The 126,805-nt window shown below is 42.3% G+C and overlaps 1 protein-coding gene across 1 annotated transcript; it reads right to left on the bottom strand.

The window, feature by feature from the left end:
- Window positions 1–6,900: 6,900 nt before the first annotated feature.
- Window positions 6,901–67,391, bottom strand: SNRK (SNF related kinase; the record flags this gene model as incomplete). Its single annotated transcript, XM_079713994.1, has 9 exons — window positions 6,901–8,167; window positions 12,645–12,779; window positions 15,176–15,388; window positions 19,044–19,185; window positions 48,104–48,577; window positions 48,673–48,792; window positions 52,246–52,307; window positions 63,504–63,553; window positions 67,302–67,391. The coding sequence occupies 9 exons, from the start codon at window positions 67,389–67,391 to the stop codon at window positions 6,937–6,939; spliced, it is 2,517 nt and encodes an 838-aa protein (XP_079570120.1). The 3' UTR covers window positions 6,901–6,936.
- Window positions 67,392–126,805: the final 59,414 nt, after the last annotated feature.

The raw sequence follows: 126,805 nt of genomic DNA, 5'->3' as shown, positions 1-126,805 counted from the left end.
CGGCCCAGTGCATAACCTGCAGAGCCCAGTGCAAGATGAAAATGCAGTCCCCCTTTTCAAAAGTTTCAAGAATTTCAAGACAACAAACTAAGAGCAGAGTGTTAAACCAAGAGAGGGCCCTTCTAAGCAGGATCCCTGAGTGACAGTGGGATGTTGAATCTGTCTCCTTTCCACCCTAACACTGATGTTCCACCTGGCAACACTCTTTCTAGCCATGCCCTGCAGTACTCCAGTTCTTCCAGTCTTCCAGTCCAGAAACCCTGGAGTCCCTGTGAAGGGATAAAGCAGTCAAGAAGAAGAACGGACCCTTCTCTCCCAGCAAAGTCCACGCCTGTCTCCTGTGGCTCACAGGGACCGATGACCCGGATCCTACCCAGCTCAATCCTCTGCCTCCTGCACTCTCCCTCCCTCCCCTGGCTCACCTGTCTTGGAACTCTCCTGGCCCTCACAGCAGTGCCCTGTGACCCGTCACCACCTCTGATGGTCATCTGGTGCTAATTTAAATCCCTGTTTCCTCCCCCAAGGACATTATGAACTCACAAGGACCAAGGTTCTGTGTTTTCCCTCTTCTTGACTTTCCAACACGTAACGCTTTGCTGGGAGAGAGGTGTTCGGGAGTCGGGGATCCTCAAAAATACAAATGACTCTCCAGCAGTCACAATGTGCTTGGCTTCCATCAGCTCAAGAAAGGCTAGATCCCATTTCCCCTTCTCAACTATCCCTCGCCAGATCCAGAAGCCCGAGGAACCCAATCCTTGCTGGACTTCGGGGCAAAGGGGTAGCCTGAAGTCTGGCATATCCTGCTGCACAAGGAGTGAGCAAGAACTGGAATTTGCCATCTTTGACTGAGAGCTGATCAGTACATGTGCGTGAGAAAACTACCTGGAGCGGGAGAAAGAAGCCCCCAGGAAAGCAGTAGACTGACCAACGCTTAGAACTTACACAAAGCTGAGAACAGTTCATGCTCCCACCAGCCAGAGTGGAAAGAGTTCGGTAGCGTGCTTAGAAGGGTACTGCTTCAGTGGTGGGCCAAATTAGCCCCGAAGTCTGCTCTGGATCTGTCCTAACACACTTTAAAAGCAAGACCCAAAAGGATCCAACTGATTCCAAGTAACCCTATGCCAAAACGAAACCCAGCACTTTTTACATGAATACAAAATCCAGCACTCAACAATGTGAAATTCACAGTGTCCGGCATTGCAATAAGAAAACTGTCAAGCTAGAATTCTATACCCAATGAAAACAGCCTTCACAAATGAAGTAAAAATACCTTTTCAGACAAGCAAAAGCTGTCAGAATATAGTCAGCAGACCTGCACTATAAAAAATTTTAAGTTCTATAGGCAGAAGGAAAATACCAAAATGTGGATCTATACGAGGAAATGAAGAGTGATGGAAATGATAAAGATGCTGGTAATATAAGACTTTTTCCATGTTTCCTCTCTTAAAAAGAAAACTACCTAAAACAAAACTGTGTATGCACATGTAAAAATAAAATGATTGACAGCAGTACAAAGAAGAGAAGGTAGAAAACGGAAGTATATAGTTGGAAGGTTACGTTCTATAAAAAAATGAGAGGCACACAGCCAATAAAAAGTGCTTAGTTAAACCAAAAGAAGGTAGTAAAAGAGGAGAAAAGAAAGAACAGATCAAACAAGTAGAAACAATTAGAAAGAAGGTAGATTTAAACTCAACCATGTTGATAATTACACTAAATGTAATTGGTCTAAGTACTCCAAATAAAAGGTAAAGATTTGCAGACTGGACAAAAAAGCAAGACCCAACTACATGCTGCCTACAAAAAAACAAAAAAAAACCCCAAAACTCCTATTTTAAATATAAAGATACAGATAGGTTAGAAGTAAAATACACTCCCACAAGTCAAAAAGAGTTAGAATGCTATATCAGTATCACACAAAGTAGACTTCAGGACAAAGAATAATTTACTAGGGATAAAGAGCAACATTTCATAATGATGAAAGGGATCAACTCATCACAAAGACTTAACAATCTTAAATCTAACAACAGAACTTCAAATTTCATAAAGTGAAACTGACAGAACTAAAAGGAGAAATAGGCAAATCCATAACTACAGCAGGATTTCAACACTTCTCTCTCAGTATTTATATAATGAGACAGAAAATCAGTAAGGATACAGAAGATTTGAATACCATTATCAATCAACTTGAGTTAATTATTGACATGTATAAAACATACAGAACACTTTACCAGCAAGAGCACTTCTCAAGCACTCACATAAACATTCACCAAGATAGGCCATTAGCTGGGCCATAAAACAAATTTCAGTAAGCTTAAAAAGATTTAAATTACACAAAGCAGGGGCTTCCCGGGTGGCGCAGTGGTTAAGAATCCGCCTGCCAATGCAGGAGACACGGGTTTGAGCCCTGGCCCGGGAAGATCCCACCTGCCGTGGAGCAACTAAGCCTGGGCGCCACAACTACTGAGCCTGCACTCTAGAACCCATGTGCCACAACTGCTGAGCTCACGTGCCACAACTACGGAAGCCTGCGCGCCTAGAGCCTGTGCTCCACAATGAGAAGCCACTGCAATGAGAAGCCCATGCACCGCAACAAAGAGTAGACCCCCCTCGCCGCAACCAGAGAAAGCCTGTGCACAGCAATGAAGACCCAACACAGCCAAAAATAAAAATAAATGTACTAAAAAAAATAAAAGTTACACAAAGCATGATTTCTGAACAAAACAGAATTAAACTAGAAATTAGTAACAGAAACTTATGTGGAAAATCCTCAAATGTTTGGAAATTAATCACCTTTCAAAACATAGCATGATTTAGCTTTTAGAAGGATCACTCACAATGCTGAATGGCAAACAGATGAGAGAGACAAGAGGCAAAAGTGATGAAACCCTTTAAGAGGCATTTTATAGTTGACCAGATAAGTGATGATGGTGTCATGGACCAGAATGTCAGGAGTGGAGGCAATGAGGTGTCAATATTTGAATGGTGAGTAAGATGTGCTCATGGATTGGATGCTGGGATCAAAGAGGGTTGACACCAAGATTTTTGACTTGTGCAAAACAAATGAAGGCTTAGAGTTGTCACTTATGAGATGGGGAACATTAGTAGGGTAAGGATTTGAGGGGGATTGTGAGTTTGGGACTTGTACAAATTGAGGTGCTTATCAGACACATGCAAGTAGAGAAATCAAATAGGTAGTTGGAATCTGGTGTTCCTGGGAGAGACGTGGGCTAAATATATTTCGGGCTTCTATCAGCACATGGATGTTAAGGATCAAAAGACTGTGTAGATACAGAAAGGATCTAGAATAGAACCCTGCGGTATTCCAAGTTTAGTGGTTGGGAGAACGTGGAGCTAGTGGACTGAAGAGCAGCAAGGTAGAAGGAGGGTCCTGAACAACGTGAAGTTTGCAAGGAAGAGTGATCAACTCAACAAATGCTAATGTGGGACTGGAAGTGACCACTGGATTAGTGTTTGTCTGGCTTAGGCTGGGCTGGGAGTTGAGGGGAAAGGGAGAATGTGCTAATGGGTACAAGGTTTCTTTTGGGGTTTATGGTAATGGTTGCACAACTCTGTCAATATACTAAAACCCATTGAATTGTACGATATAAATCAGTGAATTATGCGGTATGTGGATTATACCTGAAAGCTGTTTCTAAAAATTGACCACTGGATTTAGCACATGGAGATCACTGCTGACCTTGAGCAAAGCAGTTTTGGTGGGGTGACAGCAGCAGTGCCTGATTGGAAGAGTTCAGAGAGAGGTGAGGAGAGGAATAGAAAAATGTGGCAACAGCTAGAGAGAAAAGAAAATATTTAAGGGAATAAAATGATGTTTGTTTTGTTTGCTGTTAGGAATAGTCTAGTAGAGAGGCAAAGATTGATGGTGCAAAGGGAAGAAGAGAATGACAAAGTCCTCAGGTCTGTCTCACTTAACACCTATAAAGTCTTCAGGGGCAAGTGAAGGGACTTACCTGGAGTCACACTACCGGGAGGAAGAGCAGGGCATGTGGATACATATGAAGGTAGGAAAGAAGAAGTGGGAGCTTGGGGGCAGTTCTAACTGCTTTGGTTTATTTACTGAGAGCATGGTGACTGGCTGAGTGAGGAAAGCAGATAATTGGGGAAATAAAGTTTAATTAATGGGCAGTCCTGGGACCCACCTGAGACTTATGGTCACGAGTTTAAAGTGAGAACAGTCACGATTGCATTTTTTCAGTCACATCTGGTGGTGCAGGTGCGCACACAGCACGTAGAACTTCGGTCTAACCCAGGCCGGGACTATACAGAGCTGCGTTCATAAGAAGAAACAAAAATATGCGACACAGTTTATATTGCTGAACACCGATATGCCACTTTATTATTTGGACTTTTTTTTCCCATTTGTCACATACCTGTCAATGTTTACACAATGAGGAATATCAACCAGCAGTGGAAGCAACCGACCAAATCAGCTGATAATTCTGTACCCTCTTAACACACATCAATTCTTACTTGGAAGGGACATCTTTGAGTCAGTCTCACGGCTATTCTTAAAATCAGTGTCAAGATTGTCACAACTTTAAATACAGATAGAACTGCCAGAAGTACATCATTTTATATATATATATATATGTATATATATGTATATATATATACACACATACAGAAAAATACAAGACTAATTGTTTTTCCACAATATTTAATTTACACACTACTGTAACTCTATGCAACTTCTGAAGACAGGTTAAGGGGTACAAGAAACTGTTTAGAGCAAGTAAGTCATTTGGTCCAATATTATCTTAATGTAATGGTTATTTGCTCCCTCCCTTTTATGTGATGACATACTATGACATACAACACATGCACAATCATTCACTTATGAACAAATGAGTAAGACGCCACTCAGACTAACGTTTGTATACCCAGAGGGTCAACCAACCACACACAACTAGTAAGGCTATGATACAGCTATGCAGCATAAATGGTCAACACTGCTGATCCTAAAAGTGAGCACCATATATACATTTGAATATAAAAAACCATTGAAAACCAAACACATACGGGTTAGTTAAAAGGTGCCATTCCAAGGCTATACATAATCACAGGAAAAAGTATTTACATTACTTGGAAAACAGCTGCAACAAAGAGTTTATTGCCAATGCCCTTTATAAACTTCTCTCCTACGTTTAATACCGATGTTATGCTCACTATCTATGTGAACCACACATCTTATTTCTGGCCCTTTATAAGATCCCTGCTCAAGAATTTCAAGCAAATATGTTCTATGGCTTCACCCACACACCTATTCTCATAGCTCTCAATTATAAATATCACAATGAACTCGAGCTGTAGCTTAAAACGTATCTAGCCTAGGTCTAGAAAGTAAAATAAGCATTTTGACTATCATCTTTACTTAGTTTAGTAAGTATACTGTGAAATTCAGAGTTCTGAGTAAAACATGTGAATCCTAAAGCAGCAGAGCCAGTGTGCACTTGGAGAAACCGTGACCAACGGAATGCCGTCCTTTGGTGCTCAGCCCACTCTGTGGACCAGGCGACTGTCACTGCAGAGACACGACAGGAGGCTGATGAGTGTGGGAAGGCCCTGGGGCCCAGCCACATCCTATCACCAATGTCCCTAAGTGTTGCTTTTAAGACCCCCTGGGCACAGCATGAAAAAGTAGCATCTGGTCCCTTCCAAAATGATACTGTGTCCTACAACACAAAAGCCACGAAAGATGATTATCTGGTCAAAAGTAGTCTTTGTACAGGAATAGTTTAAAGCAAAAGTTCTTTAATTATTGTTTTTGCAGGAAGGCAAAGTGAAAAACACTTCCAGCAGGGAAAAAAAAAACAACAAAAAACAAAGCAGGCTTTGTGCATTTTTGCTTGCTTTATGTGTGAATTCTTACCCTTTTATGTATATTTTTTAATCAGCCAATTTTCATAGGTAGCTGAGCTAAAAGACGTAAAAGAATGGAAGTTAACAAAAGAGACAACCTAATTATCAAACTCCTAAAAATCAAATGCCAATAATCTTTCTTTTTTTTAAATTTATGGGGTTTTGACTTTGCCAACATCTGGGTACACCTTTGCTTCTATATTAGGCCCTATAGTTTCTTCTACCTATGTGGTTGTAAAGGAACCCTGGGGTGTGCCCTCCAGGAAGGAATTAATACCAAGCATTGTTTTGTTCTGTTAGACAGACACACACTCTGTAAGTAGAGTTAAGACATCATCAGTTCACTTTATCACATTACAAAATGAGATTGTCTGCTTGTGATTTACCTCTACGGGGAAGCTGCCTTATAAATCTAAGTAATTTATCTCACCTATAACAAAACAAGAAAATCTTTTTCAGTTAAATTTTAAGAGCCCAAACTGTTTTCACACTATAGCTTAAGACAAACAGGTGTGGGTATGTTGAAATCGTGGTTTTAAGGTTGTCAGTGCAGACGCTCACTGTACTCGGCACAGGCCCTGGCGTCTGGGGGCACGCGGCACGCTCGCGGGCTCTAGGCCTGATGGCATCACAACTTTATTGCTTTGGTTCTGCCTCAGACACCAGAGTGTGCCTCAGATCACGGAGGTTCCATGTCACAGAATGTCGGAGCAGGAATTTAGGTTTTTCACAAGGAAAAGCATTTTTTCTCTCTCTAGGTTAAGTGCAGAACATCAGATTTCTAAGTGCTCCATTTATATTAGGTTCCAAATATACATTTTAATTTAATCCTGATCATCCACATTAAAATTATAAATGTAAAAATTACACAAGACTTTTCGGCTGGGAAAAAAAAAGGAGTGTCTAGCAGCATGCACAAAGACCATGCATTTGTCAAGTCGTCAGGCGAACAAATGAAAAAGTAATAAATAATTGCCCGCTTTAAAAGAGGAAAACCGAAAAGGGACCAGTGAAGTGAGCCGGTCTTCGCCGCTCTGAGCAGGAAGCACCCCGAGGTCAGATGACGTGGCAGCAGCTGGCCTGGCTGGAGGCACACAGCAGCCCCTCCTTGGGGTTCCGCTGGATGTTCACAGAGATGGTCTTTTCGCACAGAGGTAGCTGGAGCACGTTGTTTTTCAGATTCTTGCTCTTTATCCGGTCCAACTCCACGGTGGTGTTCGCCACGTGGTCGGAGAAGAACTTCATGCCGCCCACGGCTGGGGCGGGCGCTGCACCGCCTGCAGAGCCGATGCACATCTTCCAGGCGGACTTCTCCTGGACCTTCACGCTGGAGAACGACAGGCTGCCCTGCGGGTCGATAATGTACTTGGCGCTCCCGTGCAGCTGGGAGCCGAGGCAGAGGCCCATGAGTTTGAGGCTCTCCACCAGCTCCCCGGCGCCGCGCGCCGCCAGCTGCGTGGACGTGGAGGAGCCGGGGCCGGCACAGCGGCGGGCGCTGCCCGACGTGCCGCCCGGGGCGCTGCCCGAGCCCCCCGCGGGGCCGCCCCCGCCGGCGCTGTGCTCGCTGGGGCTGGCCTTGTCCGCGCCCCCGCCGCCGCGGCTCGGCTTGCTCTGGCCGCCGCCACCGCCGTCGCCCTCGCTGCCTGGGGGCCCCTCGCTGCTGTCCCGGCGGTGCCAGGAGTAGGTGAAGCCGCTGTCTTTATCCAGCCGCCGGCGGCTCTCCGAGTCGTCGTCGCTGGTCTCTGAGCTGCTGCAGCTGGAGCCACGGCCCTGACTTTTCCTGCGGTGGTAGCGTTTGTGGACCGTCCCCGGGGAAGCAATGTTCATCTTCAAACGGCTCAGCTTGGGAGGCAGGTTCTCATCCATGTCGAACTCGTCGTCCGACTCCCCCTCCTCGAATATCTGGTTGAGGACCGGGGCACTCTTCCTGGACGTCAGGCGGTTGGTCACGGACGGCTTGCGGCGCAGAACCACCTGTGTTGAGAGGGACATGGGCTTCTTGTCCTCCTCGTCTTCCTCCTCGTCTTCCTCCACCCGAAACAGACACTTCCGCCCACTGGCCGCGGGTTTCAGGCTGGCGGGCGGCCCCGTGGACAGCGCGGGCCCGGCCAACTCGGGGAGGTCGTCTTTCTTAGCCGAGTCACACAGGCCTTTGCTCCTGTGGCCGTTGAGGACACTGTCGGCAGCCCGAGCAGGAGACTGAGGGACAGTCGCGTGGGACAAAGGAGTGGCCGTGAGGTCATCCTCAAGGTCCTGGGGCACGTCAATTTTGGTTGGCCATGACTGCCTATGTAAGAGGTTGAAAAAAAAAAAGAAAAGCTATGTAATGGTACACAGACTTTACCCAAGTACCTTAAATAAAACTTACTGGGACAAAGTACATAGACTTTACAAAAAAAAAAAAAAAAAGAGAGACAAAAAGAAACAGCAGCCTTGCAAACCCATTCAACATCCTGTAAACATCACAAGGACACTAGAAGGGCAAATGTTACTTTGAAATGTGGTTCAGTTTATGGCTTATTGGCCAAATGAAAACTTCATCACGGTTGTCAGAAAAGGGGGCAAACATCTTTTCTATAGAAACGTTTTATACCACAAGAAAAACCTTTTTAGAAAGTACAAGAGAGTTGTCACCAAAGCAAAACCTGAACACAGGTTTTGCTCCTTTCGGTCTTAAGATCACAACCTTTGAAGGTATATTACTGCTAATAAATTCACCTGAAATTTCCAGTCCTCCAGATTTTACTGGATGGTGTTAATAGTTGGTGTTTACAAAAACAAATGGAAATAGTTTACTGCATTTAAATATGATACTGGAGAGGAAAGTCAGTGTATACTGGCATACATAAATCTCTTCTTCACCAATTAAAATATGCACCCTCTAAACTAAATACATACTTTTTTTTTTTTTTTTGCGGTACGCGGGCCTCTCACTGTTGTGGCCTCTCCCGTTGCGGAGCACAGGCTCTGGACGCGCAGGCTCAGCGGCCATGGCTCACGGGCCCAGCCGCTCCGCGGCATGTAGGATCTTCCCGGACCGGGGCACGAACCCGTGTCCCCTCCATCGGCAGGTGGACTCTCAACCACTGCGCCACCAGGGAAGCCCAATACATACATTTTTAAATGACCACACAGGAGTCCGGCATAGCAAAATCCACTGTTATTTAAACTTTGATTTTATCCCCTAATCCAGAGTCACCCAAGTAGTAAAAACACTGCTTGGTAGCCCAAGGAAGACTTTTGAAAGTGAGGTCTCCAGCCTGTTTTGAATAAACATCTTGAATTCTCAACTGCCCTCTCTGCCCAGGGGAACAGTAGACACCAGTGACACTGAAACAGCCACTGGTACGCTGACACTTCCACTTCACACCACTTACGTTATCCTAGACATAAAACCCAATTTAAATCTATAGCCTTAAAAAACCCATAGGCATTTACAGCAGACCTCTTTCCCCCAACTCGGAGCCGCCTCCTCTCTCTCAAGGATGGAGTGGGTCCGTTTGCTGGTCACTGCTTGGTACTTTATAGAAGCTGGGTGTTCAATGATTCTGAGGTCAAGCAGCGTCTCTGGACAACTCCTCTGTCCTCACAACACAACCAACTCCAAATGAGCCTCGGGGCCCTAGGAAACGGCACATAACATTCCTTTCAGGCTGCTCCTCAAAGAGCAGCCACCCAAAAGGTCACCCTGGCAAACGCTGGGGTCCCTGTAGTGGGAGGCAGGTGCGGACAGTGCGTCTAACCCACCAGAGCGGCAGCCAGTCCACTCGAGGAGGGCAGGACACAGATGTGCCGGAGGCGCTTCTCTCCCCACCAACCCCAAGAGAAAGCCAAAACCACCCTCAGAACCCACCCCCAGAAACCAGATGGGTAAGCGCTGCAGCTGTACCAGACACGCTATCTCCACTTCTGAACCAATGGCTCTTATTTATATGAGTAAATCAGATTGTTAAATAGCTCACATTTATTAAGAACATATCTGGCCCCAACGCTGTGCTAGACTTAATGAGCACAACACTGTAAGAAGATCACGGCTTATCTTAACGAAAGATAAGAAAGACTGCCAACAAGAATTATAAATGAGTCACACTGACAGCACAGTTCACACTGAGAACTTACTAGAGCCAGCACTGTGGAGAGAGCCTGACAGCAATTCATTCATTTAATCCCACCACAATCCCATCCTCCCTTGACAGTGAAGAAATCAAAACACAGAGAGTATAAGCAACCTGCCCGAGGCCACACGGGCTTGAAGACAGTGACAGCTAGGCTGAGTTCAGTGGTTACTAAACCCCCAGAGCAGTGGCTTCACTCTGCAACCCAGGAAGCCCTCTGAATGACTGCCTATCGAATGGATGGCGCCTTTGCAGTCAGGCCTCTGTGGTTTTCCTTACTTCCTAGTTTCTCTCTGGAAGGATGCGGGCACTGGTCCCACCCGTGTGGAGTTCAGCTCCCAGAGGACTTCACAAAGCTCTTCTAACAGAATACACGTGTTTCCATCCCATGCTGGCAGGACCCAAAGAGCGTATCCGCTCTCTGGGGCTCGCTCTCCCTGACTTGACCTACCCACGCCCCACAAATAACTCCGCTGGTTAAGACGCCAATCTCCTAACTCAGTCCACGTTTCTGCACCCTAAGTCACTCTGACCCCAAGGCACACCTAGCAATGGAACCAAGTTAGGGTGCAGGGTTTTGACAACAAAGAAAAGGCAAGTAAGCAGACATCCACCACCTGCCAGTGGGCCCTGGGCCCCAGGAGGAGGACAGGCCCCAACAGCATCTCCGCTCTGTAATCCCAGGTGGGTAAAAGGAAACTGCATGGAAGGCTCTGATATTTCTTTATAGCTACTGTTGGCTTTGTAATTTCTATGATACAGTAAAACCAATTTAATTCATTTACATATCTGCTCAACTTCAGATTGAGTTCCGATCTGTTCCCCTAAAAATAAAACAGTTCAATTCCAAATATTCCCTTCTCCAAAACACTGGGGTGGCTCCAGGCCTGGTGGCGCAGCATGTGGTGACGGCTCTGGAGCCACTCTTTCACAATAGAGGGCTCGAGTCACGACTAGGTTGACCCTAACCACTCACTGTCACTCTCCTGGTTTGTCCCATGTGCAAGGGTGCCCATGCTCCCTGGGGCCCAGTCTTCTTCCAAGCTGACACCAGACAGAGTGCCTAGTTTTCATTATGCAAGAATATGTCCACGATATAGGTGCAGTTACCAAATTCATCTTCCCATTAAACTAGACTTCTAAATATTTAGTCTTTGGTCACCCGGGAATCTTTTCTTGTCTCTTCTCTGTTGCTCCATCCCAAGCAACAACCTACACATGGCAAGGTGACTGCAAGTAATTTAAAATCCAATGGTATTCTTCCTCTTTTAAGTAGTAATCACTGTTACGTATTCACACATATATGTTTACATAGCTATGCACAAGCAGAGAATTATTTAGAACCAAGAGCATCCTTCTAGTTTAAAAAAATTTTTTTAACTACTTATATTTATTTAGTTAGTTAGTTATTTATGTTGCATCGGGACTTAGTTGCAGCACACGGGATCTTCGTTGCAGCATGTGGGATCTTTCGTTGCGGCGCGCAGGCTTCTCTCTAGTTGCAGCACACAGGCTCTGTAGTTATGGCATGCAGGTTCCAGAGCGTGTGGGCTCTGTAGTGTGCAGCACGCAGGCTCTCTAGTTGAGGAACGCGAGCTTAGTAGTTGTGGCGCACAGGTTTAGCTGCCCCACGGCATGTGGGACCTTAGATCCCCGACCAGGGATTGACCCTCATCCCCTGCATTGGAAGGCGGATTCTTTACCACTGGACCACCAGGGAAGTCCCTCCTTCTGTTTTTGAATCACTATAATTCCATGGATTACTTCATCTGAATAAAGATAAAGTCTAAATAAATTTTCATAATGGTGACAAAAAAAAGTAACCCTTCCCAAGCTTTGATATTAAACGCAAAGCTAATATGGCAGAAGAAAAAGAGGAGTAGGAAGGTAGGGGGAGAAGAGGAGGGGGGCGGGGGGGAAGGGGGAGAGTTGGGAAAGGAAGGGAAGGGGAAAGCAAACACAGGGGAGACGAGCGCACAGTCACTGCTTTACCAAAGACGATGTGGTGGGGAAACGTTCACAACAATGGCGGCAAACACGTGAAGCCCAGTTCAAAGCACTTCACATATGTTAATTCGTTTATCCGTCACCACAACCCCAAGAGGTAAACAGGATTACTACTCCCACTTCACAGGAAGCTGAGTCAGAGAGAGGTTAAGTGACCTCCCAAGATCAAGCAGCTGACAAATCAACTAGCTGATGTGACTGCCAAATTCCTGAAATCCTAAGACAGCATCATGCCACCGACATGCTCTGTATGTTTTTTAAAATTATGTCAAATACTGAGGGAAAACCTGGCCTTGTTCCTAGAATGAAAAATTAAAGAAAATAACACATTTACACATGTCCGATCTGGAAGAGCTTAGTGAAAACAGCTGGCACTCTAGCCTGAGGCTGCTGCTTCTCCGCAGGTGTCTTTGTGGCCAAGCAAGCAACTGCAGCCCCTCTCTCCACTAAGCCCGAGAGAGGAAGGCATCCCTGGGGACCAAGGAACCAGGACCCCCACTCACGTGGAGAGCCCACAGGTGGCCCCTCCAGCAAGGCTGTCACCACTCTTTATACTCCCACCCCACAGACTTAAGAAACATCAAAAAAGTTCACTATTTCAAAACGTTAACTTACTAAAATCAGTGAAGATTTTTTTCTCACCTAAACTGGGCCTTGATATTGCTAGGGCTTGCAGACCTGGTCTGTATTTCTTTCTCTTGCTTTTCCCTCAGGATCCTTTCAGCAAGCAAGAAGTAAGTGGCTGTGATGTGGTTATACCTGTTGGTTTCCAGGGCTCTGAGGAAATAAGAATGAATATAAGCCACATTTGCAGATTTGTTTTTTCACAAGCAGAACTGGATTTTTTTTTTTTTAAGTACAAGCAAATAAATTCCAATGACCTGGAATCTTTAAAATTATAGGGAAAAAAAAACCCAACACACACACACAAATAAGAAAAAAACCTAGTAGATCATTCTTAAAATTCTAAGACACAACTGCATAAAAATGTTCAATTAGTAAGAAAAATCCAAAATGCTGATGGCAGCTGAGCTGGATGTTGGTTTTAGATGCATAAAATAATGAAGTTTCCAAGAATGTACACATTATCCAAAAATTTAATGTGTCAGTGTTTATTTCCATTACACTGGTTTACTTGCTTCCAGCAGAACTATGAAATGAGTTATATGAATGTACACTGAAACACTAGTATCAATCAGAAAAATTAGAAAAAGCTTTTATTTTTATACTCTTTGTATTTATTGGCATTTTCCGACATGAATGAATTATTAATATATTGAAAGCATGTCATTAGCCTCTTCTTTGAATAAAATCTACGCGTTCGTTCATCCACCTCAAAAGTAATGCTCTCTGAGTCCGCAGTCTGGCCGGCGCTGTGCTGGGGCACACAGCCTGCCTGCCCTCCTGCAGCTGGCCGGTAGTGGGACACAGGAGGAATGCCACAGAGGATCCACAAGGCCCAGAAATATGTAATTATGCTTTTCAGGACCTTTCTGTAGTTAGCGAACATACGCAATGAACACTTCGGGAGGAAACAATACAGGAGTCTCTCCTCACAAAACGGACGGTGGGGCCTCAGCTAATGGGGGCAAGTGGGGCTGAGGTGAGAGGTCCTAAAGGAAGAGCCCGAGGTGAAATTCGGGGCCATAATGACTTCTCAGAGTGGTTTCCTCAGCTGAGCACTGGGTAGAGCTGTGGGCTTGTGTTAAGGGGACCAACAAATGTGTCTATGAACTCAGGAATCACCCTGCAGTGAGGAGCTGCTCGTACTGTGGGCAGCAAGAAAGACCTGCCTGAGACCAGCCGGGAGGGCTCGGGCTCAGGGCATCACCTGAGGCATCACCTCTCCTTCTGGATTGATAATTGAATTCACATGAATTAAACAGTTCTATACTACACCACTGCATGTATTTATTCATTTAAAAATATTAAGCCAATTCAGGGAGAAGCAAATAGCCTTTTTTATTCACTCAAAAGTGAAAAATCATTTTCCACACATTCCTAAAGTGAGTGTCGTCCTTGGCAGAAAGAGCAAGTGTCCTGCACTTCTGTTTCTTTAGGTCAATCTGTGGAAACTGAGAATGCACTCAGAAACCTGAAGAAATCTGTACTGAAACCAAAATGATGATTCGTTTTGTAAACCCTTCTTTCCAGTGTACCCTAAAGATACATGTCCTTTACACAGACACCACCCTTCTCAGGGACCAGACCCCCAGGTGCCATGTGGGACAGTCTGCCACGCTGCAGAGGTAAGTCCAGCCTGCAGCCTCCTCTCCCCCGAGGACAGGTACCTGGGTCAGATCACTCAGCCAGGCCAGAGTGGCCCTCCCGATGGGAACCTCTTTTTTGCCCCCCAGAGTATATCCTCTTTCCATCATAGCCAACTATTTCATTCAATGGGGTTAAATAACTTTTGACTTTTCATTCGTGGAAACGCTTCATATTTTTACAGACAGGACCTCTTACAGAAATGAATCATATCATTGTTAAAGCAACTGCATCTTTATATTATCCTTGATTCCAAACTTCTTAGGTTATAAAACACTGTCTTTGGTTTTAAAAAAATGTAACTAACAACCTGGGCATCTCGTGGGTTCCAGGTTACTGCAGCAAGGGCTCTAAAGAGCCAGACAGTAAATATTTTGTGTTTTGTAGGTAACATGGCCCATCTCTCAATGACGCTGATACTGCAGCACAATGCTGCCATGGACAACATGTAAACAAATGGGCTCAGCTGTGGGCCACTGCAACTCTATTTACAAAAATGTGTGACTGGACGCATATAGTAACCCCTGATTTTGAGGAATTGTGGTGTCGCCCCCTTGAGTGTCCCTGCTTCCTTATGGGGACCAGAGGGAGACCCAAGAATTAAGAGGATACAGCAATGGACAAGGCATGTACTGGGATATAAAACAGTCTATTCCAATCCACTTCTGTAAGAAGGGAGAAAGGCCACAGGACTCACTGTTCACTAGTACAAAAATAAAAACAAAAGACCAACAAAACCTATGAACCAGGCACTGGGCCAGAAACTCTAGGGATAAATGACATAACCCCTGCCAACTGGCAACCCTATCCATGACACAGTGTCCACAAGCCCCGACACGTTAAGAAAAGAGCCCATCCCAAGAACCCTAAGCCCACGGCCCCTGTACTGATAAGCGCCGACATACTCAACAATGGCATCCCGATCCGCTATGTCCCCGAGCACCATGCGCTGAATGATGCTGTTGTGCTCCTCTTCCGAGAGGTTTTTATATGACACGAGGGGGATGTTATACTTCGTGGCTGGGGAAGGGTCCACTCCCTGAAGCCAAGGATGGTTTTCAATCTCTCCTAAAGAGGCCCTTCTCTTGGGATCTCTCTGTAGCATCCTTGTGATCAGGCTGGAAAGGAAGGAAGGTCCATTGTTAAAGCAAACTGCTGTCAGGGATTAGTAATGGTGGGTTACTGTATTTATCAGAATTGTTTCCTAAACTTATACCATCAATTTCATTACGTCCACTAGAGGTGATAGTGGGGCAGATGGGAATAAAGAAAGTACCATCAGATTCATAAAATAAAAAATCACAACCACCAGATATACTGACAAGCCAAACACACATATGCAGTTTCCTATCATCTAGAATTAACTCTAGGTAACAACATCTGTCCTTGAATTAACTGTGGCATAGTGGCATACCAGAATCAGATACAATGATCAGCAACAACATACAGAATAGGGTGCATGAGCCAACTTCTGTTTCCAGAAGAATGAATGACCATCCTGATGAAAGCAACCAAAATGACATATATTTTTAGACATATATTTTGTTTAAAGGCATTGTGTTGGCAGGAAGGAAGGGAGGGAGGGCAGACAGAAACATGGACGGACGAACTACTCAGCAGGTAAAAACAGAGTAAAAGCAAGACTCTTAGGAGCAAATGACAAAGCTGGCCTTGGCCTGATTGTTTCTGCTTTTTTCTGTTTCCACACTGAGTACACGAAACAGAATATCACCAGAATATAACATGTACAGCCTACTGAAAGTGGGGGATGCAACTAGAACCCTTGCAAAGAACTGGGACCCCAGCTTCAGTGTGAAGATGAACGAGAAGAAACAAACCTACCACTAAGATGTCAAGAGGGAAACCTGCCTGCCTCAACAGTACCGTGGAGGTGAGATGGGGGAATTTCTTCTAAGAAATTCTAACTACAAGCTGGTCCTCTCACAAGTTTGGGGTCCAAATTAATGATAGTATATCTATATGGTACACATAGTGAAAAAGTTAATTTTAAGAGGTTTCAGGCTGGACGTGCCCATGGGCAACTAGTAGAAAAGCAAATGCAAACTGTTTCTCTAGGGAATGTAACTTAAAAGAACTGCCACATAATTTTATAAGAAATCTGACCTCGCAGTCAAAAAATACAAAGGAAACAAGGTACCACTGCAAGAACTAAAAGACACGATGGCAAAATCAGAATGCAAAGACGTCAAATACATCTACTTCTACCAGTGAACACAATAAAAATAAATGGAATAAACTCTCCAATTAAAAGACAATGCTCAGATGGGAGCATTGGTCAGATGGGATTAATCAAAAATCCAGCTCCCAACTGTTAAAAAAAGATGTACCTAAAAACAAGACAATAAAAGATTTAAAGTAAAAGAATGGAAACCTATATAGCACATAAATGCTAACCAAAAGACAACTGGAGTGGTTAGCTAAAACTAGACAACATAGACTGACTTTAAAGCCCAAAGCATTATTAGAGATAAATAGTGATACAAAGATTCAATTCACCAGCAAGACACAACAGTTTTCAACTTGTTTGGACCTAATAACATTCCCCCAAAACACCCAAAGCAAACACTGAGGGACTTTCAAGAATAAGAAAAATACATTTACAATGTTGTATTAATGGGGGTAATCACTATTTTTTTTTGCCTATAATATACTTCCATGTAGTGGAAGAATATCTCAGTAGGTGATAGATCAAGCAGTCAAAAGACTCAGAAGTAATTTTAAACATCATAATAAACAAGCTTAGTCTTAAGGATTTACACAGAACTATAACCCCAACAATTAGAAAACATACATTCTTTTCCAGAACAAAAGGATTATTTACAAAAATTGACTCCATGCTAAGCCATAGGAAGCCTTACCAATTTTAAAAAAACTAGTAACATATAGACTATATCCTTGGATCACAATGCAATTAAGTTAGAAATGAATAACAAAAAGTTAATTAGTAAAGCTACACATTTGGAAATTTAAAATATCCCTCTGAAAGTAATAGGTTAAATAAACCCATGGAACCTATAAAATAATCAGAGCTGAATAACAAGACTATTAATCAAAACTAATGGGAGGCAGATGAAATGGTACTAAGAGGCAATTTATAGCCTTAACTACTGCCTTAGAAAAGGAAAATTTGTTATCTGAAACCCTGCATAAGAAAAAGAACTAAAGAATTAGCCCATTAAGTAGGCAGAAGGAAATAATACAAACAAAAGAATATCAATAGCATAAAACAAAATATATAATAGTAAATTAATAAAGACAAAAGATAGTTCTTTGAAAAAGATTAAAATGAACAAACCTCGTGTAAGACTGATCAAGACAAAAATAGAGAATGCAAAAAGAGAGAAGGCAAAAAAATCAGTGTGAGAATGAAAAAGGGTAACAACTCCACTAATTCATAGGCTTTAAAAATATAATTAGAGAATATTATAAATACTTGAGGCCAATAAATTTGAAAATTTAGATAAAATGGACAAGTTCCTTAAGAAACAAAACTTAGCAAAACTGACAGGAAAAAGGAAAAAGTAGGAAAAAGTAGAAACTGAATGGTCCTATGATTATCAAAGATAATCCCTCTAGGAGGGAGACACCAAGAAGAGGCTTCTAAAATATTAGAACCGTTCTTTATTGTAAGCTGGATAATGGGTTCATTTTATTACATACACATTTTATCCATTCTTTTGAATGATAAATGTCAATATAAAAATAAGTTACTCTGTTTTAGTTTTTTCAGAAGGGCCTATGGAGATACTCCTTGAATTACAAACATCTAACATGCACACAACATATACCCACAGAGAGCAGCCTGCCTCCTGGGGTAGAGAATAATAATAGCAAGGGTACAAGGAGGAGGAGGAGGAGGAGGATAATCATCAATATTCATTTTGAGTGCTACTTATGTGCTAAAGACTGAGCTACAAGCTTTATATACACTAATTCATTTAATTTTCACAATAACCCTGTAAGGTAGGTTCCACCATTCTCACATCATTAGTAAACTGAGAAACCAGTAGCTGAATCCAGAGAGTTGGAATTCCTAAATTCTTAACTATGGCCTAAGATGGGGATCCACTCAGAGAAAAGGTCCCTCAAGCTCAGATTTCCTTCTTATCAGCTGATGGGAGAAACTAAAAACTTTATTACTCTAACAAAATCCTTTAAGTAGCTATCATCTCAGGTGACCTTATTTTAAAATATCACCACAATATCAAAGAAATACTGAACTTCCAATGGTTCTTTTATTCCATTATGAATTTATCACTACACATATCACAGTACTATATATATAATACTTCAAATTCCAAGTAATCAGCTTGCATAAATTTCTTCCCATAGTCACATGAACCAAAACAGAGCTCTTCAGTCAACTGGGGAGAGAAGTACATGAATAAATTATGAGGCATGCTATGTAAATCCTAAAATGGTGTGTTGATGGTCTATTTCAGGAAAGAAAATTCCCTAACTCTTCTCTGGAATGTCAAATAATTCCAGGTGCAAAAAGAGAAAGTAGTTCTTATGGTAATTCTTCAAGTGAAAGTAACCCACTTCTCCTGGAGGCTGAAGAGGCATATAATGGGTTTCTTAAAAACTGGCGTATTTGAAAAATAGACTAATACATTTTGTACTCCAATATTAAATTTCAATCATATTCTATGGTTAACTCCCCAAAACATACTTAACAAGAGTAGAAATATTGGGTTCAAAAATTAAAATGAACAAAGATACCCACATACTTTTTTTTTTTCTTTTACTTACTCTTTACACCCTTTAGATACGTGGGATGGTACTGTATATTTGCAATCCATGATCATTGTCAATGTTTCACTGTCATTGGCCTCTTGAAATGGCGGCTGCCCACACACCAACATGAAAAGGATCACTCCCAGACTCCATATATCTACAAATCAAAGACATACTGTTAAATAGTGAATTAGTTAGAAAACAAAAAAAACACTCAGAGGAGTAAAAGTAGACTAACAAGATTATTTTATTTTGAAGAGTCAAAAAACCTTTTGACTTGAAGCTTTTCACAAAATTCAACACCCATTTATCATAAAAACTCTCCAGAAAGTGGGCATAGAGGGAACCTACCTCAACATAATAGAGGCTATATATGACAAACCCACAGCAAACATCATCCTCAACAGTGAAAGGCTGAAAGCATTTCCTCTAAGATCAGGAACAAGACAAGGATGTCCACTCTCATCACTTTTATTCAACATAGTTTTGGAAGTCCTAGCCACGGCAATCAGAGAAGAAAAAGAAATAAAGGGAATACAATTTGGAAAAGAAGAAGTAAAACTGTCACTGTTTGCAGATGACATGATACTATACATAGAAAATCCTAAAGATGCTACCAGAAAACTACTAGAGCTAATCAATGAATCTGGTAAAGTTGCAAGATACTAAATTAACACAGAAATCTGCTGCATTTCTATACACTAACAACAAAAGAGCAGAAAGAGAAATTAAGGAAACAATCCCATTTACCATCACATCAAAAAGAACACCTAGGAATAAACCTACCTAAGGAGGCAAAAGACCTATACTCCAAAAACTGTAAGACACTGATGAAAGAGATCAAAGGTGACACAAACAGATGGAAAAATACACCATGTTCTTGGACTGCAAGAACAATACTGTCAGAATGACTATACAGGGCTTCCCTAGTGGCGCAGTCGTTGAGAGTCCACCTGCCGATGCAGGGGACACAGGTTCGTGCCCCGGTCCGGGAAGATCCCACATGCCACGGAGCGGCCAGGCCCGTGAGCCATGGCCACTGAGCCTGTGCGTCCAAAGCCTGTGCTCCGCAACGGGAGAGGTCACAATAGTGAGAGGCCCACGTACCGAAAAAAAAAAAAAAAAGGCTATACGATCCAAGGTAATCTACAGATTCAAGGCAACCCCTATGAAATAAATCACCAGTGGCATTTTTTCAGACCTAGAACAAAAAATCTTAAAATTTATATGGAAACACAAAAGATCCTGAATAGCCAAAGCAATCTTGAGAAAGAAAAACAGAGCTGGAGGAATCAGGCTCCCTGGCTTCAGACTATACTATAAAGTTACAATAATCAAGACAGTATGGCACTGGCACAGAGACAGACTTACAGATCAGTGGAACAGGATATAGAAAGCCCAGAAATAAACTCTATGATGAAGGAGGCAAGAATATACAATGGGGAAAAGACAGCCTCTTCAATAAGTGGTGCTGGGAAAACTGGACAGCTACATGTAAAAGATCGAAATTAGAAGACTCTCTAACACGATACACAAAAATAAACTCAAAATGGATTAAAGACCCAAATGTAAGGCCAGATACTATCCAACTCTTAGAAGAAAACATAGGCAGAACACTCTCTGACATAAATTTCAGGAATATCTTTTTGGATCAACTTCCTAGAGTAATGAAAATAAAAATAAACAAATGGGACCTAACTGAACTCAAAAGTTTTTGCACAGCAAAGGAAACCATAAACAAAATACAACGCAACCCACAGAATGGGAGAAAATATTTGCAAACGATGTGACCAACAAGGGATTAATCTCCAAAATATACAATCAGCTCATGCAGCTCAGTATCAAAAAAAACAAACAACCCAATCAAAATATGCACAGAGGGCTTCCCTGGTGGCACAGCGGTTGAGAGTCTGCCTGCCGATGCAGGGGACACGGGTTCGTGCCCCGGTCCGGGAAGATCCCACATGCCGCGGAGCGGCTGGGCGGAGCAGCTGGGCCCGTGAGCCATGGCCGTTGAGCCTGTGCGTACAGAGCCTGTCTCCACAACGGGAGAGGCCACAACAGTGAGAGGCCCACATACCGCAAAAAAAAAAAAAAAAAAAAAAAAATGCACAGAAGATCTAAATAGACATTTCTCCAAAGAAGACATACAGATGGCCAAGAGACACATGAAAAGATGCTCAACATCACTAATTATTAGAGAAATGCAAATCAAAACTACAGTGAGGTATCACCTCACACGGGTCAGAATGGCCATCATCAAAAAGTCTACAAACGATACGGGACTTCCCTGGTGGTCCAGTGGCTGAGACTTTGTTCTCCCAACATAGGGAGCCTGGGTTCAATCCCTGGTCAGGGAACTAGATCCCACATGCCACAACTAAAGATCCCGCATGCCACAATTAAAGATCCCACGTGGCACAACTAAAAGATCCCTCATGCCGAAACAAAGATCCTGCGTGTGGCAATGAAGATGAAGATCTTGCGTGCCACAACTAACACCTGGTGCAGCCAAATAAATAAATAAATAAATAATTTTAAAGTCTACAAACAATAAATGCTGGAGAGGGTGTGGAAAAAGGGGAACCCTCCTAGAACCCTCCTACACTGCTGGTGGGAATGTAAATTGGTACAGCCACTATGGAGAATAGTATGGAGGTTCTTTAAAAAACTAAAAATAGAGATACCATATGATCCAGCAACCCCGCTCCTGGGCATATATCTGAAGAAAACCATACTTCGAAAAGATACATGCAACCCCATGTTCTTTGCGGCACTATATACAATAGCCAAGACATGGAAGCAGCCTAAATGGCCATCAACAGATGAAAGAAGAAGATGTGGTACATATATACAATGGAATATTACTCAGCCATAAAAAAAGAATGAAATAATGCCATTTGCAGCAACACAGATGGACCTAGAGATGATCACACTAAGTGAAGTCAGACAAAGACAAATATCATATGATATCACTTTTATGTGGAATCTAAAAAATGATACAAATGAACTTATTTACAAAACAGAAACAGACTCACAGACTTAGAAAACAAACCTATGGTTACCAAAGGAGAAAGGTCGGGGAAGGGATAAATTAGGAGGTTAGGATTAACATATACATACTACTATATATAAAAGAGATAATCAAAAAGACCTACTGTATAGCACAGGGAACTCTACTCAATACTCTGTAATAACCTATGTGGGAAAAGAATCTGAAAAAAGAACTGATATAGGTATATGTATAACTAAATCACTTTGCTGCATACCTCAAACTAACACATTGTAAATCAACTTTACTCCAACATAAAATAAAATTTTTTTTAAAACATAAAACAAAATTTTAGAAAAGCTTTATACCTCAAAGTAAAAAGATCTAGGGGAGAGAACTTAAGCCTCAGTCAGGTAGGGAAGGTATCTGTCGTATTCCCTGTTTTTATATTCACTTAAGACCCAAGCAAGTGCCAGGCACATAGGGAATGGTCAATAAATGTTCAATGAAAAAATGAATTAATTCATTTATTAATGGCAAGAACATCAACTGGAAAGTACCTATCAAGGTTCTCAAACCAATGGACACACACTGCCATTTTTCCCATTATATTATACACCAGAGATAAAACTAAGATACTAATACTGAGACATGAAAAAGGTTTTGCCTAAGGTCACGATTGTCCAGGTTGTTCTTAAACCTCAATCCTTGTCAGGTAACCAAATCATGTTACAGACAAGAAAATTAAAGCTCAGAGAGGAGAAAAATATTCCTGGGCTGGGATGTCAATGAGGAAGAAGACTGATTATGTATTACTTCAGAGGAAATAACTAGGACTGAAGGTATAGTAACCTGAAGGCACACTTTGACTTAAACAGCAGATGCTACTTAATAAAACCATGATAACACTGGAAAAGGTAGTAAGTTTCCCATCACTATAAGTATTCCAGCAAAGGCTGGGTAACCATCAGTCTAATCTCCTGCATAAGGCACTCCTGTACTGGTTGGAAAGCTGGACTAGATGACATCTGAAGACCCTCTCAACACTAACCCCTATAATAACACATAACCCCCTACTTCTTGCCACTAAATAAAAAACAAAGCCATCACTCAGATGGAAAAATAATGACTCAATTTAGGAAGGCCATCACAAGTCATTCATTCATTCATTCCAGAAACTAAAGTATAGACATGATTATATGAACATGCATGTAACACGACATCAATTCAAGAAGTTTTCTAGACCATGAAAGGCTTAGAAGAGACTAAAGGGCAGGCCACAAGGCCTTTGTCACCACATCTGTTAACACTCAACCTCTCTTTTCATTTAAGCTTAAACACCCAAAATTCTGTAGGTTCCATGAGAATTAAAACTTGTTAATAAAATATCTTTTCCTTGGTCCAGATTAAACAGAGGGCAATAAAGGCAGAAACCCAAAAGTTACACACACTGTGATTTTTTTTATATATACAATAAATTTTACTAAGGATGCTCCAATAGAAATTAGTGAAGGAGATGGGGAAATCCACTAAAATTAAAACATTTATATAAATGAGAACAAAAGGGACCTGAGGATCACTCAGTTCAAACTCTTGGCTCTGCAGTGTCCCCAAGAGGCTGCCTGGCATTACTTGTTGGATGCATGAATTATCTTACTGCCCCAGGACAGCAAGGTGTCTCAGGGCTCCACTCCATTCATTGACCCACATTTCTTCATCTTCATTTTGGAATCCAGAGGGCCATCCCCATTCCAAGTCAAACAATCTCAGTAATGGTGGTTAGTTGCACCTGTTTTTTTAAATATTCAGTGAGAAGAATTTATAACCCCAATTCTAGGAATACCTTATTAAGATTTTTAAAAGGAAACTTATAGAGTTGATGTTTAACTTAAACTCTCTTTGTACAACGTGAACCTGCTATTTCTGGTCACCTGCTCCAACTCCCAAGCCACCACTGTGAACAACTGGCAATTACAATTATTCTCCCTTTAATGCATGTGTCCTTCATTTTACAAAACAGTCATAATCTAGAAATTAACTGTAAAGTAAACCCACCTTTTCACTTATGTTCATTACACAAGGAGGGACGTTTCTGTTTATAATATAAACATTAATATATATATGTATATAACATATAATTATATATATATAATAATCCCAAAGAAAGAGGGGATTTTAAATGGCTTACAATAAAAATGCATAATCATAAAAATCGGGATAGTTAAAATAAAAACTTTCTTCTATTGTTACAATATTGACAATGCCTAATGCTACTACTGTAACCAAACCTAACCATTAATACATATACATTTGAGATATAATAAATTCATACCTTTCCATATAAATCCTAAAAACACAATAATTTTTATGAGTTTGGCTAACATTATTTCTTCTACCATCTCATACTCTGCGGATAAACTAGTTTGGTTTTTTACTTTTTCTCTATGCTAAACTGGAGATGATACCTGACAGTACAATTATACAAAACCGATGATTTAAAAATACAACAAATAAAATAAATATCAACTAATAATTACCCCAAATTCTAATTTGGTTTAAGAAACTTTCTTTTCCTGTTAAATATTAACCTCAACAGCAACAAGGAAGTCCAATTATTTGGAAATGTTCTCTTCCAGATCATTTGCCCCAGCAAACTAACACACTCTGTTAGGAACTGATGCATGGTTAGAAGAGCAGAAAAGAAAAACAACATAAATATATACAGTTTCCACTGTTTTCAGTTAGGGCTCAAATAATTTCTGAACATGGAAATGTTTACAATTTGAGAAACTCAGAAATACAATTCTATGGCAAGTAGTTTCCAAAGCTAAACGACATGATTTGAAGCATGTAAACTGGAGAAGAACGGCAGTGTAACTGAGGGGGTAAAGTTTTGGAAAGGGCAAATAACCCTCTCACGGACACGACATTATTCAAGGGACCATTTATTCCATTTACTTATTTTCCAGACTTTTTATTTCTCTTCTTGCTCTACTTTTTGTCTTTGAATCATTAACTTTTCCATCCTAGGGGCCAAAGGAAAGAGATAAAAACAGTCACTAAACAAACACAAAGTATGACTTTAACCAAGTTATTGAAAATATGTTTCCCATCTTGAAAATGAGAATAGTTACTTCCTCTTAAAGTTGCTGTAGGCATTAAACGGATAAGAATCGAATCCATGGTTAAGTATTCAGGACAGAGACCTGCACACAGAAAGCATTCCCAAGGAAGCTGCTGCCGCCCCACTCTTGTTCACCTGTGCCAGGCTCTGTCTAGGCACAGTGAACACAAATAAATGAGACACCCTTGCCCTTTTGGGGCTCCTAATTCACTGTGGGAAACAGACAGCAGGTAACAAACAGAAAGCAGGTAAGCTCAAGAAGGCACAAAGCCAACACAGCAAAGAAAAACTAAGAGACTGGGGGGAGGCAGGAAGAACAAGGAAGGCCTTTTAGTAATTCAGGTTAAAAATAAAAAAAATTAAAAAAAGGTGATAACTCAGGAGTTTGGTCCCCAGGACTACACATCTGGTGTTACAGGACTAAGAATGGACTCAAGAAAGATTATCTATGATATTTCACCCAAAATAGGGGAGGGAGGGGGTACTTAATAAAAATTCATTTTAGTGGATATTTTAAATTACCTTTTCCATAAAAAAAAATAACTTGCTAATAAAACTACAGACTCCCAAGGCGTAGATCATAGCCTAAGCTTGAGATCCTAGGACCACAAGGGATCCACCAAGTCTGTAATTGGTGGGGGGTGACGGCGGGGGGATGAGTAGGGAAAGTTAGAGAAAGAGCATGCAACGGGGACTTTACATTATTTTCATTAAAAAAAATGTCAGTGGGGGCTTCCCTGGTGGCGCAGTGGTTGAGAGTCCGCCTGCTGATGCAGGGGACACGGGTTCGTGCCCCGGTCCGGGAAGATCCCACATGCCGCGGAGCAGCTGGGCCCGTGAGCCATGGCCGCTGAGCCTGTGCGTCCGGAGCCTGTGCTCCGCAACGGGAGAGACCACAACAGTGAGAGGCCCACGTACCATTAAAAAAAAAAAAAAAAAAAAGTCAGTGGAATTGTCTATTCATACTAAAGGTCCATCAACCATCTAAAAAACCAAACTTAATGCTGATACTACCTGAAGCATATGTTTTTATTTCAGACCCAGCTACAAACCCTTGGTTAATAATAGAAAAAGAAAATATCACTTCATAAATACAGTTCCTTTGGTTAAAAAAAAAAATCTTCCAACTCATGGAAGGGGAAGGAGTGGAAAGATAATGAAGTCTTCGTTAGTATAAAGGGTGGGAATTACCGGTCCCCTTACTGGCTCTCAAGGTAGCCAGAAATAAGATCACAAGAATGAGCACTGAAGTCTCATCTGCTAAGATTCAGTAGGTCAATTCATCATAATACAATTGAATTATGCTATCTCTAGGGTTGGAGGTGGAGTTTATATTACTAAGTTCATTTAGGCAGGCTAACAAAAGATCAAAATGAAAACAAAACAGAATAAAAGAGTGATTACTTTGAGGAAAAGTAATTGCCAAAGGGTGTGGCACGAAAATGTCACAACTACTGAAAGGTTTTCTGAAAAATAATTTCTGAAGTGAATTATCTAGACAGCAAAAGAACAAACAGGGTTTAGAAAGTAATAAAAATGGGAAGACCAGGAGAAAGATTTTAAGTAGAACCCTCTATTTTTTTTCCCTCCGGTCTTCTTTTATCAGTGTAGCCATGAGTCATGAAACAAGCAACAGGGATAGAATGTTCTAAAACCACTACAGATGAGCTAGGGACCAGCACCTTTTATAACACCACTCACAAACTGGCAGGATTTATGCAATCACTTTGCAGTTCCAACTACGGTCACTAGCAACTGACATATGACCCAATACTAATGTTAAAGGGAATGTTTTCTTAGAATAGCAAGTACTGTTGCAGAAGTGTGTAGGTCCCAGGAGTTCTATAACAAAACCTCGAGCCTCTGTTTCTTGTATGATATTCAGAAACCTAATCTCTATGGTCCACTGATGTGAATTCCTATCTACATAGTAAGAACTACTCATCTGCATTCAAAATCACCTAGAGCTCTGGTTTTCAAGGATTCTTTCTTGTTCTGAACAAGATCAGTGGCTGCTTCTACGGGACGTAACTAGAGACCATTCTGAAAGTAGAAAACTGTCAGGTCACTTGAACTAACAGTGTAAGACTGAGGCAGAAAAGGAATGAAGAATGTGGACATGTCTTAGGATAGCTCTATTATTTCTGGTTTTATCAACACTCCAGTTGGAAGCAAAGTTGTATTATTTAACAAGGAATCACTTCTTCTCTTTAAAGAAAAGAGTGAGAATGAATGTCGACATCTCATACCTACTTGACAAAACTTCTTTCCCAGACCTGAATCCACCTAAATGTGCCTTGGGGACTTCAAAAATCAGTGCTGCCCAAACAAAGCTTATCATCTTTTACCCAAACCTATTTGTCCTCATTTGTATTCTAACTTGGTCAATGACACCTTCACCCACCCAATCAAAACCAGGGAGACCTCCCAGACTCTACACTCTGTGGGTCCTCTGACTTCCACGTCAGGGAGATCGTGCCAACTCCAGTATGTGCTTAGACACAGCAGTTTCCACCACTGACCCTCACGTTGCCTGAGGTCTCCCCACACTGCCCTCCAACCTGGGGAGCTGGGCGAGCTGGTGATTTCAGCATCACCACAGCAAGCTGTAACTACAGATGTTCTCCTGTCCTCCTCCACTGCTCAGAGCTCCTTGAGTGCAGAGTGTGTCTCCTGCACCCAGGCAGTCCTGCTCGACAGAGGTCTGCTGAATGGAGTGAGCCTGAAACTAAAAACAAAGTAGTACTTCCACAAATGCCGTTTAGGTAGAGCCCCCAGGAGGCAGATGAAGCGGAGGTTTGAGGTACAGAGGCAGTGAGCAGTTGGTGAGAGGGAAAGGAGACTAAGAAGGGCTCGGGGTACAGTGGCGGGGTGTGGAGGTCAATGAGGACAAGCTGCAGTGTCAGCTGTTTAAGGCCTTATGCAAACTTGTTTTCTTAAGTCACACAAAAACAGGGAAAAGTTCAAGAAGTCAAAGGTTATCAGTCACACACTGTGGGACTATACACGTTCACACAAATCCAAACCAGACAAGCAGCAGACACTCTTCCAACTCGGCATTCTTTCATAAGTCACTCTACGAGTCTGATTTTGATACCAGTTAGGAAGTGAACTTCACAGATGAAGAAGGAAAGATAAGACAAGCTAAAACATAATAGTTGTGTGATTTCTTTCAGTATAGCCTAAGGAAAACAGCATGCCTGGGCTAAAGCGTCAGAGACCTAGGTTCAAACCCTACCTTGGGCATTTAATTAGCTATGTATTCTTGGCCAAGTCACCCAACTTCTTCACATCTTAGTTTTCTCTTCTTTAAAATGTGGACACCACTACCTATCTGGTACTTTCTGAGAGGCTGACAGGGTGTCTGGGCAAACAGTGCTACATGTATCACTGCAGAGTCTGCAAGGATCATAAATGGCCACACCTCTAGCTATAGGAGTGGGACTGGCGAGAGAAAGCAAAAGGGATTTTATACTTTTTATTAAATATATTTCTGTATTATTTGAATTATCTTACAAGAATATTCATTTATTACTTGTAAAAAAGTAATTAGAAATTAGCTGTGCTTAATATTCTGATGTGTACATACTTTAATTGAATAAGCAGAAACCTCTTTATAGGAATGTAAAAGATATTAAAAAAAAAAAAAGTCTAGACACATTCTCTAGTCACTGAGCCTGTGACTCTTAGCCTGTGCTCTGGGGGCATTCGGTTCCGCAGGGTTCCCTTAATGGCTTCACAGACCAATCTGCCCATAGCATGAATACCTACAGTAAGGAAATAAATTACTTTTCATTTTTAGCACAAATAATTTCCATCAAGGATTAAGAAAACTCAAATACGAACTCACTGATGTTTCATAAGTACCCCTGAGAGTCTTACAGAATGTGATGAAAGAAAAAAGGGCTGAGTTATATGGGTCCAGACTCTCTGGATAACCTGTTTTCCTGGTGGTATCTCGGTACCACAGTGTCTAGGGAGAGGATTTGGGTCTCATGAAGCCTGGGAAGGGGTCAGGGTAGTGCTGCTGACTGGGTCACCCTCTAGTTCTACTTCCCTGCTTCAGGACAAACCTGAGGGTTCTCAAGGGGAAGGTGACCCTGAAGCCAGAGTCACCACAGTCATCCACCTTGGGTATATTCCCAAAGTCAGTCTGGATGCTCTGGCTTCCTAGAAATTTCCACCCTCAGAACAATCCTTCAAAGTACTGATTTCTACATACCCTGGTGAAGCAAGAATCAGTTACAAATTCACACCTTTCCAAAATTAGATCTTTTATTAAAAAAAAAACCCTTATGAAACCTAAATACTTCCTTTTATAAGCTTATGAGAAAAGTCTCTAACTTTTGTCCAATTTTATTATACTAGTCACAAAGCCTAAAATGTTCATATATGAGAAATATTTTTTTAAATGTGGAAACAAGCGCCATCAGGATGGCAACATGCATGAGTACATTCTTCGACTACAAATTTCAACGTGGACACTTTTCAAAGAGGGGGTGTATGGGAGCACTGCCTCATCGTGGACACTCAGGGACTTGGATTTCGTTTTAAGAAGTGATTTTACATGATTATGACACAAATATGACAAATGCAAAGTGATTTCACAATTTGGCTCGGATCTAGAAAGTAAAAATGTTCAGGTTCAGTACCAAACCTAAAAATGTCCAAGTCAATTGTCTAATCAAACAATACCAACTCTGCAGACTAAAGAATAAATCTGAAGCCTGCACTAACTTGATGCTTCAGTTTAATAGCTAGTGGAGTATTCTGATGTTCTCTTATATTGATTTTAAAAACACTGAGCCTTTTGCATAAGATTGAGGTGTGCTAACATAAGACAAATATACAAGCCATTACAATATCAGTTAATAAAAATCACCTGCATATGCTGACTCTTGAGGGTTCTCTTTCAAAATGCAACAAACACAGCTTTCTGGGCACAGAGATACAAAGTCAAATGATCCTTTAACGGATCACAGCATTACCCTAGACTCCCTAAAATGTTAAACTTGTCGAGAGACTTTAACGTTATCATTTGAGGATAAAAAGAAATAAACTTTAAAATAGTGTATTTTCTATAAAAAGATTCAAAATTCAAAATATTAGTTCTTGAAATGTTTGTTTTGGTTAGTTCTCCCTGCACAATGCCTAAACCAGTCATGTGGTTTAAAAATGTATACAAGCTATCTTCCTACATTAAAGAAATCAACACATCTTTCTAGGGATTACAATAAACACAACCTGGTTGGTTCTACATAGGATAACAACTTTTAGATTCCTTCATATTAAAACTTTAGCTAGAGAGTTCTCTCAAATATAACCACACATTTCCTGTATTTAAAAGGTAATGCTCACTTTCTTCAGATTATGAAATACATGTTTAATGACAGTAGGTTTCTATTAGCAGCCTGGGGGAAGCGCCCCCTTTCCCAGCACCACAATCTTTCATATTAGCCTATTAGATAGGTAAAGACGTTAACAGATTTGTTTTAATTTGCACCGTCCTGATTATTTTCTCCCAATTTCTCCAAGGTATAATTTACATACACTAGAATTCACCATTGTCAGTGCACATCTCTGCAAATTCTAATAAATGCAGTCACGGAACTACTATCACAACCAAGACACAGAGATACAGAGCATCACTCCAGAAAGTTCCCTGTGCCTCTTTGCAGTCAACAACTCCTCCTCCCAGCCCAGCCCCTGGCAACCACGGGTCTGTTTTATGTCCCGAAAGTCTTGCCTGTAAATGGACTCATACAGTGTGTAGTCTCTGAAGTCTGGCGTTCTTCACTGATGCATCTGAGATCTGTCCATGTTGCTGCACGTGCCAATAATTCATCATTTTTTATTGCTGAGTGGTGTCCCTTTACACAGGTGTTCCACAGTTTATTTAAGATTGAGACCATCATGAATAAAGTCACTAAAAACATCTGTGTACAGGTGCTCATGCAAATTTAAATTTTCATTAACCTTGGGTAAATACCTAGGAGTGGGTTTGCCAGGTCATATGTTAGCTTTATTAGAAACTACCCAATAATATGCGTGGGTTTATTTATGGATTCTTTATTCTATTCCACTGATCATACCCTTTTGCTAATACCACACAGTCTTGATTACTGTAGCTTTATACTAAGTCCCAAATATTCTAATTACTCTTTAAGGTTAACCTGTTCCTTCTTTATCGGCTATTTATATGACTTGTAAATCGACTCCTCACTTGTCTTTAGGAGAGTTTTCTCATTGATTTGTAAGAGCTCTTTCTACAGTAAGAATAGTTATCAACTATATTACAAATTATTTCCCCAGTTTGTTTCCATCATAATTTTGTTTTAAACATATGTGCACCATACCCATAAACTGTAATCAAATTGATCACCATTTCTTTATAATTCCTGTTTAGAAAGGCCAAGATCTTATGAATATTCAACTTTTTTTGCGGGGGGGGGAGGCTTAATTCTTCATATACAAATCCTGAATTCACCTGGAATTTATTGTGACATATGACATAGGTAGGGGTCTATCATCCCTTCTTCTTGAAATATTTAATTATTCCAGTATAACTTATTAAATAATTCTTCCCCTGATGCCTTCTGATAATGGAGGAATTTAAAATTATTAGGGCCTCTTCCTTTTTCTACCTCACTTGAAATCACCAGCTGAAGAATCATGGTAAGATACAGAGGTGCCCTTGGGCATCAGTCCTTACACTAAAGGGCCACAAAGAGAAACTGATGTGTCTGTTCAGCAAGTATATGGCACCACTATTTGCCAGGCACTGTGCTAGGTGCTGAAATGTAATCCTCATAAGACCTTAGAGGTTGGCAATGAAGGGAGAATTTCCAGGAGAGCGGGCACTGCTGCCCTTGGTGTCCTGGGCCCTGCCACAGTTCATTTCTGTTCATTCATTTACAGAGATGAATGAATGTTACAACCACCTGGCTTATAAAAGATAGCTCCACCTTATCTTCCATCTAAGATTCCCCTTTTAGAGCTGCTTCCATGGCAAGCACGTATCTTGTTCTACCTCCAAAAGTACCCATAAGCCCGGATAAAAGCCTGGACTCCAGGTAACAAAGGGGCAGGTCATGTTTTTAAGAGTTTTCAACTACGATAACTTGATTCTTCTTCATCTCTTGTTGCTATCAGTGAGCCAGCCTCTAGGAGGTCCCTTTGCTACCTATCAGCTGAAAGCTACAAAAATAAACTTATTCAACTTGCTAGAATTTTATGTAAAATTAACTAATAAATAAGGATATGAGTGAGACCCTGAATGACAACTGTAAACAAAATACATGAGCTTTGTACATGGGCTGAGGGCAGTCCATTTCAGCACCCCAGCAGCCTTTATTTGCTGGCTTTCTGGTGTTCTACTGTGTTCGGGACAACTCAAGAACTAATCTAAAGAAAGGGCTCAATAAGTACTTTCCCTAATTGGTAGGAGACACTGATAGCTAAGGATTCTGAAGCTCATTTCTCCTACATAAAGTAACACAAGAACAATTTCAGAAAGCTTCCTTACCATATGAAAAGCTACTTACTCCCTTCACTCCCTTGATAGCAGCCAGAAGAGTCAAAGGTTAGAAAGTCAGGGAACACAAATTCTCTACCTATTCTTGCCTCTGCTGATTGATGAGTTCATTTTAATACTGAAGCTAGATGGTTAAGTCCAAGAAATTTTTATCAAACTGTTTACTGACAACTTGATCATACAACTATCCTTGAGACAGACGGCACTGTACACCACCCGTAAACTGATGACTGAGAGAAAGAACTAGGACTAATCTAAAACCACTAAGAATCTTCTGCTTCCAGGTAGAATATAATGGGTTGTAGCAGACTGAAGGTCCTGCTCTAACAACTAGAAACAAAAGGATAACTTGCAGAAATCATGATTTTAAAGTCTTGGGAGCAACAGGAAGAGATGAACTAAAATTCCAGATTGGAAAGAGCCCTTTCTAGAGCTAAGGCAGAAATTCAAACAAGAATCATGTGACCTCCAGAGTTTCAATGGATCACAAATGTTCCTGAAAAAGGTTAAGCCCAATCAACTTATATTACACTATAAATAAAAGAGTATCTTAGGTATAACACCATTTTTAAAACCCTGAAAACCAGGTAAGGTTAGGAAAATATAGCTACTCTGATGCAAGAATATAAGCTTACAGTGAACTGATATTTAATGTCTCATATATCAATCAACTGCTATCTGTATATATTAGTCTCTTAAGAATTTGTTAAACCAGTTTCAGCCCTCTAGAAACAAATTACCACTGCATACAAAACTGGGAATCACACTCTGGAACATGGGGGTCACACCATCTGAGGGGCTTCCCTGCATCTACTGGAGCTCCCAATCCATGTTAAGTCTCTTTTAAACTGTAACAAGAACCTCCAAAGGTCAGTGAAGAGTTAATACATACAAACTCTGTTAACACAAAATGGGTTAAAAAAAAAAAAAAAAAAAAAAACTTACCTAACACACCAAATACCTACAGATTAAGTCTATTTTGGTTTTAAAAAATAAAAAGAACACTGTACCCGCAATGACTTGATGTTCCTTTTGGAAGTAGCCCTATCTAAAACCTTACCTCCAATTATCTATTACAATCTTCCCAAGTCATAGCTAGGAAACTAAAAACACAACAAGGAAAATGAGAGCTCTAATATATAAAATGAATTAGATACACACAAAAAACAAGGCCACTCACTATTCCACACCTATATTTTATGCCCCAAAGCTTATTTTGAAAGTGCTTGAGCTTATTGCTTCTATCAGAAAGTTGTGGGCCCACTTTTTACTCAGCCCCAAGGTCAAATCTAAAAAGGGGCTTCACAGTGGTCCATAAAAGACCTCAGAAACTGCACCTCTGCATCTCTCCGAACAGAGGAACCACAGCTTTCATCAGACTCATGGTGAGTCTAGGACTCATTAAATACACATATAGAAGGGCAAGAAAGGGGGCTTCCCTGGTGGCGCAGTGGTTGAGAGTCCGCCTGCCGATGCAGGGGACACGGGTTCGTGCCCCGGTCCAGGAGGATCCCACATGCCGCGGAGCGGCTGGGTCCGTGAGCCATGGCCGCTGAGCCTGTGCGTCCGGAGCCTATGCTCCGCAACGGGAGAGGCCGCAACAGTGAGATGCCCCAACAGTGAGATGCCCGCGTGCCGCAAAAAAAAAAAAAAAAAGAAGGGCAAGAAAAAGGAGCACTGAAGTGACCAAAGTCATCAGGAGGAGCCATGGAGGGCCCACGATTAACCTTTGCAAGGAAGTTCAGAAGAACGTACATTTTCATTTCTTACTCTCTGTAATGTTTATTCATTTGAACAAACATTAAGAGCTTGCTGTGTTTACCAGGAGATGAGGATGGGACACAGATACAAACACAGTTCCCTCTCTCCAGGATCTTACTGCTGAGCAGGGGGGACAAGTGAGTGAGCCATCTGGAGTAACTAGGCTTGGCATCACCCCATCCAATTCCAAAGGGAAAAGGCACTCAGGGCATTTGTCCTCTGCAACTCATCACCCTCTTTTTTTAGCCATTCACAAGCCTTCTATTATTTTTTGTCCAACAAACTGGAGTGCCTACTCTGTGCCTGGCTGCATCCCAGGCACCAGAATTTAGGTGTATCCATGAAGAGGGTCTCACTTCACAGTCTTATTTTCCTACTCACCAGACATGGCCACAAATGCTGAGGGCCCACAATTTTTTCCTTAGGTTCCAAGGTTTAAAATAATTCTGAATTAAAGTTTTAAAATATTAAATTAGTCTTATACTATACTGGATGTAATTTTAAACACATCACCATCGGGCTAATAAATCAATAAAAATTAGCCAAGATACACCAATGTTTTCCAAAGACAGTGTAGATTATACAGAAAATATGCTATACAGAATGATGGGACTAAGACATGAAAAAGGGTGAAGGGCACGAATTGGCATCATAGCTGTAAGGAAGCATCAGCTCCACACAGGAGTCTCCGCTGGTGAACTTGGCCTAGCTCTGGGTGTCCTGTGCCATGTCTGCTCTCCACCTTCGTCTACCAAAGTCCACATTAACATGTGAGGATCTGACTGCTGTACAGAAGCCATAGTCCTTGAAAGAAGTAAACCACACTCTCTGTGTTAAGGTGATTGTGAAAGCGTTGCCCAAGCAGCCACCCTGGGAGTCATGACAGGACCTGCTGGGCAGGGTTTCCCCAGAAAGCGGGACCTGTGGTTGACTAGCCCCACCAGGCCCACCTCAGGGAGCGCAAGGGAGAGAGGTGAAGCCAATGAAGCCAGCACCCTGACGTAAGCAGACACACATCCTTCAGCAGTTGTTAAACACACAACATCAGGACTTTCATTTGTTTTTTTTAAATCTAACATGAAACACACACACACACACACACACACACACATACATACACACACACACACACACACACACCCCTTTAGAAGTCAGCCTACTCCCTGAACACAAAAAAACCTAACATTCTGAAAGTTAAACACAACTAAAGACACGAGCGGGAAAGCACACGTGCACAGGCTTGCCCTTCCCCCAGTTTTCCCATGCATCCAGCATTTCACAAGTTCCCCCAGGACAAATTTCCAGAGGAGCGAGCACCTCAGGAAGGAAAATGAGGCCAATGCAGCCCCACAGAAACATGAAGGCGTCGTGTTTCTCCTCCAAAGGAGGACATGCTGAGACAGTTCGAGCTGCTGGCTGAAGGGGGTCTTCATTCACCTAACCCTACAACAGTCCTAAGGCGGGAACCGTTCCTACCCCCACTGCAGAGAGAGATGAGTCAAGTGGGGAAGGAGATCGGCTGGGTGGGGAGAAGGTGAGGCCTGAAGGCAGGGGGCTGGGAGACAGGAGGACCCTGAGGCTGGGCTGGGGCGGGCGGAAGGTGACTGACGGGCCATGTGGCTGGAGCTGAGCAGCGGCAGGGAAAAGTGGAAGGGAAAGTCAGGGAAGAAACGGGGGGAGCCGACCTTGAGGGTCACGCGGCCACAGTGAGGACTCCACTTTTGACTCTGGGTGAAATGGGAAGTCTTTAAGGTGTTCTGAGCAGAGGAGTGACATAACAGACTCCAGTTTTCAAAGGAACTGAGAAGCACTGTTTTCCTCCTCGGCGGGGGTTACTTGAGACTGCCGCCTTGGGCTGCAGACCCGAGAAAGCCCCTCCTTACAGCTCTCCTTAAAGCTGCTCCCCAGGGCAACTCCGACTCGCCCTCGGCCCAAGCCCCAGAAGCCACCTCTCCCCGGAACGGTCAGTATCTGAGAAGGGCAGCAGCACGGAACAGAGGAAAGGAAAGCTGCTTCCAAAATCCCTTCTCTTACCTGCTTCCTAAGATACACGCAATCGTGCGTATCAGCCCAACTCTTACCTCCTCAGACACAATACCCAAAGACTCAGATCAGAGCTGGGCTCTAATTTGAAAAGCAGGTGAATAGTAACTTCCGGTTTTTATTCTAATAGGACCTGCAGTTACCAGCCCTGCACACGTTTGTCTTTCCACAGGATTTTAGGGGGAGTAAGTGGTGCACTAAGGTCCGCCTAAAACAAAACAAAAGCCCTGTCTAGTTAATAGTAGTCAGGGCCCTTAGAAAACTGCAAAGGTGCTATAAATCTTCTGGATGAAGAAAACGATTTTAAATGAGGCAATGAGGCAACCTTCTGACCACAGTGGAAAAGAAGCAGGCAGGACAGTCTCTGGGCCCCTCAGGACAAGGGACCCTGACGGCTGTTTAGCTTCAAGTTCCAGGCACTGGAGAGGCATCAGAAAACATTTCCAAGGGACCTGAAATGTGGTTTTCACTTACTTAGCCCTAAATGAACACAGAATGTGACTAAAAATGGGGGGGCGGGAGGTGGAGAGACGTGGAGGGGAGAAATTCAAACTCAATTCTCAACATCAAAAAGAATATACATTCTCGCTCACTCTTTTGAACCTGAAGGTTAAAAAAATTTTTTTCCCTAACGCTTATGATCTAAAGAACATTAGAATTAAAATACTGGGAATCTTTTTTCCACTAATGGCTATAAACATTTGATTCTATGGGTCTGAATCAGCGGTACGGAAGGCTAGATGCATATCAGAATCTCATGAAAGCTTCTGGTTGTGGGCCTCACCCAAGGCTATCAGAATCATCTCTAGCAGGGTTGCCCAGGCAAGGTTTTTTTTCTTTTTAAATCTCCCCCAGGTGAAACTGATGGGCGATCAATTGAGAGCCACCAATTTAAATCTTACCATACCACTAGTACAGTAAGTTATACTTTTCAAAATACAGTCACCACATATTTCATTTGATCTCAGCCTTATCACACAGTGAGAACAGTAAGTACCGTGGCTAAAAATGCAACAGGGAAAACATCAAAAACACGCATATCATTTCTATCATATTTTTCAGATGTCTCACTGAGAAATCAGTGGTTGAGCCAGCCTGAAAAATCCATCTATAGGGTACCTATAGATTATACTACCTCTAACACTTCATGCTCAAATATTAAATTCAATAACAGCTTATTGATAAAACCCAAAAGATTTTACTCAAGGCACTGCTAGCTGCTTCTCAAATACTTGATTATACAACATTCACATTTTAAAGGCAGTACATTGTGAAGACAGAATTAATACCAAATCAAGTGCTTTTATTTAGTGTTCATGCCAGATCAATTTTTAATTGTGATTTCTGAAATAATTTTCATTTCTCATAGGCATGTGAAACTTCAGGAAGTTTAAGGAAGGATTTTCATTTTTTCTTTTGGTTTTATGACAAGTGATGGCACCATACTTTGTAAAAGGTACCTGTCAGAGCATACGACCCTGCATTTGGCAGCTGGGTTGTGGAAGGTGTGTGCCACACTTCTACGGATATGTTTTTCAGTTCTCAGCAACCAAATGCTATCCGTGTGACTAGGCCTAAGCCCCAGGCTTAGGGGCTTATGCAGCTCATACTGGGCACACTTACACAAGCAGGTTCTGTGTTTCCTATTTTAGTTTTCCAAGGTTTCTGCCCTGGGCCTGGGTATGGGCCTGGTTTAACAAGCATGAGTGTATAAAGCCTGAAGTTCCTCTTTAGCCCTTGGCACGATAGTGATCAATTAATTAGGAGATAACAGGTAACATCATCCCTCCGCTGAACTGTAGAGACCAGATCCGCCTTGTTCAGTTCTGTATCCTGGGCCCCTGGCATGGACTAAGCATGCCATAAACACGTGCTCAGGAGAGGGAGGGAAGGCAGGGGAGGGACTGGATGGAAGCAAGCCTGGTTTTCACCTTGGTCAGTAGAACAGCAAACAGTTGATGACTGCAAAGCTGAGAAGGACAGAGAAAACCTCAATGAACAGCACTTGGTCTGTTACTCACATGGCAGCGTCACCTACAGCAGGATGTGCTCAGGCCAGAGAAGTGTTCCAAGGCCATGCCCACTCCCAGATGCAAATAAAACAAACAAGGTGCTACTTTAAAGAAGACCAAACTTCCTTACCTACGCATAGAAGAGGCTCAGATCATCCCTTAAAAATATATAAAGACACAGACCTACTTGAGAATGGACTTGAGGATATGGGGAGGGGGAAGGGTAAGCTGTGACAAAGCGAGAGAGAGGCATGGACATATATACAGTACCAAACATAAGGTAGATAGCTAGTGGGAAGCAGAGGCATAGCACAGGGAGATCAGCTCAGTGCTTTGTGACCAACTGGAGGGGTGTGATAGGGAGGGTGGGAGGGAGGGAGACGCAAGAGGGAGGAGATATGGGAACAGATGTATATGTATAACTGATTCACTTTGTTATAAAGCAGAAACTAATACACCATTGTGAAGCAATTATACTCCAGTAAAGTTGTAAAAAAAAAAGTCACACAGAAAAAAATAAAAATAAAAGCCATCTGAATCCTCAAAAAAAAAAAAAAAAAAAAAAAATATATATATATATATATATATATATATATATATATATAAAATCCCAAACTCCACACTTGGGCCTAATACTCTGACACAAGCCTAAGGTCTTCTAATCTAGGACTCACCAGGACCATATGTCCAAATGACAAATAGTATAAGAATAAGTAATATAAAATTTAGCTAGATTCTGACTCTGGGAAGAAAAGGTCCAAGTCGGAAAATACTGAAACATTACAAAGACATCTGGCTCTAATAAACAACTGAGAAAAATGAAACTGTACACACTGAGAGTTGGTGCAGCTTGGGAAGGACTGTAAAAGTACACAAGCAGCTTATCTGAAATAAAAGCAAGGAATTATCAATTCATAGTCTGAGCTATAATGGCAGATCTATGTTAATCAAAGAGAAAATTTCCGATTTGCTTACATCTTTTTGGATTTCAAAGTTCTATCACAAAGTTTAGGTTAGGCTGCACTATCTGTATAGGAAGGAGGAATCCTTTTAAATCACAGGACTAGAGCAGAGGGACGAATGTCTGCCATAAGCGCATTAAACGTGGCCTCCAGTTTAACTTCAGCTCTTGGCTTAAATACACCAAGATTTCCCAAATATTATACAAAATATAATTAGCATATAAATTTTTTTAACATCTTTACTGGAGTATAACTGCTTTACAATGGTGTGTTAGTTTCTGCTGTATAACAAAGTGAATCAGCTATACATATACATATATCCCCATATCTCCTCCCTCTTGCATCTCCCTCCCATCCTCCCTATCTCACCCCTCTAGGTGGTCACAAAACACTGAGCTGATTTCCCTGTGCTATGCAGCTGTTTCCCACTAGCTATCTACTTTACATTTGGTAGTGTATATATGTCCATGCCACTCTCTCACTTCATCCCAGCTTCCCCTTCCCCCGGCCCGTGTCAAGTCCATTCTCTACATCTGTGTCTTTATTCCTGTCCTGCCCCTAGGTTCATCAGAACCATTTTTTTTTTAAGATTCCACATATATGTGTTAGCATAAGGTATTTGTTTTTTTCTCCTTCTGACTTACTTCACTCTGTATGACAGACTCTAGGTCCATCCACCTCACTACAAATAACTCAATTTCGTTTCTTTTTATGGCTGAGTAATATTCCATTGTATATATGTGCCACATCTTCTTTATCAGTGGTTAGGAATCTGCCTGCCAATGCAGGGACACGGGTTCAAGCCCGGGTCTGGGGAGATCCCACATGCCATGGAGCAACTAAGCCCGTGCGCCACAACTACTGAGCCTGTGCTCTAGAGCCCGCAAGCCACACTACTGAGCCCACATGCCACAACTACTGAAGCCCACGCGCCTAGAGCCTGTGCTCCACAAGAAAAGCCACCGCAATGAGAAGCCCACGCACCACAATGAAGAGCAGCCCCCGCTCACCGCAACTAGAGAGAGCCCATGGGCAGCAACAAAGACCCAACGCAGCCAAAAATAAATAAATAAATTTTTTTTTTTAAATGAAAACAATTCTAAGATGTGTCTATAGACTTCATCAGATCTTAAGGCATTACTGAACCAGAAAAAGCTAAGAATCACTGTTCTAAAATAAATGCAAGTACATATTTTTAAGATGGTGAAGGTTAAATGCTCTCACCTCAGTGGACACAGGATAATTTTTGGCTGATTATCTAGTTTTACAATTGTTTTTATTTTAAAAATACAATATAAAAATACATTTGTTAGCATGCATCTGAACACTGAAAAAATGCAGTGTGTTTCTATCATGGCGACCTTCATTCCCAGACCATCATCAGGCATTACTGTTAAAATAAAAACAACCCCTACACAACATCTCAGAAACATGTACATTGGAATACTTTTTTGTTTTTTTAATTTATTTTATTTTTGGCTGTGTTGGGTCATCATTGCTGCCCACGGGCTTTCTCTAGTTGCGGCAAGCGGGGGCTACTCTTCGTTGCAGTGCACAGGCTTCTCATTGCGGTGGCTTCTCTTGTTGTGGAGCACAGGCTCTAGGAGCACAGGCTTCAGTAGTTGTGGCATGCGGGCTCAGGAGCTGTGGCTCACAGGTTCTAGAGCGCAGGTTCAGTAGTTGTGGTGCACGGGCTTAGCTGCTCCATGGCATGCGAGATCTTCCCAGACCAGGGATCAAACCTGTGTTCCCTGCATTGGCAGGCGGATTCTTAACCACTGTGCCACCAGGGAAGCCCTACATTGGAATACTTGTCTTCTAGGCAATGAATAATATGTATTTTTAAACTTTTTATCTTGATATAATTATAGATTCACAAGAGTCGCCAAAAAAAAAAAAAAAAAAGTACAGGGAAGTCCCATGTACTCTTCACACAGTTTCCCCGGCGGCAACACCTTACTTAACTATAGCACAATATCAATATAGGAAACTGACATTGGTTCAGTCCACAGAGCTTATTCAGATTTCATTGTTTTACATGCACTCATTTGTATGTAGCTTCCATGCAATTTTATTACATGTGTAGATTCATGTAACGACAACAGATACAGAAGTGCTCCATCACAACAAGGTTCCTTCATGCTATCCCTTTATAACTACACCACTCACTACCATCTCTAGCCCGTGGCAACCACCAATCTGTTCTCCATCTTTACAAGTGTGCTATTTCGAGAGAGTTATAAATGGAATTATGCAGTATATAAGCTTTTGAGATTGGCTTTTTTCACTCAGCATAATTCTCTTAAGATCCACCCAAGTTGTTGTATCAATAGTTTGTTCCTTTTTATTGCTGCATAGCTGCATAGTATTCCAGGGCAAGGATGCACCAGTTTAACCATTCACTCACTGAGGGACATCTGGCTTGTTTCCAGTTTGGGGCTATTACAAATAAAGCTGCTATGAACATCCACATACAGGTTTTCATGTGAAAATAAACACCCAGGAGTGCAACTGCAGGGTTGTATGGGAAGTACATATTTAGTTTTGTAAGAAACTGCCAAACTATTTTCCAGAGTGGTAGTGATTCCTCTCTTGTTATTCTTTTTTGTAATTGTTTTAGCTCTTCTAGGTCCTTGGCCTTTCCATACAAATTTTAAAATAATGTTGTCTATGTCTTCAAAAACTTTGCAGGGCTTTTGACAGGAACTGCATTAAATCTATGGATCAACTTGAGGAGAAGTGACATCTGTACTATGTTCCAATTCATGAATATGATTTGTCTCTCCATTCATTTACGTCTCCTCTGATTTCCTTCATTAGCATTTTGCATTTTTCAGCATAAATTATTTTGTTATGTTTTGTTAGATGTATACATTTTCTTTCGCATGATTGTAAATATTACTGTGTTTTTAATTTCAGTCTCCAGATGTTTGTTAATATATACAGATGCAACTGATTTTTATGTGTTGATCTTATATCCTGTGATCCTGCTGAATTCACTTACTGTTTCTAGGAATTTTTCTGTAGATACATACCTTGAGATTTTCAACGTAGGCAATCATGTCATCTGCAGATTGAGATATAGTGTTATTTCCTCCTTTCCAATCTGTATGCCTTTCAGTACTATGCCAAATAAGAGTGGTGAGCGTACATCCTTGCCTTGTTTCCAAACTTAGGATGAAAGCATTCAGTCTTTCACCATTAAGTATGATGTTAGCCATAGGTTTTTGTAGATGCTCTTTATGAAGTTGAGAATGTTCCCCTCTATTCCTAGTTTACTGAGAGCCAGCAAAGAGTAATATCTTAATGTAGGAAAAATAACAGATTTATAAAAAGAACTCTAGCTTGCTGCATACTCATATGCATGAGGACACTTCTCATAACTCCATAAATGAATAATATCCATTAAATGCTGAACTGCAAATTGTAGAGAGTGTATACAGATTTTCTGTTTACATCCCAAAAAGCTTATACACACTGAGTCTAAATCCAGATCTTTGCACTGTATTAATATAGAGCCATGTTTTATATAATTTAGCTTTCAATGATATCTCCTGAATATTAATTTAGCAAATAATAAACTAATGAAGAGACTGAATATTTCATCTTTGAAACAGTTTGTCTATAAACTAGGAAGCATCTAATACAGGGGTTTTCAGTTCCAGAGCTGTAACATCCCAGGAAGCCTCTGAATCTCAAGTGATATGACAAAGTTTTCAATACCAAATCTAGTTCATTTTAACTTGAAAATAAACTTTAAAAATTTAGTGAAGTAGAAAGACATAAACAATTGCAGGGCTTTACAACAACTGAAAAGTTCTGTCCACGATCTAAGAAACAGTTTTCCCGTTTTAGAGTTTCTATAATGAAGAAAGCTTTAAAGCATACTTTAGTTTTGTTTTTTAAAGCAGAGTAAGGTCTTTTCCAATACTGCTTTGAAAAAAAGAAACCCTCACCTGCCCAGAAATTCACCTGGAGGCTTACTACAAGGGCCCCCTACAGGGCCAGCAGCAAGGTCCCCAACAGTTTCAGCAGAGCCTGAGCTCTCCAGAGCAACATCATGACGTGTGCATGACTCCAGCAGGGACAGGTCCATCCCCTGCCTGACCTTCCATCATCTAAACTGATGTAATTAGCAGTGATAATGAGTTTTCCACCCTGTACACTGCTGCACTGCAATCTCTACCACAGGAATTCCAAAGACTGTGATGAGAGATTCCAGGACTTTTCACAGAGATCATTTTTTATCTTTCCTTTCTAACTCGGTGAAGTCAACTTAATATACATTCTTGAAAGCCAACAGAGGCAAATGGAATCAACAGCTCACTGAGGAAGATGTAGCTCTCCTTCTCCCCCCAAATCCCTAGATCTGATCGCAAAGGTATATGGCACATGGGATCAGACTGAAAGAGGAAACCAGCTGGTAGGAGCATCTGTGGTGCTCCTTTGTAGAAGACACAGTCTGGAAACAGGAAGAAATTGCACCAAGACAACCATTAGAAAGATGAATCAATTTCTCTCACCCCATAACTCACCAAGCATGAACAAGCAGGTATTTGTTCTAGGTGGGAGGAGTGACTGTGGGCACCAGGGGCAGAGGTGTACTGACAGTCTGTCAAATGATAAGACCAGACACCAGGCCACACTCTGCTCCTCTCCCACATCCACTGGAGGCTACTCAGACGTTATATTCACAGACAGACTATTAGGGAATCTCAAAAAAGAGATAAACACACAACTAACATTCCCCAAGCACCTAGGAAACATGGGCAGCATGAGAGAGGAACCAAGTGCATCAAACAGAAGAATTAATACCCAAGAAAAATCATTTAATGGAGCATTTCCAGAAGTGTGAAGCTATGCTTCACAGGATAAATGAAATGTATAGCCCAACAAAGAAAACAAGTTAAATTCACATCAGACTTCACCCTGGCAACTTTAGAAGCAAAAGGTGACAGGAAAATATCTTCAAAGTTGGGAAGAAAATGATTCTCAATATGTATTTCTATACCCAGCCAAAGTACCATTCAAATGTGATGACATTTTTAGACAAAGACTTGGCAAACTTCTCACAAATCATCTCTAAAGAATTACAAACAAAACAAAAATAATCTAAGTGAAAGATAGAAAGGTGAAGACTCAGTGGTAAACCAAGAAATTAGTAAAATTAAGTCCAAAATTAAATATTTTTTATAAATAAATAAAAGCAAATAAAAAATCTTTCACTCAAAGGAAAGTGAAAGCAAACTATAGTTGTTTGTATGGTAGAGGGAATGATACAAATATCAGTTAACTCCAGACATTAAGAGTAGACACTAATACAAAGAAACGGATTGCACATCTTGCAAACCACTGAAGGAGGAGCAAAGAAAACTTGAATAACCCAACAAAATATGGAAAAAAGGTAATAATGAAATAAGGCAAATGAAAAACACAAAATAAGACAGCACAAATAAGTCCAAACATTCCAGTCAAAACAAATATGAATGGATTAAATTCATCTATTAAAAGTCTGACTCACAGATTATAGACACAAAATCCAGCTACATATTATTTAAGAAAGATAAATCTAAAACAAAATGATGAATAGGATCTAAGGCAAATAAGTGCAGCTTCACATTGCTAAAAGCTATAGCCCACCATGTAAAATAAATTATATAAACTTTTATATACCTAACACAGCTTGAAGATAACATGTACTAAGCAAAAACTGATTAAAATACAAAATTCACAGACTAAAGTAGGAGACTAGCATAATTCTCTCAGAAAATAACAGATTAGAATAAAAACATAATGACACAAAGAAACAAATCACATAATTAACAATCTTAATTGTGTATAAAAACTCTGTACGTACCAAAAATTTTAATCATACAGGGAATAATAACCAAAATTACTATGTATTAAACCACACAGAAAATCTAAAAATATTCCCAAAGCAGAAACCAATCAGGCATATCTATTGACTGTAATGTACTAAAATTAGAAGTTAAAACCAAATGGTTAAAAGGAAAAATAAATGTATCCACTCTGAATTTTTAAAAAACAAAAAAACTAAACAAGAAACAAAGCAGAGAAGATAAAGTTCAGCAATGAACAACAATGACTGCAGAGTGAAACCCCTGGGATGTTACCAGAGATGGAGGGAGAAGGCAACATACAGTCTTAGATGTAAATATTTTGTTAGAAATCAGGACAATAAGGGAAAAAAGCTTTTAATTCAAGACACTAAAAAAGAAAAAACAAAACAAAAAGAAAACTCAAAGGTCCTACAAAGAATTAATAAAAATGAAAGAAAAAGTAATGATATAGAAACCAAACAGTATAGTTAAATAAAATCAAAATCTGATTCTTTGAAAATAATAAAATACACAATTTCTGAACTAAGTTTCAATGTTGAGGACCAGTGTACTCAAAAAAAAAACTTACCTATAAAATTGAACCGAAGTTGTTTTATTTAGTAACATCTGATAATTTAATTAATTGACAGATTCTAATATTTATTCCCAACTAACTTTGCTAAATATCTGTGAAAAATCACTGATTTTGGCATAATAAACTAATACTACATTAACAGAGAGATAACTTTCCATTTGTTTTTTAAAGCAATTCTGTAGTAAATTCAATCACACAATTACACAAAATGTATGGAAATAAATACAAATAAAGAAAATGAACTCCACCCAATTCTACTGTACCAACATAAGTTAACCATTTATCAGACTGGTGATTATCCTTCTAAACGATTTTCTTTTCCTTTTTAAAAACTTGTTTAAAGTCCTATTATGCAATATTTATGATATAAGGGGAGAAAAAAGAATATTACAATGAACACCTGCATATTCACTACTCAACTTAGGAAATAAACATCGCCAATACATTTGAAACCCTCTAGATATGCCTGCCCCTTAGAAATAACTATTTTGATCTCATTGTGTTCTTCATACTTTACTGCATGTGCATGCACCCTTAAACAATATATCATACTGCTCTGTATGTTTTAAACTTTCATATAAATGTTATAATACTGTATGTATTCTGCACTCATTTTTTCACTTAAACAAGTTTATGAACTCCAGCCATGCTGACATAGTTTATTAATTTTCACCAAGCTATAGTTTCACCACATGAATAATGAACAATTTATTCTCCTGCTGATGAATAGTCAATGCTGCTAAAAACATTCTTTGAAAATCTCTTGTGTACACAGGAAGCAGAACTGCTGGGTCTCAGGATGTGTACATCTTTAACTTTAACTTTCACAAAGTACAAGAGGTCCTGATGTCCTATAGTCTTATCTACACTTGGTTTTGTCGGACTTTAGTTTTTCTCAATGTGAAAAGTAAGAAAATATCTTATTGTGGTTTTAATTTGCCTTTCCCCGATTATTAGTGAGGTTGAACATCCTTTTCATGTTGAGACATTTATGTTTCCTCTTCTGCATATTCTGGGCCTCATTTTCAGATTAGAGCCTCTCCACTAATCAAAAATCTCTGCCTCAAATATTCTGATGAAAGACTTTAGTGAAGCCTGGCTATCTGTAGTGTGCAGAAACCATTTTTAACCCTTTCTTTTCCAGAACACATAGTCTAACATGAAAAACAATGTCTTGGTGTACAGAGTATTCAGTGTAAGATCAGCACTCTTCAATGTGTGTCTTTAATCGTCTATAACCTGCATTTTAAATGATCAGAATGCAAATGGAAGGCTCATATCTATGAAGTCTGATATCGTGTGCATGTAATATTAGGGCATATTTTTCCAAGACTAAACCTAAATTTTTAAAAGCTGACTACACCTTCAGATTAACAAATCCTTAAAAATTGAAAGTAAATTCCTAAATGACCTTCAAAACAGATATGAACCCAAGGGGACAAAGTTGACACAAACTGAAAAACAAAGTTGACACAAACTGAAAAGCAATAAACCCTTCTACCACAACTAAATAACTCATGACAAGTGAGTGAGAGCGCGAAAATGTGTTGGAGTGAAGGGAGAGGGTCAGTGGGAATGCCAAATGCTACCACTATTCTGGAATCCACCACACAGCAGGCACTCTGTATATCAATTTCCTATTCTGTACAATGAGATGGACAATAACCACCACACAGGTCACTGTGAAAAGTAAACAAGATAACATATGATACCTGTATCTGATCTAATTCTATTTTATGGATGAGGAAATGAAGCAGAGAGAGGTCAAGTACACTGTTCAAGGTCACAATAAATGATTCCAATGCCCCAGGTCTTCACACTGCACTGTCATATTCACAGTATCTGTCTAATATGGGTCTCATGACTGTTAAAAAGTGTTCACAGGAAGGAGATGACTAGAAGTATCTCACAAGATAGGAAAAGTACTCAGACCTTAAAAAAAATTAAAACGGGCAGATGAGAGGTTACCTTAGCAACTTACTCATTTTCCTTTGTGCTGACAAATATACTTTAGACATTAGCCATCTAAAAGGTAAAATAAACTCATTGCCAGCTTTAGAGAAACATGGCATTCGTGAAACCCAATCTGTTAACTACGACCCATTTAACAGAAATTCTCTTAGAAATTATTTTGATACCAACAACAACAGATTTGACCAACTACGCTCTAGCCAGGAGAATTCAAGAGGGCAAATACTGGAAGGTTACCCACCTACTGCAGGTGCATCATACTCATCACCAAGCAGAATTTCTGGTGCAGAATATGCAAGAGATCCACAGCTTGTAGTGAGCTTCTTCCCTGGTTGAAACTTGTTGCTGAAACCAAAGTCTGTCAACTTTACAAGACCCTGTTTTTCAAAGAAGACCACGTTCTCGGGTTTTAAGTCTCTGTGAACCACATGGAGTTTATGGCAATAAGATATGGCATGAACTATCTGAGCAAAGTACTTCTTGGCCAAGTCTTCATTAAGTCCCTCCTCGTGCTTCATTATGTAATCGAACATGTCTCCTCCATCCCCAAGTTCTAGAATAAGATATAGTTTGGTCTGGGTGTCAATAACTTCGTAAAGGCGTACAATGTTGGGATGCTGCACTAGTTTCATGCATCTCACTTCTTGGAAAAGATGACCAGTGGCTAGAGTGTCCAGCTTTGTCTTGTCAATAACTTTTACTGCCACTTTTTCACCTGTAAAGACATGCCTGGCAAGTTTAACCACTGCAAAATGACCTCGACCCAAGGTTTTATCCAGATCATACAATCCAGCAATCTTCCCATCATACCCTCGCTTGAATCCTGCCATGCTGGTCCAACAGAAGAAAAAATATTTCGACTGTTTAAAATGGATCTTCTCATATATCTGGTGAAAATAAGGAATTCATTTTCAATGTCGCCATGGACATCTACAAAAATAAGAGAAATAAAATTAAGTTTTCTGTGACTTTTCCTTTTATAGCTTCATTTTTCTTTAAATTTTAAGAGAAGCTTGAAATAAATATACTGAGACATAAAATGAGTCAGGGGCATTTATAACAACCTGTTTACATATTTAGGGTTTACTTTATAAAGGTTGATAATTTAAATACCATTTTATTTTGCAAACTGATAAAAAGTTAGTTTGTTGAAACAATTTTTGGATGATGTCAGAAATAAGAAAACTGGCAAGTTTGGTAAGCTATGTTTTAAAAGAATATTTTCCACAAGTAATTTCTATTAGTGTCTTAAAAAAGAAGTCAAGGATTGACAAGAAAGGGAAAACACAAAGAATATACACTTGGACAGAAACCAACAACTTTATCCTATTATTCCAAAATTAGCACTACTTCCTTTAAAATCTCTTCAATAAAGCCTTCTCTAACTCTCCCAGGTGGTATTACCTTCCCTTCTCTTCTCTGCATCTCCAAAGCACCATGGGACACCTCCATCCCAGGCGGTCTTATTCTATAGGTTTTTGTATACACCACCTTTATCCTGAGACTGCAAGGTTCCTGAGGGGTCTATGGTTCTATCAATATTTTTTACTTCTACCCTCCCCTAATGCCTAGAACAGTGTTTTACATATAGCAGGTAATTAAAATTTTGTTAAATTTTGAAATGCAACTTTTTTTCTAAATGTTTACAAGGCAATGGTTTGCTCTTGCATCACTAGTGCCTAGAACAGTAAGTGGCACACAGTAGGTGCTTATTATTTGCTGACTGACTGGTACTCACTCTTCGTGCTTATCAGTTATGCTTATCTTTATTACGGTTTTCCAACTCTCAAACAAAACCTACTATGATCTGCTTATATTTCAAGAACAGACAAGCATGCATTTAAACCATTTAACTGTTAAAGACCATTTGGCTTTAAAGACCTCATTTCATATGACATTTATAATTCTCATCCTTTATAGTGTAAACCTTAAAATATAGAAATAGGTTCTTATAAATGACCCTGACTCAGAAAAAAATTTTAATGTATATAATTATACAAATTAAGACATCACTTTAAATCTCACAGACTGAACTCCCACTATTATTTTTTTGACCAAAACTTAATAGAATTAAATAACAAAATCCAAAGGAAAATACAGCCATCTCCCAAGCCTAGATCTTTCCTATTAGTGCACATTCATCCCTTCAGTGAAGCCTTTTCTAATGCTCCTGGTATACATTTTCACATTTTCAGTTACTTTTTGTTAAGAACAGTACTTACAGCATTTACTCCACTTTGGTGAAAATATCCCAAAAAACTAAATTGTACATAAAATAAGGTAGTGTTTCTTTTTAAGCACTAGCATTAAATACCTTTAAATCTCATTCTCGCTTAAAAGAACAGAAGAAAAGCTAATATTTACTGAAGACGTACTATATGTATTTGTACAAAATGAATCAAATTGGATTGTGTCATTGGATCTTAACAATCCTAAGAGGTCAGTATTATTTCCATTTTATAGCCAAAAAACACTGTGTTCCAGGTACGTGCTAAAAGCTAAGGTTCAAACTGAATTCTTATTTCAAAGCATACACCTCTTATAAACATTTGGCCACTCTTAACAATATTATATTTAGGATAATAATATCTTAAGAGTTAAAATACTATAAAAGAGGCATAGTCATTCTCCCATGCAAACTGAAATGATCTGAATCACATATCTGGGGCCCCCTCAAGCTTTTCTGTAATTGTAAATTACCCTCAGAGTAATTTTGAGTGATTTGTTTTTTTAATTGTAAATTGCCCTCAGAGATAGGATTATTAGTCTTATTTTGAGGCACAAAAATAATGAGTAACTTGGCGTAGGCTATAGGGCCAGTGTGTAAAAGAGCTGGGATTTGAACCCAAGGCTATCTTGACACCAAAATCTGTGCTTTTAACCACTATGCTACACTGTTTCTGCATTAATTTCAGAAACAAAATCCTATTTCTATTAAGATTTTTAAAAATAAGAAACCCATACTATCTATGCACAGGGGCTGGAGAGAAAGCAAATTTCTTCTATACTATGTATTATCCTTGTCATCTGAGCTAATAATTTTAATAAGATTAACAGGAAAATCCAAGTGGAAAAGTCTTGCTTTATTTGGACAGTAGTTCCCCAAAAGAAAGTTTAATTCAGGCATGTCTAATTTTCAAATATATCTAATTTTCAAATATAGAAACTCTAAGCTAACTCCAGGGGGCAGAAAACTAAATCTTTAACTTCAATTAATTATAATGGCAGTAATTACTTTTAAAATTCTACCCAAGTCTATGTTTCTATTGTATGAGTTTGCAAATGCAACTTTCGCTTTCAAAACAAACTTCTTCAGGCTGCCCCCAAGCTACCTAATTTTTTTTTTCATCTATCACTTTAGTTTAAATGTATTCTACAGTGGCATATAAATCAGACTTTACAAGTAAATCTGAGTTTGTCTGAATTTTAACTTAATTCATTTTTTTTAATTCAAAGATTTTATTATGAAAGTAATAAATGAATATACAGATGAGGGAAAAAGTCTTTTTTCAGGGTCTTAACCACCCAGAGATAATCACTATTCACACACTGTCATTTCTCCTCCCAGTACTGTGTTAGCAAAAGGGCACAACAAAATAATTTTTAATCTACCAGCAAGTTCATAGGGAAGCATCTTATAGGGTCCTTTTTTTAAAATTTATTAATTTATTTATTTATCTTTGGCTGAGTTGGGTCTTTGTTGCTGAGCACAGGCTTTCTCTAGTTGTGGCGAGCGGGGCTACTCTTCATTGTGGCGCGCGGGTTTCTCATTGCAGTGGCTTCCCTTGTTGCAAAGCACGGGCTCTAGGCGTGCGGGCTTCAGTAGTTGCGGCACGTGGGCTCAGTAGTTGTGGCTCACGGGCTCTAGAGCACAGGCTCAGTAGTTGTGGCGCACAGGCTTAGCTGCTCCACGGCATGTGGGATCTTCCCAGACCAGGGCTCGAACCCGTGTCCCGTGCATTGGCAGGCGGATTCTTAACCACTGCACCACCAGGGAAGCCCTAGGGTCTCTTCTTAATGACAGACTACCCTGTAATGAAATGATACTCTCACTATCAAAGAATTTACTTTTTTGGGTACTTTTGTGGGTACACATACCCCTTGCTCATTGCCTGTGAAATTACAATTGTGTACCTAAAAACAGGAAGTTATGTATAACTGAAAGTTGGGAGGAAAAATATCCTTGTTATTGAACATCTTTTTGAATACACTGTTTAACCCTCCTATCGAGTATATTTTGAGTTAGCATAGGAAATAATTAAATCATTTTTTTGATCTTGGAGGATCTTGCAGTGCCTGAAAATCATTCCGAACACCAATGGAAAATGTTAAGATGTGCCTTATATAAAGTAAAGGTGACTCTGCACCAGCTCCAAGACATACCCTGCCAACTGCATACTGAATAATCCTTGTTATTACTGTGTTTCGTTAGGTGCTTCTTTCTCCTAAAAGAAAACACAAAAAAGATTTTAGTTTAGTTCTACTTAACTTTGCTTAAAGTTAAAATATAAACCCTCAGGCTGGATCCAGACGAACATATAAAAATGGTAAATTTGTCTTCCGTGACCCAGTCTCCCATTTTCTTTCTCTCCTCTATGAATTGCAACCCATTCAAGGAATCTTTAATCAACAGGAATGTCACAGTGAACAGATACATGGAGACTGGTCCAGGTAGACAGGTCAGAAGGATTACTGCACTGGAAGGAGGAGGAGATTATAATAACGAACAACAGTAAAGTCACCATTTTTAAATGCCTCTTGGGTAACGAGCAAGAATCCGCATTGCACTGAATCCTCACTAGGAGCCTGCAAGGTAGGCACACAGAGGCTCAACCTGCGCCGTAAGCAGCAGCTCCAAGCCTGCTCAGCCTGGCTTGGGAGCCCAACCTGCCTGCAGGATGCCCTCTGGGCTCATGAAACACCCACTCCAAGAGCCAAGGAGGGCAACCTTCCCAACACACCATCCTCTAGCAGGGCAGCAGAAATCAACACCAGCACCAGAGAACACACAACACAAAACACCTCTGCACAGAGGCTTTCCATCTGATAGTAAAAAAGAAACTTTATGAACAAAGAGAACGTGAGAGCATCACTGCTATCTAAGCTCACGGCACAGTGAGGGAATACTGACTGACTGAGGCAGCCTTGCAGGCCTTTCCTCAACACTGAAATATCACACAAGTAAAGTTCCAAACATTCATACTACGCCAAGGCACTTTACACAATACACTACACAGGTGAGTTCATCCAGGTAAGCATTAAACTCAAGCTCACAGGAGCTTGGGGGAAAGGGAGTACAAAGAGGTGGGGGAAAGCAGGAAAGGTAAAAGAAAGAAGGAAAGGTGGATGTGAAACCAAGTTTATTGCTGGGAATGAGGGGATGAAAAGAGATGGAGACTGCTACCACACAGACGAGGCCAGCAAAGCCATAGGCACAGGCCCACTTCTAGTGAGAAGTGAACCCTGGGATGCCTACCTGGTCCTTCAGCTCCAAGTGGGATACAGTAGCTCCTCCCATTACCCATGCCTGCTTCTCTCTTTCCAACAGCCAGTTTCACCCACAGTCTCTCTGGCCAAGCAGTGCGATGGTCCCGCATGGCTGAGGACTGGTTCTGAAGGCCAATGACTGGATCTGAATCCCAGCTCACCAGCCACAAGTCACTGGACCTGAGCAAAACCTGATCTCTCTGTACTATCAGTTTCCTCATTAGAAGATGTCAGTAGCAAGAGCACCTCATAGATTGTGGTGAGGATTAAATGAATTAATAAAGGTAGTGATTAAAAAAAAGCCTGGCACAGAGTAAGCATTCAGTAAGTACTAGCTACCACCGCCACTATCATTGTTATACTGATGGTAATCTCCCCTACCCAAGCAGAAATACTTTCAGTCTTCCACTCTACTTCAAGAGACTGCATTTACTGAGCTATCATCTCTCTTCCATTTTCAGAAATCTTCTACTGCTTAGTTTCCTAAAATGTATTAACTTGGAAATGGGTGCTGATAAAGAAACTAATATCTAGTTGGGTATCAAAGTCTGATGATTTTTCAATAAAGCATCCCACAAAAATCTAAGTGTTTGCTTTTCAAATGATACTAAGATGACATTCTATCAAGTCTATCCTTTTAAAAAGAACTAAATATTCCTTTATATTTTTCCTATCAAAGTAACATATTCTAATAGAAAATATGGAAAATACAGAATAGGAAGTAGAAAGAATAAAGAGGCATCCACAGCCCTACCACAAAAGATCAGCACTATTAATATTCTGGTGGTTTTTCTGCAAATGTTTATATACAGCTTCTTTATTTTGTTTTATAAAGGTGTGATCATTCTATATATAACTTTATATCTTGTATTCTGCTTTTTCCACTCGACCTATTATTTTCCTTTTAGTATTTTTGCTTCAATCATGAAAGAAACATCTATGCAGTGTAAGAAAAAAATACAATCAGAACATATATATTGGCAAAAAGAGAGGGAAGTTTTTTTAAATTATCCATCAGTCTATCCTCTGATTATCTCTGTTAACATTTCGGACACAGCCTTCCAAATTATTTTCTATGTATAATACATGCCAGACACAAAGGTTTTAATAAGATGGGATCACACACACATAAACTGGAGAGGTGGGGAACAGCATAACCGTTTTCTAAGGACTTCTCTCCACAAAACAAGTTCACTTTAGAAAGTTTGGAAAATGAAGAAAAGCACCACAGATTAAAAACAGACAAACAAATAACACCTATAATTTCATCTAGGATGACCTCTCTTCAGGTTTGAGTATATATTCTTTACACCTATGCTTCTTTACAAAGCTAAGATGTTGTATATGAAGTCTTAATGACTACTTTTTCCTCTACTATAGGAGGAACATTTTTGCATGCACTAAGTTCTTCTAAATCACTATTTTTAATGACTACATAGCTAAGATGACATCTTTTAAACCAGCAAAAGCACTAAATTAGGCCATTCTAAAGCAGTCTTCTTATTCAGCATGTGCTCACACATGCATATAGCTAGGCAGGACCTAAATGAAACAGGCCATCCAGGAGAGGGTGTTTATAATATGGAAATCCATGTTTGAGAAACAAGTACTAGTATGTGTTGCAAGAACACACCGATGTTCTCCCAGTTTACTAAAGAGAGCAGAAGCAACTGAGGCGTTCGGGTGTGGCTGGAGAAGAGGAAGGAAGTGTGGGAGGCCCTACACACATTTTGCAAGCTGCTGAAAACAGTTGTAAAACCAGCCTCTGTTAAACCTACTGTCAAGTCGGAATTCACCCTGTTACTCTTGTCAAAATTCACTTCTGGCTTTTCACTGACATCTTCACCACTGTAGTGTGGTCTGTATATCAAACAAAGGTCTCCAACTCACACCTCTCCCTAGGAGAGGTGAGGAAGAGCACACTGAGCGAAGGTGGCTCCGCGTGGATACTCATTATCAACCAATCCATGGCATGAGAAAGCCGATCACACAAAAAGGACCATGTGCAAAAATGAGGCTACTTCTATAGCCTCTCTACACTTCGGGATATTACAAATTCCCCCCCAAACCAGACCACGAATATGCAAATACACAAAAACCTCCCAAACAAATTACATGCTTGAAAAAGAGTATCTGTGCCAGTACTCTCCCTGCAATACATACAGCTAAAAGATGAGTTTTTATAAAGCCATGCTAAAACTGTATTTAAGCTTCTTACACATGGAAATTATCTGGTATATTCTACAAACACCAAAAAAATGAACACTGTTACTCTTACTTAGGGGAAATATCAGACTAAACGTATGTTTAGAGAAAAGCCAACTTAAGTGAAGGAACTAACACACTCTCCATGAAAATTACTGCCCTGATCTAACTGCTAAAATTTCAAAGATACCTATAACAAAAATGGTATAGGCTGGAAAGAAGACAGTAGACTCATCCTCCAGGAATATCAGCAACCTCTAGATCAAGCCAAATAAACACAACCGCAGTGGCAGTCACCACTGCTGTTCCTTTCATCCAAAGTAAACAACATTCCACATTTCTAGAACAGCACTCCTCCTCCTGGGTGTTATCAATATAAGCTATAAATCAAAGATGAAGAAACCAGGGAATTCCCTGGCGGTCCATTGGTTAGACTCTGCGCTTCCACTGCAGGGGGCGTGGGTTCGATCCCTGGTCAGGGAACTGAGAACCCACATGCTGCGGGGCGCGGCCAAAAAAGAAAAAAAAAAAAAAAAAGAAGAAACCACAAACAGGTCAACACATCCCAAGTTACGGAAGAATCCAGAGTTCTTCACTGGATTGGTTGAATATTACTATGTGGGTATCAGGTAGTATCAGTCCGTAGCCAATGAATGGAATCAAGATGGAAACTACAAATTAGAAGATTTCAGTCAACCATTTATTATGAGAAATGTCCCAATAGACAAAAGTGTACCTCCAAATGTCTAATAAAGTATTTTTCAAGGGAAGGTAACTGCCTACTGAAGTATGTTCTGCAAGTTTTCTTCGAGGTAGTCAATTTTAATGGACTCAGGGCCACTGAGGTAACCAGGAATGCCAGGCTGAAAAGCCTGCTCCAGTCTCTCCAGGCAGTGACTGGGTTGCCAACACAGATCTATCCCTTAAAGTGCTGGTTTAAGTAATCTTTATTTCCTCTAAGTAAACAAGCTATATTCCAGGACACATCAAGAAATTTTTGAATGAATTCAGGAGTCAGGCAATCCATTAACTGATGGAAAGCAGTAGTTAGTATTTGTAGAAAGGGGTTAACATCCAAGCCACAAAACCTGGAGCAGCAGCACAGATAATAAGTTCAAATTCCTAAACAGAATCGCCTCTCATTAAAGTGATGAAAAATGTTAATAAGCATGCCACCATTTCTACCTGATGGTAAAGTGAGATTTAAAAAATTAGTATGGTGACAGCTCTGGTATAAAGTGCCCACATAATAAATAATGACTTAAGCACAAGTTGGTGTGTAGAAATTACTCCAAAATAAATAAAGCCAACCCACAATTACTCCTTTGCCAGGAAAACAGAATATAAGTTGGGAGTTATGGAGAATTTAAAAACTTAATAATCTAAATCTCTCTTCCAAAGCTTTTATTAATACTGTCAAAACTCATTTTAACTCCCTATCGTCTTTTCATCCCCCCCACTGATATTGTGACAAAGATAGTCATGAAAAAGTGGTCAAAAAAGAATGCTGGAAAAGAAAAAAAATAAGTTGATCCATTAACAAAAATACTGGCACCTAACATTTCATTCACTTTGACTTAAAAGGCAGAATCATTTGGGGATTCTCTCACACTACTGGGACTGCAAATTACCTTTCTGGAAAGTAATTTGGCAATACCTGTATCAAGAGCCTTAAAATAATTAATATCCTCGATTTAATAATCTTACTACTAGATTTATGTCTTAAAGAAATAAAGACATGAACAAATATTTATATTCAACAATGTTCAGTGATATTCATATACGAGAAAAAAAAATCAGGGACTTTCCTGGCTGTCTAGTGGTTAAGACTCCGCGCCCCTAATGCAGGGCGTATGGGTTCGAATCCTGGTCAGGGAACTAACCCCACATGCCGCACGGTGTGGCCAAAAAAAAAAAAAAAAAAAAAGTATATCTATCTACCTATCTCAGAAATAACCGAAAGGTCTACAATAAGGAAATGGTATACCTAACGTTAACACTATGCTGCTATATTTTTAAGCTATTTAATCTCATGGGAAATTGTCACAATAAAATATTAAGTAAAGAAATTCACATACCAAATTTCATGGCATAGGATCCCAATTTCTTTAAAAGCATATAATTTGTCTGCATATATACTAAAAATACGAAAATGTTAATTGGTAAAATTGTAGTTTTCTTTCTCTTTATGCTTTTCTGTTCTTTTCAAATTTTTCACAGCAGATGTGTGCTACCTTTTAATCTAGGAAAGGCAGACGTTATTAAAATTTTGAATTTCTGTACATAATTATTCATTCAATTCACTTTTCCATTGAGATCTATAAAGTAAACCAATTTCCCTGAAAATATACATACATATTTATGTAATCTTAACAAACAAAACATATTCAATGAAATATTCTACCTCCCTTGAGGGACGAAGTATGCAATTTCTTCAGGCTGAGGAAGGAACAGGAACACTGAGTCTGTTTTTATTAGCAAACATTTGAGCCCTAATTGTGTAGAACACAACACAGTCCCTGTCCTTTAGAATCTTGCAAATAAGTTATCTACATATAAAAAGACAATCAATTATACAAGTTAACCTCAGTGAGTTCCGTCAAAGGAAGAACAGAGGATACCAAAGGCAGGATCCCCAAGGACGGGGCAACACACAGATCAGGCCTTACCCTTCACCGGGAGCAGTGGGACACCACTCCTGACAGTAGGGGAAACAGGTAGCAGAGTGCCTATGGCTTCCGAAAGGAGAATGCCAATGTGCGTGAAGTTAGGCCGTGGGGTAGAAGTGAGATAAGTTTAATAGGGTTAGGAAGGCTGATCTTGAAAACTACCTAGTGGCTCACCATTTAGGGAACTGTGATGAACTCTTAGCTTCTCAAAATCAATGGAAAACTTGCTAGACTAAATAATTCACGACATATCTATCTTTGAATTATACTTAAGGTTAATTAAAGTGCCATTAAAGAGTTAAAAATGCACAGAAGCAGCTACACATCACAGAGCTGATATGAGGCCTCAAAAGAAGAGAAAAACTCTAGGTTTTAACATGCGAGCAACATAAGAATAAGGTCATTAGAAAATTTAAACCAATTTAAAAACACTGTTCACTTTAAAGTTCCATAAACACCAATTTTTGTCTTGACTTATTAGATCTCTCTCATTATTACCCATACTACTTTCCTAAAAATCTATTACTAACCTAAATAGGTTTATATAGAAATGAGTTCTTATAGCAAAACTACAGTTGACCTTTCTTTTCATTGTCTCTTTTCAAGTTTTTTTTTTTTTTTTTTTTTTTTTTTTTTTTGCGGTAGGCGGGCCTCTCACTGTTGTGGCCTCTCCCCTTGCGGAGCACAGGCTCCGGAGCACAGGCTCAGTGGCCATGGCTCACGGGCCCAGCCGCTCCACGGCATGTGGGATCTTCCCAGACCGGGGCACGAACCCGTGTCCCCTGCATCGGCAGGCGGACTCTCAACCACTGCGCCACCAGGGAAGCCCTCTTTTCAAGTTTTAAAAATGTCTTCTACTGCCACAACTGCCCACTGTTTTCTTTTAATGCAGGTTTCAAAAAGAGTAAACAATTCAACTACTGGGAATCTATGTATGCACTGGATTCTTTTTTTTTTTTTTTGCTTGCGGTATGCGGGCCTCTCACTGCTGTGGCCTCTCCCGTCACGGAGCACAGGCTCCGGACGTGCAGGCCCAGCGGCCATGGCTCACGGGCCCAGCCACTCCGCGGCATGTGGGATCCTCCCGGAACGGGGCACGAACCCATGTCCCCTGCATCAGCAGGTGGACTCTCAACCACTGCGCCACCAGGGAAGCCCGTGCACTGGATTCTTTACATATGTTATATAATTTATTCCTCACAACCAAGAATACAATGGAAGTATCATACCCATTTAACAGATGAGAAAGCAGGGTCAAATAGGATAAGGACTTCCTATGCCCCAGTCCTATGCCCAAGTAAGAGCTGCCTAAATTGACTCCTGGGCCCTGCATTTTTTCCTGAAATAATACAATGCCTCCCCCTTTGACATAGGCCTTTCTAATTCCCAGGGAAACAACAGCACTAAAATAAATCTATTTTGACATTTCTGTTTTTCCTCCAATTCTGACATGCCATGTGAGTTACCTGACCCAGCAATCAACTAAAAAGAGGAAATTCCCTAATGCCACCAAAGTGCCAAAGACTCACCTAATAAACATTATTAATTAATAATTCCAGGGACTTCCCTGGTGGTCCAGTGGCAAAGACTCCACACTCCCAATGCAGGGGGCCCAGGTTCAATCCCTGGTCAGGGAACTAGATCCCACATGCTGCAACTAAAGATCCCGCATGCCGCAACTGAGACCCGGTGCGGCCAAATAAATAAATAAATATTAAAAAAAGATTCACATGACTTGTAACAGAAAGTTTTGCAAAATAAAACTTTTTTTAAAAAGTTAAATAAATAAATAAATAAATCCATTAAAACCTTTTTGAAATGTTTGGAAACTGCTCTTTGAGAAAGGAAATTGCAGGCAAATAGCCGTTCAAAAGACAGACAGGTAATTATTGGTCATCTAAAAACTGAATGGCACCTTGAAAATAACTTCACCTTTAGAGTTTGCATACAATTTTGTTATGGCAAGAGTCCTCCCCAGTGGCACAGAACAGCCAACACCAAGCAAGTAATTTAAGTACAATTTAGGAAGATTATATTTTCTGCTTTAAAAAACTTGGGACTTCCCTGGTGGCGCGGTGGTTAAGAATCCACCTGCCAATGCAGGGGACAGGGGTTTGAGCCCTGGTCCGGGAAGATCCCACATGCCGCGGAGCAACTAAGCCCATGCACCACAACTACTGAGCCTGTGCTCTAGAGCCCGCGAGCCACAACTACTGAGCCCACGTGCCACAACTACTGAAGCCTACGTACCTAGAGCCCGTGCTCCGCAACAAGAGAAGCCACTGCAATGAGCAGCCCGCGCACTGCAACGAAGAGTAGACCCTGCTCGCCGCAACTAGAGAAAGCCCGCGCACAGCAACGAAGACCCAAAGCAGCCAAAATTAAATAAATTTATTTTTTAAAAAAAGATTTATCCTTACCAAAGCTGCAATTTTAATGTACTTTTGCATATTACATTCTCTCCATTTGTTTCAGAAAGGATAAAATCAAGCCTTGAAACTGTAGAATGAATATTCTCATTCTAAATGTCTTCTGTAGTACTCGTAATGCTTTATACCAATAAAGAGAGAACTGCTTAACCTGTAGAATATGAGGTAAAACACAAAGCTAAACTCTAAAATTCAACTGCTCTACTTCTATCCACTGCTAAAAAAAAGTCTGTACGATATTTGGACTGTTTTAAAGAGATCCATAAATATGGCACACTATAGCTTCATAATTTGTCTAACGAATATTTGTTAGTATAATGTCCTAAATCTAAAATGAACTTTACCTACATAAGTCACACTGTAAGGGTGAAACCTACATTACCTAAAATATAATCTCTTTAATATAAAAGAAGCAACGTGGCTAAATATTAAACCCAGTTAGATACATTATTCAAACATTTTCCCCTAGCTATGCAATATGAAGACAATATAATGACCTAAGAGGTGTGTCTGCACATAGAAGGGGAGGGAACATCAGAGAAAAGCTGGGACAGCAACCTAAGAGTCACATTTCAAAGTACCACAGAGTCAACTTTTATTATCTTCACCACAGAGGCACACTTAAAAAATGATCAAAATTCATTTATTCAGCAAATATGAGGAGCAGCACCTTAGCACAAAAGAGTACCACACAGGGCTTCCCTGGTGGCGCAGTGGTTGACAGTCCACCTGCCAATGCAGGGGACACGGGTTAGTGCCCCGGTCCGGGAAGATCCCACATGCTGCGGAGCGGCTGGGCCTGTGAGCCGTGGCCGCTGAGCCTGCGCGTCCGGAGCCTGTGCTCTGCAACGGGAGAGGCCACAACAGTGAGAGGCCCGCGTACCGCAAAAAAAAAAAAAAAAAAAAAAAAAAAAAGAGTACCACAGGACATGAAGACCAACAAATGACTCAACTTCTGCCAACAGGCATGTCTTTTTCTACAAAACAAAGATAATCACCACCTTGGACAGTTATTATGAAATCAAAAGGCAATAATACATATTACCAAGTTGTGAGTGGGATCAAAATCACCCCAGGATTTTTTTCCCCAACTTTTCACAAATGGCTTCCCTCTCAGGAGAGTCTGATATTTTAGAGGGGTTGTATACTTACTTCCTCATCTTAGTTTGACATCGTCGGTACCCTCACCCCTTATTGGCCCAAGAAACTGCCCCTAAATGCCTGTACTGGATATAATAGGAAGGCCGCTGCCCCACATTATTTACACCTCTCAAAGGGACAAGGAGGCTGGAAGAGGTGTTCTTTCCCCTAAATCTGCCTTCAGGAGTTCACAGGAGGCATCTCAGAGAAATTAATTTTTTTGTTTGAGCTAAGAGCTGAAATTGGCCATGGTGGGAAAGAGGCCTTAGTGTGACTGGGACAGCGATAGATGCAGAGCAGAGTGTAAGAGACAAGGTTAGACAGGTAGGTAAGGGCCAGATACCCAAAGGTCCTTGTATCCTATGCACATCAGTTGACATTCCTCACATCTGGCTAGCCCTCAACCATGCTTCAGGGCCCAGCGTAAAGGTCACCTTCCTGACCGTAGCCTCTCCCTCCCCTCCCACACTCCTGCACACCAGCTCCCCACGCCCTCTCACAGCACCAGGCCCTTTTCCATTATGGCCCTTATCACAATTGTGGTTATATAATTATTTGTGTGATTATGTGATTAATAATCTGTGTCCCCCACTAGACTACATGATAAATTCAGCCCGCGTTAAGACGCACGTCTATTTTATTCAGCTCTCCATCCCAGGGCCCGCCAAGTATAGCATCTGCCCAAAATATCCAGGTATACTTTATTAAATGGACAACTGAAAGCTGGCCCTAAGAAGCCAAGGAAGAATCCTGAGCAGGGGAACGGCAATCAGAGATGACAGTTAAACAAACCACTCTGGCAGCAAAGTGAAGATCAGATTGGAAGGGCAAGACTAGAGCTTGGACACAGGTAAGGAGACTAGTGAAAATGTCTCCAGATAAATGATTAAAGACTTAAAAATGAGGGCAGCCTGTACCTGGGCGGTGATGGCGAGGATGTAATGGAGGAGACACGTTTAGCAAGTAGAATCCAGGAACTCAATGCACAGGGGGCAAAGCAAAGAGGGCAATCTAGAATGACTAGTGGAGAGTGGTAGCAGGTGGGGTCATTTACTCAAGGAATTCAGGACAGGAACAAACATTTCTTGAGCATCTACTGCATGGCAGTGTAGAGTGGAAGATTTGCTTCTAGCTCTGGAATTCTATGAATGAAGAGCAATTTCAATCCAACTCATCTGGATAAAATGGGTATGGTTTCCACTAATGGGCAACAAACTAAAGTTCAGATTTTTGAAGTTTCTTCGCCAGGACACTTCTTGGGTACACTGACTATGTGTGAAGCATTACACTGGTCTTGGGATATAGAAATCAAAGAAGGGGTCTCTGGCTCCAAGGAGCTGACAGTCTTCTGGATTTGAGAGAGGTAACTGCACGTCAACAACTGAGAAACTGAGGCCCACTGAGGCTACGATTTGACCAGTTACATGTCCTGTAACCTACATCTCTGGAGCCCTGATTTCATAATCAACATCACATTTCAGGCCAACATGTAGCTGAGGGGTTATGTGTTTAGATAGTCAGACAGACACCCCTCCCCCCAATCTTGCTGTGAGCCTGGAGACGTCTACTCCAGAACTTAAACCATCATGGTGCATGGGCAGCCAATGCCCTCCAGCTCTGAAGTAACTGCTGTAGTCACATGGCAGCAGTCTGGGGAATAGGACACAACAAGGAAGGAGAGAAAGGCCTTCTTTGTCAGGAAAGAGCCTACCTGAGCAGAGGCCAAACGCTGGAGGTGCCAAAGCAGAATCTCAGGAGGCTCTGGAAGTAACAGCAGAGAAATAAATGTTCAGGAAAGATAGAGCAGGAATCCTCTTTAGTCAGGTTCCTCCCCTACCACCAGCAAGAAATGGTTTCCCACGGGATCTAAGGCCTCAACCCAAAGCAGATACACGGAAAAACAAGATAAGGAAATAATCCGCAGTGTGAATAATGCAACTCCAGATCATCCAGAACAGACAACACATTTCCAGTGCTCACTTGTGAGGCCATTAAATCCGAGCGATTGTACACCAGCTCTTCCCAAACTAAAACAAAATAAAACATGTCCCCCTCCATCCCCAAAGGTACTGCCCCACTCCTCCCCCTTCCTTTCCATAGTCTTAAAAAAATCAAAAACAGCTGCACCCTGTCTCTACTTCCTCAACTCCCTTTCACCCACTTGGATCTAAGTTCTTCCTCCACCACCTGACCTTGTCTTCTCCCCCTCCCTGAACCCCTGGAGCCCTTTCCCCTTTTCTCTGCCTGGGAACTCTACCCATCCTTCAAGACTGGTTCAACCATCACCTTCTCTGTGAAGCATTCCCAAGTCAGACTGTTCCTTGCCCAGGGGTCTTGCCTATGTCTCACCACAGCATTTGATCCTACTGTTATTGTTTACCTTGGTGTAAATATAATTTATAATAGCTTGGGACTTCCCTGGTGGCGCGGTGGTTAAGATTCCACCTGCCAATGCAGGGGACACGGGTTCGAGCCCTGATCCGGGAAGATCCTACATGCCGCGGAGCAACTAAGCCCGTGCACCACAACTCCTGAGTCTGCACTCTAGAGCCCGCGAGCCACAACTACTGAGCCCGCGTGCCACAACTACTGAAGCCTGCACACCTAGAGCCTGTGCTCCGCAACAAGAGAAGCCACTGCAGTGAGAAGCCCGTGCACCACAACAAAGAGTCTCCAATCACTGCAACGAAGACCCAACGCAGCCTTTTATTTATTTTTATAAATAAATAAGTAAATAAATAAAACAAAAAAATACAATAGCCTGTAAAGGCAGGAACTAATTTTTATTCACTTTTCTACTGCTATCCTCTAACCCAGGGCCCCAAAAGTAGACAAAGGCTCCATGAATAAATGATCATAGGCTAGTTTACCTTCAAAACTGCTACAAACCACTCAACTTTTCCACCTAACTTGCTCTAAGAGCTGACCAGCACATACATGCACACTGGGAAGTATCCATATTCTAAATAATTAGTTTTCTTATAAAAGCATCTTAGCTAAAAATTCTACCTCTTGGTTGTTAGGCAAATAGCTGGCATGCAGTAAAATCAAGTCTTCAGAGTTCCTCACATCTATGTTTTTAATTCCTAAAATTCTGACCATGTGGAAAGTGTACTTGTACCCTTTTCTTCCTGGGCTGTGTAATGAGTTCTTAGGCTCAGACAAGCTGCTACAGGGGAGAAATCAAGCCTTATTTATACCAGTGCTTAGAACCGGGGCTGCTCAATATCTCCAAAATAAAGTTTTTTTCTATTTGGTTTCACTTTCTATATGAAACATCCATAGCAAAGTTTAGACCAATAGTATTTCCTGCGCCCAGTAAAAATATCTGAAAGCCCTTCACTTTTTTTTTTTTTAGATGTTGAGGGTAGGAGTTTATTAATTAATTTATTTATTTTTGCTGTGTTGGGTCTTCGTTTCTGTGCGAGCGCTTTCTCTAGTTGTGGCAAGCGGGGGCCACTCTTCATCGCGGTGCGCGGGCCTCTCACTATCGCGGCCTCTCTTTTTGCGGAGCACAGGCTCCAGACGCGCAGGCTCAGTAGTTGTGGTTCACGGGCCTAGTTGCTCCGCGGCATGTGGGATCCTCCCAGACCACGGCTCGAACCCGTGTCCCCTGCATTAGCAGGCAGATTCTCAACCACTGCGCCACAAGGGAAGCCCAAGCCCTTCACTTTTAATAAGGACATTTGAAAGCCTTCATTTTAGGATTATGGGATTACATTTGACCCATAAAGTCTCAATCTATACTTCTGTTCTAGAATAATAAAAATTACATAACTTCTGAGTCCTTGTATGTTTTATACAAATGGATCTTACTGCAATAATACAGAAAAACTTACTAAAAATAGTAAAAAAAAAAAAAAAAAAAATTAATACGGTGAGAGTAACTTTTCTGCACCGAAGAAAATAAAAACTGTGCAAATTTAAAAAACAGAAAGGTGTCAAAATTCCCTACATGGAAAGCCTTAAAGCTGGAGTATTAAGAAAAGTTAACACAGTGCACCTGATTTTCAATTACTATACTGCTTCAATAAGTGACCTTGGGAATGTCATTTCTCTCATTTCTAGTTCTGTAAAATGGGAATGTCATGTTTTCCTAATAGAGACAATTAGATAGTCAAAAGAATCAACATGATTTTTTTTTAAACTTGTCTAATTAGTATGCGTTAATCACCACTAGTACAGAACATTTCTCTCCAGGAATCCAATTCCAAGAGAAATATTTAAGCAGACGGTGAAGACAGATTTCCTTCAGGGAATGATTTTATAAATCTGGAGAGCCATATAACAAGATTATAAATTAACAAATTGATTACATAAGCCTTGACAACCCCAGACGTTAAAGTACACAGATATACATTCTGATAAATTAGACTGATTTGGGACTAGCACCCCAACCCCATACAAGGAACCCAAACTGAGGCAACTGATGCTTGATAGGAATCAGGTGGAATCTGATCAGTATGCAGACATTTGCAGTTCCATCACCTGCTAGCCATGCTTCACCTTTCACCATAAAACGTCAAACGCATTAAGTCAGCTTTACCACCTGCTCCTAAAACTGTGGAAATGTACTCAATTAAATGGAAGGGGAAAAAAGTAACTTGACAGTGTGAAAAATCCGATATCCTCAGACGTCTATAGGTTGAAGAACCCTACTGCTAAATCCCTCCTCTCCCCTCCAAATACTGGACTTGAACCGAATTCCCTATGAAGCTATTGAATTTTATCTGATGCAACTGTTGGAACAGCACAGCTCCAGGAACCCCCCCCCCCCGCCCGCCCTCCAGGATAAAAGGCTGTCACTTTCCTGGATCCCAAGTCCAAGTAAAAGGCAGGAAGGTTTCTGTAAAACGGTCCAGAAAGATATCAACAGGCGATGACTATGGAAAAGAACGGAGGTTTTCCAATCTGAAAAATTCTAGCTGTCCCTCGGGAACGGCACTGCTCCTCCTTCCTTACCCCGATGCCCTTTCTCTACAGACAACAATATCCCCATTCTATTTTACGGCTGCAGTTTTAGCAAGGAACCCCCCTGCTACGGCAGATTTCCAGATTCTTTTGAAAAAGGAAAACACCTTTGGTGAAGAATACACACCGCACAAGAAAACCTGGGAGCGGAGCCCCGCGGGCGCCGCACTCGGCCCGCTCCGGGGCGGGGCGCGGGGATGCGGGCGCCTCCCGAGGTGCCGCAATCCCGCCGCGGCCGCAAGGGCAGGGCCTCCGGGCGCCCGCGGCCAGCCGCCGCAGTGCCGGCTCCCATCCGGGCCCCGCCGCCGCCCGCCGCCAGGCCGCGCCGCCGCCGCGCGGGGTCGGGGCCGCAGCAGCCAGGTCCCCGCGTCCTCCCGGGCGCGCGGCGCGGGCAGCGCGGAGCGCGCAACTTACTTTCCGCCTGCGGCGGGAGCCCGGCTCCGGCGCCCGGCAACGGCGGAGGCGACTAGGCGGCGGAGGCCGGCCCCACCCCCGCCCACGGCCGCCGCGCCCGGCCGCGCTCCACGCTCGCCCCTACCTCAGCCAGCAGGCGGGCGTCTGTCCGCAGCGGCCGCGGCGCCGACAACTCCCTCCCGGCCGCCGAATCCCCGCACCCAGCGCTAATCATAATACCGAACAGGCGGCCGTCCACGGGGAGGGGGTGGGGACCAACTTGCGCCTGCGCGGGGCGCGCGTCACTGTGATGTAAGCGCCGGGGCGGGGCCGCGGGGAAGGAGGGACGGGGCGGGGCCGCGGGGAGGGAGGGAGGGAGGGACGGGACGGGGCGGGGCCGCGGGGAGGGAGGGAGGGACGGGGCGCACCTGCGGGCTCCGGCGCGCGGGCTACTGGAGGGCATCCTGGCATCATCCCGACCCCAGCGAGTCTGGGCTGCGGCTGGCGGTAGGAAGCGGGCGAGGTGCCCGAACAGAAGGGATGATGAAGGAGGAAGCACTAGGGACATGGGACAATGGCCCAGAAAAGTAGCGCGAGCCGTCGGGGGAAATCGGAGGGAAGGGATCGCGTCCTCACCAGACTCTGGGTCCTGGGACGCGAGGCCGAGGGCGCCAGGCGCTTTACCCTTTTAAAGTTTCCCCCCATCTCCCGCCCAGGTTTAAGCAAGGAAAGGGAAAAAATTCAATATACATTCACGTATACACATACATATTCTTTACAGTTTCTTCTCTTTGGGAACCCAATTTGAAGGAATTTTGTTGATTTTGTTGCCATTTTTAAAAAAGAGAAAAAGCCCAGCATCCGAATGCAGCGCTGGCTTTAAAGGTCAGCGGGAGACCCTTGCTTGGCCAGGCTGCCTCCTCTGGAAAAGCGTGGAAAGGCGAAAGGTCGTGGGAAGTATTAAAGCATGTGAAGTCAGGGATTCAGAACACTCCAGGCATTAACTGTGCACTGGATGGTTCAGCGGCATGGTCACCAGGTCGGTGGCTCCCGAAGGGAACTTAGCTCTCGCCGGAGAGGAGGGTTTGGGAGGGTGGGAGACAGGGGCAGGGGCTCACGTCTCCCACCCTTGGAAGCTTGGCGCGCAATGGAGATCAGCTCTCCGGGTTTTCTGGAAGGGAGTGACAAGCCAGATGCCAGATTTCTCCAACCTGCTTTTTCCCTTAATGATTCTCCCTGCTCTCCACCCCTCCCCCAAGGAAGGACCCCTAGCAAAGAAGGACACAATGTGGGGGGAGGCGGGAGCTGCTTAGATGCTCCAAGTTTGATTAAATTGACTGGACGGAGAAGAAAAATCTAGATGGCTTTAGCAAATGTCTCTGCTGACCTGCAAATGTCAGAAACCTTTTCTTTTCAGACTGCCTCCTTGGCATCTACTTTGCCTGTCTGAAGATGACTTGGAAGCAAGAGTGGATTGTTGGGAGGTACAAACTCTCAGGGTAATAACAGAAGGTTAAAGGGGGACTCCCAGTTACCCTAAGGCTCTGGCATGGGGTGATGGATCATTGGCTGGGGAAAGCCTGGGGCTTTAGGCCTCAGGTGGGCCTCTGTCCCTCAGGGCTGAGTCAAGGCCCCAACTCTGAGATAACACTGGCTTAGAAAGATCATAAAAGAATAATCTCACTTTGACACTGACATTCTAACTCTAGCAGTATGTTAAGCAAGAGCTTCTAACTTGGTTTGTGGAATTCATTCCTTTGTTACTGGCAAACGGGAAGGCCTTGCACTTTTCTCCTTAGGGAGATATCACTATTCAGGGAACCCTGTAACCAAGTAAAGGGAAAAAAATACCATGCTAATGGTCTCCCAAGGGAATTCCAGTGGTTGAGGACCTCCACGCCAGGTCTGTAGCCCCTGAGATAGAACAGTAATCACAAAACAATGGCCTTAGTAGATAAGCCCTTGGAAAATAGAGTACTTATATTGCTGCTGTGTAACTCAGGTTTTGAATAAATTCTATAAGGGCAACAGGGCATAAGAATAGCAAAACAATAAATGAAAAGGAATAGAATAATACCTTGGTTTAAATCAAGTTGGCTCAAATTCTCTTCCAGAGAGAGGGCTGCAGTCCTGGCCACGTGGTAAATCATTTATTCATCCCCAGTGTTTCCTGGGAAGCTGGAGTGTTGCTGGCAAGAACGTGACCCGTTTTCAGTCCCGCACCATCAATGTGGTAACATGATCTGATCATGCTTAGGCAACATTTAAAAATATTCAAGTACAAATTAATATATGATTGCTTAACTTGGAATTCAAGAAAATGTGTTTATTGTTAATGAAGAACCCCCTCCTTCATTCTGCCCTGGGGCTTTCTCCAAACCAGACTGCTTTTTTAATGTTAGGTCTTTTTATGGACCTGTAAGAAGCTTTAATTAGATATACAGCACTCTACACAAACGACAAGATGGAGCATGCAGGCTTGGACTACAGTCTCTGTGATTCAGATCTCAGAAATAACATAATGCCACCAATTTAGGGAAGAAGTTGTTTATTGGAAGGCAACCAGGGAGATGCTACAAATTAGATCAAGATGTGAAAAGCAAGCCGATTCATGAAAGAATTGCCATTTTCTTCTTGGGACTACCCCCCCCCAAAGCAGCACGTATAACAAGGTTATCTTCTCTAGATATTGTTAATTTTCATAATTTATAAAACATTTAAAATAAATATATTGAAAACAACAGAGATTGAGGACTTGTACGTTTCAGTTTTGAGTAGTGACATTTAATGATTTCCTTTTACGTATTTAATTAGTCATTTTGTACATCGATCCTTGAGCATATCTGAATCCTGGCTTCATCCAGTAGGACCAAAATAATACTTCATTGGAATGGACTCAAGTGTCTCTCAAAGACTTTCCCTCACTACCCCCTTGGCATCAGTTAGCATCCCTAGTTCTTTTATCTCAGATGTCAGTTAAGGCCTGTGCGTGAGTGTGTGTGTGTATGTGTGTAATATATTTTTGACAGTTGCAATGAAGGATTGAAAATGCCAGCCCTTAACTCTGTTTGTTTGCAACCTGTGAACTGGGAAGCATGGCAGACATTGCCTAGCATTGACTGCCAGCCCCACCACCAAGAGTTATATGGCCTTGGGGGCAGATTGCTTAACCTTCCATCTGTTTCCTCCTCTGTAAAATGGGAATGATGGTGATGATAATGATATCATTCTTATAAGATGGGTGTAAGGCCGTTGTTCTCCCAGTGTGCTCCCTGGAAACTAGCAGCAGCAGCTGGGAACTGGACTGAAATGCAAATTCTCGGGCTCCACTCCAGACCTACTAAATTAGAAACTCTCTGTTTTAAGAAGACTTCCAGGTGAATCTGATGCAGGTTAGAATTTGAGAATCACTGTTGATAGGATTAAGGTGGTTTATATAAAGTATTAAAACAGTGCCTGGCACATGATAAGCAGTATATTAATGGATATTTTTTCAATTAGTGCAATATGATGCTTCCAAGATATACAAAGTTTAATTCAGGCCACAAGAAGGATGCCCATATTCCTCCAACAAATAAATTCTGCTTAATCTTTTGTCCAAAGACTTTAACACTGCCTGCCAAGCCCTTCACAATCTGGCCCCTGCTTTCCTTTCCTGTTCTTTATCTCCAGGTGAACCACATCTCCAACCTTCTCAGTTCTCAGAAAGGGAATTGCTTTTTCATACCTCCGAGCCTTTGCCCATTCTGTTCCCTCTGCCTGGAAATGTCACCCACCCCTTTTCTCCACTTTCTACACTTGCAACCTCCTGAACCCTTCAAAACCTCACTTGAGTGTCCAGCCTCATCTGTGGCACCCCCAGCCCTGCTCAGTCAGAGCCAGGCATTCTCTGGACCCAAACCTCCCTGCACATCCTGCTTGTAATATTTATCATAGGGCTTTGTAACTGTTTAGTGTTCCATTTTCTCCCTTTGGATCTTAAACTCCCAGAGGACAAAGATTTTATTTTATTCAAATTTCTATTCATGCAGCTTAGCACTGGGGGTGCAAGTAGGCAACCCAAGGGCTTGCACCATAAACTTGGGGTCTTTCTTTTTCCACAAAGGTCCTTTAAGAATTTGAATTAGTTGAGAACGTTTTTTCGGGGGGTTGGGGAGCATGCCCTGCGGCTTGTAGGCTCTTAGTTCCCCAAACAGGGATTGAACTCAGGCCCTCAGCAGTGAAAGCGCAGAGTCCTAAACCACTGGACGGCCAGGGAATTCCCAAGAACATTTTAAAATTGGAAGAGTCAATGGTTTTGTTTAATAGTTTTATTGAGGTATGATCTGCATACCATAAAGTTCACCGTTAATACGTGGTAATTCAATGACTTCTAGTAAATTTATAAAGTTATGCAACCATCACCCCGATCCACCCCAATATTTCCATCACTCCCCAAAAGTTTTCTCCTGTGCATTTGCAGTCAATCACACTCCAATTTCCATCTCTTGGCAACCAATGATTTGTTTTCCATCTCTACAGATTTGCCTTTTCTAGAAAGTCACTTAAATGGAATCATACAATGTGTGGTCTTCTGTGTCTGGCATCTTTCACTTAGCATAATGTTTATCCATGTTGTAGCATGTATAAGTAGTTCATCCCTTTTTACTGCTGAATAGTATTCATCAGATAGATACACTAGATTTTCTTTATCCATTTACCAGGTAATGAACATTTCATTTATTTTTTTGCTATTATGGATAATGTTGCTGTGAATATTTACATAAACTCTTAATGGGGACATGCCATCAGTTTTCTAGGGTATTGCAGGATGGGATTGTTGGGTCATGTTGTAACTCTATGTTTAACATTATAAGGAACTGACAAATTGTTTTCTGAAGTGACTGTACCACATTTTACGTTCCCACCAGCAATGTATGAGGGTTTTGTTTTTTTGGTTTTTTGTGGGGTTTTTTGCAGTATGAGGGCCTCTCACTGCTGTGGCCTCTCCCGTTGAGGAGCACAGGCTCCGGACGCGCAGGCCCAGCGGCCATGGCTCACGGGCCTAGCCGCTCCACGGCACATGGGATTCTCCCGGACCGGGGCACGAACCCACGTCCCCTGCATTGGCAAGGGCGGACTCTCAACCACTGCGCCACCAGGGAAGCCCTGTATGAGGGTTCTTATTTCTCCTCATCCTTGCCAACACTTGGTATTATTAAACTTTAAATTGTCTCTCTTCTAATAAACGTATGGTGGTATTTCACATTTCCCTAACGACTAGGGATGTTGATCATCTTTTAATGTTATTTTTAGCCACACAAATATCTTCTTTGGTGAAAGGTCTATTCAAATCTTTTGCCCTTTTTTTTTTTTTTTTTTTGCGGTAGGCGGGCCTCTCACTGTTGCGGCCTCTCCCATTGCGGAGCACAGGCTCCGGACGCACAGGCTCAGCGGCCATGGCTCACGGGCCCAGCCGCTCCGCGGCATGTGGGATCCTCCCAGACCAGGGCACAAACCCGCGTCCCCTGCATCGGCAAGGGCGGACTCTCAACCACTGCGCCACCAGGGAAGCCCAATTTTTTGCCCATTTTTAACTGGGTTGTTTGTCTTATTGAGTTATAAGAATTTTTGATATATTTCAGATACACGTCCTTAATAAGATACATAATTTGCAAATATTTTCTCCCAGGCTGTGGCTTGTCTTTTCATACTTTAAATGATATCTTTGGAAGTGCCAAAGTTTTGAGTTTCAATGAATTAAAACTTAGCAAATTTTTCTTTTATGAATTGCGTTTTTGGTATCATATCTAAGAAACTTTTGCCTAAGCCAAAGTTACAAAGATTTTTTTCCTGTGGTTTGTTTTTTCAGGTTTTATAGTTTTCAATTTAACATTTAAGTCTGTAATTGATTTTGAGTTAATTCTTATACATGATGTAAATTTTTTAATTTATCTTTTGTGTATGGATAACCAATTGTCACAGAACCATTTGTTAAAAAGAATATCTTTTCACGATTCCCTTGGCACCTTTGTTGAAAATCAATTTACCAAAAACATAAGGATTTTCTGGACTTTCTATTCATCTCCATTGATATATGTGTCTATCATTCACCATTGTGACACAGTCTCAACAACTATTATTTTATAATAAGTTTTGAAAATGAGTAAAATATTCCTCCAACTATGTTGTTGGTTTCCAAAATTGTTTTGCTATTCTAGGTAATTTGCATTTCCATGTAAACCTTAGGATCGGCGTGTCAATTTCTACCCCCAAAAAATTGATTTTGATTGGAATTGTATATATAAATCAGTTTGGGCAGAATTGCCATCTTAACAGTAGTGAGTCTTTCAATTCATGAAAATGGTATATATCCCCATTTATTTAGATCTTTTAAATTTTAGTGAGAAGTGTTTCATAATTTTTACCTCTTACACATCTTTTGTTACATTTATTTCTAAGTATTTTATTTTTAGTGCTATTGCAAATTACATTGTTTTCATTTCATTCTTAGGGTATTCATTATCAGTAGAAATATTATTGGTTTTTGTATCCTCTGACATTCTCATTTATTAGTTCTAGTTGGTTTTTTAAGATTCACTAGTAGTTTGCAGATACAGGATCAAATAATTTGCAAATAAAGACAGTTTTATTTCTTCATTTCCAAACTGGATACCTTTAATTTCTTTTTCTTGTCTTCTTGACTGGCTAGAACTTCCAGTGTGATATTAAATAGAAGTGTTGAGAGTGGACATCCTTGCTTTGTTCTCAAACTTATGGAAAACACCTTTAGTCTTATTGCTAGTAAGTACGATGTTTGCTGTAGGTTTTTTCTTAGATTCTTTTTTATCTGTCTGAAGAAATTCCCTTTTATTTGGAGTTTGTTGAGAGTTTTATCATGAATGAGTGTTGAATTTTGACAAATGCTTTTTCTGTATATATTAACATGACCAAGTATATTTTGGCCTTTATTATATTAATATGATATATTGCATTAACTTTGAGATGCTAAATCAACGTGGCATTCCCAAGATAAATCCCACTGGGTCATTTTTATATGTTACTGGATTTGATTTTTGTGTTTATGCTCATGTGGTATATTGTCATATCTTTGGCCTCAGTGAACGTGGAAGTGGATCCATTTCCAGAGCCTCTAGATAAGAGCCTAGTCTGGCTAACACCTTACTTTGAGCCTTGTGAGACACTAAGCAGAGAACCCAGTCGAGTCTGCCTGGACTTCTCACCTATAGAACTCTGGGTTCTAAGCTGCGAAGTTGTGCTAATTTGTTACATAGCAACAGAAAACTAATACACCAACTTCCTCCAGTTTTCCTCTGCCATAGCTAGAAGTCCTGCCTCATGGCAGAGTTAATTTTGAAAAAAATAAAATAAAATCAAGATTTCTGGTTTCAAAAAAAATAAAAAGATTTCTGGTTTCTCTTGAAAAATGGGAAGACCTTGAAACTTGAGATTTGAATTTCTCACATGTCAAACCATCAGCAAGAGCTGGGTAGTGACTCTCCCCATCCTCCTTGTTAGCCAGGGTCTAGGTCCTCCAATTTATCTGTTCTCGCCCTTCACCCTAGACCTACATCTCCAATTACAGGCCTGGCCCGGGGACATCTGAATCTGTAACACCCCTGATCAGCACATGCCCAACTTATAGTAAGTGTTCAGTAATTATTTGTTGAAGGAATGAATCAAACCACAAAACAGGTGACATGTGGGGGAATTTTACATAAGAGCACATGAATGGACATTTGGGATGGCCAAGGCTGAGGACACCATACCCTCAGTGCACTTTGGAGGGGTCAAGGGCATGGCCCACAGAGCCTGTCCACCTGAAGGAGATTTCCTGAAAGTCCCATCAACTTTCACTTACATCTCATTGGCCAAAAGTGTGTCATGTTACCACCCCTAGTTCCAAAGTAGGCTAGGAAATGTGGTTTTCAGCTTGTCACATGTCACCCCAGCCTCAACAAGGATGTCAGGGCTCCGACAGGAGAAAAGAAGAGGATGGATATTGGGTTAGTGACCAGCAGTTTCAACACCCAGATCATAGAAAAGAACAAGACCAGCACCCCAGAAGCTTTCTTATGCCCCTTCCCTGTCAGCATTCCCCCCAAGGGTGTTTCCCCTTTTTCAACTTCATATAAATGGAATCATACAGGGAATTCCCCGGCGGTCCAGCGGTTAGGACTCCACGCTTTCACTGCCGAGGACACGGGTTCAATCCTTGGTTGGGCAACTAAGATCCCACAAGCTGCGCAGTACAGCCAAAAAATAAAATAAAATAAAACAAAATAAAAAATAAGTGGAATCATACAGAGTATGTTCTTTTGTGTCTGGCTTCTTTCACTTGCAGTGTAAACACTAAAAACAACAACAACAACAACAACTCAGTATCAAAGTAGCTCGAGTTTTCTATCAAATGACTTATTAATTAGCCTTGAGGAAACCAAGACAATCAGTGATGGAATTAATCCACCTCTCTCCCTTGAGTTGGTTATCATTAACTACACATTTGCCCTTCAACCATGGAGAGTCAAGAGAAATGACCAGTGGGAATAATAACAAGTATTCTTTCCCATGGGAGAGATTCAAAATATTTAAAAATCAGAGCCACGTGACCACTAAATGTTTGGACACAGAATGGATGGCCCTAGTGTTGTCCAGAGAAGGGACTTCAGGCCCCCACTAGGCCGGGCCTTAGCCCTCAGTTGCTGGAATGTGAGAAGGTCTTGGGCAAGGCCGGTGAGTTCCTCAGGGAGGAGCCGGGATGACCAAGCCCACAGGACTCCGAGGCTCCAGGCAGCAGCTATGTATCAGTCAGTGCAGAGTAAGCTCAGTGTTTCCACGTCAGCACAGAGTGCGGGCTGAAGGTTAACACTGGTCTTTGCCAAAACAGTGTGAAGGTTGGGCATCCTCTGGTGAAACTGTGGCCACAAGGTATTCAGGTATCAGAGGGAATCACTACAGCTCAAAAGCAGTGTCTGTCTTCATGAAGGTGAGACTGGTCTGTCCCCTCACACATGCGAGGGGACAGGACACTTGGCAGTGCGGACCCTGGCCCTGGAGTTGGCATCTGATAACTGAACGGAGCCATGCTGAACCATCATGGATATCAAAATGGCCGGTGCTTATTTCCTTAGGGCAGTCTGGCAAATAATGTTTTCCTCATTTCCAACTCACAATTCTTTTTAGCTGTCCCACCCCACTTCCAAATTTAGGAGTGTTACACTTCATATGAAAATAAAAAATAAAAGCAAATAGGGAAAGTTGGTTCGGGACTCAAGATCACTCTCCCAGAAATAGTAGCCCTAGATTCACTTCAACCCCCGCTCCCTTGCCTGTGTTGACTATAAAGACCAACAAAATGAATTGCTCACTTCCCAGCCTCCCTTGCTTTTGCTTTTCTGATACAAAGGGACAGCTGCAGCTGGCTCTGGCCTTCTCCTTTCTTCCTGCCCCAACTGTGGGCGTGATGCCCGGAACAGGAGCTGCCATCTTGCAACCATGAAGGAGAGGCCAAGAGAATCACAGTGATGCTGGCTCTGGACCTCATGAGCTGCTGAACAAATGCTAACAGCTGCCTGCTCCAGACTTTTTGTGCTGTGCAAAAATTGAAAACTCTGTTTGTTCTTTATGCTTACTTACAGCAGAAAGCATTCCTAACTGATACAACTAGTGTAAACCATTACTTGTCATGGATAGGCAAAAAAAAAGGACGGAGGGCCAGTGAGGATTTTCCAAGTTTAGTTACTACATCAGAAAGTAGCTGTGGACACTTATTCTCAAAAGCAAGGAGGTATCAAATCCTAGGGTCAGGTCAAAACACATAAAGGTCAACTTGAAGGGACTTCCACTAGCCAAGGAGGGGACAATGTGAGCACCAAAGAACACTGACTACAATGCATTAAAATGAGTTAAAAATAGATAAAGGGAAATAACCAAGCATTTATTCTGCCTTCCTTGTTTGAACTGTATTTCAAAGAAACCAAAGAAATGATCAGGAGTTCTTAATAGAAGAATTACGACTGATAAAGACAGAAAGAATAGTAGAATCAGAAAACCACCACTTGGGAACACCTGATGAAATAAAGAATCTAGCCAATGAGCATTAATAACTATTAGGTAAAAGGTTGACAGGGAACTTTGGATGGACCATGCTGATAACACCTGAGCCCACATTGATCAATTTTCACATCTCTAAAAATGGGACAATCAGCCTCATGGTGTAATACATCAGATAGTACACAGCATCTCCTATGAAGTTTTCAAGCCAAGAAAAAAAAAAAATCTAATCCAGTTTACAGGAAATAGAAGAACAAGTTAAATGACACCAGGAGGAAACTACCAGCCCAATCCAGAATGTAGGATATTCTACTGGATGAATGACTCATTTCTCCCCCTCCTCAGGGAATGGCATAAAAAAAACGGGGAAGGGGGAAAAACCATTACAGAATAAAAGAGACTTAAGAGTCCTTTCAATCATATACTATGTGTAGTTCTTGTTTGGATCCTGCTTTGAATGAAACAACTGAAAAAATATTGAGTTAATTAGGAAAATATGGTATGTTCTAGGTATTCTATCACATGATAATGGCATTGTGGTTATGAATTTTGAAAAAGTTCTTCCCTGATAGAATACCTACTGAAATATTTATGGATGAAATGAAAGGATGCCTGGAGTTTGCTTTAAAATATTCCAGCAAAAGCCAAACAAATATTGTGTGTGGTGAGGTGGGGAGAGGGTACAGAGGAAGCAGAATCAGGTGAGCCACAAAGGGGTTCCCTGTATTCTTTCCTCCACTTTTACCTATAACATTTTGTACAAACTGTTTTTTGAAATTATTACTTTAATTGGATTTTCCTGCATTCTAGACGCTAATAGCAACAAAAATGAGAAAGCAATTTAAAAAAAAGAAAATCCTGTCAAAGTCCCTGAATTCTGTTTCCTTCCTTCATGGTGTTATTTTCATAAAAGTGAAAACAAAAGATACAATCACAAAATGAGAATATAAAGCAATGTCAAGTGTCTGTCCTTTTTTTTTTTTTTTTTGCGGTACGTGGGCCTCTCACTGTTGTGGCCTCTCCCGTTGCCGAGCACAAGCTCTGTACACACAGGCTCAGCGGCCATGGCTCACGGGCCCAGCCACTCTGCGGCATGTGGGATCTTCCTGGACCGGGGCCCGAACCCATGTCCCCTGCATCGGCAGGCAGGCTCTCAACCACTGTGCCACCAGGGAAGCCCCCATGTGTCTGTACTTTAAAGCACAGTGTTTCAGGGGTACTTTAGAGATGCTAGTCCTACCCAACACCTGTGTTCTTGTCCACCTGTGGGCCTCCCCAGGATGGTTCCCATATGTTCTCGGATGTTCCCAAGAGAACTTTGCGTTTGTCATTGACATCTAATAACTTGTCTGTTCTCTTCCACCAGACTGTGAGCCATCCTCCTGCCCTCCCACTCTCAGTCAAGGACCAAAAATCACTTCCTATTATTCTCTCTAATAGGCTAATATTAACATGTAGTAGATGCTCAATAAATATTTGGGGAATATATGAACAGAACCCAATCCTCTATGTTTTACACCTGTGGAGTCTGACACCCCAAGGGTTGAAGTTTCTAGGCTGAGACTGCAATGTGTCAGAATCAGAACCATTCCTGAGAACTTACACCTTCTGGTTCCAACCCAGGGCTGAATCTCATTTCTGATTCCAGAAGTCTTCCTCTTTATGGGAGGAGCCTTCCTCTACCAGGGTCCAATGTGCCATTTCCAGTGCTCCCCCAACCCCATTCTCATAATAAATTCATAGTGTTCTATGCCATGACACTTTCGTATCTTTCCAGAAGACATTACCCAAATTTGTTTTAGGCAGGAGAGATTATAAGTAATTATATAACACAGATAACAAGGTTTTGCTTCTAATAATAACGACAATACGTGAAATCCTTAGCACTTATGTTTCCAGAACTATGAACTCTTCCTTTATTTCTCCTCCAGCTGAGTCAAGAAAAGGAAACCAGGAAATATCTTTAATGTTTCTTAAGTCTGGGCCCCAAAGTCATGGGCATACATTGTGGCATGCAGGGCAATCCACTCCTAACTGAAGCTGACCTTGGTTTTCTCTGAGCCTTGCTGACCACTCTGAGCCGGCCTTTGACCAGAGGTTCATACTCAAGTAGTCCATGCAGCCTACCTTCAGGAAAGACCTTTCTTTTTTCTGATAGTCCCCAGAGTTACAAACCACAGTGATGAAAAGCCAAGTAGGCATTCATTTCCCAGGTTCATTGCTTATTCAATGTCCCTCAGGTCTTAGCTTCAATGTCACAACCTCTGACCTCCCCACCCCCAAACTGGATTGGGTGGCCTTCTTTGTGTTTCCATAGCAAGTCACAGGTCCTGGGACATGGCTCTTCCAACACACTTTTATAGTTTTCTCTTACCTTCACTGTAGCTAACAAGCTCCGCCAAGGTAGAGACAGTCTTTCATCACTGTTTCCCCAGTGCCTTGCACATGGTAACTCCTCCATAAACACTTGCTTTGTGAATATACAAGTAATCGAATGAATGGCTTTCAAGAGTCAAATGTCCAGTAACTGAGACTCTAAATTTAAACCATCTTGCTTGTGAAGGCGTTCAAGAAACACCTTTTGTCCTCAAAGTTTGACTTAAAAGAATAATGCTGAAATGGGAGGAACCACCTAGTCCTCAGAAAATGATTGAAAGGTTGGATAGAAGTGGGATGAGTTTTGCAGGCACCCACCATGTCTCCCTATTTGCCTTCTCTTTCTTTCTCTCGGGCCACCACCTCTGGAATGACCAGCTGAGGTTTTACTTGTCCTCCTCTTCTAGTCCTTTCTTCTGCCCCTCTGAATAGAGAAAAGTTGGGGGTGTGGATAGTACTGAAAGGGACAAAGACAGCTCGCAAGAGCTGAGTCCTCCTTTTTGACACTTACACACTCGCTTACGGCGCACGGGGACTTGACTCAGCCGGAAGATGACTAAACCCTGGGCCCCAGTCGGTACTCAGGGCCCCTCCCAACAGAGGCCTCTGTGCCTGGACCTGGTTAATTAGTAGATCTCAATCTGTAATAAGGAGGATGGGTGTGGGTTATTCATGATACTCCCCATGCTTCCTAAATAGTAAACTCAGCTATTCGAGGTAAATGGAGTATGTATGGGAATTGAAAGCCAAGAGAAGGGCAGAAAGTACCCAGATGCAAACTGAAAGTGAAAACAGCCTTGTTTCTTTTACCATCAGTGAGCAATATCTAACTCTACATGCAATCAACCAAAAGGGCCTAATTCAGATTTCAGGGGCCAATCATGGTTGTAAACTAGGTAGAAAAAGACACTAGCTTAAACCAACTGAGGTTTAATGAATATGGAACATACTGTCCCCAAATGTCTATAAACTCAGGACTAAACGGTTTAAATAATTTATATTAAAAAAGGAATATTTCAAATATTTAAATATTTATATTTAAAAAGGATTTGGGCTTCCCTCGTGGTGCAGTGGTTAAGAATCTGCCTGCCAATGCAGGGGACACGGGTTCGAGCCCTGGTCTGGGAAGATCCCACATGCCGTGGAGCAACTAAGCCCATGAGCCACAACTACTGAGCCTGCGCGTCTGGAGCCTGTGCTCCACAACGGGAGAGGCCGTGACAGTGAGAGGCCCGCGCACCACGATGAAGAGTGGCCTCTGCTTGCCGCAACTGGAGAAAGCCCTTGCACAGAAACGAAGACCCAACACAGCCAAAAATAAATAAATTAATTTTAAAAAATTAAAATTAAAATTAAAAAATAAAAAAGGATTCACTCATTGTTAGTCCTGGGAGGAAAAAAACAGTCTCATTATCACTGTCATCCAATATTCGATGCCCACAATAACCTGCCCCAGCTGAAAGGCCATTTAAAAAAGGAGAAAGAGCAGAGACTCTTGGGCCTAAGACCATGTTCAGGGCTCAGAGCCAGCTACCCAATCATCCTAAACATTGCAAACATGAAAATTCTAAGCCACGTCTTGCCCTCAAGGAGGTTACTGATCCTTTGCAGCCAAGGTGTCAGAGAATAAATGCCAATACACAGTGTAAACTGCAAGAGCATTGCTTTCATATCCACCAGTATTTCAATTCCATGAGGGCAAGGACCTCATGTATTTTGTTCACCACTGTAGCTCCAGCATCTTGTACTGGTACACAGCACAGAGTAAGAGCTCAATAAATATTTGCCAAATAAATGAACCATTGGGGATACTGTGTCACATGTATTTGGGGAAAGAAAAGTGAGAAACAGAGAAGTGAACTGATTTACTTGAGTTGGTCCATATGACTCATTACAGTTAATTGCTTATAAGACATAGCCAAATGTCTGTCCTGGTGTTCCTCTAATATTTTCTGGAAGGTTGGAAAATATAAAAACATAATTAAATGACTTATACATGTAGAACTAAAAACTTGACTTGTGTCTAAAAAGCAGTATCTACTATTCACAAAATTATAAACATGAAGAACCTTTCTGAGGAGGAGGAGAAGCATGGGTAGAGAATGAATTTTGTTGTCTTCAACAGTGAAATGACAGCCTCCAAGTCCTTTTTTGTTATACTATGCTGCTTTTTTGCTCTGAAAGCCATAGGGTACATCAGTTAATTTTATATATATTTATATAGGTCAGAGAATATTTTAAAATCCCAAACAGAAGAGCTGCTAATGAATTTAGTTTAGGGTGTCTTGCCACCAGAAAAAATGATAGACCTTTCCTAAACACCTCTGGCTGTTTGCTCATCAAGAAAAGTCACACATTTTCTCTCTGTAAAAAGTGTCAAAGGAAAAAAAAAGACTGCAGTTTCACTCCTGATGGGCTGAAGACTGGGACTGTTTTTAAACTCAATGTATATTACAATAACCCCATAGAACCATGGGAAAGCTTCACTCAGAGAAGGTGCTGAGGTCAATGTCTTTGTGCTCCACGTCAGGGAAACGTCACAGGATGCAGGTTGAAATGCTGAGGCCTGGGCATATCACTCTCACCCATGAGACCAAAAAAAAAAAAAAAAAGTTTGTCTGTGTTTCTGTTTTTTTCCTTTTTTTTTTAATACTTTACTTACAACGTTGTGCTAGTTTCAGTTGTACAGCAAAGTGATTCAGATTCTTTTCCATTATAGGTTATTATAAGATATTGAATATAGTTTCCCTATGCTATACAGTAGGTCCTGCTGTTTATCCGTTTTATATATAGTAGTGTCTGTTAATCCCAAACTCCATTTCTTTTGTTTTTAATGTTACTTACAATGATGACTTCACCCCCAATTACTGTCTCTGCTGCAGCAACTCCTATTAGGCCTTTCACAAGCCTCCAGGTGAAACCCCTGATCTGTATTTTTATCATATTGTAGGACTGCCTGCATTGCAAATCTCATTGGCTTTTCTATGTAGGTGAATTCCTGAGTTAAGTTAATTATGAATGTATGGGTTTGAAGAAGCCTTTAAAGAAGCCTCAGTCTGATTATGTGACTTGAGATCCTGTCAGTCCCTTGCTCACCCAGAACTCTGAACAGCAAACAAGGGAAGCCGCAGACACCGACTTTGAATCTTGGATGGGCTACTTTATTGCCATCCAAGCACGGTCAAGGCCTCAGGCTGGCATTGGTATTCTGGAATAACAACACCTGCCTCAAAGGGTAGTTGATGTAAGGATTAAATGAGTGAACTCATGAAGAATGCTTAGAAGGTGTTGCCAACGTTAGCTGTACTTGCACTAGGAAGCGAGTTCTAACACCTTTGGTGCAGCAGTTTTAATGCCAAAATGTAGTGTTCAGTTCCAGACTTTGTGTGAAATCTACCCCAACACAAAGAGATTAAACTCAAAGGTGCAATGGATCATGGGGCTGCAGCTATTTTGGCAGTAGCCCTTAACATTTAAAATGCTTATCTCTCCATAACCAAGATCAGGAGGACAGCGTGGTCAAATAAGGGCCCTCTTCTGAGTCACAGACTTGTCACTGTATTATCACATGGAGGAAGGAGCTACCGAGCTCCCTGAGCCTCCTTTATAGGGGCACTAATCCCACTCATGAGGGCTCCACCCTCATGATCTAATCACCTCCCCAAGGTCCCACCTACTAATACCATCACATTGGGCATTATGAGTTCAACATGGGAATTTTGAGGGGACATGAACATTCAGACATAGCAGCAGGGACTTTGTTTTGAGTTGTCTTTGGCCAGAACCCTGGGGAGTTCACCCTACAAAGGATCAGGTATGAGGTTATGGAGGACACAGTCTTTACCCTGGTTGGCCCCAAGTGCATGGCCTGGAGAGACTACTTATTATTTCCTTTTTTAAGGGCACAGAGCATAATTAGGGACAGATATCATACTGTGGGCACCCAGAGGGCCAGGGGGAATACTGCAACCTTGCCTTTCTTCCTTTCCTTCCTCCCCTCCTTCCTTCCTCTTCACCTCCCCTCCTTTGCTCGTTCATTCAACAAATGTTCCTTGGCTGTTAGACACTGCACCATGTAGTGCTGAGGTTCATCTATGAACAGGACAGACCCTGTCCTGCCCTCTGGGAGCCTGCCACTTAGCAAGAAGAGAAGCTTTCTTCAAATGGCCCCACCAATACCTACACAATGATAGCTCTGATAAGTGCTATAACATGAGGTACCAGGGCCCAGGAGACCGAATCTGGGTGTCAAGGAGGGTTTCCATAGGAAGTGACATTTAAACTAAGTGTGAATGATGGGTAGGAGCTGTTCAGCCAAGGCAAAAGAGAAATCCAGGCAGGAGACACAGCTTGGGGAATGGTCCTGAGGTGGGAAAATGTGCTGGCATGGTCTCTTGTGCAGAGGAAGAGGCCCTTCATAAACTTTGTTGAATGGATGAATAAAGTTCTCAGTTCACAGTGTATTTGAAGGGATGTTTACTTAAGAGAATAGAAACCTAACCAATAACACTTACCAATAACACCCAAAGACCCCTCCATGGCCCTCAGTTTACCAATCCCTATCAACAGAATCCTTCAGCATCACTTGGAGTCTCCTCTACCTCACTCCATGGGATGGCCCAGCCTGTAGTCACCCAGACATCCCAGTCATTCTGACTGGAGTGCACAATGCTCTGCCTTCCTGGCACAGGCCGAGCCCCTGGCATGGTCAGCTTCATCTCCCTGCAATGCTAGGTAGGTCCTCCTCAGCTGCCTGGGAGGGTCTTCTGCTCTGGCTTCAACCTCAGCTTTGTGCATCGTGACAGCTCAGCCCTGTCACCCCCTGAGTCTCATCACAAAAGGACACGCCCTCTCCTCCTGCAGGGCTCTGTGGACCTGGAAGCTTCTCTATATGATTGTTGCTAAGGGTCACTCGGTAGCCAATGACCAAGAGCCAGCCAACTCTCCCAGCGAATTTTTGGAAGGCCATCAGGGACTCATATGTTTGGCAGGAGGCTGGAGAATCAATCTCAGAGCTCTGGCGGGCTGGGCAACAGAAGTGGTATGGCCTGTGTGCTGCTGCTATGACGAGTGTTACCTCTATCTATCTTGGCCTCACTGCATTCCTCACGTCCTCATTAGTCTCTGAAAAGACTGGCCTGGGCAGTGAAAAGATCTTCCCCTTTGAAATGTAAATTGGTACAGCCACTCTGGAAAACAGTATGGAGCTTCCTTAAAAAACTAAAAATAGGGCTTCCCTGGTGGTGCAGTGGTTGAGAGTCCGCCTGCCGATGCAGGGGACACGGGTTCGTGCCCCGTTCCGGGAAGATCCCACATGCCGCAGAGTAGCTGGGCCCGTGAGCCATGGCCGCTGAGCCTGCACGTCCGGAGTCTGTGCTCCGCAACGGGAGAGGCCACAACAGTGAGAGGCCCGTGTACGGCAAAAAAAAAAACAACAAAAAAAACCCCTAAAAATAGACTTTCCATATGATTCAGCAACTCCACTCCTGGGCATATACCCAGAAAAGACGAAAACTCTAATTGGAAAAGACACACACACCCCAATGTTAGTTGCAGCACTATTTACAATATCCAAGACATGGAAGCAACCCAAGTGTCCATCGACAGATAAATGGATAAAGAAGATGTGGTCCATGTATACAATGGAATATTACTCAGCCATAAAAAAGAACAAAATTTTGCCATTTGCAGCAACACGGATGGACCTAGAGATGATCATATTAGTGAAGTAAGTCAGACAGAGAAAGACGAATATCATATGATATCACTTACATGTGGAATCTAAAAAATAATACAAATGAACCCATTTACAAAACAGAAACAGACTCACAGACATAGAAAACAAACTTACGGTTACCAAAGGGGAAAGGGGATGGGGAAGGAATAAATTAGGAGTTTGGGATTAACAGATACACACCACTATATATAAAATAGATAAGCAACAAGGACTTACTGTATAACACAGAGAACAATATTCAAGATCGTATAATAACCTATAATGGAAAATAATCTGAAAAATATATATAGATATAACTGAATCACTTTGCTGTACACCAGAAACTAACACAATATTGTAAATCACCTATACTCCTATTAAAAAAAAAAATCTTCTCCTTTAACTTCCAACTCCCAAGGCCACACAGAAAGAGAAGGCCCTAGAAGTGACTGGGGTAAATTAAGACAGGAAGTTGGATGCGAGACAGCCTGAACTATGACCTATGTCTACTACAATAATTTTATTTCTTCAGCCACCATCTAATGACTGCTTGATCTGAGCCAAACCCTGCAGCAGGCATTGGAGACACAGAGGCGAATACGACACAGAACCTTTTCTCCTGGAGGCTGCCTTTACTCAGAGATGGGAAACACATCAGCAGTATAAGTGCTGGAAGGGCCTCAGAGCATGCCTTTGCCAGATGCATAAAGGGAGGGGTGGTTAGCTCTGCATGGGGAGGGCAGGGGGTGGTTGATAAAGCTTGATGGTAGAAGTAATATGGGAGCTATGGCTTGAAGGAGGGTTGTTTGGCTGGCAGGCAGCTTGAAGGCATGTTTGGGCAGGAGATGAGAACATTCCAGGCAGGGAGAATAGCAGATGCCAATGCTTGGAGGTGTGAAGTGGGCACAAAGTTTAGGGAGTTGTAAGTCATTTGCTTTGGTTGGAATCCCCAGTTTGAATGAATTTTGGCAAAAAAATGAAAGTTGCTCAGATAGGGCTGGGACATGGCTGAGACTTTGGTTTCATTCTCTAGACTGATGCTGTCTACTATGCAGCCACTAACCATATGTGGCAACTTCAGTTTCAGTTGATTGAAATAAAATGCAATTAAAAATTCAATTCCTCAGACACACTCCCCACATTTCAAGTGCTCAGTCGCCACATGTGGTTAGGGGTTACCATACTGGACAATGTAGATACAGAACATCTCCTTCATCACAGAAAGTTCTATTGAACAGTGCTATTCTAGGCTGCGGGAAGCACAGGAGAATATTAAGCAAGCAAATGACATCATCATATTTCACGGAGCCCTCCCTGTGGCCACTTGGGGATGGATAAGAAGGGAGCATAACATGGGACTTCCCTGGCAGTCCAGTGGTTAGGACTCCACACTTCCACTGCAGGAGGCACAGGTTCGATCCCTGGTTGGGGAACTAAGATCCTGCATGCCACCTGGGGTGCCCCTACCCAAAAAAGGGGAGCATAACAGAAGGCTCCAGATGACTTAGAAGACTCCTGCAACAGTCTAGTCAAGAGGCTGCTGTCGCACCAGAGGAACTGTCCCTTTTGCCCGGAACTTGTTATTATCCAAAGCTGAGCGGGGAATTATTCAGAGTGACTAATGTTTCACCTCAGCCCTCACACCCCAGCTTCAGAGACGGGAGTCCCAGACGATCATAAACTAGCCAATCTGGGCAGCTGGCCAAGTGGAAGTGGATCTCATTTTATCTCCAGTAGGTCCTGGGGCTTGTTATGTAAACCTAGGGTGTGTCCACAAGACACAAGGAGCCTCAATGTAGGAGTCGCACGTCCACAACGCTCCTCACTCAGTCACACCAAGTGGATGGGGAAGACTTGAGTTTTGCCACCATGAAAGAAGTCAGGTCAGCTGTTCAACCGAATCCCTTTAACACCAAAGCAGCCAGAAGTTGGGAGGTTAAGAAGTTAGGAATAGGAAATTCCCTGGCGGTTAGGACACTGGGCTTCCACTGCCGAGGGAGTTGGGTTCAATCCCTGGTCAGGGAACTAAGATCCTACAAGCCACGCGGTGCAGCCAAAGGAAAAAAAAAAAAGAAGAAGAAGGCAAAAATAGCCTATGAACCCTGATAAACACACAAGGAGCTCTGTTCGGTGTCCCTAAGCTGTTTGCAGTTGCCAAGGTGGGTATGGGAATGCGGACCCAGCCTTGCTCTGAGTATAATTAATGACAATGTGCCCCACGTACCACTGACTCAGATGGAGCAACTGACGAGAGATTCGGCTGGAGGCTTCTGTGTTCTGAGGGCGTGGATGCACCCGCATGAGCTGCGCTGGAGTGTGTGAACATCACCCTCCTGTTCCTGGCTGAGTCAGAGGCAGATCTGGAGTCAGAAGCCCTGGTCCAGGGCCTACTCTTGCCACTCAGCTCAAAACAGGCCTTGTTAAAAATGCTCCTCCCATAGACCCACAGCCCTCACTAGAAGCCAGGTCCTGTCCTAAAGCCCCAGAGGTATTAATTCATTTAATCCTCAAACCAACTCATGAAGCTGGTGCTATTATTATCCGTTCTTGACAGATTGGGAAACCAAGGCACAGAAGTCAAGCCGCTTGCCCCAGCTCACACAGCTACCGGTATTCAACCCAGCCCCTGGCTCCTACGCCTGCGCACTAGGCACTACTGAGACAAAGAGTGTGGACCAAAGCGACACAGAACCCGCCAACACCAGTCGAGTGCCAGGTGCTTGTCATTAGAGCTCAGATTGCCATGATGATGGTGATCCTGCAGGGGTCCATGAGCTCCTATGAGGAGGAGCTGGCACAAGTACCCCAAACCCACCCCAACTCCACATGCCTTATTACTACCCCAACAAGGAGATCTTGCTGTGCCCCTACCTGGACGCCTCCACGATGAGATGCCCATCCTGGCACCTCCCATTTCCTCCCAGGCAGTGTCACAAGCATCCACGGCACCTCCTGGCGAGAAACACCTCTTTGAGAGGCAGTCATAGTGCATGGGATGCTGGTACAGGGATGGCAATGCACACCTGCGGGCCTTCCCGCCCAGCCCAGCGCCGCCTGTCCTTGCCCCTCCCACGCAGCTCCCACTGCAGCCAGCTAGGCCCGCCCCTGTTTCCTCACCACAGCAGTGGTGGGCCAGCATGGGCGTGTCTGAGAACGGCTTCGATTACTGAACACACCCAGGGGTCAACTGCTTCAGAGAACCAAGTTCACCTGAAATACATCACCAACCAAACTCTAGCCCTGGGGTCAAGGTAGTGATTTGAGACTGCAGCATCTGCAGACCTTATCTGTTTCTGTTTTCCTGTTGGGTGAAACCAGCAACATGAGTAGGAATTTACATGTAATAAAAATCCTGGAGTATCTTTGGCTTCAGGTCAAGCTTGATCCAGGGGCTAAAAGAGGGTCATTAGGATTTGTTTTCTCTTGGTCTCTCATCTCTGCCATCCATTTATGGCTCCATTCTTGACCTCCATGTTGTGGCTCTCTCCATATTGAAGCCTAGATGGTTGCAGAATGACTAACTTCAGGGTTTCACTCAGTGGAAAAGACTTAACACTATTCCAGTGGCTTCTAAAAAAATTCCCAAGGTTCGCTCTGATTCGACTGGCTTAGGATGTGTGCCTGTCCTCGAACCAATCATTGTTGCCAGGTGGGAGTGGGGATGAGCTCTACTCCTGGAGAATGAAGACAGGACAGACCCTCAAACAAAAATCAGAGGTCCTACTAGACAAAGGGGAACAGATACTGAGTATTCAAACCACAGATGGATGTCCAGCACAGGTAGATGAAGAAATTATCCTCAATGAAATCTGGAGCAGTGAAGTGAGGCCTGAAGGGCCACACAGCAAGAAAGCAGTAGAGTGGGAGGTTTTAAACCCAGTCCTTCCATCTCTAAAATCCACTCTGTACAAGTGACATCACCAACCCTGGGTGTCTCAATTGTGGCTAAAATGTCAATGGGAGATTCAGAGGTTTTGCCATGTTGTGTACATTTAGAGACTGTCCTTGGGGATCCTTTTTAATTTATGGCAAAGCCTTTCTTTCCTATGCATTTTTCCACCTCTTTAGCCCTGGTCTTGCCTCTGCTGGGTTACAGCAGCAGCCTTCTGGCTCTCACCTTGCCTCTAGCTCTAAGATCCTTCCTACCCGCTGCAGGGAACAATCTTTCCTCACTCAGAGCTCTTCAACACAGAGCACCCCTCAGGAGCAGCCCTGCTAGCCTCAGCAGGCCTTTCCCCTGCCACACTTTCCTCACCCTCTGCTTCCAGCCAAGGAAAATGCTGACTTCCCCCATTCCATGGCATCATTACCCGAGGCTGCACCTCAACTGAATTACCCTTTTAAGAATAAGGAACCAGGGCTTCCCTGGTGATGCAGTGGTTGAGAGTCCGCCTGCCGATGCAGGGGACACGGGTTCGTGCCCCGGTCCGGGAGGATCCCACGTGCCGCGGAGAGGCTGGGCCCGTGAGCCATGGCCGCTGAGCCTGCGCGTCCGGAGCCTGTGCTCCGCAACGGGAGAGGCCGCAACAGTGAGAGGCCCGTATACAGCAAAAAAAAAAAAAAAAAAAAAGAGTAAGGAATCATGTAAAGTGGGGAGATAGGATTCTTACCATTTCCAAAACTGCTCCAGGCTGTACAGCATCCAGCCTTTGGCAGTGTCCTCTGCCCACAGCATTCCTCCACCGCCTGCTCCCTGGGCTGACATGGACTGATCCTTCACATCACAGTTTGGATCTCACCTCCCCCTCTTAGGATCATCTCAGTTTCCTTGTGGGGAATCCACCATAGTATGTGGTCTTTTTAGGACAATAACTCCAGTGGAGCCCCACCTCCCACAAATGTGAGAGGCTGATTCCCTCCTGTGATCATCCCCACATGGCCAGGGACAGATGTGTGACCTAGGCTTGGCTACTGCCATGCTTTCTTCTGGAACACAGCAGATGGAAGACATGGCTGGAGGTGTTTTATCCTATCAGCACTGACCACATTCTTCTGCTCTTAGACCCTTGCTATATAGTTCCTTCTTCTTAGCCCCTCCAGCTTGAGCTGCCGTCTTTCCTACCTGTTTCTATAAACTTCTTGGAATTCTGTGGCTCATTCTCCTTTCAATAAATTCAGCTTTGCTGCTGTGAGACAAAATCTGTTTCTGTTGCAGGCAATCAAACATCCTTGACTGACACACTTTATTTCTTTCCATCTCTCTTCACCGTGTCCCCCATGCCCCTTCCAGCCCCTGGCACAGAGGAGGCACCAAAGAGCTGTTGCATGAACGGCTTATGAACTGGTCCCTGTGGACCACATCCCTTTCCCCAGGCCTCCAACAGCTGCCATCCCTATCTCACACCACAGCAAGGCCAACTCGGTCACATGGCAGCACCTGGGTCCCTTACCTCTCCGTCCCATGCCTGCTGCACAGTGAGGACCTGCCCTCCTCCCAAACAGTGCTTCATCCCATTCAGAGGTAGAAGCTGCCTTCCTTTTAGATCAGTCCCCATAGGGCCAGTGCCTTTCTGCTCGGCTGACTATCCTGTTTCTCAAATTCTCCTTCCTCGTCATTTATCAATAATTTAAAAGCATGTTGGGTGCCGTCCACATTGGATGGCTCTACAATCATCTCAGTGTCCTGTAGTTCAGTAACAAATGGTCAAGGCCCCATGTTTTTTCACTCTATTCTGATTTGGGATTTAGTTACTTTTAGTAAACAGCCAAATTCCAGCAGAAACTATGAAATTTTATCTAGCTACAGATAGAAATTCACCTGGCATATGGATTTCATTCTAGGACCAACAAAACTTCTGAATTTTCTGAACCAATCTTCCAAAATGAGATCCAGAGGGGCGGAGTCAAGATGGCAGTGTAGGAAGACACAGAGTTTGCATCTCCCCACAACTAGGGCACCTGACAGAAGCTGGTGGGGGACATTGACACCCAAGGAGATGGGGGGAACCCCCAAGCGACCGGGTAGGATGTTGCGGGGACTGAGAGGGGAGAAGTGGAGGCCGGACAGGACCAGTGCCCCTGAGGGGTGGCTGGGAGTGGGGAGGGGTTCCCACACCTGGGGGAACCCTTGGGGGCTTGGATCAGGGGGAAGCGCGCCTAGTGTTTACCCTGACTATTCGGCCCGGGAAGGCTGCCCAGCTCTCCAGCGGAGTCCTACACCCTCAGAGGCCCCCTCTGGGCCGCGTGGATCCTGGGGGTATAGGAGGGAGGCCAGGGGAGAACAGGAGAGGCAGGCGGGAGGAGCAGCAGAGGCACAGAGGGTGTTTGCCCCACCCACTTGGGCCCAGGAAGCCTGCTAGGCTCCCACGCTGGGTCCCCCACCCTCTGGGACCAGAGGCATGCCTGGGCCCCTTCTATTGAGCCTAAGCCCCACCTCCCACACCCCCTAGGGCCTTTTCCAGCCCTGTGGGTCCTAAGCATAGGCCCTGCCCACTGCCCAAACCCCGCCCCTGCCTAGGCCCCGCCTCCCACAGCCAAGGCCTTTTCCGCCATTTTTTTTTTCTCCTCTTTTCTACTATTGTGATTCTGGTTTACCTTCCCATTGTTATTTCATCTGTATTTTTATTTTTATATTCTTTCTAACATATCTGTTAGTTTCCTAATCTAATTTTATTTTTTACTCTTTGTTATTGTTCTGCTCTTTTTCTTCTTTTTTTTTTTTTTTTGCCACCCCGTGCAGCTTGCATGAGCTTGGTTCACAAGCCAGGGATCAGGCCAAAGCTCCTGCAGTGGGAGCTCCAAGTCTGAACCACTGGACTAACAGAGAACCTCAGACCCCAGGGAATATTCATCAGAGTGAGGTCCCCTGGAGGTCCTCATCTCAGCACCAAGACCCAGCTCTACCCAACAGGCTACAAACTCCGCTGCTGGAAGCCTCAGGCCAAACAACCAGTAAGACAATCCAACCCATCAAAAAAAAAATTGAGACAGCAAAACAATATGTCACAGATGAAGGAGCAAGGTAAAAACCTACAAGACCAAATAAATGAAGAGGAAGTAGGCAATCTACATCAAAAAGAATTTAGAGTAATAATAATAAAGATGATCCAGAATCTTGGAAATAGAATGGAGGCACAGACTGAGAAAATACAAGAAATGTTTAACAAAGATCTAGAATATCTAAAAAAACAAACAGAGATAAACAACACAATAACTGAAATGCAAAATACACAAGAAGGAATCAGTAACAGAATAACTGAGGCAGAACAAATAAGTGAGCTGGAAGACAGAATAATGGAAATAACTGACAAGGAGCAGAATAAGGAAAAAAGAATGAAAAGAATTGAAGACAATCTCAGAGACCTCTGGGACAACACTAAACACACCAACATTTGAATTATAGGGGTCCCAGAAGAAGAGAAAAAGAAAAGGTCTGAGAAAATATTTGAAGAGATTATAGTGGAAAACTTCCCTAACATGGGAAAGGAAATAGTTACCCAAGTCCAGGAAATGCAAAGAGTCCCATACAGGATAAACCCTAGGAGAAACACACCATGACACATATTAATCAAACTATCATAAAATTAAATACAAAGAAAATATATTAAAAGCAGCAAGCGAAAAGCAACAAATAACATACAAAGGAATCTCCATAATGTTATCAGCTGATTTTCCAGCAGAAACTCTGCAGGCCAGAAAGGCATAGCAGGATATACTTAAAGCAATGAAAGAGAAGAACCTACAACCAAGATTACTCTACCCAGCAAGGATCTCATTCAGATTTGATGGAGAAATCAAAAGTTTTTCAGACAAGTAAAAGCTAAGAGAATTCAGCACCACCAAACCAGCTTTACAACAAATGCTAAAGGAACTTTTCTAGGCAGGAAACACAAAAGAAGAAACAGACCCACTAAAACAAACCCAAAACAATTATGAAAACGGTAATAGGAACATACATATCAATAATAACCTTGAATGTAAATGGATTAAATGCCCCAACCAAAAGACACAGACTGGCTGAATGGATACAAAAACAATACTATACACGCTGTCTACAAGAGACCCACTTCACACCTAGGGACACATACAGACTGAAAGTGAAGGGATGGAAAAACATTCCATGCATATGGAAATCAAAAGAAAGCTGGAGTAGCAATACTCATATCAGATAAAATAGACTTTAAAATAAAGACTGTTACAGGAGACAAGGAAGGACACTACATAATGATCAAGGGATCAATCCAAGAAGATATAACAATTATAAATGTTTATGCACCCAACATAGGAGCACCTCAATACATAAGGCAAATGCTAATGACCATGAAAGGGGAAATCGACAGTAACACAATAATAGTAGGGGATTTTAACACCCCACTTACACCAATGGACAGATCATCCAAACAGAAAATAAATAAGGAAACACAAGCTTTAAATGACACAACAGACCAGACAGATTTAATTGATATTATAGAACATTCCACCCAAAAGTGGCAGATACACTTTCTTCTCTAATGCACATGGAACATTCTCGAGGATAGATCACATCTTGGGTCACAAATCAAGCCTCGGAAAATTTAAGAAAATTGAAATCGTTATCAAGCATCTTTTCTCACCACAATGCTATGAGATTGGAAATCAATTACAGGAAAAAAATGTAAAAACAACCAAATACATGGAGGCTAAACAGTGCACTACTAAAACACCAAGAGATCACTGAAGAAATTTAAAAAAATACATAGAAACAAATGACAGTGAAAACACGATGACCCAAAACCTATGGGACGCAGCAAAAGCAGTTCTAAAAGCCAAGTTTATAGCAATTCAATCTCACCTGAAAAAATAAGAAAAATCTCAAATAAACAATCTAACCCTACACCTAAAGCAACTATAGAAAGAAGAATGAAGAAAACCCAAAGTCAGTAGAAGGAAAGAAATCATAAAGATCAGAGCAGAAATAAATGAAATAGAAACAAAGAAAACAATAGCAAAGATCAATAAAACTAAAAGTTGGTTCTTTGAGAAGATAACCATAATTGACAAGCCCTTAGCCAAACTCATCAAGAAAAAAAGGGAGAGGATGCAAATCAATAAAATTAGAAATGAAAAAGGAGAAATCACAACTGATATTGCAGAAATACAAAGGATTATAAAAGACTACTACAAACAACTATATGCCAATAAAATGGACAACCACGAAGAAATGGACAAATTCTTGGAAAGGTACAATTTTCCAAGACTGAACCAGGAAGAAATAGAAAATATAAACAAACATATCACAAGTAATGAAATTGAGATCATAATTAAAAACCGTCCAACAAACAAAAGTCCAGGACCAGATGGCTTCAAAGGCGATTTCTACCAAACATTTAGAGAAGAGCTAACACTGATCCTTCTCAAACTCTTCCAAAAATTGCAGAGGGAGGAACACTTTCAAAATCATTCTACAAAGCCACCATCACCCTGATACCAAAACCAGATAAAGATATCACAAAAAAAGAGAATTATAGATCAATATCACTGATGAACATAGATGCAAAAATCCTGAACAAAATACTAGCAAACAGAATCCAACAACATATTAAAAGGATCATACACCATGATCAAGTGGGATTTATCCCAGGGATGCAAGGATTCTTCAATATATGCAAATCAATCAACGTGATACACCATATTAACAAATTAAGGAATAAAAACCATATGATCATCTCAATAGATGCAGAAAAAGCTTTTGACAAAATTCAACACCCATTTATGATAAAAACTCTCCAGAAAATGGGCATAGAAGGAACCTACCTCAACATAATAAAGGCCATATATGACAAACCCACAGCAAACATCATTCTCAATGGTGAAAAACTGAAAGCATTTCCACTAAGATGAGGAACAACACAAGGATGTCCACTCTCACCACTCTTATTCAACATAGTTTTGGAAGTCCTAGCCACGGCAATCAGAGAAGAAAAAGAAATAAAAGGAATACAAATTGGAAAAGAAGAAGTAAAATTGTCACTGTTTGCAGATAACATGATACTATACATAGAAAATCCTAAAGATGTCACCAGAAAACTACTAGAACTAATCAATGAATGTGGTATGGTTGCAGGATACAAAATTAATGCACAGAAATCTCTGGCATTTCTATACACTAACAACGAAAAATCAGAAGAAAATATTAAGGAAACAATTCCATTTACCATCGCAACAAAAAGAATAAAATACCTAGGAATAAACCTACCTAAGGAGGCAAAAGACTTGTACTCAGAAAACTATAAAACACTGACAAAAGAAATCACAGATGACACAAACAGATGGAGAAATATACCATGTTCTTGGATTGGAAGAATCAATATTGTGAAAATGACTATACCACCCAAAGCAATCTACAGATTCAATGCAATCCCTATCAAATTACTAACAGTATTCTTCACAGAATTAGAACAAAAAATTTTACAGTTTGTATGGAAACACAATGACCTCGAATAGCCAAAGCAATCTTGAGAAATAAAAATGGAGATGGAGGAATCAGGCTTCCCAACTTCAAACTACACTACAAAGCTATAGTAATCAAGACAGTATGGTACTGGCACAAAAACAGAAATATAGAGCAATGGTACAGGATAGAAAGCCCAGAGATAAACCCATACACATACGGTCACCTAATTTACGACAAAGGAGGCAAGAACATACAATGGAGAAAAGACAGCCTCTTCAAGAATGAAATTAGAATACTACCTAACACCATACACAAAAATAAACTCCAAATGGATTAAACACCTAAATATAAGACCAGACACTATAAGACTCTTAGAGGAAAATATAGGAAAAACACTCTTTGACATAAACCACAGCAAGATCTTTTTTGACCCACCTCCTAGAGTAATGAAAATAAAAACAAAAATAAACAAATCAGACCTAATTAAACTTAAAAGCTTTTGCACAGCCAAGGAAACCATAAACAAGATGAAAAGACAACCCTCAGAATGGGAGAAAATATTTGCAAAGGAAACAATGGACAAAGGATTAATATCCAAAATATGTAAACAGCTCATGCAGCTCAATATCAAAAAAAAAACCCAATTAAAAAATGGGCGGAAGACCTAAATAGACATTGCTCTAAAGAAGACACACAGATGGCCAAGAAGTACATGAAAAGCTGCTCAACATCACTAATTATTAGAGAAATGCAAATCAAAACTACAGTAACGTATACCTCACACCAGTTAGAATGGGCATCATCAGAAAATCTACAAATAACAAATGCTGGAGAGGGTGTGGAGAAAAGGGAACCCTCTTGCACTGTTGGCGGGAATGTAAATTGATACAGCCAATATGGAGAACAGTATGGAACTTCACTAAAAAACTAAAACTAGAATTACCATATGACCTAGCAATCCCACTACTGGGCATATACCCAGAGAAAACCATAATTCAAAAAGACACATTCATCCCAATGTTCATTGCAGCACTATTTACAACAGCCAGGTCATGGAAGCAACCTAAATGTCCATCAACAGATGAATGGAAGATGTGGCACATGTATACAATGAAATAGTACTCAACCATAAAAAGAAACGAAATTGAGTTATTTGTAGTGAGGTGGATGGACCTAGAGTCTGTCATACAGAGTGAAGTAAGTCAGAAAGAGAAAGACAAATACCGTATGCTAACACATATATATGGAATTTAAGGAAAAAAAATGTCATGAAGAACCTAGGGGTAAAACAGGAATAAAGACACAGACCTACTTGAGAATGGACTTGAGGATATGGGGAGGGGGAAGGGTAAGCTGTGACAAAGCGAAAGAGAGGCATGGACATATATACACTACCAAACGTAAGGTAGACAGATAGTGGGAAGCAGCCGCATAGCACAGGGAGATCAGCTCGGTGCTTTGTGACCGCCTGGAGGGGTGGGATGGGGAGGGTGGGAGGGAGGGAGATGCATGAGGGAAGGGATGTGGGAACAGATGTATATGTATGACTGATTCACTTTGTTATAAAGCAGAAACTAATAAAAAAAAAGAGAAAAACAAATACCGTATGCTAACACATATATATGGAATCTAAAAAAAATGGTTCTGATGAACCTTGTGCATGGCAGGAATAAAGATGCAGACATAGAGACTTGACTTAAAGACATGGGGAGGGGGAAGGGTAAGCTGGGACGAAGTGAGAGAGTGGCATGGACATATATACACTACCAAACGTAAAATAGATAGCTAGTGGGAAGCAGCCACATAGCACAGGGAGATAAGCTCAGTGCTTTGCCATGACCTAGAGGGGTGGGATAGGGAGGCTCAGGAGGGAGGGGATATGGGGCTATATGTATGCATATGGCTGATTCACTTTGTTGTACAACAGAAACTAACACAGCATTGTGAAACAATTATACTCCAATAAAGATGTATAAAAAAAATGAGATCCAGATGATCATCAAATGCAGGACCATGGCTTCATTTGGAGGTCAAATGGATGTTTATTTTGTTTTAAATTTAAAATATTTTAATCACAGTAATGCAAGCACATGATAATGAACTAAAGAGAACAAAAAAGCTCATGGTGAAAAGAAACAGCCGCCTATTCCAGTGCCACCCCCTCAAGGTGGTCTCTCTGATCAGCATCTGCCTAGTTTATCTCTAATTATCTCTATAACTCCGTAATGAATCTTTTCCATGAGCAAAACTTCTCCCTGTGTCTCAGATCAGGTTCCCCCAAAGCAGAGCCTGAGATGGGATTCTGGGGCCTGTGATTTCTTGAGGGCGGATCTGAGCACAGGAGCGAGAGGTGCAGGATGAGTTGCTGAGGGGGAAGGGGCTGAGCAAAGATGGGGTCTCTGCTGGACTTGGCTTCCACCCGATCCCACGGGGAGCTCTAGAGCATGAGCTGTATCACAGAGTTGATCCCCCGTCAAGGCAAAAGAACTCCAGTCAGTCATGGGCTGCGGGCTGCCCTGGGTGGTGGAGGAGGGTGCATAACCTCCCCTGCAAGTCGGCTCTGGGGAAGGGGTCAGCAGTCAGAAACTCCCAGCAAGCATGGGGATGGGGCTCTGGCACTGTGGAGGGGTCTGGGCGAGGAAGCAGCAGTATCCACTCCACCCTCTTTGGGTGACTGCTTTGGAATATATTCCAAGTAGTGGGACCATTAGAAAAAATGGTGGAACAGGCACGTAACTCTTAAAACCTGTTTCATGGTGCAGGAAATACAGGCATTAGCCCAGTCATTACTACTTTCTCGTGAAGTCATCTATCAAACGTGACAGCCAACTGAGGCAGGCTACTCAGCTGATGAAGTGGAATACTGTGTGGGTGGGTTTTGGTAGGATAAGAGAGATGTCTCGCAGGCCTGGCAAGCCAAGAGTTTCTTGCAGAGGACTGCAGAGAGGGGAGGGGACGGGGGAACAGGCAGCAAGGGGGGAAGCCACTGGTGGGGTGAAGGCAGTGGGTGCTTGGCCACGGTGTGTACATGACAGTGAACAGGGCAGTGGGAGAGCCTGAGGGTGTCTTCACGCTCGCTAAGAAACCAATATTATACCTGTACATTGTTCCTGGGTTTCCTTTATCAAATACCTTCATTGCTATTAAAAAAAATTCAAGCAATTCAGAAAGATGCAATACAGAAAGACACCCTCTTCAGGTCCCCACCATAAGCCCATCTGCCGCCAGTAACCACTGTTAATAGTTTGGTCATAATAACTGTTCTTTTGTTTTTCTCAGCTTTTAAAAAAAATTTTTTTATTGAAATATAGTTGATTTATCGTGTTGTGTTAGTTTCAGGTGTACAGCAAAGTGATTCAGTTAAATATATATATATATTTCAGTTAAATATATATATATTTTTAGATTATTTTCCATTAGAGGTTATTACAAGATATTGAGTAGAGCTCCCTGTGCTATGCAGTAGGCCCTTGTTGGTTATCTATTTTATATACAGTAGTGTGTATATTTTAATCCCAAACTCCTAATTTATCCCCCCTTCCCCCTTTCCCCGTTGGTAACCAGAAGTTTGTTTTCTATGTTTGTGAGTCTATTTCTGCTTTGTAAATAAGTTCACTTGTATCTTTTTTTTTAAGATTCTACATATAAGCCACATCATATGATACTTGTCTTTCTCTGTCTGACTTACTTCACTTAGTATGATCATCTCTAGGTCCATCCATGTTGCTGCAAAGTGCTCAGCTTTTTGATGGAGTTAAGTTGTTCCTCCTCCCCCACCTAGTTTACAGGTGTTTTTCCAGCTTCCAGACTCCATGGAGGACAAATAAGAACAGAGATAAAGGACGCAAGTCCCAAGCAGAGCATCGCTACTAGGCAACCGGGCCCCTGGAGGACTCTGCTCCAGCCTCATGAGACAGACCTGGTCCTCACGGCCACTGTCAGGGGACCAAACAGGGGTTTGGGCTTCTGTTCAGCTTCTACGCCTCTCACGGTCCACCTCCACACCCATTTTCAGAGCAGAGAGGCAGGTTTTCTAAAGCTTCTCACCCACTCCTTTCTCTGCCGTGGGTCATCAAAGATGCACCGAGATCATTTCCCCTGTTTCCACTTCTCAAAATGCAGTGTCAGAGATGTTGCTCTGTTTTCCTTCAAAATGAAATAATTTACCAACTTGTTTAATCCCAGAGAGCCAGAAAGGAAACTGCTGTTTACCCCAAATCCAAATAACAAGGAAGCTCAAAGAGCCAGATGATGTTCTCACGTCACTTCCCTAGAGACAGATACAATGGAAACAGTTTAACGGGGGATTGAGTCCCCAAATCAACTCCCAGAACAAACTGCAGCCTCGTGTCTAGTTCCTGAAGCTCGTTTATCTACAGGACCATTCGAGACAATCACATAATAAGAACAGCTTCCAGGCACTGCCAGGCTCTGGCCCAATGAGTCCATGACACTTCTGTTTTAGACAGGCAGAGTTTGTTTAGTAGATCCATCCAGTTATTGAATTCACTGGACATCTACTGTATTTCTGGCTGAGTGCTAAGCACTCTGCAGCATTCCACGAAAGTAAAAGAGTCCAGCTGTTGGTTTTGGGGACACACTCTACAGCAGGTTGAAATAGCAGCACAAGAAACCGTGGTGCAGGGCAATGTAGGTGCAAGAGCTGGAACAGAAGGTCAAAGTGTTGGAGGAGTTACAGGCAGGCGTGACAGCTTCTCTGTGGGGTTATATGGGTTATATGGGGGGCGGGCTTCTTGGAGGAGGAAGGGGGATTTGTATTGAATTCTAAGAATGGATAATAATTTGGCAGGTGGACATGGAGAGTGAGTGGGGAGGTGGGGGATAGATATTCTAGGTGGGAGGAATCAGCAGGAAAGATGCATGGGCCTAAATTGTGGCAAATAGGCAACATGGTAGAATCTCACCCACACAATGCTGAATGAGGGAAGCCAGCTGCTGAAGATGATCCACTGTAGGATTTCATTTTATAAAGTTTTAAAAAAGGCAAACTGAACTGTGGTGATTAGAGACTCCGATTTAGTGGTAAAAGGATAAAGAAAAGCAAGGAAGTTTTTACCACAATGACCAGCAGTTAACTCTTCTTAGGAGGGGAGGGAGCACTGTTACCTGCCTGTTGAACTAGTTGGTGATTATACAGGTATTTCTCCTACAATGATTCACTAAGCTCTGCAGGTCTGTTCCATGCACGTTTACAGTTTTGTGCTGTATTTATAGAGGCCCACAGCAACCTCTTCCATCCAGGCTCTGCCAAAGGCGAACCGGTTCATGTGTCCTCCATCTCTCTGAAGGGGTTTGTCAGTGTTGGAATTTAGTTTACTGGGTTTGCTTGTGACCTTAGCTCTCTGGTGGGCTCAAGAAAATGTGATTTTGTAGATTATCTGTCTTTTCACATTGCTAGGGTAGGAGTGATGTTCTTTTGTTGCTTTCCACATCCCAAGTGGGATTTTTATGTTCTATCTCATAATAAAAAATGGTTTGAAAAAAAGCGGTAAGGCCGGACAAGAGTGTCTGAAGGACTGTCAGGGAAGTGAGGTTGAGGGCTGGGCTGGAAGGAGGAGGGCTTGGGATGCCAGGCTGGGGAATGTGGTTGAGTCTGGGAGGCAGTGGGGAGCAGCTTGTCAACAGGAGAGGAGAGAGGCCGGGGCACAGAGCCACCCGCAGGGGACAAGGTGAGAGTCCAGCTAAGCTACACAAAGGCCTGCCTAGTAGAGGACAAGGGAAATGGGAAGGAAAGGGAGAGATGTGAGCGGCATTTGTGGCTGATGGACAGGAAGGGGTAAGGGCCTCAATGATAAGAGTCTAAGAGCATCCTGAGCAGGGGTGGTGTGGGGAGCTGGCCAAGATATTGTCCATCAAGAGGTGATGGTTGGAAAGAGAGGCATGGACATATATACACTACCAAACGTAAGGTAGATAGATAGTGGGAAGCAGCCGCAGAGCACAGGGAGATCAGCTCGGTGCTTTGTGACCGCCTGGAGGGGTGGGATGGGGAGGGTGGGAGGGAGGGAGATGCATGAGGGAGGGGATGTGGGAACAGATGTATATGTATGACTGATTCACTTTGTTATAAAGCAGAAACTAATAAAAAAAATAAAAAAATTAAAAAAAAAAATTTAAAAAAAAAAAAGAGGTGATGGTTGGGGCTTCCCTGGTGGCGCAGTGGTTGAGAGTATGCCTGCCGATGCAGGGGACACGGGTTCGTGCCCTGGACCAGGAAGATCCCACACGCCGCGGAGCGGCTGGGCCCGTGAGCCATGGCCGCTGAGCCTGCGCGTCCGGAGCCTGTGCTCCGCAACGGGAGAGGCCGCAACAGTGAGAGGCCCGCGTACCGCAAAAAAAAAAAAAAAAAAAAGGTGATGGTCGGGGTGACATTGATACCACATTTGGTGCCAGAATAAGGACATCTGCAGACAGTTTTAAATGGGAAAAGTATTAGAACTTCTCAGAGCTGCCGGGGATTAATTAAGGAAGCATGGGAGAGGACTTCCCTGGTGGTTCAGTGGTAAAGAATCTGCCTTCCAATGCAGGGGATGCAAGTTCAATCCCTGATCGGGGAACTAAGATCCCACATGCCGCGGGGCAACTAAGCCCGCGAGCTACAACTACTGAGCTCTCGCGCCTCAACGCGAGTGCCCGCGAGCCGCAAACTACAGAACCCACACGCCCTGGAGCCTGCACACCACAACTAGAGAGAAGCCCGCACGCCACAACAAAGATCCCGTGCACTGCACCAACAGATCTTGCATGCCTCAACAAAGATCCCGGGTACTGAAACTAAGACCCGACACAGCCAAAAAATAAAAAAATAAAGATAAATAAATAAATATTGAAAAAAGGGAAGCACAGAAGGGCTTGGTGACACCTAGTAGGTAGTGTTCTGTCTGGAAGGTGAGAAGCTTGCCCTGCACCCAGGACTTTTGTATAATTAGTTTGTTCCCGGCATTCATATTTAATGTCCTTTCTTCTACTTTGCAATCGATTAACATCATCGAGTTGCCTCTCATACCCACCATCTGTTAGTAGCTATCGTTCCCTTCATCCATCATCTCTTTATGGCCCTGGTGATGCTCGTGAGTTTCAGTGCCTGGAGTCCCAGGGATGCTTAGCTTGGTGTCAAGTCATCGATACATGTTGTATTCTGCCAGATCTCACTGCTGGTGGAGTACAAACTGAAGGGATTAGCATTTACATTTGAAATTCAACCTTGGAATCTGGAAGAACAGCCCTGAGTTACTGTCACAAACAGCACTGTGGATTCTGCGACTCTGAGCGGTGCCTTGACCCTAATCCTAAACATAAACCTCACTGTAATTTTTTATATTGGATTTCTTTGAACATTTAATGCCCTAAAACTTATACCCAAAACTCAGCCAAGGGCTCCCCTGGTGGCACAGTGGTTAAGAATCCACCTGCCAATGTAGGGGACACGGGTTCAAGCCCTGGTCCGGGAAGATCCCACACGCTACGGAGCAACTAAGCCCGTGCGCCACAACTACTGAGCCTGCACTCTACAGCCCGCGAGCCACAACTACTGAAGCCTGTGTGCCTAGAACCCGTGCTCCACAACAAGAGAAGCCACCACAATGAGAAGCCCGTGCACCGCAACGAAGAGTAGCCCCCGCTCACCGCAACTAGAGAAAGCCTGTGCGCAGCAACAAAGACCCAATGCAGCCAAAAATAAATAAATAAATAAGTAAGTTTCTTAAAAAAAAAAAACAACTCAGCCAAAACGCTGGGGGAAGTTCCATTTTGTTCCTAGAACTACACTGAATTAATTCTTCAAAAAAAAAATCTGTTTATTGGGTGGGGCGGGGGGTGTTCTTTGTTCTCTAACTGTCTGGGTTTAATTTGCATAGCTTGCTCCACTGCCCCTTGAGAGAGAACTGAAGAACATAACTTGTGCTGCTCTGAGAGCTCCTTGAGACCGGGATGGAAGATGATTCCACCTCCTTTAGTGGGTCTCAGGGAGGTCCACGCAAGTTACGTATTAAGATGAAACAGATCACTTCAGAGATATGTGTCACTAGGGTAGAGGCATGAAAGAAAAAAAACATGATGTGCATATGGATTTGTTAGTAACGTTTTAATACTTAGGGTCAGCAATGCCTTGGTCTGTTTTCCTCAACCCCCACGCCGATGCTAGGGAACGGGACAGGGTCCCAGAAGCTCTGGACATACAACTTCTCTGTATGTTTTCTTTCCATCTTCCTTTTCAGCACAATGACTATGGCCTTTTCATAAAACAAAGGAGCTATTCTCAAGTCTCCAGTGGAATTTCAAATGAACTGAAAATGAGGAGTTCTCATTTCATGTATTTCCCATTGAAACGGGCAGTGCTTACTTTACCATGTTCTTTGCTTTTCCTTCACTTGTCTTACTTAATATTGTTCATTTTTTCTTTATTCAGAAGGTTGAGCAAAGCAAAGGTTTTCAAATTTTTGATGGGCAAGATACATACAGTAAACAGTAGAAAGAGCACTGATCTTAAATGTTCAGCTCAGTGAGTAATTACAAGCGTGAAAATAAACGAAGACTGTCCAAATGAGAAGAGCAAAGGCTATTTATCCCGAGCTTGCTATGTAGCAAGAGAGTCGCACCATCGCTTGACTTTGGCAGAGACTCGAAGGCAGGCAGAGGAGTGGGAAAGCTTTACAGTGGAAAAAGGGAAGGCTTCAGGTGTGCCCTGATTGGAGGTTATTGGCACGGGGGAGTTGGACTTCGGTAACTAGAAGTGGAGCATCCTACATGATTGGGTAGGGGAGCATACTGGATATTTGGCTTTCCCTGGTTGGTACTGAATTAGACGCAAGTGTGAGGGCAGAGGGAGGGGGCATGGCAAACAAAATAGAGAAGTTGCCAGATACTGACCAAGTCCTGACTCTGTTCTGGGCCACTTGCTTTGGAGGCTGTGGTTTGGTTCCCGGAGCTTCTTCTGTGGGTCAGAGTCCTGCTGTCATGTATGGTCTGGTCATTGTCACTGGCATATCTAGTCTCTCACACGTGTATACATTCACATCACCACTTTCCAGAACAAAGTGAATCTTTTTCTTTTCTTTTTAAAATAAATTTATTTATTTATTTACGGTTGCATTGGGCCTTTGTTGCTGTGTGCAGGCTTTCTCTAGTCACGGTCTTCGTTGCGGTGTGTGGGCTTCTCATTGCGGTGGCTTCTCTTGTTTCGGAGCACGGCCTCTAGGCGTGCTGGCTTCAGTAGTTGTGGCTCACAGGCTCTAGAGCACAGGCTCAGTAGTTGTGGCGCGTGGGCTTAGTTGCTCCGTGGCATGTGGGATCTTCCCGGACCAGGCAGGGCTTGAACCCACATCCCCTGCACTGGCAGGCGGACTCTTAACCACTGCGCCACCAAGGAAGCCCCAAAGTGAATCTTGATTGTGTGTTTGAGATGATTTATTGTTTTTGAGCACCTATAGAACCAAACATGTTAGAGGCACTTCCTATTTACAGGAGGCTCCCACTGTATCAGGGAGGTGATGGTGGAAAGTGGTCCATGTAATACAAGGACTTACAGCCAGGGAAAAAAGTGTTTGCAGGTGTTCATGCAAGATTCAACTTTTCTTTCCTTGTGTTTAAGTTTCTCTAATCTGAGGGAAGACGAGAACATGAAAAGAGGAGACCAAGAAGAGAGTTCTGAGTGGGGCCCTGGAATCCAGTGAAAGCCGCTGTGATAAAGTCTGGAAGTGCTGTGTGGGACACAGGAGAGGAAGAGGAGAGCAGCTGATGAAGAAGGGTGGGGTGGGAGACTTCTAAGACAGCCATCACAGCCACCCAGCTCCTTCAGACTGCCTCTCTCTCCTTCCACAGAAATACAATTCCTAGTGGCTGCATGGCTACCCAGGGAAGAAAAATAATTTCCCAGTCTCCCTTGCAGCTAGGTGTGGTCACATGCTATCTCCTGACCAATGGGATGTGAGCAGAAGGGATGTGTGGAGCATCCAGATTGCTCCATTATCGGGTAGAGACGTGCCCTCCTGTCCTTTGCTGCTGGAATGTATTCATGGTGGTGATGAGTCATCTTGGACCATTTACATGAGAGCAACACCCTAGGGATAGTAGAGAACAAGATTGAAAGAGACTGGGTCCCTCAATCATAAACCATCCTACCGGCCCTGACAGCTTATGTCCAGGTTGTTATGAGCGAGAGAAGTAACTTCCATCTTGTTTCAGCCACTGTTATTTGGGTCTCTCTTACATTACGTCACCTCTGTCTATGAGGCTTCCCTTTTCCATCCACCCACTATGTGCTCTGCCATCTATAACAGAATTTGGTACTTTGCCTCCCAATACTCCCCTTGGAGTGTGCCTGGAGAGAAACCTGCCAGTCTTAACCTCAAGGCATCTACTGGGAGTAGCCTAAGGGGGAAGCAAAGCAATCACAAGGATGCCAAATGTACCTTTTGGCTCTGGCTTCATAGCATCCACCAGCAAGCCAAGATGTTACCATACCTGAACCCCAGACTTCCACACACTGGGAGCCAGGCACACTGGAGGCTTATGGTCTAAGAATGCCATGAGGTTTGGTGGTCTGCCACAGCTCAGCAGCTTTAAGGCTCAAAACAATTTTGGGGGGTCCTGAATGGAAGCATCTGTGCTAAGCATCATGGTTCTGTTCCAAATCTAGTTTCTGCTCATCAGCTATGTCGACAATAATGTCAGTTTACTTCTTTTCTTTCCTTTTCTTTTTTTTCTTTCTTTCTCTTTTTTAATCTCACAGCATCAGGATCTAGAGTCAGCTCACCCCAGGACACTGGGGACTCCAGAAGGCCCAGCTCCCAGCATGCCTCGTGTTTACCGAACAGGCACCACTTATTTTCCTGGCCTATCACACAATTAAATTAACATTCATAAAACTTCCTGAGATGTTCCAGGCACAAGCCATTACCCACAACAGTTTGCTGTGTTCCAGTGGGGCCCGGATACTGCTCATCGACGGTGTTCCATAATTCCTTGCCCTGGTTTGTGGAGAGGGTGGCCAAACAGTGGCCTCTCTACTGTTTCCTCTTGCCTGGTTAATCGTTGCCAGACTTGCTGTTCTCAAGACTAGAAATCATGCCAGCTGAATCAATTGGCTTTGTGTTTGGGGCATTTGCCTTAAATGATGCCAGATCCATTCCTGACCCTAAATATACGAAATATGCTTCAATAATTTTCCACTAGGTGAATTAAAATCATGCCAGCTTGCTGCTTGAACTTCTCCTCACCGTAACCTGGTTAAGATGCATTCAAGGATCTTGAAACACATGCTATATTTCTTCCCATGCTATTATATTCAGGGTCCCTCAAGGAGCTGCCACAACCTGAGCCTAGTGCCAGGACTCCACTGAAAGGGACCGAGATGGGTTGTGGACTGAATTTTAAACTCAGAGCATTTCCGACAACAGAATCTGGGCTTCTCTTCTCTCCCCTCTCTGCTTCTGCCTGACGCACAAGCACACACCATTTGGCCACTAAGGATTCTTATTCCCAACTTTTCCCCACTGAACTCATTCCCACACCCCTACCCTTTTATACTGTTATCCAGCAAAGTTTGGCTAAGGGCTTGCTCCATTTCCAGAGCATTGGTTCTCCAGCATTTCAGCAGGCAGTTGTGTTTTTTGACTGCATTCCAGATGGATGCTTCCGGCTTCATTGTTTACCATGGGACACACACGCAGGCTCTTATTTCCCCTCATTCTTTTTTTGGGCACCAAGTTTCTCTGTGTTTCAGTGGCTACGGAAATCTCTCCTCTAAACACATCCTGTTAAACACAAAGACCAAAAACATCCCATACTGGTGGTCTGACTTGGGGGTTTTATGCTTGTTTCTTACTGCCCAAGGTGATCAGATTTTACATACGCTAAAAGCATGTGTCCTGTAATATTCTGTTGTTAGGATAAAAATGTCCTGATTTTACTCCGTACCTCTGAATGGATGCCAAACCGTGATACATGTCTAGTTCTTTAAGATGCCCAAATGAGTGTGTTGAAAGCTGGTCCAGTTGCCATGATGACAACTGGCTTGACAGTGATGCTCCTTGATCTCCACATGTGTTGCAGTTCCTTTGCCAAAGGCTCCTGTTCATTTTTTTCTCTGTATAAGGTTGGGAAGCTCAACATTCCCCTTTGTCTCACTCTGTAATGAGCCTTGGGATGGCTGATGAAGGGAATCTCCTCAAGAAGGTTTCATTTCTTTGCTTCTAGGAAAGTCCTGGAGGGTCCATTCATCCAGAGAAGACCCAGAACCCTCAAGTGGCCACTACATTCCAAGTCCAGAAGAGAGGCAGGACATTTCTCTCTCTTTCAACACTTTTCTTTCCACAGACTTCTTCAGGGATCTACCCTTTCCAGGTGAACTGGGTTGGTCCTGGGTTCCAGGCTATCCACCCATCATGAAACTTTCCTGGCCTGCTCCCCGACCTCTGCATGTGTTCTCTGAGTCACCATGGCAGGGACCTCAGCTGCTGCAGCAGGGGGGTCATTCCCCACAGGGTGCTTTTCTGGATAAACAGAGTGTTACCCCTCTGAGACCCACCTCCCCAAGCCCCACTTACCCTCAATTCAATTCAGCACACAAATGTTGAACACCTGCTCTATGCCAGACAAAACATGCAGCATGTTCTTAACTTCTGAGTCTCACATCTTTTGAAAACCCCATGGCAGCTATGGACCGTCTTTCTAGAAAAATGCATGTACATATAACTTTTTCTAGGCAATCTCCTGAAGCCAGACAAAAGACACTAGGTTAAGAACCTGCTGAATGAACAGAAAGTGCATGAGACTTAGACACATGAGGGCTGAGACACAGTTGTCATTTACCAACTGTAGAACCTTGGGGGAACACTTTCAAACTCTCCAGACCTCAGTTTGTTCCACCCTAAAATGGGACCATCCAAATAACAAATGCTGGAGAGGGTGTGGAGAAAAGGGAACCCTCTTACACTGTTGGTAGGAATGCAAACTGGTGCAGCCACTATGGAAAACAATACGGTATATCTAAAAAAAACCTAAAAATAGAGTTGCCATATGATCCAGCAATCTCATTCCTGGGCATACACCCAGAAAAAACCATAATTTGAAAAGACACATGCACCCCTATGTTCATAGCAGCATTATTTACAATAGCCAAGACATGGAAACAACCTAAATGTCCATCAACAGATGAATGGATAAAGAAGATGTGGTGTGTATATATATATGTATGTATACACACACACACACACACACACACAATGGAATATTACCCAGCCATCAAAAAGAATGAAATAATGCCATTCACAGCAACATGGATGCAACTAGAGATTTATCATACTAAGTAAGTCAGAAAGAGAAAGACAAATGCTATATGATATCACTTATATGTGGAATCTAAAATATGACACAAATGAACTTATCTACGAAACAGAGACAGACTCACAGGCATAGAGAACAGACTTGTGGTTGCCAAGGGGGAGGGAGGGGGGGATGGATGGATTGGGAGTTTAGGATTAGCAGATGCAAACTATTATATATAGGATGGATAAACAACAAGGTCCTACTGCTGGGAACTATATTCTATATTGTGATAAACCATAATGGAAAAGAATATGAAAAATAAATTTTAAAATTTTCTAAATAAAAAAAATATTTGATTGTGTTTACTTCTAAAAGTAGAACACAACAGCTTTCTGTACAAAAGGTATGTCAGCAGCCCTGTGTGCCAAAGGTTTGAATAGCACAAAAGCTTGGGGAGCCAGGGAGGGATGGAGGGAGGAAGAAATGAAGGCCAACGGAAAATCCAAGCCAGTAAAAATTCAACGTCAGCAGTTCCCAAATGAATAGGAGCTGGATCTGTAGCTAATGACTAGAGCAGAAACATGTTCTAGAAGGCACATACCTGTGTAGGCCTGAGCATCCTCTTTACAGGGGCATTTCATAGGCTGTTTCTGAGGACACTGACCCCCTCCTTCCTTATTTAAAACTTTTCCAGGTAGAAAATACTGCATTAAACCTTTTTTTTTTTCCCCAGATGGGTAAACAAATAACACCTTTGGCTATTTGGAGAGTTACTGAAGATATTATGTAACATTAAAAATTAAATTATACAGAAATAGATAATAACAAGGAACATTTGTATTGGGCTTTACAGCAAAGCTTAGACTTGGGTAGACTTTCCTTCTTTTGATCCTCACAAGTCGTGCAAGACAGATAAAAGATAGCTTTTATTAATCTCATTATGAAATGAAACCAAGGGTCCATGGGGTGTCCAAGACAACAGACTGTCTTGTCTCAGCCTTGTGGTTTTCTTCAAATCATCAGGCCACAGCAGGAGAGAAGGCAGAAGCTCTGAAATCAATAGCTGGCCAAGGGGAAGAGGATGAGGGTTAGGATCCGGGTTCCTATGAGGTTCCACGCCAAGGGCTAGAAACACCAGGTGCAATCCAGGGCTGCTGGGGTCTTATGGTCCAAGGGGTAAGTACAAATTGAGGCTGGGCAAGGAGGCCATGGGTGTGATCTGCAGAAATTCCTGAGGAATTCAAGAAGTCCCAATCCCATTGTGGGAGGTTTTTGGTGAAGGGACCAAGGCTCTGCTTCCATTTGCCTTTGACGATTTTGTTGACGCTTGAACTGGGACTGGTAGCCACTAGTGGCTGGGGAGAGCTTCAAACCCAGCCTCTTCGAGATTCCTTAGTCCAGTGCACTTTCCAATTCAATAAATGGTTTGTCTAGGAAAACCAAAAATGTGTGTGTGCATTTTAACCACTTGTCTCTGGGAGCAAGATGAAAACCATGCACATAGAGAACAGACTTGTGGTTGTCAAAGGGGGAGGGGTTGGGGGAGGGACAGAGTGGGAGGTTGGGGTCAGCAGGTGTAAGCTTTACATAGAGGATGAATAAACAACAAGGTCCTACTGTAAAGCACAGAGAACTATATTCAATATCCTATGATAAACCATAATGGGAAAGAATATTAGAAAAAAATGTATATACATATATATGTATGAATAACTGAATCACTTCGCTGTACAGCAGAAACTAACACATTGTAAATCAACTATACTTCAATTTAAAAAATTAAGTAAAAAAGATAAAAACTATGAATCAGCTGGAGTCAGTCCTGTGTGCAGGGTGTACCTGACCCTAATCACACAAATGTGCCTGTCAGCAAGGGGCCTGAAATGCTGGAAAGTGTCTGCGTCATATGCCCGAGACACCTAGAAGCTGAGAACAACTGCTTGGGGGATGCTTCATCTCTTCTGCAAGGAGGCAAGTGGAAGTAGCCTCCCTTACCTGTTGGGACCAAGACAGAGCTTCCATAGGTGAGCCCAGCACCTTCTTTTTCCCTTGAACAAGGTTCCCAAGCAGTTCATGGGCACATGAGCACTTGGGGACATTCACAGAGATTATCCAAAGAAAGGCTTGAGGCCAAACATGGTGCTGAGATAAACAAAGATCCAACAGGCTTCTCACTGCAGACCATTCAGAACGGTTAATAGGCCAGGGTGCACCTTGCATTCCAGAAGGGGCGTTCAGGATACACGGACTTCCAGACCTGGTCGTGGGACTATTGCCACATGAGCATCTTGGGAGCAGGGTGTGCTGAAGAACAAACTTTGGCTGTAGCATGATTAGGATCTTCTCATATTGTATTCAGATGAGCACAGAAAACGTAGTTCCTTCATTATTCTGAAACTGGCCTAATCTTCTTCATGAGAGCCCACCGTTTTGGGTAAGAGGCAGGAACAACCGTATTTACTTAGGTCCAACGCACTTGGTTAGATGCAATCTTTTTTTTTTTTTTTTTTTTTTGCGGTACGCGGGCCTCTCACTGTTGTGGCTTCTCCCGTTGTGGAGCACAGGCTCCGGATGCACAGGCTCAGCGGCCATGGCTCGTGGGCTCAGCCGCTCCGCGGCATGTGGGATCTTCCCGGACCGGGGCACGAACCCGTGTCCCCTGCATCGGCAGGCGGACTCTCAACCACTGCGCCACCAGGGAAGCTCTAGATGCAATCATTTTAACAATCTTTCTAGGTCTTTTGGACAAAGTGCTCCCTTTCCACTTCTGCTCCCCCACAGTGACATCCAAGTGTAGGGGAGAGGGCTGTTTTTTACATGACCCTGTGATCTCGGAGGGAGGGGGGGGCTGGATAGAGGTGAGGCCCGTTGGTTCCTTGCCAGTCCCTGCTGTAGTGGGATTGCTGTGTGAATGGCGACCCCCGGGTCTGGTGTCTCTGCTGCCCCCGGCCGCTGCTGTAACTCACAGCCTGGTCTCTCTCAGGCCAACTTGGCCCAGCACTGCTTCTGCTGGCAGAAGCAGACCCTTCTGAGTTTCTGTCCCACTCTCCTCTGCTCTGGGGCCACCTCACCTCTCATAGGGCTCCTGACAGACCCAGTGCCTCTCAGTTCAGCTCTGTCGTCCCCTGAGAGGGTACGTGGGGACTGTGGGGTGTCTTTCACATCATGTAGAAGCCAAACTCCCTCTGCAAGATTATGCTGCGCATCTGAGTTTTCTCTGATGTGGCTGCACATGGAAGGTGGTGTGGAGAGCTTACAGGGCAGCCTCGTCCCAGGGATCCAAATGAGATGTGGGCAGAAATGCTGTCCTGAGGCCCTCTCCATGCACCTGACACACCACCTTAGCCCAGAGCCAGAGGTCAGGACACATGCCCAACAGCCAGCTTCTTCTTCCCCTTCCGGACTGAATGGGACTCTGTGACCTCAAAGGCTGGGATCATCCTCAGGTCCACCGGGACTGCCATTCTTCCGGAAGGGTAGGGATAGAGGGGCTTACACAACGCTTTCCCTAAAGACAAAGCTTGGATTTTGCTGTTTCAAAATCCTAGTTTAAATGCTAGATGCTAATTGTTAACTTTCCATTGCTTTGCATTTATAACATCCCTAAGGGGATCAGAATCAAGATGGCAGAGTAGTAGGAGGTGGAAACTCACCCCTTCCCACAAATACATCAAGAATACATCTACAAATGGAACAATTCTCACAGAACACCTTCTGAACACTAGCAGAGGACCTCAAACACCTGAAAGGACAAGAAAGATCTCCACAGAACCGGGTAGGATGAAAGGAAAGATCCCTAAAATTCCCCAAAGCAAAAGGATTCCCCTTGAAGAAAAAGAGGGAGGTGTCACTACAAGAAAATATATTTTAGTGCATTTTAAAATATTATTTTGATTACATCGGATTTGCTGCTCAGAGAATAGTATAATCACACCAAATGCAGTTAGTAGGACCTAAAACATTTAAGTGAACAGAATGGGGGGGGGTCATTCTTAGGAGGGTTAGTGAAAAACAATTACTTTCAGTTGGTCTGTACAGTTAAAAAAGCACACAAGAAAGATAATGAAATGTGTATTGCACTCAACTCCCTCCAGCTGAACCAGGAAAAGCTGAAATGCCTGCTGGTCAGCCACTCCTCACCCCGCCCACTGCAGATGCAAGAGCCTCAGCCGAGCCCCGCCCCGTGTGAACACAGGGCCCACTGCCAAATCTATAATAGGGACGGTCACAGGTTTTTACTGTGACTGCAAAAACTCAATAGGCTGACAACCTTTAGAGTCACACAGACCCAGATTTTAGGGGACTAAGATGAACAGTTCTACTCAAGATTGACCGAATTTATAGCTTCCAGGACTGGAAGTTCTTTTAAAACGATTATGATGAAAAATTTCAAACATACAGATAGGTGCAGAAAATCAGAGCAGGGACTTCCATATATCCATCCTTCAGATTTAACAGTTGTTAACAGTTTCCCACATTTGCTTCATTTTTCTTCTGAAGTATTTTTAAAGAAAATTACAGACATTATGGCATTTCATCCCTAAATACTTCTTTAAACTACAGAAACAGTTTCCTACATAACATAATCCAATTTTTTAAGAAGACTGTATATTAGAGCAGTTTTAGATTCACAGCAAAATTGAGTGGAACGTACAAAGATTTCCCATACACTGCCTACCCCGCACATGCATGGCCTCCCCATTATCAACACCCCCCACTAGGGCAGTACATTTGTTAGTTGATGAACCTAAATTGACACATCATCATCATCCAAAGTCCATAGTTTATATTAGAGTTTGCTCTTGGTGTTGTACACAGGTTTTGACAAATGTATAATGACATGTATCCACCATTATAGTGTCATGCAGAATAGTTTCACTGCCCTAAAAATCCTCCGTGCTCCACCTATTCACCTAACCCCCTAACGCCTGGCAACCACTGATCTTTTTACTGTCTCCATAGTTTTGCCTTTTCCAGAATGACAGAGTTGCAATCATATAGCATAAAACCTTTTAGATTGACTTCTATCATCTAGTGATATGCATTTAATCTTCTTCCATCTCTTTTCAGGGCTTGAGAGCTCATTTCTTTTTAGCTGTGAATAATATTCCATTGTCTGGATGTGCCACAGTTCATTTATCCATTCTCCTACTAAAAAACATCTTGTTTGAAAGTCAGCCCTCGACACAAGGGTTTGTAAAAAGAAAAGAAAAAAGAGAAGAGAAACAACAAAAACAAAAACAAAACATCTTGCTTGCTTCCAAGTTCAGGCAATTATGAATAAAGCCACTATAAACATCCATGTGCAGGTTTTTGTGTGGACCTAAGTTTTTAGCTGAATTGAGTAAATGACTGCTGAGCATGACTGCTGGATTGTATGGTAAGAATATGTTTAGTTTTGGAAGAAACTGCTGAACTGTCGTCCAAAGTGCCTGTATCATTTTGTGTCCCCACCAACAATAAATGAGAGTTCCTGTGGCTCTGCAATCTTGATAACATTTGGTGTTTGGGGTTTGGGCCATTCTAATAGTGTGTAATGGTATCTCATTACTGTTTTAACTTACAATTACCTAATGGCATAGAATGTTGAGCATCTTTTCATATGCTTACTTGCCATCTTCTTTGATGAAGTGTTCATTCAGGTCATTTGCTCATTTTAAAAATCATTTTTTAAATGTTTGTTTTCTTATTGTTTAGTTTAAGAATTCTTTGTTTATATTGGATAGCAGTCCCTCAACAGATATGTCTTTTTCAAATATTTTTTCTCAGCCTGTGGTTTGTTCTCATTCTCCCAACAGTGTCTTTCACAAAGCAGAATTTTTCAATTTTAATGAAGTCCAGCTTATTCATTATTTCATAGATCATGTCTTTGGCGTTGTATCTAAAAAGTCATTGCCATATCCATGGTCATTTAGATTTTCTCCTATGTTATTTTCTAGGAGTTTTATAGTTTTGCCTTTTACATTTAGGTCTGTGATCCATTTTGAGTTAATTTTTGTGAAGGGTGTAAGATCAGTGTCTGGATTTTTTGCATGTGGATGTCCAGTTTTTCCAGCACCATTTGTTGAAAAGACTATCATTCCTCCATTGTATTATCTTTGCTCCTTTGTCAAAGATCACTTGACTATATTTATGGGGGTCTATTTCTGGGCTCTTTATTCTGTTCTATTGATCTATTTGTCTATTCTTTTGCCAATACTACACAATCTTGATTACCATAACTTTACAATAAGGCTTAGAGTCAGTCCTCTGATTTTGTTGTTCTTCAGTATTGTGTTGGCTATTGTGGATCTTTTGCTTCTCCATATAAACTTTAAATTTATTTAGTTTGTTGACATCCACAAAATAATTTGCTGAAATTTTGATTGGGATTGCTGTGAATCTATAGATCAAGCTGAGAAAAACTGAGGTCTTGGCCATATTGAGTCTTCCTATCCACAGATAATGTAATATCTCTCCATTTGTTTAGTTCTTTGATTTCTTTCATCAGAGTTTTGTAGTTTTCCTCATATAGAGATCTTGTATATATTTTTAAGTTTATATCTAAATACAGTTAACCCTTGAATAACACGGTATGAACTGCATGGATCCACTTGTATGCAGGTTTTTTTCAATAAATAGGTACTACAGTACTACACAAGTCCATAGTTGTTTTTTTCTGTGGATACAGAACAGTGGATTTTTTAAAAAAATAACAGCTTTAACTATTTACAATAGCCAAGACATGGAAGCAACATGGATGTACCTAGAGATTATCATACTAAGTGAAGTAAGTCAGACAGAGAAAGACAAATATCATACGACATCACTCATATGGATCATATGTGGAATCTAATTTTAAAAAATTATACAAATGAACCGATTTACAAAACAGAAACAGAATTACAGATATTGAAAACAAACTTATGGTTGCCAAAGGGGAAACGTGATGGGGGGATAAATCAGGAGCTTGGGATGAACATAACTACTATATATAAGACAGACAACCAACAAGCACCTACTGTAGAGCTCAGGGAACTCTACTCAATATTCTGTGATAACATATATGAAAAAAGAATATAAAAAAGAATGAATATATGTATATGTATAACTGAATCACTTTGCTGTACACCTGAAACTAACACAACATTGTAAATCAACTATACTCCAATAAAATTAAAATTAAAAAATAGAATAAAATTACAAAAAAATAAAAATAACAGCTTTGTTGATACATAACTCACATGCCATAAAATTCACCTTGAAAATTATACAATTCAGTGTTTTTTCCTATATTCATAGAGATGTGTAACCCTCACCACTATCTAATGTAAGAACATCTTTATCACCCCCCAAAGAAACTCCATACCCATTAGCAGTCACTTGCTATTCCCCCTCTACCTTAGCCCCTGGAAACCACTAATCTACTTTCTGTCTTTATTATTTTCTGTCTGGATTTGCCTATTCTGAGCATTTCATATAAATGGAATCTTATAGTGTGTGGTCTTTTGTGTCTGGTTTCTTTCACTTTACATGTTTTCAAGGTTTACCTATGTTGTAGCGTGTATTAGTACTTCATTTCTTTTTTTTTTTTTTTTTTTTTTTTTTTTTTTTTTTTGTGGTACGCGGGCCTCTCACTGTTGTGGCCTCTCCCGTTGCGGAGCACAGGCTCCGGATGCGCAGGCTCAGCAGCCATGGCTCACGGGCCCAGCCGCTCCGCGGCATATGGGATCCTCCCAGACCGGGGCACGAACCCGTATCCCCTGCATCGGCAGGCGGACTCTCAACCACTGCGCCACCAGGGAGGCCCTTCATTTCTTTTTATGTCTTAATATTCCATTGTATGGTAGACCATATTTTTTTTAATTTATTTATTTTTGGCTGCATTGGTCTTCACTGCTGCGCACGAGCTTTCTCTAGCTGCGGCGAGTGGGGGCTTCTCTTGTCGCGGAGCACGGGCTCTAGGCACGTGGGCTTCAGTAGTTGCAGCACATGGGCTCAGTAGTTATGGCTCGCAGGCTCTACAGTGCAGGCTTAGTAGTTGTGGTTCACGGGCTTAGTTGCTCTGCAGCATGTGAGATCTTCCTGGACCAGGGATTGAACCTGTGTCCGCTGAATTGGCAGGCGGATTCTTAAACACTGAGCCACCAGGGAAGTCCCAACCATATTTTATTTATCCATTTATTAGTTGATGGACATTTGAATGATTTCCACTGTTTAGCCATTATGAATAGTACCGCCATGAACATTCACAAACAAGTTTTTTTTGCACAGTACGCAGGCCGCTCACTGCTGTGGCCTCTCCTGTTGCGGAGCACACGCTCCGGACGTGCAGGCTCAGCGGCCATGGCTCACGGTCCCAGCTGGTCCATGGCATGTGGTATCTTCCTGGACCGGGGCACGAACCCGTGTCCCCTGCATCGGTAGGCAGACTCTCAACCACTGCGCCACCAGGGAAGCCCCAGTCATAAGGTTTTAATGTTTGACATCTGAAATGCCAAATTGTTTTCTAAAGTGACTATCATCTTGTAATTCTTTATTGAAATAAGTATGTAAGGTCTATTTAGGAGAGTAATTGGTTTCACTGCTCTCTAAATATTTGCTAGCCTTGGCAAGGTGACTGAAATTCCCCTAATTCTTGGAGCTAAGACACTGAAAGCCCTGTGTTAAAAATATATTCATCTAAGAGAAATAAAATATGGAGCAATACCCAGTAAGAATGCGTTTATCAATTTGGCATAGGTAAATGGAACACTGGTCAGGCAAGTTTTGATAGGGGAACCAGGGGGAAAGGGGTGGGAGAGGGATAAACTGGGAGACTGGGACTGACATATATACACTACTATATATAAAATAGATAACTAATAAGGAGGACCTACTGTATAGCACAGGGAACTCTACTCAGTATTCTGTAATGACCTATATGGGAAAAGAATCTAAAAAAGAGTAGAGATATATGTATATGTGTAACTGAATCACTTTGCTGTACACCTGAAACTAACACAACATTGTAAATCAACTATACTCCAATAAAATTTTTTTTTTTAGGTTTTGATAGGGGAGAATGGTCATGAAAGCTCCAGGTGCTCCAGCCTTGCTGAGGCTGGCTTGGAGGTAGATGAGAGTCATGAAGGAGGGGCGGGGGACCAATTTGGAGGAGCCTGTTCTGAAGAAAACTGTGCAGTGGTACATAGGGCATGTATAACCATTTTGCCCAGGATTGATACTCTTTTTTGTTATTCTAGGGCTGAGGATAGAGCTAAACATTTGTCAAAATAAAATCGACCCTTATTTGATTTAACTTTTGAAAAGGAGTAAATTCAGTTGGATGGTAGTAAATGTTTAACAACTGGCTCTCTGGAGGGGGGAAAAGCCCTATCTGTAGGATTTGCTGATTTCTGTGATGTAATTACCCTTACCATGCCCGATTTCAAGCTACCAATGTCATATTTTTGAACATGACATTGGGAAGAACAATGCACAATCGCTTTCTTGAGCCAGTAGGAGCCGACTCCTACCAGCACCACTGGTTGAAGTGAGGGATGAAAACATCAGATAGAATCAGGGTGTGGCAGCTCATGGAACAGGCTAGACTAAGGAGTATGGGAGAAGAAGGCAGAATGAAAGTAAGTAGGCCAGTCCCAGATGAGAAGAGTAACTTGGCATAGAAAAGTGGGTGTACGCAGGGCTGGTCACCCGCACGTTTTGTAGGTTGAATCTTGGTGCAGCTCTGAGTTTCTCTTTTGTGATGTGGTCTTCAGAAAGAGCACCCTGCTTAAAAGGCTGCTGCCAAGGTTCTGTTGCACTGTGACAATCATGCAGTCAGCCAGGCCAAACGCTTTTCTGTGTCGTGAAGCACCGGATGAGGCTTGCCTGGGCTGACTTCACCTTCAGGAGGCAGAAATGAAATCAAAGGGACAGGATAAATGGAAGCTTTCCCTTGTCTTTGGTGTGAGTCTATGTGGTGTAAGCATATTTTCCATCAGGAATTAGTTGCTTAGAGAAGAAAGAGCCAAGCAAATCTGGACCAGGTGTTCACTCCATTTAGTCCCAGAGCCAAGAAAAACCATCTTCTGGGCACTGGGAAGAAGAAAATGGAAAATGCCAATTAATGATCAGCTTTCAAATTGTTTCTACTCGTCCAAGGGACTGGGTTTCATCTGACCCTCCAAGCTCCACTGGGCAACTGAACTTCATTTCTGCAGAGAATTTTCTAATAATCATAAGCAAAATCCTAGTGACTTTTAAAGACAAGGATTTTAAAGAGAGGGACTTACCTGGTGGCGCAGTGGTTAAGACTCCGCACTCCCAATGCAGGGGGCCTGGGTTTGATCCCTGGTCAGGGAACTAAATCCCACATGCATGCTGCAACTAAGAGTTCACATGCCACAACTAAGAGTTCACATGCCACAACTAAGATCTGGTGCAGCCAAATAAATAAATAAATAATTTTTGGGGTTTTTTTTTTTAAGAGTTTTAAAGATAGATGACTTCCTCTAAGAAATCAAAGCTCTACCTGCAGCAGGGTCTTTAGGAAGCCAATAGAGGCAGTAGAAAATGAGAAGTTGAGTTACTCAAGCCAGGAAGGGCAAACAGAAGGCTGTGGGATGCCTCACAACCAGGCTGATGGATTTTTCACAGAATCGACGGGTGTTTTGGCAGAATTGTCCTGAGTAACTGGTTGCTTAGGTGACGTGCAGACACAACTTTCTTCTAACTCAGTGGGATGCCAATTATCTTTTTCTTTACCTGCTAGATGCTAGGGGAAATAAATCTGTATATTTTAAGAAGGGGCATATATTTCCTTTGTGAATGAAATGAAACCAAGGGGATAAGTATAATAAATTATGAGTGCTCACTTATCCTGATGGGGAGAAAAGAAAGGTTGATTTTCCTTCCAGAGCAGCCCCCTGATCTAGCTAATCTATTAAAGAATAATTGAACCAGCAACAATCACTTCCATGCAGTATCTACTAATTACGCTACTCTATAAACATTCTCTGCATTCAGACATGCTAATTGCTAAAACGGGAACATTACATCACCAAGGGTGTCGTTAGAGTTTTAGCTACTCCCTGATTCAGAAGATCTAACCCTGAAATATGAAGGCTGTGTGCTTTTTCCCCCTTTTCTGACTGTGCTCTGACTCTCATCTCTTATTCTGAAACCTTTGCTTCCTCCAAATTCAAGTCTTTTGTCTTCTTTTGTGTTATCAACCTCATAAGCTATCCCAAAATATACCATTTCTCTTAAATGATTCACACATTTAAAAAATCTTATTTAGTAAACTCCCAGACAGCTGAAAGAAAAGGCACCATGAACTGAGCCTGATATATTCCATTCAGGCCTCCATTTGTATCTTTCAAGTGAGAGACTTGGATTATGTGTCAATTAGGATTAGGTTCAACTGTAACAGAGACCAAGACAACAGGGGCTTAAATCAAACATGAGGTTATTCTCCTCCAGTAGTGAAGCCTGGTGCTAAGAGCACGGGGCTACAACATTAACTCTGTATTCATCAAGGACCCAGGCTCCTTCTGTATCATTGCTCTGCTATCCTCTGAACTTGACTTCCACCTCTGGTCTAGGATGGCTGCTCTAGATCAAGCTAGCATGTCTACATTTCTGCCGTCAGTGAAAAAGGGCACATTGCCTTTCTAAATGGTACTACCCAAAGTCACATTCAACATTTCCACTTTTAAGCCATTGAGTAGCTGCAAGAGAGTCTGGGAAATGAGGTGTCTATTCTGAAAAGCCATTGACCAACTGAAAGTTGGGGATTCTATTAGCAATGGAGGAAAGGGAGAACAGATATTGGGAAGAGCTAGCTGGCTCTACCACACACTAGATTGATGATTTTGAAATTGTATCCTCAAAGTCCTAGGGTTTTGGTATATTGCACAGAGGCTACTGTGGGTCTAGAATGGGGCGATATGTGGGTAAATTTGCACAGGATCCCAGAATACTTACCAAAATCAGAGTATATATCCCCCCTTTTGAAGTGTAACTGTAGTAGAACATTTCTGATGGGTGGCAGTGGTCTAGACTGAACCACTGGCAGGTGACTGGTAAGAATTCTCAGGGCCCCAGGGAAAGGGGTGCTTTGAGTGGTGCCCTGGGTTGCTCAAGGGGAAATCTGATTCTGGAGCAGGCTGCCAATCCTGGACAAGGACACGGTGAACTAGCGTTAGACCAGTTTTCAACGTTGACATCATATGGCACTAAGAGAAGCAACAGCAGCTGACAACTGGGCCCTGAAATTGGACTGATACGATTCTGTATTTTTCTCTCTGAAAGGGTTGTGATCCAAGTGATGGCTACGGTAGGGGTTCTCAACCTTGGCACCCTTGACATTGTGGGCTAGATAATTCTTCATTGCACATGACTGTAATGTGTATTGTAGGACGCTTAGCAGCATCCCTGGCCTCTACCCATTAGGCACCAGGAATATCTCTCCCATTGTGAAAACCAAAAATGCCTCCAGACATTGACAAATGTCCCCTGGGTGCCAAATTACTTACAGCTGTGAACCAATAGGTCAGAATCTAGGTAATGATGCACACTTTTGTACTTTGCTAGTGGTTGTGCAATTTGGTACCAATCCTTTCATAAATGAGATACATAGCAAAGGCCTTAAATATGTCCATGACTTTAACTTAATCCCATTTCTTGGACTCTGGCCCAAGGGAACAATTTGCAAGAGGCTTTCTGTCTAAAGGTACTTGTTGTAGTACTATTTTCAATAGACAAAAAAAATTAGAGGGCTTCCCTGGTGGCGCAGTGGTTGAGAATCTGCCTGCCAATGCAGGGGACAAGGGTTCGAGCCCTGGTCTGGGAAGATCCCACATGCCACGGAGCAACTGGGCCCGTGAGCCACAACTACTGAGCCTGCGCGTCTGGAGCCTGTGCTCCGCAACGAGAGGCCGCGACAGTGAGAGGCCCGCGCACCACGATGAAGAGTGGCCCGCGCACCGCAAGGAAGAGTGGCCCCCGATCGCCGCAACTAGAGAAAGCCCTCGCACATAAACGAAGACCCAACACAGCCAAAAATTAATTAATTAATTAATTTTAAAAAATTAGAAACAACAAAAAATATTAAACAGTAGGGAAAGAATTAAATAAACCATGGTAGATCCATGTACCCACTAAAATGTGTTTTTGAGTTTATAATAACATGGGGAATACTTAGAATGATAAGTAAGCAAATAAAAAACCTATGCAAAATAAAAGACAAGTAGGAAACTCACTAAAAATGGTAGACTCTGGGGGGGGGCGCGGTTCGGGAGTGATTTTTTTTTTCCTCCTTCCTTCTATTTTCCTGTAGTTTCTAAACTTTCTAAGCTCCCTATGAATGAGTTTATTCCAAACTGCAAAACAAAACTACAAAGAAAATCCTAATTAAAAAAAAATTCTGGTGCCTGTCCTGGAGGATCCACAGACCTTTGCGAGCATTCCTGTAAGTGCATGCTGTTGGGAGAGAGGCCAAACAGATATTCCCTCCTGCGCCGAGGTGCCAGGCTTTGTGCCAAGTGACCCTGCCACCCTGGCCACAACCCACTGAACCAGGAATCCCGACTGAAGGCTCCAGGAGACTGGGCGGAAGGAAGCCCAACCACCCATGAGGAGGCTTGACTCCAGGCACTGGAGGTGCTGTCAGAGAGGAGCCTTTGACACTGGATAGCGAAAAATAGGGCCAATCAGATCCTGTCTCGGGAAATGTGCTTGGAAAAACTCTCCAAGGAGGCTCTTCTGCCCCTCCTGAGAGATTAACAAGGACAACCAGACCATTAAGCAGCTGGGAATCCTGAGCAATGAGGGCTGTTATTCTGGTTCCTCAGGAGGCTGCGGAGATGGCTTTCCTTACTCCCTACTTTCGTACAAGAAGCGCCTACCATACAGAGAGATGTAGGCAGAGTGGGCCCCGGTGTCGGACAAAGCTCAGCTCCCTTTGGGTGTGTGTAGTGGACGTTATATGGGCAGCTGGAACCCTCCTCCCAACTCTGCTGGTCCCAAAGGCCACTCCACAGATGAGTGTCACAGGAAACTTGTTAAATTCCAGATTCCAGGCTCCCCTCCTAGAAAGATAATTTCACTTAATAGTCTTGGAGAGTGGGGAACTCAAGAATTTGTATTTAAGAGTTCCCAGATAATTCTGATGCATAGACCAGTTTTGGAACCAGTGTTTTACCCACTACTAAAAAAACTACACCATCCTGCTCTAACTCTGAAGTAACCCCTAACAGTAGGATGGCTCCTCAAAAAAATTAAACATAGAACTACCATAAGATCCAGCAATTTCACTCCTGGGTATATAGCCAAAAGAACTGAAAACATGGTCTCAAACAGATATCTGTACACCCATGTCCACAGCAGCATTACTCACAATAGCTGAAAAGGTGGAAGCAACCCAAGTGGTCAGCACAGATGAATGGATAAAAGAAATGTGGTATATACATAAAATAAGTCTTATTCAATGTGGTATATACATAAAATAAGTCTTATTCAACCTTAAAAAGGAAGGAAATTCTGACACATGCTACATTGTGGATGAACCTTGAAGACATACTGCTAAGTGAAATGAGCCAGACACAAAAGGACAAATATTGTATGATTCCACTTCAATGAGGTTCCTATAGTAGGTAAATCCACAGAGACAGAAAGTAGAACAGGGGTTGCCAGGGGCTGTGGGAAGCTATTATTTCATGGGTACAGAGTTTCAGTTTTGGAAAATGAAAGAATTCTGAAGATGGGTGGTGGTGATGGTTGTACAACAACGTGAATACAGTTAATGCCAGTAAACTGTACACTTAAATATGGTTAAAATGGTAAATGTTATGGATATTTTACCACACACACATACAAAAACCCAATAAACCAGCAATGACTAAACAAAACAAAACAAAAACCTATACAATTCTTTCTAGCAAGGAAATAAGCCACCTCAAAGAAATCATAGCCAAGAAAATAACTTTTTTTTTTTTTACCAAACACTGTCAGAGATAAAAATCTTTAGAAAAGAAAATTAGTTCAGAACAAGCTTCTGTCATCATATCAGTGTCCCTTATCATAAAATAAACAGAGAGAAACAGGAAATGGGAGACTAAAATAAATCTTCTGTTTCAAGAAAAAAGAAATCATTCCTAAAAGTTTACACGCAGATCTTTCTGGATCTTTCAAAATGTCTCTGAAATGTTGCAGTTCAAAGCTTTTCAAATACTACAGCCTCCACCCACTCCCCGGATATGCATTTACTTCCTCTCTTATAAACATAACTTCCTTTGTTGTTCGAACAGATTCAGTGACTCTGGGGTCTCCTTGTGGTTGGTGCCCACCGACAAGCCCTGTTCCTCGAATCAGCTGGGAAACCCTTCAGGGTGGGCAGTGACTTGCCACAGACAAAAAGGAGACAGGTTGAGGGGACAGTGTGACAGAAGATGCTGTGAGTGGGGGGAGGCATCTATCAGGAGATCGCACAAATGTGAATGGCTGCTATCAGGGTGGTAAGCTGCTAATCAGTGTTTTCACAGATGAGACCAAAAAAAAAAAAAAAAAGCCAACTTTAAACAACTTTAAATATAGCTTGAGTGATGTTTAAGTTACCATTAGGCCTGTCTGCAAAAGAGTGAAAATCCAAAAGAACAGTGATTTAAATAGCACAGAAGTTTCTTTCCCTCCTTGTAAATGAATCCAGCAGGAGGGAGCTGGCCTGCTGTGATGGTTCTGTGAGGTTGTCAGGGACCCAGGCTCCTTCTGTCTTATCACTCTGCCACCCTCAGCTCACGGGACAATGGGATGATTTGACTATTTAAGCTTCAGCCTTAATCAAGTCTAGATTCTGGCCCAGGAGATAGAGGAAGGCATGAAAGGGTCCCTTCCTTCTAATAAGGTAAGTTGCATGTAACCCTCCCATGTATATTCCACTGGTCAGAACATGTTCTCATGACCACACCTCGCTACAGGAGAGGATGGGAAATGGATCTTTATTCTGGGGAGCTGTTGCACAGCTGAGAAAGGGAAGGCTGATATTGGGGTCAATGGTTAGCAATCGTTGCCCCCAGGAAGTTGCGTCAGAAGGTAGAACTTGGGACTTCTTTTTCACAAGTACCACAGACCTTCCACATGAGACTCTTCTAGGCCAATCGTCTCATTTAATCAATACAACTTCCCTGGGTTTGCGTTATTTCCACTTTAAAAAGGTAGAAGGATTCCAAGAGTTTGTGTCACTTATCCAAAGCAGCTCCATAAGCTATGCCGTTGGCCTTCCAATTCTTCAGAATCAGCCCTGAGTGGTCACAAAGCCCCTTCCTCTGTAGCACCGAGAGGGGCAGGTGGATGGGCCTGGGGACAGCTGTGTGGGTCTCTCAAGGTTTCTCAGCTCCAGGCATGGTCACCTCTACACATTTATGTCTTCCTAACTCCGAACCCTGCCAAGCAGGACTCCAGGAGCCCATCACATGGCAAACTGTACACATCACCCCAGCCCTGCTCTTACCCTGAAGGCTGGAAACCCTAGGCTGGGCCGCCAGCTTGCTTGCTTTCCAAGTTGATGTTAGCATTCTGGGGCAGATTCACTCATCCCCGATTTGCAGCTGTACCCACTTTTGTTGAGGACATGTCTGTGCTGGAAGGGTTGGAGGGCACTTACTGCAGACCCCAGAGAGCCAAAGGGAAAAAGGAGCATCAACCCCGAGCTGGGCTCCCCCGGGGCTGAGACATCTGTCGTTAGGAAGGAACACGTAAAACTAAAAAGAAACCGCCTTTGGCTGGCTCTGTCTTCTCTTGACGGTTATTTGGGTTCCTTTCATATTTTCAATGAACTCTCTTGAGGGATTAGGAAATTTAATGTTTAAATCATTGGGGATGAGGAGTGAGCCAAGAAGAGTAACTTTTAAAAAGAGACTAGTTCTGTTCTGCCTACGAACTGCCCGGTCCACCCCCTGGCCGGTGTGTGCAGCCTGACTGTTCTAACTCACACAGTGTCTGCATTGCTGGAGGAGGACCACAGAGGCTTCTCGACTCCACACAAGGTCATTCCACATGAGCTCGGGGCTGACTCCCTAAAAGCACGTCTCCCGTGAAAAGGACAGAGTCTGGGTTACCCATTCCTTCGGCGGACCTCCAACTCCACAGATCACACCCCTCCACTACTGTCCTTCTGACCACTACAGAGAATCCTTCTGAAAAGCTCTTAATTTCTGTTTTAAAATACCTTTCAATAAAAGACGTAAAAGTAAATGCTTGTTTATTATAAATTCAGAAAAGAAACTAAAAAGAAGGGAAAAAACTGCCTGTTATTCTATCACCCAGAGATAACTGTGACTAACCTTTCGTATATTTTTCTAAGCACATATACGTGTATGTTCATATGTACATGCATGCGTGTGTAAAAAGCTTTTGAAAAGCAAATATGGCCTCAGACTATTTTATAACCAGCTTTTTACCACTTAGCAATAGGCCCCAGACATCTTTCTATGTCAATAAATATATACCTACAATATTTTTCTTAGTGACTGAAGATACTACATTGTACCATCATTTTTTAAAAATCCCCTATTGTTGGACAGTAAGCTTAGTTCATTGCTCTATTTTTGGAAAAAATTATTACTATTATTATTATTACTAAAGATCTTAGGGCACATGCTTGATTATACGCTTAGAATAAACTCCTAGAAGTAGAATGCTGGGCAAATGCTTTGCAAACTGTTAGGATTTTTTGATATACATGGTCAAATTTATCTGTAGAAAAGTTGTAATAATTTACATTCATCTTCCATGTATGAGGAGGTTCCCGATGTTCTAGTTTACACTAGACACTATGTTTTTCTTTAAAGTCCTGGAAAGTCAATGACATTTTGTAATCTTTTGG

This window comes from Hyperoodon ampullatus (genome assembly GCF_949752795.1).
Source record: "Hyperoodon ampullatus genome assembly, chromosome: 10".
In the NCBI taxonomy this organism is placed as follows: domain Eukaryota; kingdom Metazoa; phylum Chordata; class Mammalia; order Artiodactyla; family Ziphiidae; genus Hyperoodon; species Hyperoodon ampullatus.
Note: the sequence above shows the minus strand (reverse complement) of the source record. Positions and strands in the feature narration are given on the sequence as shown.